Source organism: Ranitomeya variabilis, chromosome 4, assembly GCF_051348905.1.
Source record: "Ranitomeya variabilis isolate aRanVar5 chromosome 4, aRanVar5.hap1, whole genome shotgun sequence".
Classification (NCBI taxonomy): domain Eukaryota; kingdom Metazoa; phylum Chordata; class Amphibia; order Anura; family Dendrobatidae; genus Ranitomeya; species Ranitomeya variabilis.
Window position 1 is genome coordinate 317,218,462 of NC_135235.1, and position 144,179 is coordinate 317,362,640.

At 46.7% G+C, this 144,179-nt stretch overlaps 1 protein-coding gene across 1 annotated transcript; it reads left to right on the forward strand.

The window, feature by feature from the left end:
* The first annotated feature begins 17,020 nt into the window (after nucleotides 1-17,020).
* LOC143764643 (uncharacterized) lies at nucleotides 17,021-109,962 on the forward strand. Its single transcript, XM_077250440.1, has 10 exons — nucleotides 17,021-17,174; nucleotides 44,142-44,269; nucleotides 47,791-47,911; nucleotides 48,073-48,186; nucleotides 49,928-50,041; nucleotides 55,980-56,087; nucleotides 57,264-57,368; nucleotides 64,072-64,188; nucleotides 80,702-80,809; nucleotides 106,190-109,962. Exons 2-10 carry the CDS (start codon nucleotides 44,246-44,248, stop codon nucleotides 106,966-106,968), a joined length of 1,590 nt encoding a protein of 529 aa, XP_077106555.1. The 5' UTR covers nucleotides 17,021-17,174; nucleotides 44,142-44,245; the 3' UTR covers nucleotides 106,969-109,962.
* The last annotated feature ends 34,217 nt before the right edge of the window (nucleotides 109,963-144,179 follow it).

A 144,179-nucleotide genomic window follows, 5' to 3' on the forward strand; every position in this document is an offset into this window, starting at 1 on the left:
ACCTGCAGCCTGCCTCCTGACTGCTAGGTCATGTAGGTCACTGAAACAAATAACCTAACAAGTTCCCTTTAATGAAGAGGGAACAAACCAACATTTTTTTTAGAACATGTGGTGAGTGCCATCTCTACTTCCTATACACTTGTTTTAAGTTTTTGGTATTTTTGGAAACCTGAAGTGATTAAAAGATGCTCAAAAGCCTGAATACATGAACAGTGGGGGCTTTCTACATAGATGTAAACAGGAAGGTTCTTTTTTTAGTGTTTTCTAAGTTATTTTTCAGAAGGTTGTCAGAGCACACCCTCTAAAAAAAACATCTGGAAAAATGTTGTGTTAACATACCAGAAAGGTGCAAGAGTGCTGACTCATTCTCAAGATGGGGGTTCATAGGTCAGACAGTCTCAGTGCTGCAGCCCCTTCATTCTCTGGATGGGGGTGTTCTGGAGGCCGGACCCCAGATTCAGTATTGCAGCCCCTTCATTCTCTGTATGGGGGGCTCCGGAGGTCAGACCCCACAGACTCAGTGCTGCAGGCCCTTAATTCTCTAGATGGGCGGCTCCGGAGTTCGGACTCCACAGACTCAGTGCTGCAGCAACTTCAGTCTCTGGATGGGCGGCTCCGGAGTTCGGACTCCACAGACCCAGTGCTGCAGCCCCTTCACTCTCTGGATGGGGAGCTCCGGAGGCCACACCTCACAGACCCAGTGCTGCAGCCCCTTCACTCTCTGGATGGGGGGCTCCAGAGGCCACACCTCACAGACCCAGTGCTGCAGCCCCTTCACTCTCTGGATGGGGGGCTCCAGAGGCCACACCTCACAGACCCAGTGCTGCAGCCCCTTCATTCTCTGAATGGGGAGCTCCGGAGGCCACACCTCACAGACCCAGTGCTGCAGCCCCTTCATTCTCTGGATGGGCGGCTCCGGAGTTCGGACTCCACAGACCCAGTGCTGCAGCCCCTTCACTCTCTGGATGGGGAGCTCCGGAGGCCACACCTCACAGACCCAGTGCTGCAGCCCCTTCACTCTCTGGATGGGGGGCTCCAGAGGCCACACCTCACAGACCCAGTGCTGCAGCCCCTTCATTCTCTGAATGGGGAGCTCCGGAGGCCACACCTCACAGACCCAGTGCTGCAGCCCCTTCATTCTCTGGATGGGGGGCTCCGGAGGCCACACCTCACAGACTCAGTGCTGCAGCCCCTTCAGTCACTGGATGGGCGGCTCCGGAGTTCGGACTCCACAGACCCAGTGCTTCAGCCCCTTCACTCTCTGGATGGGGGGCTCCGGAGGCCACACCTCACAGACCCAGTGCTGCAGCCCCTTCACTCTCTGGATGAGGGGCTCCGGAGGCCACCACTCACAGACTCAGTGCTGCAGCCCCTTCACTCTCTGGATGGGGGACTCCAGAGGCCGGACCTCACAGACCCAGTGCTGCAGCCCCTTCACTCACTGGATGGGGGGCTCCAGAGGCCACACCTCACAGACCCAGTGCTGCAGCCCCTTCATTCTCTGGATGGGGGGCTCCGGAGGCCACACCTCACAGACCCAGTGCTGCAGCCCCTTCATTCTCTGGATGGGGGGCTCCGGAGGCCACACCTCACAGACTCAGTGCTGCAGCCCCTTCAGTCTCTGGATGGGGGGCTCCGGAGGCCACACCTCACAGACTCAGTGCTGCAGCCCCTTCACTCTCTGGATGGGGAGCTCTGGAGGCCGGACCCCACAGACTCAGTGCTGCAGCCCCTTCAGTCTCTGGATGGTGGGCTCCGGAGGCCACCCCTCACAGACCAAGAGCTGCAGCCCCTTCACTCTCTGGATGGGGGGCTCCGGAGGCCACTCCTCACAGACTCAGTGCTGCAGCCCCTTCACTCTCTGGATGGGGGGCTCCGGAGGCCACACCTCACAGACTCAGTGCTGCAGCCCCTTCACTCTCTGGATGCGGGGCTCAGGAGGCCACCTGTTATGATCTGGTGGCCTAAGAGCCGCATGAGACGTACTCTGGAGAATGTGGTAACTGTACTGACCGCAGACCCTGGACTTAACACCGCAACTAGAAGTAGCCGTGGGATGTACCTACCAATCCTAGACACCTCGTCACAGCCGGAGGACTAATTAACCCTATAGATAGAAAAGGGAAAACTATCTTGCCTCAGAGAAAATTCCCAAAGGATAGGCAGCCCCCCACAAATATTGACTGTGAGAGGAGAAGAAGGAACATACACAGGCTGAAAACAGAATTTAGCAAAGGAGGCCAATCTAGCTAGATAGAAAAGATAGGACAGAGAACTATGCGGTCAGTATTAAAAATACTAAGAAATGTCCACCACAGATAATACAAAAAAACCTCCAAATCTAACTAAAGACTTGGAGGGTAAATATCTGCCTCTCCAGAGATTACAGCTCGGCTGCATAAATCCTTACACAGATTAAGCTGGACAAGAAAAAACATGCAATGCACTGAACAATGAGGCCCACAACATGTGGGCAGAAAAACAAGCAGAACTTATCTTGAAGAAATGAACTGCAAGCAGGGGCGACCAGGAAGGAATGTGAATCCTCCAGAAACAATGAACAACTGGCACTCAGTGAGGCCAGACTAAATAGCCCCGTCCGAAGTGGACGCACCTGATGACTGCTGTGAAGGACAAACAGCAGCACTACCACTTATAACCACCGGAGGGAGCCCAAGAGCAGAACCCACAACAGAATTCACAACAGTACCCCCCCCTTGAGGAGGGGTCACCGAACCCTCACCAGAGCCCCCAGGCCGATCAGGACGAGCCAAATGGAAGGCACGAACCAAATCGCCAGCATGAACATCGGAGGCAACAACCCAAGAATTATCCTCCTGGCCATAACCCTTCCACTTGACAAGATACTGAAGCCTCCGTCTTGAAAAACGAGAATCCAAGATCTTCTCCACCACATACTCCAACTCCCCATCAATCAACACCGGGGCAGGAGGATCAACAGAGGGAACCACGGGCACCACATATTTCCGCAACAAAGATCTATGAAAAACATTATGGATGGAAAAAGAGGCTGGAAGGGCCAAACGAAAAGACACTGGATTGATAATCTCAGAAATCCTATGAGGACCAATAAACCGAGGCTTGAACTTCGGGGAAGAAACCTTCATAGGAACATGACGGGAAGACAACCAGACCAAATCCCCAACCCGAAGCCGGGAACCCACACGCCGACGACGGTTGGCAAAACGCTGAGCCTCCTCCTGAGACAACACCAAATTGTCCACAACATGAGCCCAAATTTGCTGCAACCTGTCAACCACAGAGTCCACCCCAGGACAATCAGAAGACTCAACCTGCCCTGAAGAAAAACGAGGATGAAACCCAGAATTACAAAAGAAGGGTGAAACCAAGGTAGCAGAACTAGCCCGAATATTAAGGGCAAACTCAGCCAATGGCAAGAAAGCCACCCAATCATCCTGATCGGCAGACACAAAGCATCTCAAATAAGTCTCCAAAGTCTGGTTAGTTCGCTCGGTTTGACCGTTTGTCTGAGGATGAAATGCGGAAGAAAAAGACAAATCAATGCCCAGCTTAGCACAAAAGGACCGCCAAAACCTAGAAACAAACTGGGAACCTCTATCGGACACAATATTCTCCGGAATGCCATGCAAACGAACCACATGCTGAAAAAACAACGGAACCAACTCAGAAGAGGAAGGCAATTTAGGCAAAGGTACCAAATGAATCATCTTAGAAAACCTGTCACAGACCACCCAGATAATAGACATCCTCTGGGAAACAGGAAGATCCAAAATAAAATCCATAGAAATATGCGTCCAAGGCCTCTCAGGGACCGGCAAAGGCAAAAGCAACCCACTGTCGCGGGAGCAGCAAGGTTTGGCCCCCGCACAAGTCCCACAGGACTGCACAAAAGAACGCACATCCTGTGACAAAGAAGGCCACTAAAAGGACCTACTAACCAAATCTCTGGTACCAAAAATCCCAGGATGGCCAGCCAACACAGAACAGTGAACCTCAGAAATCACTTTACTAGTCCATCTGTCAGGAACAAACAGTTTCCCCGCTGGACAGCGATCAGGTTTATCAGCCTGAAACTCCTGAAGAGCCCGTCGCAAATCAGGGGAGATAGCGGAAAGAATCACCCCCTCCTTCAGAATACCAATCGGCTCAAGAACCCCAGGGGAATCAGGCAAAAAACTCCTAGAGAGGGCATCAGCCTTAACATTCTTAGAACGCGGAAGATACGAGACAACAAAATCAAAACGAGAGAAAAACAGGGACCATCGAGCCTGTCTAGGATTCAGCCGTTTGGCAGACTCGAGGTAAATCAGATTCTTATGATCGGTCAAGACCACAATACGGTGCTTGGCCCCCTCAAGCCAATGTCGCCACTCCTCAAATGCCCACTTCATAGCCAACAACTCACGATTGCCGACATCATAATTGCGTTCCGCAGGCGAAAACTTTCGAGAAAAAAAGGCACACGGTTTCATCGAGGAACCATCAGAATTCCTCTGAGACAAAACGGCCCCTGCCCCAATCTCAGAAGCGTCAACCTCAACCTGAAAAGGAAGATAAACATCCGGCTGACGCAACACAGGGGCAGAAGTAAATCGGCGCTTAAGCTCCTGAAAGGCAGAAACAGCCTCAGAGGACCAATTCGTTACATCAGCGCCCTTCCTCGTCAAATCGGTCAGGGGTTTAACCACACTGGAGAAGTTGGCAATGAAACGGCGATAAAAATTAGCAAAGCCAAAAAATTTCTGAAGGCTCTTCACGGATGTGGGCTGGATCCAATCATGAATGGCCTGAACCTTAACCGGATCCATTTCTATAGATGATGGAGAAAAAATGAAGCCCAAAAAAGAAACCTTCTGTACTCCAAAGAGGCACTTAGACCCCTTCACAAACAAGGCATTATCACGAAGGACCTGAAATACCATCCTGACTTGTTTCACATGAGACTCCCAATCATCTGAAAAAATCAAAATATCATCCAAATATACAATCATGAATTTATCAAGATAATTCTGAAAAATATCATGCATGAAGGACTGAAACACAGATGGGGCATTAGAGAGTCCAAATGGCATCACAAGATATTCAAAATGGCCCTCAGGCGTATTAAACGCAGTTTTCCATTCGTCACCCTGCTTAATACGAACAAGATAATATGCCCCTCGAAGGTCAATCTTAGTAAACCAACTAGCCCCCTTAATCCTGGCAAACAAATCAGAAAGCAAAGGCAAAGGGTATTGGAATTTGACCATGATCTTATTCAAGAGGCGATAATCAATACAGGGTCTCAAGGAGCCATCCTTCTTGGCAACAAAAAAAAAAATTGCTCCCAATGGAGAAGAAGATGGCCGAATATTCCCCTTCTCCAAAGACTCCTTAACATAACTCCGCATGGCGGCATGTTCAGGCACAGACAGGTTGAAAAGTCGGCCCTTAGGGAACTTACAGCCTGGAATCAAGTCAATAGCACAATCACAGTCCCTGTGCGGTGGAAGGGAACTGGACTTGGGCTCATCGAAAACATCCTGGAAATCTGACAGAAACTCAGGAATTTCAGAAGAGGGGGAGGAGGAAATTGACATCAGAGGAACGTCATCATGAACCCCCTGACAACCCCAACTAGTCACAGACATAGATTTCCAATCCAACACCGGATTATGTACCTGGAACCATGGAAACCCCAGCACAATAGCATCATGCAAATTATGCAACACCAGGAAACGACAATCTTCCTGATGGGCTGGCGCCATGCACATGGTTAACTGTGTCCAAAACTGAGGTTTATTTTTAGCCAATGGTGTAGCATCAATGCCCCTCAAAGGGATAGGACTCTGCAAAGGCTGTAAGGGAAAACCACAACGTCTGGCAAATTCTAAGTCCATTAAATTTAAAGTGGTGCCTGAATCCACAAATGCCATGACAGAAAATGATGACAATGAGCAGATCAGGGTCACAGATAACAGAAATTTAGGTGTACAGTACTGATGGTAACGGAATTAGCGATTCTCTTGGCACGCTTAGGGCAATCAGAAATAACATGAGCAGAATCGCCGCAGTAAAAGCACAACCTATTCTGACGTCTGAATCCTTGGCGTTCAGCTCTAGACACAATCCTATTACACTGCATTGGCTCAGGACTCCGCTCGGAAGACAACGCCATAGTGTGCACAACTCTGCGCTCACGCAAGCGCCGATCAATTTGAATGGCCAGAGACATAGAATCACTCAGACCTGCAGGCGTGGGGAACCCCACCATAACATCTTTAACAGATTCAGAAAGACCCTTTCTGAAAATTGCCGCTAAAGCATCCTCATTCCATTTAGTAAGCACAGACCATTTTCTAAATTTCTGGCAATACGATTCTGCCGCTTCTTGACCCTGACACAGGGCCAACAAGGTTTTCTCAGCATGATCCACAGAATTAGGTTCATCATACAATAACCCAAGCGCCTGAAAAAAGGTGTCTACATTAAGCAAGGCCGGATTCCCAGATTCCAGGGAAAATGCCCAATCCTGAGGGTCGCCACGCAACAGAGATATGACAATTTTTACCTGCTGGATGGGATCACCAGAGGAACGGGGCTTCAGAGCAAAAAACAGTTTACAATTATTTTTAAAGCTCAGAAATTTGGACCTGTCCCCAAAAACAGATCAGGGGTAGGAATTCTAGGCTCCAAAACAGGAGTCTGCACGATATAATCAGAAATACCCTGTACTCTAGCAGCAAGTTGATCCACACGAGAAGCAAGTCCCTGAACATCCATATCAGCGCCTAACTCTTGAGCCACCCAGAGGTAAAGAGGGAAAAAAAACACCACAGAGTACAGAAAAAAAAATGGCTCAGCACTTTCTTTCCCTTCTTTTGAGATGCGGTTAACTCATTGTCGGCCAGTTGTACTGTTATGATCTGGTGGCCTAAGAGCCGCATGAGACGTACGCTGGAGAATGTGGTAACTGTACTGACCGCAGACCCTGGACTTAACACTGCAACTAGAAGTAGCCGTGGGATGTACCTACCAATCCTAGACACCTCGTCACAGCCGGAGGACTAATTAACCCTATAGATAGAAAAGGGAAAACTATCTTGCCTCAGAGAAAATTCCCAAAGGATAGGCAGCCCCCCACAAATATTGACTGTGAGAGGAGAGGAAGGAACATACACAGGCTGAAAACAGAATTTAGCAAAGGAGGCCAATCTAGCTAGATAGAAAAGATAGGACAGAGAACTATGCGGTCAGTATTAAAAATACTAAGAAATGTCTACCACATATAATACAAAAAAAACTCCAAATCTAACTAAAGACTTGGAGGGTAAATCTGCCTCTCGAGAGATTCCAGCTCGGCTGCATAAATCCTTACACAGATTAAGCTGGACAAGAAAAAACATGCAATGCACTGAACAATGAGGCCCACAACATGTGGGCAGAAAAACAAGCAGAACTTATCTTGAAGAAATGAACTGCAAGCAGGGGCGACCAGGAAGGAATGTGAATCCTCCAGAAACAATGAACAACTGGCACTCAGTGAGGCCAGACTAAATAGCCCCGTCCGAAGTGGACGCACCTGATGACTGCTGTGAAGGACAAACAGCAGCACTACCACTTATAACCACCGGAGGGAGCCCAAGAGCAGAACCCACAACAGAATTCACAACAGCCACCCCTCACAGACCCAGTGCTACAGCCCCTTCACTCTCTGGATGGGGGCTCCGGAGGCCACCCCTCACAGACCCAGTGCTGCAGCCCCTTCATTCTCTGGATGGGGGGCTCTGGAGGCCACACCTCACAGACCCAGTGCTGCAGCCCCTTCACTCTCTGGATGGGGGGCTCTGGAGGCCACACCTCACAGACTCAGTGCTGCAGCCCCTTCATTCTCTGGATGGGGGGCTCCGGAGGCCACCCCTCACAGACCCAGTGCTGCAGCCCCTTTACTCTCTGGATGGGGGGCTCTGGAGGCCACATCTCACAGACTCAGTGCTGCAGCCCCTTCATTCTCTGGATGGGGGGCTCCGGAGGCCACCCCTCACAGACCCAGTGCTGCAGCCCCTTCACTCTCTGGATGGGGGGCTCCGGAAGCCACACCTCACAGACTCAGTGCTGCAGCCCCTTCATTTTCTGGATGGGGGGCTCCGGAGGCCACCCCTCACAGACCCAGTGCTGCAGCCCCTTCACTCTCTGGATGGGGGGCTCCGGAGGCCACCCCTCACAGACCCAGTGCTGTAGCCCCTTCACTCTCTGGATGGGGGGCTCCGGAGGCCACCCCTCACAGACCCAGTGCTGCAGCCCCTTCATTCTCTGGATGGGGGGCTCTGGAGGCCACCCCTCACAGACTCAGTGCTGCAGCCCCTTCACTCTCTGGATGGGGGGCTCCGGAGGCCACCCCTCACAGACTCAGTGCTGCAGCCCCTTCATTCTCTGGATGGGGGGCTCTGGAAGCCACACCTCACAGACTCAGTGCTGCAGCCCCTTCACTCTCTGGATGGGGGGCTCCGGAGGCCACCCCTCACAGACCCAGTGCTGCAGCCCCTTCACTCTCTGGATGGGGGGCTCCGGAAGCCACACCTCACAGACTCAGTGCTGCAGCCCCTTCATTTTCTGGATGGGGGGCTCCGGAGGCCACCCCTCACAGACCCAGTGCTGCAGCCCCTTCACTCTCTGGATGGGGGGCTCTGGAGGCCACCCCTCACAGACTCAGTGCTGCAGCCCCTTCATTCTCTGGATGGAGGGCTCTGGAGGCCACCCCTCACAGACTCAGTGCTGCAGCCCCTTCATTCTCTGGATGGGGGGCTCCGGAGGCCACCCCTCACAGACCCAGTGCTGCAGCCCCTTCACTCTCTGGATGGGGGGGCTCTGGAGGCCACCCCTCACAGACCCAGTGCTGCAGCCCCTTCACTCTCTGGATGGGGGGCTCTGGAGGCCACCCCTCACAGACTCAGTGCTGCAGCCCCTTCACTCTCTGGATGGGGGGCTCCGGAGGCCACCCCTCACAGACTCAGTGCTGCAGCCCCTTCATTCTCTGGATGGGGGGCTCCAGAGGCCACCCCTCACAGACTCAGTGCTGCAGCCCCTTCACTCTCTGGATGGGGGGCTCTGGAAGCCACCCCTCACAGACCCAGTGCTGCAGCCCCTTCATTCTCTGGATGGGGGGCTCCGGAGGCCACCCCTCACAGACCCAGTGCTGCAGCCCCCTCACTCTCTGGATGGGGGGCTCTGGAGGCCACCCCTCACAGACTCAGTGCTGCAGCCCCTTCACTCTCTGGATGGGGGGCTCTGGAGGCCACCCCTCACAGACCCAGTGCTGCAGCCCCTTCATTCTCTGGATGGGGGGCTCTGGAAGCCACCCCTCACAGACTCAGTGCTGCAGCCCCTTCACTCTCTGGATGGGGGGCTCCGGAGGCCACCCCTCACAGACCCAGTGCTGCAGCCCCTTCACTCTCTGGATGGGGGGCTCCGGAAGCCACACCTCACAGACTCAGTGCTGCAGCCCCTTCATTTTCTGGATGGGGGGCTCCGGAGGCCACCCCTCACAGACTCAGTGCTGCAGCCCCTTCATTCTCTGGATGGGGGGCTCCGGAGGCCACCCCTCACAGACCCAGTGCTGCAGCCCCTTCACTCTCTGGATGGGGGGCTCTGGAGGCCACCCCTCACAGACTCAGTGCTGCAGCCCCTTCATTCTCTGGATGGGGGGCTCTGGAGGCCACCCCTCACAGACTCAGTGCTGCAGCCCCTTCATTCTCTGGATGGGGGGCTCCGGAGGCCACCCCTCACAGACCCAGTGCTGCAGCCCCTTCACTCTCTGGATGGGGGGCTCTGGAGGCCACCCCTCACAGACCCAGTGCTGCAGCCCCTTCACTCTCTGGATGGGGGGCTCTGGAGGCCACCCCTCACAGACTCAGTGCTGCAGCCCCTTCACTCTCTGGATGGGGGGCTCCGGAGGCCACCCCTCACAGACTCAGTGCTGCAGCCCCTTCATTCTCTGGATGGGGGGCTCCAGAGGCCAGCCCTCACAGACTCAGTGCTGCAGCCCCTTCACTCTCTGGATGGGGGGCTCTGGAAGCCACCCCTCACAGACCCAGTGCTGCAGCCCCTTCATTCTCTGGATGGGGGGCTCCGGAGGCCACCCCTCACAGACCCAGTGCTGCAGCCCCTTCACTCTCTGGATGGGGGGCTCTGGAGGCCACCCCTCACAGACTCAGTGCTGCAGCCCCTTCACTCTCTGGATGGGGGGCTCTGGAGGCCACCCCTCACAGACCCAGTGCTGCAGCCCCTTCATTCTCTGGATGGGGGGCTCTGGAAGCCACCCCTCACAGACTCAGTGCTGCAGCCCCTTCACTCTCTGGATGGGGGGCTCCGGAGGCCACCCCTCACAGACCCAGTGCTGCAGCCCCTTCACTCTCTGGATGGGGGGCTCCGGAAGCCACACCTCACAGACTCAGTGCTGCAGCCCCTTCATTTTCTGGATGGGGGGCTCCGGAGGCCACCCCTCACAGACTCAGTGCTGCAGCCCCTTCATTCTCTGGATGGGGGGCTCCGGAGGCCACCCCTCACAGACCCAGTGCTGCAGCCCCTTCACTCTCTGGATGGGGGGCTCTGGAGGCCACCCCTCACAGACTCAGTGCTGCAGCCCCTTCATTCTCTGGATGGGGGGCTCTGGAGGCCACCCCTCACAGACTCAGTGCTGCAGCCCCTTCATTCTCTGGATGGGGGGCTCCGGAGGCCACCCCTCACAGACCCAGTGCTGCAGCCCCTTCACTCTCTGGATGGGGGGCTCTGGAGGCCACCCCTCACAGACCCAGTGCTGCAGCCCCTTCACTCTCTGGATGGGGGGCTCTGGAGGCCACCCCTCACAGACTCAGTGCTGCAGCCCCTTCACTCTCTGGATGGGGGGCTCCGGAGGCCACCCCTCACAGACTCAGTGCTGCAGCCCCTTCACTCTCTGGATGGGGGGCTCTGGAGGCCACCCCTCACAGACTCAGTGCTGCAGCCCCTTCATTCTCTGGATGGGGGGCTCCGGAGGCCACCCCTCACAGACCCAGTGCTGCAGCCCCTTCACTCTCTGGATGGGGGGCTCTGGAGGCCACCCCTCACAGACCCAGTGCTGCAGCCCCTTCACTCTCTGGATGGGGGGCTCCGGAGGCCACCCCTCACAGACTCAGTGCTGCAGCCCCTTCATTCTCTGGATGGGGGGCTCCAGAGGCCACCCCTCACAGACCCAGTGCTGCAGCCCCTTCATTCTCTGGATGGGGGGCTCCGGAGGCCACCCCTCACAGACCCAGTGCTGCAGCCCCTTCACTCTCTGGATGGGGGGCTCTGGAGGCCACCCCTCACAGACTCAGTGCTGCAGCCCCTTCATTCTCTGGATGGGGGGCTCTGGAAGCCACACCTCACAGACTCAGTGCTGCAGCCCCTTCACTCTCTGGATGGGGGGCTCCGGAGGCCACCCCTCACAGACCCAGTGCTGCAGCCCCTTCACTCTCTGGATGGGGGGCTCCGGAAGCCACACCTCACAGACTCAGTGCTGCAGCCCCTTCATTTTCTGGATGGGGGGCTCCGGAGGCCACCCCTCACAGACTCAGTGCTGCAGCCCCTTCATTCTCTGGATGGGGGGCTCCGGAGGCCACCCCTCACAGACCCAGTGCTGCAGCCCCTTCACTCTCTGGATGGGGGGCTCTGGAGGCCACCCCTCACAGACTCAGTGCTGCAGCCCCTTCATTCTCTGGATGGGGGGCTCTGGAAGCCACCCCTCACAGACTCAGTGCTGCAGCCCCTTCACTCTCTGGATGGGGGGCTCCGGAGGCCACCCCTCACAGACCCAGTGCTGCAGCCCCTTCACTCTCTGGATGGGGGGCTCCGGAAGCCACACCTCACAGACTCAGTGCTGCAGCCCCTTCATTTTCTGGATGGGGGGCTCCGGAGGCCACCCCTCACAGACTCAGTGCTGCAGCCCCTTCATTCTCTGGATGGGGGGCTCCGGAGGCCACCCCTCACAGACCCAGTGCTGCAGCCCCTTCACTCTCTGGATGGGGGGCTCTGGAGGCCACCCCTCACAGACTCAGTGCTGCAGCCCCTTCATTCTCTGGATGGGGGGCTCTGGAGGCCACCCCTCACAGACTCAGTGCTGCAGCCCCTTCATTCTCTGGATGGGGGGCTCCGGAGGCCACCCCTCACAGACCCAGTGCTGCAGCCCCTTCACTCTCTGGATGGGGGGCTCTGGAGGCCACCCCTCACAGACCCAGTGCTGCAGCCCCTTCACTCTCTGGATGGGGGGCTCTGGAGGCCACCCCTCACAGACTCAGTGCTGCAGCCCCTTCACTCTCTGGATGGGGGGCTCCGGAGGCCACCCCTCACAGACTCAGTGCTGCAGCCCCTTCACTCTCTGGATGGGGGGCTCTGGAGGCCACCCCTCACAGACTCAGTGCTGCAGCCCCTTCATTCTCTGGATGGGGGGCTCCGGAGGCCACCCCTCACAGACCCAGTGCTGCAGCCCCTTCACTCTCTGGATGGGGGGCTCTGGAGGCCACCCCTCACAGACCCAGTGCTGCAGCCCCTTCACTCTCTGGATGGGGGGCTCCGGAGGCCACCCCTCACAGACTCAGTGCTGCAGCCCCTTCATTCTCTGGATGGGGGGCTCCAGAGGCCACCCCTCACAGACCCAGTGCTGCAGCCCCTTCATTCTCTGGATGGGGGGCTCCGGAGGCCACCCCTCACAGACCCAGTGCTGCAGCCCCTTCACTCTCTGGATGGGGGGCTCTGGAGGCCACCCCTCACAGACTCAGTGCTGCAGCCCCTTCATTCTCTGGATGGGGGGCTCTGGAAGCCACACCTCACAGACTCAGTGCTGCAGCCCCTTCACTCTCTGGATGGGGGGCTCCGGAGGCCACCCCTCACAGACCCAGTGCTGCAGCCCCTTCACTCTCTGGATGGGGGGCTCCGGAAGCCACACCTCACAGACTCAGTGCTGCAGCCCCTTCATTTTCTGGATGGGGGGCTCCGGAGGCCACCCCTCACAGACTCAGTGCTGCAGCCCCTTCATTCTCTGGATGGGGGGCTCCGGAGGCCACCCCTCACAGACCCAGTGCTGCAGCCCCTTCACTCTCTGGATGGGGGGCTCTGGAGGCCACCCCTCACAGACTCAGTGCTGCAGCCCCTTCATTCTCTGGATGGGGGGCTCTGGAGGCCACCCCTCACAGACTCAGTGCTGCAGCCCCTTCATTCTCTGGATGGGGGGCTCCGGAGGCCACCCCTCACAGACCCAGTGCTGCAGCCCCTTCACTCTCTGGATGGGGGGCTCTGGAGGCCACCCCTCACAGACCCAGTGCTGCAGCCCCTTCACTCTCTGGATGGGGGGCTCTGGAGGCCACCCCTCACAGACTCAGTGCTGCAGCCCCTTCACTCTCTGGATGGGGGGCTCCGGAGGCCACCCCTCACAGACTCAGTGCTGCAGCCCCTTCATTCTCTGGATGGGGGGCTCCAGAGGCCACCCCTCACAGACTCAGTGCTGCAGCCCCTTCACTCTCTGGATGGGGGGCTCTGGAAGCCACCCCTCACAGACCCAGTGCTGCAGCCCCTTCATTCTCTGGATGGGGGGCTCCGGAGGCCACCCCTCACAGACCCAGTGCTGCAGCCCCTTCACTCTCTGGATGGGGGGCTCTGGAGGCCACCCCTCACAGACCCAGTGCTGCAGCCCCTTCACTCTCTGGATGGGGGGCTCTGGAGGCCACCCCTCACAGACTCAGTGCTGCAGCCCCTTCACTCTCTGGATGGGGGGCTCCGGAGGCCACCCCTCACAGACTCAGTGCTGCAGCCCCTTCACTCTCTGGATGGGGGGCTCTGGAGGCCACCCCTCACAGACTCAGTGCTGCAGCCCCTTCATTCTCTGGATGGGGGGCTCCGGAGGCCACCCCTCACAGACCCAGTGCTGCAGCCCCTTCACTCTCTGGATGGGGGGCTCTGGAGGCCACCCCTCACAGACCCAGTGCTGCAGCCCCTTCACTCTCTGGATGGGGGGCTCTGGAGGCCACCCCTCACAGACTCAGTGCTGCAGCCCCTTCACTCTCTGGATGGGGGGCTCCGGAGGCCACCCCTCACAGACTCAGTGCTGCAGCCCCTTCATTCTCTGGATGGGGGGCTCCAGAGGCCACCCCTCACAGACCCAGTGCTGCAGCCCCTTCATTCTCTGGATGGGGGGCTCCGGAGGCCACCCCTCACAGACCCAGTGCTGCAGCCCCTTCACTCTCTGGATGGGGGGCTCTGGAGGCCACCCCTCACAGACTCAGTGCTGCAGCCCCTTCATTCTCTGGATGGGGGGCTCTGGAAGCCACACCTCACAGACTCAGTGCTGCAGCCCCTTCACTCTCTGGATGGGGGGCTCTGGAGGTCACCCCTCACAGACCCAGTGCTGCAGCCCCTTCACTCTCTGGATGGGGGGCTCCGGAAGCCACACCTCACAGACTCAGTGCTGCAGCCCCTTCATTTTCTGGATGGGGGGCTCCGGAGGCCACCCCTCACAGACTCAGTGCTGCAGCCCCTTCATTCTCTGGATGGGGGGCTCCGGAGGCCACCCCTCACAGACCCAGTGCTGCAGCCCCTTCACTCTCTGGATGGGGGGCTCTGGAGGCCACCCCTCACAGACTCAGTGCTGCAGCCCCTTCATTCTCTGGATGGGGGGCTCTGGAGGCCACCCCTCACAGACTCAGTGCTGCAGCCCCTTCATTCTCTGGATGGGGGGCTCCGGAGGCCACCCCTCACAGACCCAGTGCTGCAGCCCCTTCACTCTCTGGATGGGGGGCTCTGGAGGCCACCCCTCACAGACCCAGTGCTGCAGCCCCTTCACTCTCTGGATGGGGGGCTCTGGAGGCCACCCCTCACAGACTCAGTGCTGCAGCCCCTTCACTCTCTGGATGGGGGGCTCCGGAGGCCACCCCTCACAGACTCAGTGCTGCAGCCCCTTCATTCTCTGGATGGGGGGCTCCAGAGGCCACCCCTCACAGACTCAGTGCTGCAGCCCCTTCACTCTCTGGATGGGGGGCTCTGGAAGCCACCCCTCACAGACCCAGTGCTGCAGCCCCTTCATTCTCTGGATGGGGGGCTCCGGAGGCCACCCCTCACAGACCCAGTGCTGCAGCCCCTTCACTCTCTGGATGGGGGGCTCTGGAGGCCACCCCTCACAGACTCAGTGCTGCAGCCCCTTCACTCTCTGGATGGGGGGCTCTGGAAGCCACCCCTCACAGACTCAGTGCTGCAGCCCCTTCACTCTCTGGATGGGGGGCTCCGGAGGCCACCCCTCACAGACCCAGTGCTGCAGCCCCTTCACTCTCTGGATGGGGGGCTCCGGAAGCCACACCTCACAGACTCAGTGCTGCAGCCCCTTCATTTTCTGGATGGGGGGCTCCGGAGGCCACCCCTCACAGACTCAGTGCTGCAGCCCCTTCATTCTCTGGATGGGGGGCTCCGGAGGCCACCCCTCACAGACCCAGTGCTGCAGCCCCTTCACTCTCTGGATGGGGGGCTCTGGAGGCCACCCCTCACAGACTCAGTGCTGCAGCCCCTTCATTCTCTGGATGGGGGGCTCTGGAGGCCACCCCTCACAGACTCAGTGCTGCAGCCCCTTCATTCTCTGGATGGGGGGCTCCGGAGGCCACCCCTCACAGACCCAGTGCTGCAGCCCCTTCACTCTCTGGATGGGGGGCTCTGGAGGCCACCCCTCACAGACCCAGTGCTGCAGCCCCTTCACTCTCTGGATGGGGGGCTCTGGAGGCCACCCCTCACAGACTCAGTGCTGCAGCCCCTTCACTCTCTGGATGGGGGGCTCCGGAGGCCACCCCTCACAGACTCAGTGCTGCAGCCCCTTCACTCTCTGGATGGGGGGCTCTGGAGGCCACCCCTCACAGACTCAGTGCTGCAGCCCCTTCATTCTCTGGATGGGGGGCTCCGGAGGCCACCCCTCACAGACCCAGTGCTGCAGCCCCTTCACTCTCTGGATGGGGGGCTCTGGAGGCCACCCCTCACAGACCCAGTGCTGCAGCCCCTTCACTCTCTGGATGGGGGGCTCTGGAGGCCACCCCTCACAGACTCAGTGCTGCAGCCCCTTCACTCTCTGGATGGGGGGCTCCGGAGGCCACCCCTCACAGACTCAGTGCTGCAGCCCCTTCATTCTCTGGATGGGGGGCTCCAGAGGCCACCCCTCACAGACCCAGTGCTGCAGCCCCTTCATTCTCTGGATGGGGGGCTCCGGAGGCCACCCCTCACAGACCCAGTGCTGCAGCCCCTTCACTCTCTGGATGGGGGGCTCTGGAGGCCACCCCTCACAGACTCAGTGCTGCAGCCCCTTCACTCTCTGGATGGGGGGCTCCGGAGGCCACCCCTCACAGACCCAGTGCTGCAGCCCCTTCACTCTCTGGATGGGGGGCTCTGGAGGCCACCCCTCACAGACTCAGTGCTGCAGCCCCTTCATTCTCTGGATGGGGGGCTCCGGAGGCCACCCCTCACAGACCCAGTGCTGCAGCCCCTTCACTCTCTGGATGGGGGCTCCGGAGACCACACCTCACAGTTCCTACCCCTAGCGATATGCTCCCTCTCTATAAGTAGCGCACACACGTGTTGGGTACCAAAGAGAAGCTCTGCAGCCATTAAAAACCAGCCAGTAAAAACTGGGAAAAATGCCGACTATTACCGAACATAGACTCAGCCACCATCAGTGTGAAAGAACAGAGTTCCAGGTCACTGTGCCCTGAGGTGCTGGGTGTAAATGGTCACTGTTCTCCATGGCTTCTGGATCTCATACTTTGTCTGCATCCTTACACTATAGATCATTAGTCTCATAAGAAAAATGCACAAAAATGTGATGACCATGAACACTTCTGTGGACAGGTTCCCCCACGAGTGTGCACTCTGCCCTGTACAATCGAGCGTCACGACGAGATGGAGCAGACGAACATCGCGAAGATCCTCTCGCTTCACGGACTACTTTTCCAGAAAGGAGCATGGCTACATAGTGACGTTCGTGACGTGATCGCAACACACCCAACGGCTCGCGTTCGGCGCATCACGGAGCTCCCGTTTATGGTCAATGGGCGGAAGGATCTCTATTCCCAGAATGTGGATCCGGAGTAGGTGAAGGATGCAGCTGGGAATGTTGTGTGCTGGAGGCTCCCGGACTTGGTGATGTGTGTGCGGTGAGTATGGCGATGCCGGATACTCCCCTTCCCGCTACTCACCTGTTCTGTGCTCGGTTTCCGTAGTTACACCTTGCCCCAGGGCCATAGTCGTCTGTGCGCGGAGCAAGATGTCAGGCCCCGCCCCGCCCCCTGCTTGCTGCAGAGACAAGGCCCGGGTGTCAGGAGCTGTGGCCGTGTCACTGCGAGCAGCATCCTCCGGAGCATCACCGGAGACCCGGCTGTCAGTGCGAGCCCGTAGCCTGGCCGTGTCGAGAGCCATGTGCGGGTGTGTGGCGACTATCCGGGGCTGTATACAGCCCACGACCTGGGTTATACCTAAATCTATATACTGTGTTCTGCATCTGTGCAACCAGTAACATACACTGCTATACTGTCTCCATACACCTGCCTCTTGTATCTATCTATCTATATATATATATATATATATATATATATATATATATATATATTGTCTCCATACACCCGCCTCCTGTATATACACTGCTATACTGTCTCCATACACCTGCCTCCTGTATATACACTGCTATACTGTCTCTATACACCTGCCTCCTGTATATACACCGCTATACCGTCTCCATACACCTGCCTCCTGTATATACACTGCTATATTGTCTCCATACACCTGCCTCCTGTATATATACGCTGCTATACTGTCTCCATACACCTGCCTCTTGTGTGTGTGTGTGTATATATATATACCGTATTTTCCGGCGTATAAGACGACTGGGCGTATAAGACGACCCCCCAACTTTACCAGTTAAAATATAAAATCTTCTTAAAAGTCGGGGGTCTTCTTATACACCCTATGTCGTCTTATAGGGCCGGTGAATATGTGCCTTTTGGGGGGGGGGGGAGTGATCCTGATGCCGAGGGGGCGTCTCACAGGAAAGTGAGTATCCCCCATTACCTTATCGTAGCGGTGCAGCGTGGGGGTCTCAGTGCTGGGAGTGGCGGCGGCTGCTGTACTCTGGTGCGGCGGCTGCTGTGCTCTGGTGCGGCGGCTCCTCTTCTGTGTGGGGCCTCTGTGCTGTGAGGTGGCGGTGGCGGTGGCGGCGGCATATCTTTATCCAGTTGGGGCTCCTCCGGCATCTCCTTAGCCCTGGAGGCCCCGCCGCAACTCCATCGGTGCAATGCAGCGGCCATTTTCCCGGAGGCAGCTCAATAGGTGCGATGCGGTGGCCTCCGGGAAAATGGCCGCTGCTCAGATTCAGATCTCGTCCCGAAATCTCGGGACACGAGATCTGAATCTGAGCAGCGGCCATTTTCCCGGAGGCCACCACATTGCACCGATGGAGTTGCGGCGGGGCCTCCAGGGCTAAGGAGATGCCGGAGGAGCCCCAACTGGATAAAGATACGCCGCTGCCGCCGCCACCTCACAGCACAGAGGCCCCACACAGAAGAGGAGCCGCCGCACCAGAACACAGCAGCCGCCGCCGCCGCTCCCAGCACTGACACCCCCACGCTGCACCGCTAGGATAAGGTAATGGGGATTACTCACTTTCCTGTGAGACGCCCCCTCGTCATCAGGATCACTCCCCCTCCCCACCCACCATATACACCGGCGTACACGACGATTCCCGGCGTATAAGACGACCCCCGACTTTTAAGAAGATTTTCGGGGGTTAAAAAGTCGTCTTATACGCCGGAAAATACGGTATATATATATATATATATATATATATATATATATATATATATATATTGTCTCCATACACCCGCCTCCTGTATATACACTACTATACCGTCTCCATACACCTGCCTCCTGTATATGCACTGCTATACCGTCTCCATACACCTGTCTCCTGTATATATACACTGCTATACTGGCTCCATACACCACAGACACTGCTATACTGTTTCCATACACCACCTCCTGAATATATACACTGCTATACTGTCTCCATACACCCATCTCCTATATATACACTGCTATACTGTCTCCATACACCTGCCTCCTGTATATACACTGCTATACCGTCTCCATACACCTGCCTCCTGTATATACACTGCTATACTGTCTCCATACACCTGCCTCCAGTATATACACTGCTATACTGTTTCCATACACCTGCCTCCTGTATATACACTGCTACACCGTCTCCATACACTTGCCTCCTGTATATATACACTGCTAAACCGTCTCCATACACCTGCCTCCTGTGTATACACTGCTATACTGTCTCCATACACCTGCCTCCTGTATGTACACTGCTATACTGTCTCCATACACCTGCCTCCTGTATATACACTGCTATACTGTCTCCATACACCTGCCTCCTGTATATACACTGCTATACTGTCTCCATACACCTGCCTCCTGTATATACACTGCTATACTGTTTCCATACACCTGCCTCCTGTATATACACTGCTACACCGTCTCCATACACTTGCCTCCTGTGTATACACTGCTATACTGTCTCCATACACCTGCCTCCTGTATGTACACTGCTATACTGTCTCCATACACCTGCCTCCTGTATATACACTGCTATACTGTCTCCATACACCTGCCTCCTGTATATACACTGCTATACCGTCTCCATACACCTGCCTCCTGTATATATATACACTGCTCTACCCTCTCCATACACCAGACACTGCTATACTGTCTCCATACACCACCTCCTGTATATATACACTGCTATACTGTCTCCATACACCTGCCTCCTGTATATATACACTGCTATACTGTCTCCATACACCACAGACACTGCTATACTGTCTCCATACACCACCTCCTGAATATATACACTGCTTTACTGTCTCCATACACCACCTCCTGTATATATGCACTGCTATACTGTCTTCATACACCTGCCTCCTGTATATATACACTGCTATACCGTCTCCATACACCTGCCTCCTGTAAATACACTGCTATACTGTCTCCATACACCTGCCTCCTGTATATATACACTGCTATACTGTCTTCATACACCACAGACACTGCTATACTGTCTCCATACACCACCTCCTGAATATATACACTGCTTTACTGTCTCCATACACCACCTCCTGTATATATGCACTGCTATACTGTCTTCATACACCTGCCTCCTGTAAATACACTGCTATACTGTCTCCATACACCTGCCTCCTGTATATATACACTGCTATACTGTCTTCATACACCACAGACACTGCTGTACTGTCTCCATACACCACCTCCTGTGTGTATATATATATATATATATATATATATATATATATATATGTCTCAATACACCCATCTCCTATATATACACTGCTATACTGTCTCTATACACCTGCCTCCTGTATATATACTGCTATACTGTCTCCATACACCACAGACACTGCTGTACTGTCTCTATACACCACCTCCTGTATATATACACTGCTATACTGTCTCCATACACCACAGACACTGCTATACTGTCTCCATACACCACAGACACTGCTATACTGTCTCCATACACCACCTCCTGTATATATACACTGCTATACTGTCTCCTTAGGGTATGTGTCCACGTTCAGGATGGCCGCGGTTTGGACGGAGCGGCAAACCCGCTCCGCCCTAAGATCCGCCCCCTTCTGTAGACGCGATGATGCCGGATGTGTTCATTGCACACATCCGGCATCATCCCACCCCACACATAGGGCCCTGTGTTTTACCTTGCGGCAGCGCAGCATCGCCGCAAGGTAAACGGACATGCTGCGATCTAAAAAGACACGCTGCATGTCCGGAATCGCAGGGCCGCCGGATGCGTGTTACCACGCATAGTGGAGACGGGATTTCATAAAATCCCCTCCACTATGCTGTAACATCTGGATTCTGCTTGTTTGACACTGTGGCTCTACGCAGTGTCAAACACGCAGCATTTCCTGAACGTGGAAACATACCCTTACACCACCTGTATATATGCACTGCTATACTGTCTCCATACACCACCTGTATATATACACTGCTATACTGTCTCCATACACTACCTCTTGTGTATATACACTGCTATACTGTCTCCATACACCACAGACACTGCTATACTGTCTCCATACACCACCTCCTGTATATATACACTGCTATACTGTCTCCATACACCAGACACTGCTATACTGTCTCCATACACCACCTCCTGTATATATACACTGCTATACTGTCTCCATACACCAGACACTGCTATACTGTCTCCATACACCCACCTTCTGTATATATACACTGCTTTTCTGTCCCCATACACCTACACTCTGTATACACAGTTCCTTGCGAAAGTATTCGGCTCCCTGGAATTTTTCAACCTTTTCCCACATATCATGCTTCAAACATAAAGATACCAAATGTAAATTTTTGGTGAAGAATCAACAACAAGTGGAACACAATTGTGAAGTTGAACGAAATTTATTGGTTATTTTAAATTTTTGTGGAAATTCAAAAACTGAAAAGTGGGGCATGCAATATTATTCTGCCTCTTTAACTTAATACTTTGTTGCATCACCTTTTGCTGCGATTACAGCTGCAAGTCACTTGGGCTATGTCTCAATCAGTTTTGTACATCGAGAGACTCAAATTCTTGCCCATTCTACCTTGGCAAACAGCTCGAGCTCAGTGAGGTTTGATGGAGATCGTTTGTGAACAGCAGTTTTCAGCTTTCCACAGATTCTCGATTGGATTGAGGCCTGGACTTTGACTTGGCCATTCTAACACATGGATACGTTTATTTGTGAGCCATTCCATTGTAGATTTTGCTTTATGTTTGGGATCGTTGTCTTGTTGGAAGACAAATCTCCGTCCCAGTCTCAGGTCTTTTGCAGACTCCAACAGGTTTTCTTCAAGAATGGTCCTGTATTTGGCTCCATCCATCTTCCCATCAATTTTAACCATCTTCCTTGTCCCTGCTGAAGAAAAGCAGGCCCAAACCATGAGGCTGCCCAAACCATGATGCTGCCACCACCGTGTTTGACAGTGGGGATGGTGTGTCCAGGGTGTTGAGCTGTGTTGCCTTTACGCCAAACACATCGTTTGGCATTGTTGCCAGACAGTTCGATTTTGGTTTCATCTGACCAGAGCACCTTCCACATGTTTGGTGTGTCTCCCAGGTGGTTTGTTGCAAACTTTAAATGACACTTTTTATGGATATCTTTGAGAAATGGCTTTCTTCTTGCCACTCTTCCATAAAGGCCAGATTTGTGCAGTGTACGACTGATTGTTGTCCTATGGACAGACTGTCCCACCTCAGCTGTAGATCTCTGCAGTTCATCCAGAGTGATCATGGGCCTCTTGGCTGCATCTCTGATCAGTCTTCTCCTTGTTTGAGATGAAAGTTTAGAGGGACGGCCGGGTCTTGGTAGATTTGCAGTGGTATGATACTTCTTCCATTTCAATATGATTGCTTGCACAGTGCTCCTTGGGATGTTTAAAGTTTTGGAAATCATTTTGTATCCAAATCCGGCTTTAAACTTCACAACAGTATCACGGACCTGCCTGTTGTGTTCCTTGGTCTTCATGATGCTCTCTGTACTTCAAACAGAACCCTGAGACTATCACAGAGCAGGTGCATTTATACGGAGACTTGATTACACACAGGTGGATTATATTTATCATCATTAGGCATTTCGGACAACATTGGATCATTCAGAGATCCACAATGAACTTCTGGAGTGAGTTTGCTGCACTGAAAGTAAAGGGGCTGAATAATATTACACGCCACACTTTTCAGTTTTTGATTTTCCACAAAAACATAACCAATAAATTTCGTTGAAGCTCACAATTATGTTCCACTTGATGTTGATTCTTCACCAAAAATTTACATTTGGTATCTTTATGTTTGAAGCATGATATGTGGGAAAAGGTTGAAAAGTTCCAGGGAGCCGAATACTTTTGCAAGGCGCTGTATACACTTCTCTACTGTCTCCATGCTCCCACCTCCTATATATACACACTACTATACTGTCTCCATACATCCACATCATATATCAACTGCTATCCTGTCTCCATGCTCCCACCTCCTATATATACACACTACTATACTGTCTCCATACATCCACCTCCTGTACATATACACTGCTATTCTGTCTCCATACACCTGCCTCCTATATATATCACCTACTGCTATACTGTCTCCATACACCCACCTCATATATACACTGCTATACTGTCTCCATACACCTGCCTCCTGTATATATACTCTGCTGTACTGTCTCCATCCACCTGCCTCCTATATATTACACACTGCTATACTGTCTCCATACACCCATCTCACTAATATATATATATAGAGAGAGAGACACACACACACGCGCACACACACACGTGCTTCTCAGAAAATTAGAATATCAAAAAGTTAATATATTTCAGTTCTTCAATACAAAAATTGGAACTCATATATTGTATAGTCATTACAAACAGTGTGATCTATTTCAAGTGTTTATTTCTGTTAATGTTGATGATTATGGCTTACAGCCAATGAAAACCCAAAAGTCATTATCTCGGTAACTTATAATAATTATCAAAAAACACCTGCAAAGACTTCCTAAGCGTTTAAAGGGAACCTGTCACCCCCAAAATCGAAGATGAGCTAAGCCCACCAGCATCAGGGGCTTATCTATAGCATTCTGTAATGCTGTGGATAAGCCCCCTATGTATCCTGAAAGATGAGAAGAAAAGGTTAGATTATACTCACCCAGGGACGGTCCTGCTGCGGTCTGGTCCGATGGGCGTCGCAGTCTGGTCCGGGGCCTCCCATCTTCTTACGATGACATCCTCTTCTTGTCTTCATGCTGCGGCTCCGGCGTACTTTGTCTGCCCTGTTCAGGGCAGAGCAAAGTACTGCAGTGCGCAGGTGCCGGGAAAGGTTAGAGAGGCCCGGCACCTGCGCACTGCAGTACTTTGCTCTTCCCTCAACAGGTCAGACAAAGTACGCCGGAGCCGCAGCGTGAAGGCAAGAAGAGGACGTCATCGTAAGAAAATAGGAGGCCCCGGACCATGATGCCCATGAGATCGGACCGCCCACCCAGGTGAGTAAAATCTAACCTCTTTTTCCAGTTCACCATCCTGACAGCACCATTGGAGGACGTCCTTCTTACCCTCAGTGGGACAGGAACAACAAGCGGTTAAAAGGACCCTCCCCACTCCACCCACCAGTGTTTTTCCTGTCCCACTGCGGATAGGAACGGCAAGCTTTTCCTCCGACGGTGCTGTGCAGATGGTGGGGATCGGGGGGCCCAGCCTTTCCCTTCCCTGCCGCAAGATATCTGCGGCTGATACCTGCTATGGGGGGTCCCTCAGCCTCCCCAGTGCAGCGCTGCTCCTGGGGTCGGGTCCGTCTCCTCTGTTCAGGGGGCTCTTGGTCCGGGCGCTTTCTGCCGGGGGGTGAGTGCGGCGGCCGCAGCGTTCCCCATCAGCTTCCAGGTGGCTTCCGGGTCCAACGGCCGCGTCACTTCCGGCCGCGACTGCCGCGTCACTTCCGGTCGCGGCAGCGATGGCGGCAGCGTGGGAGAATGGCGCCGGCAGTAGCGCCGGCCTCAGGGCAGAGCAGCACGTTAAACCGCAGCGGCGGTAAGGAGGGCAGGATCAACCAGGTAAAACCTATATAAACGCCTTATGAGGGTCTTTATGCCGCCGGCCATCCTGACAAAAGGAGCACTCGGCTATATGGTAAATTGTCCTCACTATGGAGGAAACTGCCAGACCTGAGGGGACTGACCAGCTTCAGGGGCACGTGAGTAGGCTATACTAAGCCATACGACAATGCTCACCCCTCCCCCTACTTTCCTATCTACAAGGTGTATCTATGTATTTCTATCTATCCTAGGCAGAGCCTCCTATCCCCACATCCGAAAGGAAAAAATCAGGGAAAAATAAATGCCCAATATGTGCTGCTAAATTTCCGGAAATTGGCGGAAGCCACTATGCAAGTCGTGCACATCTAAAATTGTGGGTGATGAACAGACTGCATTATTAGCCAGTATGAGGACAATGATTCGTCAAGAGGTTCAGGCATCCATCTCCAGCTTGAATCTTCCCCAGACAAGCCAGTCGGAACCGCAAACATCACGGAAAAGGCCAAGAGAGTCTAGTCCCTCTTCCGAAGGAGAGATTTCGGAGGATTCAGACCAGGAGGAAAGAGACGGATCATTGGGCAGAGGGAAGAGATATCTCTTCTCGGCGGCAGATACAGATGAGCTTCTTCATGCAGTTCGTAACACCATGCAGTTACAGGACACGCCAGAGGAGACCTCGATCCAGGATGAAATGTTTGGCGGATTACATGCCCAGGTCACAAAGGTTTTTCCAGTCAACAATCACATCCGTTCCATGATTCTAGAAGAATGGCAGGAAGCGGAGAAGAGACTAGTAGTACCCAGAGATTTCAGACTCCGTTTGCCTTATAATCCAGAGGACATTAAAGTGTGGGATGAAGTTCCCAAGATTGATGTCCCGTTGGCAAAAGTGGCGAAGAAGACCTCAATTCCATTTGAGGACTCCTCCACTTTAAATGATTTAATGGATCGCAAAGCAGATGGACTCCTCCGCAGCAATAATACGGGCCAATATAGTTGCAACATCGGTAGCCTGATCAATGCATCTATGGATAGATGATTTGGAGGAACATCTCAAAGCTAAAACTTCCAGAGATGTTAATCTCAAATCCCTACCGTTACTTAAGCTCGCAACAGGTTTTATGGCAGACGCTTCTGCAGAATCTGTACGCTTCGCTGCCAGAAGCGAGTCCTTATCCAACGTGGCCAGAAGAGCTATCTGGCTAAAGACTTGGTCGGGGGATATCCAATCAAAAAATAAATTGTGCGGAATCCCATTCTCAGGGAATAATGTATTTGGGCCTATTCTAGATGACATCTTAAGAAAAAGCCTCAGATAAAAAGAAGGGGTTCCCTGAGGAAAATACAAAAAAGTACCAGCCCTTTCGTAGATCCCGACCTAGTCAGAAGACAGACTACAGGGGGAAAGGGAAGACTGGGAGGTGGTCTTATCCCAAGGGTGGAAAGGGTAGAGACTCCATCTTCCCAAGTGCAGGTGCAGTAAAGCCGAATAAATGACATCAAGGTGGGTGGTCAGTTACAAAAATTTCTAGGGGGTTGGCAGAAAGTATCCCAAAATCCTTGGATTCTGCAGGTAATTGCTCAGGGGTACAAGCTAGAGTTCTCCAGCAGTCCCCCAGAAAGATTTGTTGTAACCCGACCCTGTCCGCTCTCAGACTCCTCTATGTGGACAAACATCCAGGAGTTGATAGTTAGACGCAATAATCCCAGTACCCATCTCAGAAAGAGGCAACGGCCATTACTCTCACTTATTTTCAATAAAAAAAACGTGGGGGACTCCCGAACGATCATAAATTTAAAACCTCTAAACAGGTGGGTCCGATACAAAAGATTCAGGATGGAATCTATAAAGTCCACAACGCCTCTCATAGACAAGGACATGGGGATGTGCACCTTAGATCTAAGCAATGCATACTACCATGTCCCAATACACACTGCCTACCAAAAATTTCTGAGATTTGCCCTAATGAACAAGGGAATAATGTATCACTTCCAGTTCAAATGTCTCCCCTTTGGGCTTGCTTCGGCGCCCAGAATATTCACCAAACTAATGTCAGAAGTTGTGGCCTATCTAAGGAACCAGAATGTGACCATAGTGCCATATCTGGACGTCTTTCTGATAATGGCGAGATCAGAGAAACTTCTCAGAATAGACTGGAGCTTCACACTTTCCATCCTACAGGATCTGGGGTGGATTGTGAATTGGAAAAAATCTTGCCTGGTCCCAAATTCCAGAATGAAATTTTTGGGGGTCATATTAGACTCCAATGTCAGAACATCTTTTTTACCAGAAGACAGACAGGAGGCCTTGACCAGGGACATACATCAATTCAGGAGGAGTACCCCCTCCATAAGAGAGGCAATGAGGATTCTGGGCTTTATGACGGCATGCATACCCTGTGTGAAATGGAGCCAATTCCACTCGCGGGGATTACAGAGAGAGATTTTGAAATCTTGGAACAGGAAACACAGTTCCCTAAGAAGATGATTGTGTCTCCGTCAGTAAAGAGATCCCTAACCTGGTGGACCACACCGAAAAACTTAAAAAAGGGAGTTCCATGGATCCTCGATCCCTGTGTTACGGTTACCACAGACGCCAGTCAATTCGGATGGGGCGGTCATATAGAAAGGACATATTACCAGGGAGAATGGACTCCTCAGATTGCTGCAAGGTCATCAAACTTCAGGGAGCTGTATGCGATCTGGAAGGTGTTATACCAGGCCCAGTCACAGGTCAGGGGCAGACACGTAAGGATACTGTCCGACAATGTCACAGCAGTGGCATTTCTATGACACCAAGGAGGTCCGAAACATCCACCGCTGCAACACCTAGCAGACCAGATTTTCAGATGGGCGGAGAAATCTGTCAAATCCATCGGTAGTTCACCTGGAAGGCGCCAAGAATCAAGTAGCAGACTTCTTGAGCAGAACGTCTGTACATCCCGGAGAATGGGAACTGAACCCAGAAATATTCAGCAGTCTGTGCCAGAAATGGGGAACACCTCAGGTGGATCTTTTTGCCACCAGGTCAAATACAAAGACCAGAGCATTTTTCTCTCTCAATCCTCTAGACGGAGCCACTGCAGTAGACGCCTTGTCTCAGTATTGGGGAGAAGGTCTCCTGTACGCATTTCCGCCTCTTCCTCTGATACCGAAGACACTCAGGAACATACGAGACGAGAGAGCAACCGTAATCCTGGTAGTTCCTTTTTGGCCAAAAAGGAGCTGGTTCTCTCTACTATCCAGAATGTTAACAGAAAGACCAATCTTATTACCAATCAGGCAGGACCTTCTACTACAGGGGCCGGTGTTCCACAAAGACCCAGACTTTCTTCACCTGTCTGCTTGGATCCTGAACGGCGAACCCTAAGATCCAGAGGCCTGTCAGAAGAAGTCATTACTACACTCCAGGCAAGCAGAAAGCCGGTGACTTCAGCAATTTATAACAAAATCTGGAAGCGATATTGTTCCTTTCTGGGAGAAGTTTCTGTGGATACTTCAAAACCTGACATTCCCAGAATTCTCGACTTCCTGCAACTCTGTTTTGAGAAGGGCCTCCGGCCTAGTACTTTGAAAGTACAGATTGCAGCGCTTAGTGTCTTTTTTGATACGTCACTAGCCTCCCATCCTTGGATAGCAAGATTTTCCAGGGCCACGCAGAGAATGAGACCACTTGTGAGAAAATCAACTCCTCCTTGGGACCTAAACCTGGTCCTTAATACCCTGTGTAAAACCCCGTACTTGTTATCAGAAGATATGGGCATAGCCAATCTCTCCTTTAAAACTGCCTTTCTGATTGCCTTCACGTCAGCTAAGAGATTGGGGGAGATGCAGGCTCTTTCCACTCAGGCCCATATCTTCAGATCTTTGACGACAGGATAGTCTTAAGACTTAACCCAGCCTTCCTTCCCAAAGTAGTGTCCTCAACAAATATAAATCAGGAGATAATCCTTCCCTCATTCTGCCAACACCCTAGAAACACAAAGGAAGGGGTCTACCATAACCTTGACGTTAGGGAGACTGTTCTAAAATACCTGGGGGCGACGGAAGGTTGGAGACGAGACACTAACTTGTTCATACAGTACAGGGGTCCAAATAGAGGTTGCAAGGCAGCAAAATCAACCATTGCTAGGTGGATCAAAACCATGATAAACCTAGCATATACAGACCAAGGGAAAGATCCCCCGGATATTCTTAGAGCCCATTCAACCCGAGCTATCTCTACATCATGGGCGGAGAAGGGGGGAGCCTCAGCTGAGCAAATTTGTAGGGCGGCGACTTGGACCAGTCTTTCTACCTTTGCTAGACACTATAAATTAGATGTCTCATCAGATCAGTTAGCTTTTGGTAGAAAAGTATTACATGCAGTAGTCCCACCCTAGTTTAACATCCTTTAATATTTCTCCAATGGTGCTGTCAGGATGGTGAACTGGAAAACGGTAATTAGTCTTACCGGTAATTGTATTTCCAGGAATCCATCCTGACAGCACTACTAGTTCCCTCCCACTGCAAGTTTATACTATTAACTAATGTGATGTAACACTGGTATATGACTGTTGTTAAACTCTCTTTTTTGCATCCATCCAGATGTGGTACTTAGAAAATCACTGGTGGGTGGAGTGGAGAGGGTCCTTTTAACCGCTTGTTGTTCCTGTCCCACTGAGGGTAAGAAGGACGTCCTCCAGTGGTGCTGTCAGGATGGATTCCTGGAAATACAATTACCGGTAAGACTAATTACCGTTTTCTCATCTTTCAGGATACATTGGGGGCTTATCTACAGCATTACAGAATGCTGTAGATAAGCCCCTGATGCTGGTGGGCTTAGCTCATCTTCGATTTTGGGGGTGACAGGTTCCCTTTACAAAGGCCCCTTAGTCTGTTTCAGTAGCTCCACAATCATGGGGAAGACTGCTGACTTGACACATGTCCAGAAGGCAGTCACTGACACACTCCACAAGGTGGGTAAGCCACAAAAGGTCATTTCTAAAGAAGCTGGCTGTTCAGAGTGCAGTATCCAAGCATATTAATGGAAAGTTGAGTGGAAGGAAAAAGTGTGGTAGAAAAAGGTGCACAAGCAACCGGGATAACTGCAGCCTTGGAAGGATTAAGAAAAGGCCATTCAAAAATTTGGGGGAGATTCACAAGGAGTGGACTGCTGCTGGAGTCATTGCTTCAAGAACAACCACACACAGATGTATCCAGGATAAGGGCTACAAGTGTCACATTCCTTGTGTGAAGCTACTCATGACCAATAGACAACGCCAGAAGTGTCTTACCTGGGCCCATGAGGAAAAAAACTGGACTGTTGCTCAGTGGTCCAAGGTGGTGTTTCCAGATGAAAGTAAATTTTGCATTTCCTTTGGGAAACAAGGTCCCAGAGTCTGAAGGAAGAGTGGAGAGGCCACAATCCAAGCTGCTTGAGGTCTAGGGTGAAGTTTCCACAATCAGTGATGGTTTGGGGAGCCATGTAATCTGCTGGTGTAGGTCCCCTGTATTTTACCAAGACCAAAGTCAGTGCAACAGTCTACCAGGAAATTTTAGAGCACTTCATGCTTCCCTCTGCTGACAAGCATTTTGGAGATGAAAATTTCATTCCCCAGTAGGACTTGGCACCTGTCCACACTGTCAAAAGTACCAATACTTGGTGTAAAAACAACAGTATCACTGTGCTTGATTGGCCAGCAAACTCGCCTGACCTTAATCCCATAGAGAATCTATGGAGTATTGTCAAGATGAAGATGAGACACCAGACCCAACAATACAGATTGAAGGCTGCTATCAAAGCAACTTGGGCTTCCATAACACCTCAGCAATGCCACAGGCTAATCGCCTCCATGCCACGCCGCATTGAAGGAGTAATGGTATATGTGCACAGGTTGCAGATTTTTGTGCAGATTTCTATTATGGAATGGGTGCAGAAACGCAGCAGATCTACACAAAGAAATGACATGGTCCTTTTTTTAATCTGCGTTTTCCGTGCAGATTTTTCCCCACCATTAGCACAGCATTTTTTTTTGCCATTAATTTACATTGTATTGTAAATTACTTGCAGATCTGCAGCGTTTCTGCGTGGAAAAAAAAATCTGCAGATCTGCGGGAAAAATGCAACGTGTGCACATACCCTTAATCCGCAGGGCGGATTTACCAAAAGCATTCCGGAAAAATCTGCAGAGTAATCCGCAGCGTGTGCACATAGCCTGTTTGATGCAAAAGGAGCCCCAACCAAGTATTGAGTGCATTTACTGAACGTACATTTCAGTAGGCCAACATTTCGGATTTTAAAATCATTTTTCAAGCTGGTGTTATAAAGTATTCTAATTTACTGTGATACTGAGTTTTGTCTGTAAGCCATAATCATTAACATTAACAGAAATAAACACTTGAAATAGATCACTCTGTTTATAATGTAATTGTATATGAGCTTCACTTTTTATATTGAAGAACTGAAATAAATTAACTTTTTGATGATATTGTAATTTTGTGAGAAGCTCCTGTGTCTTGTGGACCTGATGAGGGTAGTGTACTTACATTGTACATTTATAGAAGGTCTAGCTGGACTGAAATATTGGTAATATATCAGAATTATGCAGGTATTCTGACATGGATTTTCAAAGTAAGTACGGTACACTGATTCAATCAGTTCTGTTTTATTTCACAGGAGAAAAAATATATATATATACACACACACAGGAGGTGGTTGTATGGAGATATATATATATATATGCTGGTGTGAGCAGGGGGACCTTGCTTGGCCTGCAGGATTTTAATCCATGTCAGGATAGTGTGTTGCTAACGGTAATTTTTTTAGACTGTGGTCCCACTTCTCTTCACTTCATTAACCAGGTTCTCCCATGTAGTTCTGGGCTGATTCCTGACCTTTCTCAGGGTCTTCTTTACCCTATGAGGTGAGACCTTGCATGGAGCCCCAGACTGAGGAAGAGTGACAGTCATCTTATGTTTCTTCCATTTTCTAATAATTGTGCCAAGTTTTGGTGCCTTCTCACCAAGCTGCTTGGCTATTGTCCTGTAGCCCATCCCAGCCTTATGCAGGGCTACAATTTTGTCCCTGGTGTCCTTAGACAGCTCTTTGGTTTTGGCCATGGTGGAGAGGTTTGTGTGGACAGGTGTCTTTTATACAGGTAACAAGTTCAAACAGATGCAATTATTACAGGCAATGAGTGCAGAGTAGGAGGACTTCTTATAGAAAAACTAGCAGGTCTGTGAGAGCCAGAATTGTTGCTGGTTGGTAGGTGATCAAATACTTATTTCATGGAGTAAAATTAAATTTAATTATTTAATAATCCTACATTGTGATTTTTGTTTTTACATTCTGTCTCTCACAGTTGAAGTGTACCTACGATAAAAAATACAGACTTCTCCATTCTTTGTAGGTGGGAAAACTTGCAAAATTGGCAGAGTATCAAATACTTATTCTCCCCACTGTATACGCTGTATCCTACTGTGTATCCATATACCTCCTCTCAATAAATATATATATTTATGTATTCTACAACTACAAATAGTCATGTGCTATTCTATACCATGTATCCCTACACTCAATCTCCTATGCATATATGCATTGGCAGACACAGAGAAGAGGCCTCTGTTCAAGGACAATATATGGACCTTTTGCAGTCATAATGCACAATTCCACCTGCTTGGGACGGGGTGCATCAATGATATGTCCTCCCATTTATGTACCATATATACTCGAGTATAAGCCGAGGCACCTACTTTTACCACGGAAAACTGCGTAAACTTATTGACTTGAGTATAAGCCGGGTATGCATTGTCTCCTCATCCCTGTCCTGCTATGCATGGCTCCCCCTTCCCTGTCCTGGTATGAATGCATCCCTGTCTGCATGCCTCCCCTGTTCTGACCCTGTATGCATGCTTCCCCCGTTCTGTTCCAGTATGCATGCCTCCCCCCGTTCCGTTCCTGTATGCATGCCTCCCCCCGTTCCGTTCCTGTATGCATGCCTCCCCCCGTTCCGTTCCTGTATGCATGCCTCCCCCGTTCCGTTCCTGTATGCATGCCTCCCCCGTTCCGTTCCTGTATGCATGCCTCCCCCGTTCCGTTCCTGTATGCATGCCTCCCCCGTTCCGTTCCTGTATGCATGCCTCCCTGTTTTCTGTCCCGGTATACGTGCCTCCCCCGTTCTGTCCCTGTATGCATGCCTCCCCCGTTCCGTTCCTGTATGCATGCCTTCCCCGTTCCTGTATGCATGCCTCCCCCGTTCCGTTCCTGTATGCATGCCTCCCCCGTTCCGTTCCTGTATGCATGCCTCCCCCGTTCTGTCCCTGTATGCGTGCCTGCCCCGTTCTGTCCCTGTATGCCTGCCTCCCCTGTTCTGTCCCTGTATGCGTGCCTCCCCCGTTCTGTCCCTGTATGCCTGCCTCCCCCGTTCTGTCCCTTTATGCGTGCCTCCCCTGTTCTGTCCCTGTATGCGTGCCTTCCCCTTTTCTGTCCTGGTATGCGTGCCTCCCCCGTTCCGTCCCGTCCCTGTATGCATGCCTCCTTATCCCCTATCCCTGTGTACATGTTTCCTATTGAAAAAAACCCCATCATACTCACCTACCTGCGCGCCCTCGGTGCTGGCACTGCATCTTGTTTCATCAGCCAGCGCCTGCCTGCAGCTCTTCCTGTGCTCAGCGGTCACGTGGTACCTCTCATTAAGGTGATGAATATGTGCTTCACGGCTATGGGAGTGGAGACGCGTCCATATTCATCACCTTAATGAGCGGTACCACGTGACCGCTCAGGAGAGGAGAGCTGCAGGCAGGCGCCCGGGGCCGGAACGAGATGTAGTGCCAGCACCGAGGGCGCACAGGTAGGGGAGTATGATGTGTGCGCCGACTCCTGGCACCAGCTGCTCCGCCGCCCCCCCTCCCCCGCTGGCTTTCTGTACCGTGACTCGTGTATAAGCCCAGGGGACGTCTTCAGCACACAAAAATGTGCTGAAAAACTCTGCTTATACATGAGTATATACGGTATGTATACATTGTATTCTGCAAGTGTGCAGCTAGTCCTGTGTATGTCTATACAGTGTGTATTTATATTGTGTATCTCTACAGCACATCTCCCTCTCTCTATTGGATACATGGTGTAATGTATACATGACTAGTTATAGAATGAATATATATATATATATATATATATATGTGTGTGTGTGTGTGTGTGTACGTACAGCAGCTTGATGTATATAGACCAGTTATAAAACACAAGGGTTTTACACTACTGTATATGTACTCGTATACTCTCCATATATGCAAGACTTTGTAAAAGTTTTAGATGGGTGTGTAAAAAATGCTTCAAAGTAAGAAAGCTTTAAAAAAATAGAAGCGATAATAGTTTAATTTTATCAAGTTAACCCCAAAGTGAATGAACAAAAGAGAAATCTGAATCAAATCAATATTTGGTGTGACCGCCCTTTGCCTTCAAAACAGCAGCAGTTCTTCTCGGTGCACTTGTCATTTGCACACAGTTATGGAAGAATCTCGGCAGGAGGTTCTTCCAATCATCTTGGAGAATTAACCACAGATCTTCTGTGTACAAAGCTTGTGCATATCCTTCTGTCTCTTCATGTACTCCCAAACAGGCTGGATGAGATCAGAGCTCAGGACTCCTTGTTCTTTACAATGAAGATAGTTTTTAAAGGGAATCTGCCACCCCCTGGGACGTTTTTAACCTATTAATATGGGCATACAGGTAATAGAATGGTAAAAACAGTTAAACTTGTATGCCTCATATCAGCAGTATTCTTTTGGGGAAATCATCTTTTATTCTGTTATGGTAATGAGTTCTTCCAGGCTCTGGGGATTGCGGGGCCACCACTACATGTCACAGAGCAGTGTGACACTGATTGGAGGGGGCTCGAATGATAATGAAGACCGGAGGCAGAGTTTTCTTCGAGCCATTGCACGCCCCGGAGCCTGGAACAACTCATTACCATAACAGAATAAGAGGATTTCTCCACAAGAATACTGCTGATATGAGGCATACAGGTATGACTTTGTACCATTGTATTACCTGTATGCCCATATTAATAGGCTAAAAACGACCCAGTGGGTAACAGAGTCCCTTTAATGATATTGGTTGTATGTTTGGGGTCGTCTTGCTGCAGAGAATATTTGGAGCCCATTAGATGACTTCTGCCAAGGCTATGGAGTCGGCCAAACCTTCCGACTCCTTGCAATTTCCATGACACCAACTCCACCAAAATGGACTCCGACTCCACAGCCCTGGTCAGAGAATGTCTGATGCCGATATTTATCAAATACTTTGTGCACAGTATGGAGAAAGTGGTTTACCATGAAGTGTGTTTGAATGGGCAGAGAAGTTCAAGGAAGCCCACACCAGTGTGAGCTGTGAAGGAGGCCTATCCACAACTGGTGACAACACTGAGCGTACACGTGAACTGTTTCTGTTGGATTGATAAGTGACCGTGGGTTATGTCCCCTGAAAGAAGCCCTAGAAAGACTTAAGATTCACATCTGATGAAAAGGTGAGGACAACACATTAATGGCTCGCAGCTCAGCCTAAAATATCTTTTAATGAGAGAATATGAAAGCTCGCTGACAGATGGACAAAGTATATGGAAAAGCTAGGCGTTTTATATGGAGAAATTATGTATTTCCCTTTTCTGAAAGTTGTGTAAAATAAATTCTACAGCCAAAGTGCGAATATTTTTGACTCACCTGTGCGTATGTTTTTAATAATATGATTACATACTGTACAAAAGTAGTCATGTGCTATTCTTCACCCTCACCTCCTGTGGGTGTCCACATACACCTATATAAATAACTCCAATTGCTAAAAAGTTGCAAAACTGTAAAATGTAAAGAAAGCAAGAATCCAATGCTTTGGAAATCTTTTATCAGCATATGTTGTTCACAACAGAGCATAGAACACAGATCAGAAGTTGAAAGATAGACATTTTTACATTTCCAATGAAAAAAAAAAACTGATTAAGATTGTTGACAGCAACACATCTCAAAAAAGTTGACATGGGGTTATGTTCACATAGCATTTGACCCTATATTCCATGACTCCATCGGGTCTTAGCTCTGAACCCTGGCAAAACGAGATTCGGATGTATGTGCTGACGGGGCCATTGACTATAATGATGCAGATGGAGTCGCAGTGCTTTCTGTTTTACATAATTTTTGGCCATTAAGGCTTATTGGAGGGGGCCAGCAAGATGTAGTAGACTGAATTCCACCAGACCTAAAGGCATCCTGTGGTATTTGCCACCAAGACAGACACTGCACACTCCTTTGTAAGCTAGGCCTCCATGAACGGATGGTAAAAGCTGGCAGCTCCTGCACCCGTTCACAATGCGGACGAGCGACCGGTCGCTATTTACAACTGGCCTACAGCTGAGTTCACACGTTGCGGCTGTTGCTGTGGAGCTGGCACAATTACTGCTTTTTTCCATTTGGATTATTCTAGGATGTGTTTGCCTTACTGTCTCCCTGTATTACGTCCATACACAGGCATCTGGTGCAGAGTTCATGGAACATTTTTCTAGCCAGAAGTCGCTCTAAATGTATTTCATTAAAATAAAAATACACCTCGTAGCAGGTTTTAAGGAGTATTTTAAGCCAAGGAGTATCTACATATGCAGTAACACTCCCTCTGCTCTAAACGGCACAATCCACAGTGTATTTTTAAAAATGACAGTAATCTTCAAGAAGAGCCTGTGTGATGCCAGTGATTACCTGGGGAACTGGGGAGAGTGTTCATTACTCTTCTTTTTGCTCCAGCCCCCACATCAGTGAGATGTCCGTACAAGTTGGACAGTTTATAATTTGACTTTTCAAATCTGCCGGATGGTAAAGCCACGTGTATTTTGCAGCATTTATCCTGCCAGTGCTCTGTTTTTTCCCACAGAAAAATCTGCAAATACTCAACATGTGCACATACATAGTTACATAGTTATTAAGGTTGAAGGAAGACTGTAAGTCCATCTAGTTCAACCCATAGCCTAACCTAACATGCCCTAACATGTTGATCCAGGGGAAGGCAAAAAAAACCCATGTGGCAAAGAGTAACTCCACCATGGGGAAAAAAATTCCTTCCCGACTCCACATACAGCAATCAGACTAGTTCCCTGGATCAACGCCTTATCAAGGAATCTAGTGTATATACCCTGTAACATTATACTTTTCCAGGAAGGCATCCAGTCCCCTCTTAAATTTAATTAATGAATCACTCATTACAACATCATACGGCAGAGAGTTCCATAGTCTCACTGCTCTTACAGTAAAGAATCCGCGTCTGTTATTATGCTTAAACCTTCTTTCCTCCAGACGTAGAGGATGCCCCCTTGTCCCTGTCTCAGGTCTATGATTAAAAAGATCATCAGAAAGGTCTTTGTACTGTCCCCTCATATATTTATACATTAAAATAAGATCACCCCTTAGTCTTCGTTTTTCCAAACTAAATAGCCCCAAGTGTAATAACCTATCTTGGTATTGCAGACCCCCCAGTCCTCTAATAACCTTGGTCGCTCTTCTCTGCACCCGCTCCAGTTCAGCTATGTCTTTCTTATACACCGGAGACCAGAACTGTGCACAGTATTCTAAGTGTGGTCGAACTAGTGACTTGTATAGAGGTAAAATTATGTTCTCCTCATGAGCATCTATGCCTCTTTTAATACATCCCATTATTTTATTTGCCTTTGTAGCAGCTGCCTGACACTGGCCACTGAATATGAGTTTGTCATCCACCCATATACCCAGGTCTTTTTCATTGACGGTTTTGCCCAGAGTTTTAGAATTAAGCACATAGTTATACATCTTATTACTTCTACCCAAGTGCATGACCTTACATTTATCCCCATTAAAGCTCATTTGCCATTTATCAGCCCAAGCTTCTAGTTTACATAAATCATCCTGTAATATAAAATTGTCCTCCCCTGTATTGATTACCCTGCAGAGTTTAGTGTCATCTGCAAATATTGAAATTCTACTCTGAATGCCCCCTACAAGGTCATTAATAAATATGTTAAAAAGAGGGCCCAATACTGACCCCTGTGGTACCCCACTGCTAACCGCGACCCAGTCCCAGGCTTCATTCACATGCCCAACCGTGGGCTTCCTGACCCTAACTGCCTAATATCCGTTGTGATGCCGTGACCCCTGTTACAGCTAGGGGGCGCTGCCTGTGCTCCTCAGGATATGCATGGAGGCATATCTGTAGTTGTAATGGTTGAACTAGCCACACACACACCTCCCAACTATGGGAGTGGTTACAAGTATATAATGTGACCATGTGGTCACATGGGGAAAAAGATGGATGGACCTGAGTGGTCTGTGTGCCAGGTCCTGGAGGGCCTCTGTGTTGGGAGGTCCTGAGAGTAGGACTAGATCCCTGAAGAGCACATGGGGGAGGCCTTGGACCTGGGGGCTTGTGTGTTGGACGGTCCCAGATGAGGATGGACGTCCTGAATAACGCATAGAAAGGACGCGTGTGCAGAGTCCGTGATGGCACTGCGTTTGGGGAAGCTACAGCCCGTCTGAGGATCTGGACTGTCAGGTGGCCTGGTGAGCAAGGCATTGTCCAGGACGGTGATCCCAGTTCGGCAGCTTCCCTGAGAGAGTACTGACAGGAGTCAGTGTATGGAGCAGGAGCTCCTAGAAGGTAACCCAGCGTATGGGGTGCTGTGCGGTCACCCACAGCAACTGGTCAGATAAGGATCAGCGTGTTTAGAGGCCGCGACCCAATGTCATGTGCGCTATATGACTAGGGACATTGATGAATTGTTCGGCGTACGGACACCCATGGTAACTGGACGAAGTGAGAGGTCCAGCATGTTTAGCGTCCGTGAGAAAAAGCCGAATATGAAGTGTCTAAAGATAAAGCTGCAACTTAATGTCACCGGTTGGTGCCTATTGTGTTCTATGAAGTGTATATGATGAACTGTGCATAATCAGGTTTATGATGCCCTAATAAACCGTGTGGACTGTTTAAGTAGAAAAAACGTGTCTAAGTGCTTGAATCCCATGCCAAGCGAGTGTCCCCCAATACACTCAGTAAGTGCAATCTTACACCGTATATGATAAGGCACGTCAGGTCAGGCATTGCAGTCTGAGCACGGTCAGTATATTAGACATGTAAGTCGAGCGTTAGGCCGGATTCCCATTAGTGTATCACTTCGGATGCGTTATGGTAATGATACTTGCCTGCTGCGAGCGTGAGCCGAGTGTCATGCTACTGTGCTCTGAGCCTCTCACATGAGAGAATCACAGCACAGCTGCGGAGGAGACGGAGAAATTTCGACATCTCCTCTGTTGGCGGGAATCGCACTGCACTCGGGTGATATCTGATGTTATACACGCACCCATAGATTTATCAGGTGCAGAAGAGAGAACTTAACGGGACCTCTAGAGATAGCTGAGTGCTGCATTGAAGCGGTGTTTGGCACTCTCAAAAGAATGAGTGGAGCTGCTATGACCATGACCGCCCTCCATTCACGCGGGGCTGTGCAGAGCTTATAAATGTGCCCCTGCTGTGTACTGTGTAATGGCTGTGTCTGATCGTACAGGGATGTGGTCTGATCATACTACAGCTCCTGGGCAGGGGAGGAAGCAAAAGAGTATACAGACCGGACAGTATGGGATCGCAGCTGATTCTTTCTGTGAGATCAGATATTTTCCTGCCTATTTGAATACAGTGTTTTCCCTCACAGAATGCAGCATCTGTGATACCTGTCTGTATACTCTTTTGCTTCCTCTCCTGCCTAGGATCTGTGGTAAGATCAGACACAGCCATTACACACTAGGGGTACATTTATAAGATTATCCCAGCACAAGGACATTTTTTTTTAACACATCCAATTGTGGAAATTGATATTTTTCCAAGCTGCATTGATTAATATGTACCTTTAAGTATAGATGTACAGTACCCTGATCCATAGATGCCCCCACAGTTCCCCCAAGTACTGACAACTTAAGAAAAATGTCTAAAACTAAAGCAGATCATCTAGTCTCATTCCCCCCATGAGGTGCTGCGGTCTGTGCAGAGTGTGGACTGAGGCTGCTCTCAGCAGGTATGATCTAGTGATCTTAATCGCTGACCTTCAGGTTGAATGGTGGAGCAGGGAGCCAGTGGCTTCCTCCTCCCCTGTTATTCCACAGTGTATGCATTCTGAGGAACCGGGTACTGGGGACATTGAGCTGCTGTGCTTCATGTGGGGTGGTACACCGCTATCGCCAGTGCTTCGGCTTTCCAGGTCTGGTACTACGTCCTGTTGCAATAGTGTCTGTCATCGTTTATGTAGTTTCTAGCTTGAATGCATTGAAAACTGATTTCACGTGTATGAACCTGCCCTCGGGGACTCCCTGGTGTTTGGCTTTGTTCTTGCATTTATTGGGGTAAAGTTCTTGTAGAAATTTAAGTAATGACTTTACAGAAGAAAATGCTTTAGCCACTGCCTGGAAATAGGTTCATTTTTTTTTTCTTTTTGGGAGTGGCCCAAGTCTTTACATTGTTCTGTTATAAGGATTTAGTCATAGGAAAGTGGCTTTAAACACTTCAAAGTAGCAAAGCTGTTAATATGAGGCCGATAGTGGTGTGTCAGGAAAGGGTAATGTTGGGTGGATGTGGGTTTACATTAAATACCAGCTGTAAAAATCTTCCCAACACGGTGAACATGGTGAATATAACATACTGTATAATTCCGTCCCAAGCTACGGTATGTGGATCTGTATTTCTTCCTTTTCCTTGTAAACTGCCATCTAGTTAGGCCACCAAAGTTTTTTTTTGTTGTTGTTTTTTTTTTTACAAGTGCACTCATTTCTGATAACGCGCCCAAAAAAGCATGCCACAGATCGTCCAATGAACAAGTCCAAGCTTATCTGTCAGCGGATTATATCCTTTATATGCATCCTCGATGGTTATGGCCGTGAAGCTCATCATCCAGGAATGTGCTGCCGACAATATGCATTCTGTATGGGGTCGAACAATCGCTCTGTGCCTGCACAGTTTTAGAAGGTCTCAATTGTGGGCCATTGACTTGTTACATTGTATCCTTGTAAATGAGCCTTTAGGTTTGGGCTTCAGGTCACATTTGGTTGCTGATGAAATAGCGCCATTTCCTTAGACAGTCTGTTTCCTTCCTATGCAGACGGAGTTTTCTCTGCTGTGTACGGCTTTGGTCCTCTCCTGACAAGCGGGCCACAAAGTTGTTTTTTTTTTCTGATTACTCGGCAGAGAACAGAGAATCACTATGCATAGGACTGATTGTGGGACAATTGCTGTATATGTCCCAAGTTATTTTTGTTTATCCTTTTTTTTTTTTTTTTTAATTTCCTGATATCCTTGAATGGATATTCATCAATGGTTATCGTCACTTTGCAGCCTTAATTCTCCTCTGCCACTTTCCCATGTGAATGCGCTGCCGTTGTTACAGCATATAATGTGTGACATGCAATGTACATCCCTTTCCCCCTCACCAGTTGTTAACTAATTTTTTAGCAATAAAGTATATATTTTGTTCCTTACTTTTTGACCAGTTTATCGTCCCTTTCCTCTTTTTTGCTCATTGACGATGAAGTGTACTTCGTCATCAGTACAGTGCCACCAATCTCGTTCTGCGCAGCGTTCCCCGCTATGGGCATTCCTACATCCTGTAATGCATATACGTAGAGCGAGGCGATGGCCCGGAACTAAGGCCGCCGAGTGTGCCTTGTGGGATGTTCTATGTAGTCTGCCCTTAGCAGTGCAGAGCGAAGCACATCTTCGTAGGTCTGTGTTCCCACTGCGCAGGAGCGCAGTATGGATGACATAGGATGCGTCATCATCATCATCAGTCATTGCAGGAGGGCAGCGATAGTGGGAATAGAGGAGGTGCCGGGCCAAGACCTACAATGCACACCGGACCGCGGCGTATGGTGGAATCTTAAGCATTTTTCTAGGTATGCAGAGGTAGTTGGGAGCTTGTATACAGGATGCTGGACTGCGGTAAAAGAGGCATTAAAGGTGGTGGAATTAGTCTGTATTGGGAAAACTTGGTGATAAGTTTCTTTATGGGCATAGGGCAGGTGGCTATGTAAATCGAAGCGAGCACGGAACAGATTTTGCTTCAATTTATACCATTGACTGCCCTTTGAGGGAATCTGTTAGCAAGTTTTTGCGACCTCATCTGAGAGCAGCATAATGAAGGCAAAGAGACCCTGAATCCAACAATGTACCACTTAGTTTACTGGGTGCAGCAGTTCTGACAGGGTTTTTAGATTTAGCAATGCAGCGGAGGTGAGAAAGCGAACTCCGCCCACACCACAGCTGCCCCCTGCCGGGAAGGGGGGGGGTTGGACTATCATTCACGCGCTGCTGTAGTCCGGTCAGTGATAATCACCAGGTGATAAATCCTTCTATTCAGTGTAATTAAGCAACAGCACACAGCCTGACACGTGACACATCAATGAATTTGGTGTTTTAACCCCTACCTCATGCTGTTCTCAGATTACATAGCAAAAATCTGCTGACCGATTCCATTTAATCGGACACGTAGACTACAGGTGAGATCAACTGCCAAGTACTCTTCTGCCTACAATACGTTGCATCAGGTTTAAGCAAAAAGATTCATAGGATCCTGATCCAGTGACCACAGGGCGCTGGCATGGTGGACTTGGATTACTGGTCCAGGGTCTTGCAAATCTTGTTGCTCGACTTTACAGTGGAGCACATGTGTAAAGAGTGGATTAGTTTTGCAGCATCAGGCTCCAGCTATCATCAGTTATGGTAGAATCTATCCTCCATGTTTCTCTGCACTAGTTTTCTGTATTGCCGGATTAAGAAGCCTTGTTAGAGCTGCAGTACACAGGCCGATATTTCAGCAGTGGGATCACACACTCCCATTTGTAAAATATAAGTAATTTGATACAGTAAGAAGAAAATAAAATATGAAGCTGTTCATCCTCAGGATTAAGCTCCTAGCGTGTATGTCCCCATGCTGCTATTCCAGTCATCCTCCTCGTTTTCTACGTTGCTTTATGCAAGTTACTTTTCTTTCCCTTTCTTTTTATGCCAAGCTTATCTGTATGGTGAAAAACATATAGGCCCCATTGTCTTTGCGCCATTTTTCTGGGGTAAAATGATTCCAATAGTAAAGGTACCGTCACATTAAGCGACGCTGCAGCGATATAGACAACGATGCCGATCGCTGCAGCGTCGCTGTTTCGTCGTTGTGTGGTCGCTGGAGAGCTGTCACACAGACAGCTCTCCAGCGACCAACGATGCCGAAGTCCCCGGGTAACCAGGGTAAACATCGGGTTACTAAGCGCAGGGCCGCGCTTAGTAACCCGATGTTTACCCTGGTTACCAGTGTAAATGTAAAAAAACCCAAACACTACATACTTACATTCCGGTGTCTGTCGCGTTCCCCGGCGTCCGCTTCCCTGCACTGTGTAAGCGCCGGCGGTAAAGCAGAGCACAGCGGTGACGTCACCGCTCTGCTTTAGGGCCGGCGCTGACACAGTGCAGGAAAGCGGACGCCGGGGGACCCGACAGACACCGGAATGTAAGTATGTAGTGTTTTTTTTTTTTTACATTTACACTGGTAACCAGGGTAAATATCGGGTTACTAAGCGCGGCCCTGCGCTTAGTAACCCGATGTTTACCCTGGTTACCAGTGAAGACATCGCTGAATCCGCGTCACACACACCGATTCAGCGATGTCAGCGGGTGATCCAGCGACGAAATAAGGTGCTGGCCTTCTAGCTCCGACCAACGATGTCACAGCAGGATCCTGATCGCTGCTGCGTGTCAAACACAACAATATCGCTAGCCAGGACGCTGCAACGCCACGGATCGCTATCGTTATCGTTGTTCAGTGTGAAGGTACCTTAACATTCCTATTTGTTTTTCATTATTTAATGTGCACCTTTTTAAATGTACTAGGTTTGTTTGCTTTATTTTTTTTTTTTTTGTTGGTGTTTTTCCCTTATCCAGATGTTTTAGTCTAATTCATCATTTTGCGCTTTTTTTTATGTTTGCAATATTTCTCCACAGTTGTACTCCTGTTCTCTAGGCTGTTGAGTAATTTCTTGCAGAAATTTCTGCAAGGTTTCTGCGTCTCTGGGCAGCAAAAACGCTGCGGAAAATTCCGCTGTGTTTTTAGTGCATTTTTTTCCTGTGCATTCAATGGGTCAAAAACGCACAAAGAATTGACATGCTGCAGACTTAAACGCACAGCAAATCTTGAAAGGAAAAGTGCCGATCATGTGCACAGCTCTTAAGGATTCTCATTGACTTTTCTGGCATAAGGATTCCATAGCATTTGTGGGCCAATTCTGCTCGGGGAAAAAACACATCGTGTGCACACAGGACTGAAATGTAACATTTTGAAAAATGATGATGATAACTCTACTGTTAACATGGGCCCTACAGCTGGGGGCCAAGTCAGTGAAGAACCACTTTTAAGACTTGTATTTTACTTTCAGGCTCACATAGAAGTCGTTTACTGCCGGATGTGGCTTTGACCTTCACACACTCGTCATTCTCCTTTCACCCTTTTTGCTGATAAGACGAAGAAACGGGTACAAACATGGCCGGCCATGTATCCCCTACGGTAATTTAATGTTTTCGATATTTAAATATAATAAAATGTTTTCTGCAATCTATATAGTTCATGTAGTTCAAGGCCACGCAGTATGTTACTGAAAGTTTTCTGGTATTGTGTAAATAGTTTTATTATACAGGATTGTAAAAAAAAAAAAAAACACTTACTACTTTCTGCCACAAGCTGCACCACATTGTCAACATGTTGTCTGTTGTATCCCTACTCAACTCTATGTACGGTACTTTAGTAGGGTTTAGCTGCAATACTAAACATGTCCAGGTGTGGCGCTGTGTACTTATTTTTTTTTTTTTTTTTTTTTTTTTTATAGAGCAAGTAGATATGGGTTTTCCTGATATAACTACCCATTTAAAGGGTAAGGCCATGTTCACACTTCGCGGTTTTTACCGCGGATCCACGGCGATTTTGATGCTGCGGGTCCGCAGCAGTTTCCATAGCGTTTACATTAACATGTAAACCCTATGGAAACTGCAAACCGCAGTGCACATGCTGCGGGAAAAACCGCGCAGAAACGCAGCGGTTTACAACCCGCAGCATGTCACTTCTTTGTGCAGAATCGCAGCGATTCTGCACCCATAGAAATGCATTGATCCGCTTACTTCCCGCATGGGGCTGTGCCCACGATGCGGGAAGTAAGTGGATAATGTGCGGTTGCTACCCGGGGTGGAGGAGAGGAGACTCTCCTCCAGGCCCTGGGAAGCATAAATGGTGTAAAAAAAAAAAGAATTAAAATAAAAAATGAGGCTATACTCACCTCTCAGCGCTGCACGCGGCCGTCCGGTCTGGGTTGCTGTGCGAGCAGGACCTGCGGTGACGTCGCGGCCACATGACCGTGATGACGCCGCGGTCACATGACCGTGACGTCACGAAGGTCCATCTCGGCACAGCATCTTTGGAACCGGAGCGCCGCGTGCAGCGCCGAGAAGATCCGGACATCAGAGGGTGAGTATAACCAATTTTTATTATTTTTACCATTACTATTGATGCTGCATATTGCTGCATATGCAGCATCAATAGTATAGGAGTAATCCCGCAGCGGAAATCGCAAAACAAACCGCGATAAATCTGCAGGGATAACCGCAGCAGTTTTGCCCTGCAGATTTATCAATTCTGCTGCGGGAGAACCCGCAGAGCACGCCGCAGAGTGTGCACATAGCCTTACTGTACTTTCAAGTAACTTTTTCAGAATAAGCTTTTCTTTGTGTGAACATGAGGAATGACACCGTCTCTAACCATTGTATGACCTGTATCCTGCACGTTCAACGAGTTTTTCACCGATACCACACATGCCCATTGTAATCTATGGCGTTATGCACATGTCCCTATTTGGAAACGAACCGTGTCCGTTTTTTCCGGCAGCATGGATGAAAAGGCTATGGGTCCATGAAAAACACATATAGCACACAGAAGGCATCAGTGTACCATCTGTGGGCTGTCTGTGTTTAACATCGCAAAGTATAGGAGAAGCTTTGTAATTTATTTTTTTCTTTATCCATACCGGAAAAACACTGGTGACAAAAATGGTCACATGGAAAACACTGATGACACCAATACGGCTTTTTTTCACGTACTTTTTTTATATGGAACATGTGAAGGAGGCCTTAGTTTGCAATCCACTCTGAGCTAGTGGGAGGACATGAGCTGCAGTGATCTGTCCCATACACAGCACTCAGATGAATTTCTGCTCTTCATTCCTATTTTATCACATAGAGACGCAGCAGCAGTATAGAGGAAATCACACAGCAGTACTGATCGGCGTAGATGTGAATACAGCAGTGGAGCAAAGTAGAAAGCTCAGCACGGCCTTTCTGTGTCTCTCTGGCACTCTCCCCTCTTCATAGAGTAAAATAGGTTCTGTCACATGATGCCAAAGAGAGCCTGCAGTCTGTCTTATCTGAACAAGACGGACTTGTTCTCTTTTTTTCTTTTCTGCATGGATGCCAAGTTCAGAGGGAAGATGTTGAAGTGGCTAATAAGTGGAGAAAGAAGCAGATTTCTCTGATAAGATATATTACAAGGTTTCTTATATTCACCTGTACTATTAATTCATGTAAAGTTTGTTGAAAGTACAGTTACCATTTAAGAGCATTTGTGACTACAAGCAGGACTGTGGAGTCGGAGCCCATTTTGGTGGAGTTGGAGTCAGTGTCATGGAAATTGAGTAATCGGAGTCGGAGGTTTGGCTTACCGACTCCACAGCCTTGACTACAAGTCTATTAATCTGCATATCTGGAACAAGTAATGGTCTCCGCAGCAGTAAACCTTACTATAGCACTGTTTTGCAAAATTAGTCCCAAATGCATTTTAATGTATATTAAGAAAGGTACATAAGTTACCCAGCAAAAGTTTGCTTAGACATGCTAAATTGCATGTTGTGAATCTAGACCAAACGACTCAAAAGATCATGAATTGATAAGGAGAAAAACAGAGTCTGATCCAATATAGGAAAATACAAATCCAACTTTATTAATAGTACATCACACATAAAAAGATATATATTTAAAACAGAGCACAGAGCACAACAGTAGCACTTATACCAGTGTATATACCTAGAGGTAATTCCACAGATAGATCCAAGCTAAGTGCTAGCACAGCATAAGTGCAGCAAAAGGGATGTTATATAACATATATGCATGTGTCTAGTATATTTGTTACATGCTGCCAAACCGGATATAAAGAGCTAATACTAGGTAACTGGCAGTCAACCAAAAAAGGGAATATGTATCCTAATAATGATTAGTTAGTCAGCAGAAGTCGCTGCCCTAGTAATATTGCACAATACCCATTTATAATGAGTCAGTCACCAATAAAATGATACCGCATTTATAATATCCCCTGGCAGCATAAAGTGGTAACATAAACAGGCACACTATGTCACAAGAATGGTGAGAAATAAATTACCCATCATAGCTGCAGGTAGCTGTGCCAGCACTAGCTCCCCACAGTGCTGGCACAGCTACCTGCAGCTATGATGGGTAATTTATTTCTCACCATTCTTGTGACATAGTGTGCCTGTTTATGTTACCACTTTATGCTGCCAGGGGATATTATAAATGCGGTATCATTTTATTGGTGACTGACTCATTATAAATGGGTATTGTGCAATATTACTAGGGCAGCGACTTCTGCTGACTAACTAATCATTATTAGGATACATATTCCCTTTTTTGGTTGACTGCCAGTTACCTAGTATTAGCTCTTTATATCCGGTTTGGCAGCATGTAACAAATATACTAGACACATGCATATATGTTATATAACATCCCTTTTGCTGCACTTATGCTGTGCTAGCACTTAGCTTGGATCTATCTGTGGAATTACCTCTAGGTATATACACTGGTATAAGTGCTACTGTTGTGCTCTGTTTTAAATATATATCTTTTTATGTGTGATGTACTATTAATAAAGTTGGATTTGTATTTTCCTATATTGGATCAGACTCTGTTTTTCTCCTTATCAATTTATAGCACTGTTTTGTAGCATGTCTCACGCTATCATGGTTTTTTTTGTAGGTGATATTTAGAGACGTTGCTGTTTATTTTTCGGAGAAGGAGTGGGATCTCCTTGAAGGGTGGCAGAAAGACCTGTACACTGGCGTTATTAAAGAAATTCATGGCATCCTCATCTCTCTGGGTATTGTATTCACATCTTATACAATGTGAAGCTTGTGAATTATTCACTCCTTTCCTTGAATTTGTGGCCACACTCCAAGAAGCGAATGTTCAATGTATGGCGGGAAGTATCAGAAGTTTCCTCGTTGATATACCCAGGCAATTTACTTTCCTGTCTTTTAGGCTTTGTCATCCTAAATCCCAACAACTTCCTAAGGATACAGCCAGAAGAGGAGCCTTGTCGGAAAAGCCTCCATGTCGTAGGAAGAAATGAAAACTTGAATATTGTTGGTTCTGGTGAGTTTTGTTGTAATTTATGTTGTTTGTTTTTTCAGTCTTCTGATTATTAAAACATACATGGCCTGATACATAATTTGCTTCTTTTTTTTTAGTCTTGTGGTATTCGTTGGTGTTTTAGATGCTAAATTCTTAAAAATGCCTTATGAATTTTGGGCAAAATCAAAAATGCTCTCTTTTTGTCTTTAACCTGTTTTTGTGACTTTTTTTTTTTTAGCTTGAAAAGTGACATTTTCCTCTAAAATATTACAAAATTTGCACCAAAATATCTGGCATACATAAAATCTTTAGTCTAAATTTAGTCTAAACTTTTAATAAATTAAAATTGATGAATCAGCCAAAAACATCTGGAAACCTCAAACCCCTCACACAATGGTGAACATAATAAAATAGGCAAACATTTAAAAAAGATGCAGGATAATAGTTTTTATTTTTTTATTTTCTAACCTTTATTGTGGAGATATTAGCTTGTAAAGATTAGGTTATAATTTATGTTAAGTCCAGGGTGGCGTCCTCCGAGATTTTTCTCTGGGGGTGTGTATTTCCTCCTCTGTATAATGTAGACCAATCATAGCAGCGGCAACATAATGGGGGTGGGGGAGGAACACACCCCAGGAAATGTTTTAAAGAGAAATTGTCATCTGTTACATGCTGCCCAATCCGTGGAGAGCATGTATTAGATGCTGGTTGTATGATCTCTGACATGCTGCCTACCCTCACGCGGAGACCTGTCAATCCTGGTTAAAATAAGAAAATAAAACTCACAAATTAAATCCCTTATTACCGATCCTGCAGTGACGACATCACATATATCATTCACGTGGCCACCGAAGCCAATAACTAGTCTCCAGAGTAATGCATGCATGTACTGCATGTGACCATGGGGAACTGTGGACAGCTACACCAATCATTTGAAAGTATGTGACATCATCATGGCTGCAGGAATGGTGAAGACCACCAGAGCGTTGGTGCGTCTGGAAATTTTTCACCTAAATATTGGTGATTTTATTTTATATACCGTATATATTCGTGCATAAGCTGAGATTTTCAGCACATTTGTTTGTGCTGAAAACGCCCCCCCCCCTCGGCATTGTCCAGAAAGCCGGTGGGGGAGCCGGCAGCTGTAGCACAGTGACAGCTGCATCCGCCAGCTTCTAGAACACATCAATACTCACCCTTCGTCTCTGCATCTTCGTCCCAGCAGCTCTTCCTGTGCTCAGCGGTCACGTGGTACCACTCATTAAGGTAATGAATATGCACGCGTCTCCACTACCATAGGCATGGAGCGCATATTCATTACCTTAATGAGAGGTACCACGTGACCGCTGAGCACAGGAACAAGGAAGAGCTGCAGGGACGCGCGAGGAGGGTGAGTAGGACGGGGGGTGGGAGCCATGCGGGACCGTTGGAGCCAAACATGCCAAGACAAAACGGGGGAGCCACATACCAGGAAAAAAACTTGGGAGCCACACATAGCAGGACAGGATGGTGGGAGCCACACATAGCAGGACAGGGATGAGGGGACAATGCACACCCGGCATAACAAGGTTAATGGTTTTATAGTACACACAAAGTAATATAAGAACTGATTATTATTATATGAGCCGCCGTCATGTCTTCTCAGGTTCAGTATGCCGAATTATTAGGCTGGGAAGATTTTGGTAAAGATTTCCTAGTATTTCATGGCTCAGGTGGAAGTTAAAGGGAATGTGTCTTATTTCTTTTCTCTTCTTCCATCTAGAGTGTGGTATGGTGAATCCTGATATTTTATTAACTGTCAAACTTGGTGAGAAGCAGCGAGTGATGAACTCCTACGAACAGGATGGCAAAGGGAGCACGTCTTCTCCCAGCACAAGTAAGATTCCTTAGAAAATAGGTGCATTGTGTAATGATCTGTTATCACATTGTTCAGGTGTTCAGTAGATCTCTATTAGATCTCATGTGCAAAACGGAGACTGAAGTTGCTGTCGTGTGTGCATTGTATGGTGCAGCTGTGTCCAGTATTTTTCCCAAGAATGTATGTGGGATAGTATACTTGTTTAATATGGCGTTGGTGTCTCAAATTTCTTGTTTTCTGAGGTACAGAAGCACTCAGAACTTTATGGGAACCTTAAATACTGTGTGCGCACAGGATATTAACTGTAGGTTGTCATGTGCCCAAACACTATTTACCTGCAGATATAGGTTTAATTAGCAGGATAATAGTGCTACAATGCGGTCTGGTCGCCTTAGGCTACTTTCACACATCACGTTTTTTGTTTCAGGCACAATCCAGCTAATGTTGTAAAAAATGGATCCGTTGCAAATAGTGAAAAAACTGATGCAACGGATCAATTTTTCTGCCGGATCCGGTTTTTATTTTTAGCATGGAGTTTACAGTGACTTTCAAGAGAGAAAGAGAGAGAGAGATTAGTCATCGCTCAGTACACTGTGAGCAGCGGCTACAGTCATCGCTCAGTACACTGTGAGCAGCGGCTACAGTCATCGCTCAGTACACCATGGGCAGCGGCTACAGTCATCGCTCAGTACACCATGGGCAGCGGCTACAATCATCGCTCAGTACACCGTGGGCAGCGGCTACAGTCATCGCTCAGTACACTGTGAGCAGCGGCTACAGTCATTGCTCAGTACACCGTGGGCAGCGGCTACAGTCATCGCTCAGTACACCGTGGGCAGCGGCTACAGTCATCGCTCAGTACACCGTGAGCAGCGGCTGTAGATACGTCCCAGCATGACAGGTCATCTATGCAAATCGAGCTATCAGAATGCCTGGGCGTGCTCATAGCGCCTCTCACCATGCTGTGAGCTGTCGCTCCAGGCACTGCCTCAATCACTGAATGCCAACGGATAAAATCCAGTTTCTCCCGCACTTTCAGTAAGGTTGCCGGCAGCAGAGTAACGTTATTAACATACAGATTAAAACCAAAAAACCCCATCAAACTACTGGTCTGCCGTCTTAAGTCTGCGTGCTGTGAGGATTCTCCGATGCCGCGCCGGTCATGTGACCATAAATATGCATATTCTTGGCTATATTTTTGAATACATGGACGCGGCTTCACACAATTCAAGTGTATTGCGTGAAGCTGGAAACAGTTTAGTCTGATTGTGGCCAGGAGTATGCATATCACATACTTGTAGTCACATGACCACTGATCCCGGTGCTGATATTGGAGAATCCTCACAGTGCCCGCGATGTGAGGATTCATAAGTCTGCAATCACGTAGGTTGACTGAAGACTTGTAGTTTTAGACTGCACAACCCCATTAAGATCTATGGGCTGGACATAAATCTCCCCGAGAATCTGCCTCCAGAGCTTATTCTATGTGAAATATGTCGTCGTCAGTCTGAATGTGGCCAGGAGTGGGCATATTGCTTACTTAGTCACATGACTGGCGCAGCATTGGGGAATCCTCACAGCACACAGAGTTATGACTGCAGACTTTTAGGTCAGGACCAAACAACCCCTTTAATCCCATTTTTCGATCTCTTCATTGGGCAACATCATATCTTACCAATAATTCTATCCCATCTGTTGCCATTTCGGTCAAGTTCCAACCCACAATCTACTGTGACTGAGATGTGACCATCACACAAATTCCAAACCTTGATTGGTTGGATTTTTGGTTGCACATGTCACTTAAAGGGGTTGTGGCATTCTGTCAAGGTGGCTCTTTTAGTTGGGGTCCCTGCCAATGCTGAAATAATTGTTTTTAGAATTTGCCCCTCATACCTGCAGTTTGTCAGGGGAGCATGTCTTTATCGTTATAAAAACGATTATTTCAGCGTTGTCAGTGACCCCAACTAAAAGAGCCACCTTGACAGAATGCAGCATTAGTGCTGCACAAGTGGCTCTTTTAGTTAAAAACGCCTGGGGGGGTGACAGGTTCCCTTTAATGTTGACGATTATCCTGACCCTAACCAATCCTAGTAACTCTTCCAAAAAATCCTAAAACATTTAAATAACTTCGCCCCAGTTTCATATTTCAAAATTAATGAATCGAAATCCAAAACTGTCATTTTAATATGAACAATTCTCAAGTAGATATAATCAAAAAAATTACCTATTGGATCTGGGAAGAGAGAGAATTTACATACCTAGGATTGAAGTTTACCAAAAATATAGATTCATTTATCCCTACTAACATAACCATTTTAACAAATACCATCACCAACGATTTAAACTTCTATGAAGAAAAAGATTTGTCTTGGTAGGGAAAAATTATGATTAAGTCAATCATATTACCCAAAATTCTAAATCTTTTCAGGTATCTCCCTTTAAGCATATCTACAACACAACTAATATCCAAACACTTATAAATTTGTTTGGGGGAAAAAAAGAGCTAGAATAGCAACTAACATTTTATGTAGTAAATAGCTATTGGATAAAACTTAACCTTTATTAGGTATATATGTAAAAGATATTTACAACAAATAACATCACATACATAAAGGACCTGGGGAAGGATAGACCCTAGTGCTTTAGTTGAACCCTGACAAACACAGAATAGGGAAAAAGAGGGGGGTATTAAAACAAATAACTCTGACAGTACTATTGGATCACTTTGCCATGACAAATATCTTCTGGCCCGTGATTCATCAAACTAAGCTTGTGCTGTCTGTATAAAGCACGCCCAATTGTATATGTACCGTAGGCCGTACACCAACCTATAGTATGTAATACCTATGTCCCAACCGACCTTAAATATGTGCGTTGAATCATGACAGTGATGGTGTATGATGGGTATTTACCACAGTCATCCAACTTATAAAGTCACTTTCTCCTTTGTTCATTACACACATACAGCAATGTTACAATACACTGAGACAATGGTCATATATCGTGATCTCTTGACCCAATTGTCACTTATTGTCTGCGTCCTGCAGACCTAAACTGAACATGCTCGGTCCTGGGAAGATATAAACCATACCCTAATTACCATGTACACCATAGCCTTACAGTAAATACTGTCAGGAATTTTTTAGCAGCATAGGAGAGGCTATGCGAACAATGTATGACCAATCAACATATCTCTATAATGTACTCATTCCGGGACCATGCTACCTCATGCACGTATATCATGAGCGTCCCTATTAGTCACAATAGTGCGGTCACCATCCTTTTGTTTAAAGCCTTTTTACCTTCGGGCATCTGTATGTGTATCTGTTCAAAGTTCTCACAACACATCTTAGAGATAAGTTCCTTGGGGGGTCTAGTTTCCAAAATGGTGTCACTTGTGGGGGGTTTCTACTGTTTAGGTACATTAGGGGCTCTGCAAACGCAGTGTGACTCCTGCAGACCATTCCATCTAAGTCTGCATTCCAAATATCGCTCCTTCCCTTCCGAGCCCTCCCATGCGCCCAAACGGTGGTTCCCCCCCATATATGGGGTATCAGCGTACTCAGGATAAATTGGACAACAACTTTTGGGGTCCAATTTCTCCTGTTACCCTCGGGAAAATACAAAACTGGGGGCTAAAAAATAATTTTTGTGGGAAAAAATTTTTGTTTTATTTTTACGGCTCTGCATTATAAACTTCTGTGAAGCCCTTGGTGGGTCAAAGTGCTCACCACACATCTAGATAAGTTCCTTAGGGGGTCTACTCTCCAAAATGGTGTCACTTGTGGGGGGTTTCAATGTTTAGGCACATCAGTGGCTCTCCAAACGCAACATTGCGTCCCATCTGAATTCCAGTCAATTTTGCATTGAAAAGTCAAATGGCGCTCCTTCGCTTCCGAGCTCTGTCATGTGCCCAAACAGTGGTTTACCCCCACATACAGCACAAGCTTAGTTTGATGAATCACGGGCCAGAAGATATTTGTCATGGCAAAGTGATCCAATAGTACTGTCAGAGTTATTTGTTTTAATACCCCCCTCTTTTTCCCTATTCTGTGTTTGTCAGGGTTCACTAAAGCACTAGGGTCTATCCTTCCCCAGGTCCTTTATGTATGTGATGTTATTTGTTGTAAATATCTTTTACATATATACCTAATAAAGGTTAAGTTTTATCCAATAGCGATTTACTATTCACTTCTCTTGGATAAGTTACCCAGCTTACACATAACATTTTATTTAAAAGTAAATTACAAGGAGGAGCTGGACTCCCAAACATTTCTGCATATTATCATACAAATTTAATAATACAGAGTATGCCTTGGTGGCCTCTATCTTATTCACCCTCTTGGCTTGTTTTGGAAATCGCCTTTAAATGGTGCTAAACTTTCTCATTATTGACAACTTGTTTCCCTTTTAATTATTTTAAACTTATGTTTAATGCGCCCTCTTGTGCTTTTTTAAAATATTTGATTCTTAAAGACCAAGTAAATAACTTTCTCTTTAAAAAAAAAAAAGCTTTCTTCACAGATCCCTCTAAAAACCTGTTGGGAAATATTCAACACAACATTTTCTGGAGTTTTAAATTAAAAAAAAAAAAAAAAAAAAAAAAATATATATATATATATATAATGTTCAAGAAAGACGGTGAATTTTCCAAAACTCCCAATATGTCGAGGTGGGAATCTATTCTCCAAATGGCGATAGAAAAGGAAGATTGGGAAAGAGCCCTAGACATTACTTACTCTTCAACAATTTCAGTAGCTTTACAAGGATAATATTTAAAAAAAAAATTACAAAATGGTATTATACCCCATCTAGACTGCCATTGATAAACGCTGAAACACCCTCAACATGGAGAGGATGTGGCCAACACGGCAACTTATTTCACATCTACTGGCTTTGCTCTAAAATAAAACCCCTTTGAGGAAAGGTTTCATTCCTAATTGGCAAAATTTTAAAAATAAATATCTTTATCCTTTCCACCCAATTGGCTTTACTCTTTCATTGGATTCAGATCAGATTGACTCTACCAACAGACAAATAATAATCCATTTATTATTGGTCACAAAAATTTGTATTGCATTCCATTGGAAAAGCCTGGTTATCCCTTCCCTAAAGGATATAATTGATAGAATGATATTACATAAAATGTTTGAAGATAAATTAGCAGTGGTTAATGTTTGTTTTCATAAATATGCACAAAAATGGCATAGATGGTTAGAATAATATCCTTAATTGCTTGAGTTTCTATCTTAAATGTATTTCTTTGAGAATGTAATACAACAAGGTTGGAACTGTTACTGGATCTAATTTACTATTATTGTCCTCTATTTTCCCTCCCTTTTTTCCCCTTCATCCATTTCCTTCCCCTCCCACCCCATTCTATCCTATATCCCCAGTTTGTGTTATTTAAAAAATTTTTAATAAAGTTCTTTGGAAGAACGGTCAAATAACTGTAAAAATAGTCGCATGACAGCAAATTGCCACCAAGTCCTACTAATGATTTTATTTTGTTCAAATTGTCTAAGAATTGTTGTCATGGGGCCTGAGACACTGTGTACCCCTCCCCATTAATGTGTATACAGCCAGCTCAGGGGCTGAATTTGCTAAAAGTTGTCTGTTCACTTCTCCTATATCTTTCGAGAATTGGACTCCTGCCTTTCTTATATTGGTGGCCTTACTTAAGAATGAGTAATCAGTGTTGTATTTCTAGAGAGCCCTTTTAAATTAGGAGTTCACCTCAACTTGCTTAGGACATCCGAATCAAGTATTAACTTGATCACTAATGCAAAGGTGCTAATGTACTTTAATCATTGAGGCAGTGAGGTTATGTCTAGGTGATAAACAGCGCCTTTAAATGAAAACTCATTCTTTTTCTGTTCTTTACCTTTAGCGTTCTCTTTTTAATAACCAATTTTAAACATGTAGTTGATATGAATTTATTTTGACTTTGCACCAGGTAAATTTATAGACAGATTTGGAGAATACATGGCTGTTAAGGATGAGACACCGCTTGAAGATTATACTGTTATCTCAGATGTTGAATGCTTGGATGACACGGAACAATGTAAGTGGCCATTCAGTGAAATTTCAACTCCAAGTGCAAACAGTCACGTGGCCTCGAGTTTACTGTGGGGCGAGGATTGTTTTGGACACATTTTGTTCCCTGATCTGATTTTCTGACCGCTTCCTCCTTTTTGGCATGGGTTTGAGTTGAGAGTCTTAAAGGGCCACTGTCACCCCCCCCAGCCGTTATTAACTAAAAGAGCCACCTTGTGCAGCAGTAATGCTGCAGTCTAACAAGGTGGCTCTTTTAGTTTTTGATTCATTTATTACCTCAATAAAGCGTTTTAAAAATTGGCCACACATACCGGATATTGTACCAGGAGGCGGTCCGAATCGTCCTCTATCAATCTTCCAACGGCCGTCACTCTTCTCTTCAGGGCCGATGGTACCCGCCCCCTTCGCGTTGTTGCTTCTTAAATCCGGCGCCTGCGCTGTGCGTGCCTGCCTGGGGCCTGCGCAGTGTTCTTTGTCAGTCACATCTCAGATGCCGGGTGCCTGACTGCGCCCTGTTACTGAATCCCCGCCCCGCACTGTTATTCATTATGCACAGTGCGGGGCTGGGGTTCCTGGGAAGGCGGGGGAGCGTCAGAGATGGGAGAGCGTCCGAGATGGGGGAGCGCCTGAACAGCGCAGTGCGCATGCCCAGGAATGCCAGCCCCGCACTGTGCATAATGAATAACACAGTGCGGGGCGGGGATTCAGTAACAGGGCGGCCGCACTGCCCGCACAGGCGCAGTCAGGCACTCGGCATCTGAGATGTGACTGACAAAGAACACTGCGCAGGCCCCAGGCAGGCACGCACAGCGCAGGCGCCGGATTTAAGAAGCAACAACGCGAAGGGGGCGGGTACCATCGGCCCTGAAGAGAAGAGTGACGGCAGTTGGGGGATTCATACAGGACGCTTCGGACCGCCTCCTGGTACAATATCTGGTATGTGTGGCCAATTTTTAAAACGCTTTATTGAGGTAATAAATGAATCAAAAACTAAAAGAGCCACCTTGTTAGACTGCAGCATTACTGCTGCACAAGGTGGCTCTTTTAGTTTATAACGGCTGGAGGGGGTGACAGTGGCCCTTTAAGGATCTCTTTGCATCTGAGTTGAAATGTGATAATGGCTAATATATTTGGCCCCAAAAATTGCGGTCAGAATATTATTTATTTTTTGTATCTGTTACAGGTTATCCTTCAACGCCACCAGTTCCTCGTCGGGTTAATTTTCAAGAACACCCTTCAAAGAACAACTTGCAGATTGATGGTAAACGTGGTATCAAATATGCATCTGGTGAGATCTGCTTATGTTATTCAAGAAATCTGTTTGAGAATGATATGTGCTCCGGGGCGGCTGCTCTCCGGTGCATCGGGGCTGCTGCTCTCCGATGCTCCGGGGCTGCTGCTCTCCGATGCTCCAGGGCTGCTGCTCTCCGGTGCTCAGGGGCTGCTGTTCTCCGGTGCTCAGGGGCTGCTGCTCTCCGGGGCTGCTGCTCTCCGGGGCTGCTGCTCTCCGGGGCTGCTGCTCTCCGGGGCTGCTGCTCTCCGGGGCTGCTGCTCTCCGGGGCTGCTGCTCTCCGGGGCTGCTGCTCTCCGGGGCTGCTGCTCTCCGGGGCTGCTGCTCTCCGGGGCTGCTGCTCTCTGGGGCTGCTGCTCTCCGGGGCTGCTGCTCTCCGGGGCTGCTGCTCTCCGGGGCTGCTGCTCTCCGGGGCTGCTGCTCTCCGGGGCTGCTGCGCTCCGGGGCTGCTGCGCTCCGGGGCTGCTGCGCTCCGGGGCTGCTGCGCTCCGGGGCTGCTGCGCTCCGGGGCTGCTGCGCTCCGGGGCTGCTGCTCTGCGGTGCTCCGGGGCTGCTGCTCTGCGGTGCTCCGGGGCTGCTGCTCTGCGGTGCTCCGGGGCTGCTGCTCTGCGGTGCTCCGGGGCTGCTGCTCTGCGGTGCTCCGGGGCTGCTGCTCTGCGGTGCTCCGGGGCTGCTGCTCTGCGGTGCTCCGGGGCTGCTGCTCTGCGGTGCTCCGGGGCTGCTGCTCTGCGGTGCTCCGGGGCTGCTGCTCTGCGGTGCTCCGGGGCTGCTGCTCTCCGGTGCTCCGGGGCTGCTGCTCTCCGGTGCTCCGGGGCTGCTGCTCTCCGGTGCTCCGGGGCTGCTGCTCTCCGGTGCTCCGGGGCTGCTGCTCTCCGGTGCTCCGGGGCTGCTGCTCTCCGGTGCTCCGGGGCTGCTGCTCTCCGGTGCTCCGGGGCTGCTGCTCTCCGGTGCTCCGGGGCTGCTGCTCTCCGGTGCTCCGGGGCTGCTGCTCTCCGGTGCTCCGGGGCTGCTGCTCTCCGGGGCTGCTGCTCTCCGGGGCTGCTGCTCTCCGGGGCTGCTGCTCTCCGGGGCTGCTGCTCTCCGGGGCTGCTGCTCTCCGGGGCTGCTGCTCTCCGGGGCTGCTGCTCTCCGGGGCTGCTGCTCTCCGGGGCTGCTGCTCTCCGGGGCTGCTGCTCTCCGGGGCTGCTGCTCTCCGGGGCTGCTGCTCTCCGGGGCTGCTGCTCTCCGGGGCTGCTGCTCTCCGGGGCTGCTGCTCTCCGGGGCTGCTGCTCTCCGGTGCTCAGGGGCTGCTGCTCTCCGGTGCTCAGGGGCTGCTGCTCTCCGGTGCTCAGGGGCTGCTGCTCTCCGGGGCTGCTGCTCTCCGGGGCTGCTGCTCTCCGGGGCTGCTGCTCTCCGGGGCTGCTGCTCTCCGGGGCTGCTGCTCTCCGGGGCTGCTGCTCTCCGGGGCTGCTGCTCTCCGGGGCTGCTGCTCTCCGGGGCTGCTGCTCTCCGGGGCTGCTGCTCTCCGGGGCTGCTGCTCTCCGGGGCTGCTGCTCTCCGGTGCTCAGGGGCTGCTGCTCTCCGGGGCTGCTGCTCTCCGGGGCTGCTGCTCTCCGGGGCTGCTGCTCTCCGGGGCTGCTGCGCTCCGGGGCTGCTGCGCTCCGTCGAGGTGGGGTGGGCCCGTATGACCACCGACAGGATAGTACGTCATACGCGATCGGCCGCGCTCACGGGGGGAGCGCGGCCGATCGCGGCCGGGTGTCAGCTGCCTATCGCAGCTGACATCCGGCACTATGTGCCAGGAGCGGTCATGGACCGCCCCCGGCACATTAACCCCCGGCACACCGCGATCAAACATGATCGCAGTGTACCGGCGGTATAGGGAAGCATCGCGCAGGGAGGGGGCTCCCTGCGGGCTTCCCTGAGACCCCCGGAGCAACGCGATGTGATCGCGTTGCTGCGAGGGTCTCCTACCTCCTTCCTGGCTGCAGGTCCCGGATCCAAGATGGCCGCGGCATCCGGGTCCTGCAAGGAAGGAGGTGGCTTACCGAGTGTCTGCTCAGAGCAGACACTTGGTAAGCCTGCAGCCCTGCACAGCAGATCGTCGATCTGGCAGAGTGCTGTGCACACTGCCAGATCAATGATCTGTATTGTCCCCCCCTGGGACAAAGTAAAAAAGTAAAAAAAAAATTTTTCCACATGTGTAAAAAAAAAAAAATAAATTCCTAAATAAATAATAAAAAAAAATATATATTATTCCCATAAATACATTTCTTTATCTAAATAAAAAAACCAAAACAATAAAAGTACACATATTTAGTATCGCCGCGTCCGTAACGACCCAACCTATAAAACTGCCCCACTAACCCCTTCAGTAAACACCGTAAGAAAAAAAAAAAAAAAAGAGGCAAAAAACAACGCTTTATTACCATACCGCCGAACAAAAAGTGGAATAACACGCGATCAAAAAGACTGATATAAATATCCATGGTACCGCTGAAAACGTCATCTTGTCCCGCAAAAAACGAGCCACCATACAGCATCATCAGCAAAAAAATAAAAAAGTTATAGTCCTGAGAATAAAGCGATACCAAAATAATTATTTTTTCTATAAAATAGTTTTTATCGTATAAAAGCGCCAAAACATAAAAAAATGATATAAATGAGATATCGCTGTAATCGTACTGACCCGAAGAATAAAACTGCTTTATCAATTTTACCAAACGCGGAACGGTATAAACGCCTCTCCCAAAAGAAATTCATGAATAGCAGGTTTTTGGTCATTCTGCCTCACAAAAATCGGAATAAAAAGCGATCAAAAACGGTCACGTGTCCGAATATGTTACCAATAAAAACGTCAACTCGTCCCGCAAAAAACAAGACCTCACATGACTCTGTGGAGCAAAATGTGGAAAAATTATAGGTCTCAAAATGTGGAGACGCAAAAACTTTTTTGCTATAAAAAGCGTCGCTGGTTTCACACTTGCGTTTTTGTCTGCAGCGTTTTTTGCACAAAAAAACGCATGCGTTTTTTCCCTATATTTAACATTGAAAACGCATGCGGTTTTTTTGTACGCGTTTGGTCGCGTTTTCAAACGCATGCGTTTTTTTTCTGCATGCGTTCATTTTCAGAAATACAACCTGCAGTATTTTCTTGCGTTTTTAAGCACATGCGTTTGCGTTAAAAACGCATGCATTTTTATCGAAAAAAAAACAGAAAACACACTGAAAAGCCACCCACCACCATCAAGGTGATAAAGGGATCCTAACCCTAACTCTACCCCTAACCTCACCCCTAACCGTTTAATGAACATTTTCTGACAGTCATAGTGCCACGTATTTCAGTGCCACGTATTTCAGTGCCACGTATCACGTATTTCAGTGCCACGTGTTTCAGTGCCACGTATTTCAGTGCCACGTATTTCAGTGCCACGTATCACGTATTTCAGTGCCACATATTTTAGTACCACGTATTTCAGTTGCACGTATTTTAGTATCACGTATTTAAGTGCCACGTATTTCAGTGCCACGTATTTCAGTGCCACGTATTTCAGTGCCACGTATTTCAGTGCCACGTATCACGTATTTCAGTGCCACATGTTTCAGTGCCACGTATTTCAGTGCCACGTATTTCAGTCACGTTTAGGGTTAGGGTTAGGGCTAGGGTTGGAAGTAAAGTTAGGGTTGGGGCTAAAGTTAGGGTTGGGGCTAAAGTTAGGGTTAGGGTTTGGATTACATTTACGTTTGGATTAGGGTTGGGATTAGAATTATGGGTGTGTCAGGGCTAGGGGTGTGGTTAGGGTTACCGTTGGGATTAGGGTTAGGGGTGTGTTTGGGTTAGGGTTTCAGGTAGAATTGGGGAGTTTCCACTGTCCAGGCACATCAGGGGCTCTCCAAGCGCGACATGGCGTCCAATCTCAATTCCAGCCAATTCTGCGTTGAAAAAGTAAAACAGTGCTCCTTCCCTTCCGAGCTCTCCCGTGCGCCCAAAAAGGGGTTTACCCCAACATATGTGTTATCAGCGTACTCGGGACAAATTGAACAACAACTTCTGGGGTCCAAGTTCTCTTGTTATCCTTAGGAAAATAAAAATTTGGGGGGCTAAAAATCATTTTTGTGGGAAAAAAAAGATGTTTTATTTTCACGGCTCTGCGTTATAAACTGTAGTGAAACACTTGGGGGTTCAAAGTTCTCACAACACGCGCTCCTTCCCTTCCGAGCTCTGTCATGCACCCAAACAGTGGTTCCCCCCCACATATGGGGTATCAGCGTACTCAGGACAAATTGGACAACAACTTTTGGGGTCTAATTTATCCTGTTACCCTTGTGAAAATACAAAACTGGGGGCTAAAAAATCATTTTTGTGAAAAAAAAAAAAGAATTTTTATTTTCACGGCTTTGCGCTATAAACTTTAGTGAAACACTTGGGGGTTCAAAGTTCTCAAAACACATCTAGATAAGTTCCTTGGGAGGTCTAGTTTCCAATATGGGGTCACTTGTGGGGGGTTTGTACTGTTTGGGTACATCAGGGGCTCTGCAAATGCAACGTGACGGCTGCTGACCAATCCATTTAAGTCTGCATTCCAAATGGCGCTCCTTCCCTTCCGAGCTCTGTCATGCGCCCAAACAGTGGTTCCCCCCCACATATGGGGTATCAGCGTACTCAGGACAAATTGGAAAACAAATTTTGGGGTCCAATTTATTCTGTTACCCTTGTAAAAATACAAAGCTGGGGGCTAAAAAATCATTTTTGAGAAAAAAAAAAAAAATTTTCACGGCTCTGCGTTATAATCTGTAGTGAAACACTTGGGGGTTCAAAGCTCTCAAAACACATCTAGATAAGTTCCTTAGGGGGTCTACTTTCCAAAATGGTGTCACTTGTAGGGAGTTTCAATGTTTAGGCACATCAGGGGCTCTCCAAACGCAACATGGCGTCCCATCTCAATTCCAGTCAATTTTGCATTGAAAAGTCAAATGGCGCTCCTTCCCTTCCAAGCTCTGCCATGCGCCCAAACAATGGTTTACACCCACATATGGGGTATCAGCGTACTCAGGACAAATTGTACAACAACTTTGGGGGTCCATTTTCTCCTGTTACCCTTGGTAAAATAAAACAAATTGGAGCTGAAATAAATTTTGTGTGAAAAAAAGTTAAATGTTCATTTTTATTTAAACATTCCAAAAATTCCTGTGAAACACCTGAAGGGTTAATAAACTTCTTGAATGTGGTTTTGAGCACCTTGAGGGGTGCAGTTTTTAGAATGGTGTCACACTTGAGTATTTTCTATTATATAGACCCCTCAAAATGACTTCAAATGAGATGTGGTCCCTAAAAAAAAATGGTGTTGTAAAAATGAGAAATTGCTGGTCAACTTTTAACCCTTATAACTCCGTCACAAATAAAAATTTTGGTTCCAAAATTGTACTGATGTAAAGTAGACATGTGGGAAATGTTACTTATTAAGTATTTTGCGGGACATATGTCTGTGATTTAAGGGCATACAAATTCAAAGTTGGAAAATTGCAAAATTTTCAAAATTTTCGCCAAATTTCCATTTTTTTCACAAATAAACGCAAGTTATATCGAATAAATTTTACCACTAACATGAAGTACAATATGTCACGAGAAAACAATGTCAGAATCGCCAAGATCCGTCAAAGCGTTCCAGAGTTATAGCCTCATAAAGGGACAGTGGTCAGAATTGTAAAAATTGGCCCGGTCATTAACGTGCAAACCACCCTTGGGGGTGAAGGGGTTAATATGTTAGAAGCAGGAAAAACTGGAAGTGTTAGAACCTGGATAACTGTAGTAACATCTAAAATTGTGATGGCTACAAGACCGGGTCAGAGCATCTCTAAAATGTCAGGTCTTTTGGGAAGTTTTTGGTTATGCAGTGGTTTGTCCCTACTTAAGTGGATCAAGAAAGGATCACAGTTGACCCATCGCCGGGGTCATGGGCGCACAATGCTTATTGGTGCTCGTAGGCAGCTACTTCTAGCCAATACTGTATGATCTCACAGAAGCACTACTGCAGGAAAAAAATTGATGAAAACACTACTGACTGACCAAAAGTCTTTGTAGTACACAATGCATCACGGCTTGCCAACGTGCTCCACCAAACCCTGTCAACTGCATTGGCAGATTAGTACCATGGACTGGAATATAAGGATGACCTAGTAGGAAGAATCTTTTTTTCATTTACATCATGTGAGTGGCCAAGGAGAGGATACCTGGCGGCACTAGAGGAAGGCAAGCCGATGGAGGTATTGTTTTACTCTAGGCAATGTTCTGGTGGGAAACCTAAGGTCCTGGTTTTCATGACCATGTTTCTTTGCCATTGCCATGAAGGGGTATACATGTCAATTTTTAATAGCAGTGGCCCCTTTCAGCAGCATAGCAGTCCGCCACACTGCATAGATTGTTGTGGATAGGCATGAAAAGTCTAATCCATGGACATCTCCCCTCAAAACTTCCAAGACTAAAAAGATCTTCTGCTGCTGATGTCTTTACCTTCAGAGGTCACCAAAGGTGGACTGAGTGGTCCAAGCTGTGCTTTGTTGGCACAAGGGAAAGCCACACAATATTAGTAAGTGGGTTTTACTGTTGTAGCTGATTCAGCATATATAGCCATACATCTATTCTGTCAAGTAGCCAGAGCTGTCACAGAATAGTAGTGTTACTGATCTGCTTTATTTTAAAATACTTGTTTTTCACTCCTAGTACAAGGACACAGAGCATCTACCTCTGGTACTAATAAGACAAGTATGGTTGCAGTTCCACAAAAGTACATAATTGAAAAACCCTACAACATTTGTGAAAAAAATGTTATTTTGAAAGGTGAGTGCAGAGATGACCACAGCATGCAAATTTATCTATCTGTGTGTGTGTATATATATATATATATATCTATCTATCTATGTATATATATATATATATATATATATATATATATATATATATATATATATATATATATATATATATATATATATATATATAGTACAGACCAAAAGTTTGGACACACCTTCTCATTTAAAGATTTTTCTGTATTTTCATGACTATGAAAATTGTACATTCACACTGAAGGCATCAAAACTATGAATTAACTCATGTGGAATTATATACTTAACAACAAAAAAAGTGTGAAACAACTGAAAATATGTCTTATATTCTAGGTTCTTCAAAGTAGCCACCTTTTGCTTTGATGACTGCTTTGCACACTCTTGGCATTCTCTTGATGAGCTTCAAGAGGTAGTCACCGGGAATGGTCTTCCAACAATCTTGAAGGAGTTCCCAGAGATGCTTAGCACTTGTTGGCCCTTTTGCCTTCACTCTGCAGTCCAGCTCACCCCAAACTATCTCGATTGGGTTCAGGTCTGGTGACTGTGGAGGCCAGGTCCCCCATCACTCTTCTTGGTCAAATAGCCCTTACACAGTCTGGAGGTGTGCTTGGGGTCATTGTCCTGTTGAAAAATAAATGATGGTCCAACTAAACGCAAACCGGATGGAATAGGATGCCGCTGCAAGATGCTGTGGTAGCCATGCTGGTTCAGTATGCCTTGAATTTTGAATAAATCCCCAACAGTGTCACCAGCAAAGCACCCCTATCCCATCACACCTCCTCCTCCATGTTTCACGGTGGGAACCAGGCATATAGAGTCCATGCGTTCACCTTTTCTGCATCGCACAAAGACACGGTGGTTGGAACCAAAGATCTCAAATTTGGACTCATCAGACCAAAGCACAGATTTCCACTGTTCTAATGTTCATTCCTTGTGTTCTTTAGCCCAAACAAGTCTCTTCTGCATGTTGCCTGTCCTTAGCAGTGGTTTCCTAGCAGCAATTTTACCATGTAGGCCTGCTGCACAAAGTCTCCTCTTAACAGTTGTTGTAGAGATGTGTCTGCTGCTAGAACTCTGTGTGGCATTGACCTGGTCTCTAATCTGAGCTGCTGTTAACCTGCGATTTCTGAGGCTGGTGATTCGGATAAACTTATCCTCAGAAGCAGAGGTGACTCTTGTTCTTCCTTTCCTGGGGCGGTCCTCATGTGAGCCAGTTTCTTTGTAGTGCTTGATGGTTTTTGCCACTGCACTTGGGGACACTTTCAAAGTTTTCTCAAATTTTCGGACTGACTGACCTTCATTTCTTAAAGTAATGATGGCCACTCGTTTTTCTTTACTTAGTTGCTTTTTTGTTGCCATAATACAAATTCTAACATTCTATTCAGTAGGACTATCAGCTATGTATCCACCAGACTGCTGCACAACACAACTGATGGTCCCAACCCCATTTAAAAGGCAAGAAATCCCACTTATTAAACCTGACAGGGCACACCTGTGAAGTGAAAACCATTCCCGGTGACTACCTCTTAAAGCTCATCAAGAGAATGCCAAGAGTGTGCAAAGCAGTCATCAAAGCAAAAGGTGGCTACTTTGAAAAACCTAGAATATAAGGCTGGTTTCACACTTGCGTTTTGATCTGCAGCGTTTTTACCGAAAAAAACGCATGCGTTTTTTTTTCCTCTATGTTTAACATTAAAAACGCATGCGTTTTTTTTGTACGCGTTTTGCCGCGTTTTACGACTCATGTGTTTTTTTTGCTGCATGCATTCTTTTGCAGAAATGCAACATGTAGTAATTTTCAGAGGCGTTTTTTTGCCGCAAAAAACGCATGCGTTCATTTGCGTTTGATTTGCGTCAAAAAATACATTGATGTCTATGGAAACGCATGCGTTTTTACGTACATGCGTTTGCTTGCGTTTTAAACGCATGCGTTTTTATAGAAAAAAACAAGAATACACCCTGATAAGCCACCCCCCACCATTAAGGTGACAAAGGGATCCTAACCCTAACCCTAGGGATCCAAACCCTAACCTTAACCCTAACCCTAACAATATGACAGTGAATACTCTCCGAGTTTATATTTTTAGTACTCTATAGCAATACCGTATATCTTGGGGTGTCCACATTGAACATAGCTTTTCTCCTACGTATCATTGGGGGACACAGGACGAATGGGTGTTATGCTGCTGCCACCAGGAGGACACTAAGTTAAACACACACAAAAGATTAACTCCTCCCCTGCAGTATACACCCACGGCTGGACAATCCGGAGCCAGTTCTTACTTAGTGTCTCAGGAGGCACTTGGGTCCTCAGGACCCCACCAATTTTTCTTTTTGATTTAACGGAGAGAAGGGAGCGACAGGCAAATTTTCAGCCCTGATCTCTCCCGCACCAACAACGGGCAAGTACACGGAGCGTTCCTCCTGTATCCTTTCCCGCGACGATGGATGCCAGCCCTGGCTCACCTTTCAGTGTGGCGACGGTTCCCTAGCGTTCCGATCTCCCTCCCTCCTTTTCAGGCGACCATGGGGACTAATCATCCACCTAAGTCTCCTGGAGCCAGGGCACAGCCGGACAGATTGACAGGGCGTCCGTGCAGCCGTCCACTGCATCACCACTGTATATAGCGGTTGACACATGGCGGCAGTAGCTCTCCACCCTCTCCCTATCAAGGTGAAGGTGGATGGAGCATCGGTCCCATCGCACAAGGTAAGTGCGGGGACCGACGAGCTGGCAGCAGGGGGGGCCCCCTTACTCTCTTCCAATGCGGCTCTGCAGCCGCGGGGCAGCGTGCGGCTCTGCAGCCGCGGGGCAGCGTGCGGCTCTGCAGCCGCGGGGCAGCGTGCGGCTCTGCAGCCGCGGGACAGCGTGAGGCTCTGCAACCGCGGGGCAGCGTGCGGCTCTGCAGCCGCGGGGCAGCGTTATTCCTCTGTGGGGGCTCGGCGCCCAGGCCCGGGCCGGACTAGCGCCCGCCTACAAGCACGCCGCCGCCCGCCCACGACACGCCCCCTCCCTGGGCGCTTCTCGCTCCCGAGAAGCGCCCTTCTCACATCTCGGCGGCCATCTTGGATCAGGAAGTGCGCTGACGGCTCTGCAGCACCGCAGCGCACAGGAGGATCTCCCTGCCAGCCACCGCAGAACTTAGGTGAGACGCACCCAATAGGATTGTCTCCCCCCCTGCCAGTACGCTCATTTAATCAGAAACATGTCACAGTCTAGGCATAAACAGACTGGAAAGACCCACTCTGTTATTTTTGCTGTGTGCACCTCCTGCAAGATATCTCTGCCCCGAGGTCACACTACCCCGCTGTGCTCCGCCTGCGAAACGCCTGCGGCACAGGATACTCCGGCCTCTGACCCGGAATGTACCGAGCCTAGTACCCCCGCATGGGCGTCCTCCCTCGCTCGCTCTGTGGCATCTTTGGAAAGGACGATACAGTCCCTCCGTGACCCGTCCCTTACTCAGGGAACTTCCACGGAGGTTGTAACGCGGTCTAAGAACCCTTCGCGGTCTAGAGGTCGTACTGTTTCTAGAAGCCCTCACTCATCCAAGAAAAGGTCCAGAGTAATGTCTCCGGTCCGTGATCAGCCCTCAAACTCAGAGAGCGATGTCTCTCGTCACTCTTCCCCGACTCATAGCAGGGAATCCCTCCTGGATGACGCATCCGACGCGTCCTGTTCTCCAGAGTATCGTCACGATCAAGAGACTCTAGATTCTCTTATAGATTCTGTTAGTCAGACGCTTCAGTTAGAGGATGAAATCCCGTCCAAGGCGGCTCATCCCGTGTCATTTGGGCGAGCCACAAAGGCTCATAAATTTTTTCCTACGCACCCTCAGTTCAAGGATATTGTAGATCAACATAGAGTCCGTCCGGATAAACGTTTCTCAGGTCAGAAGGCTATGCAATCAAAGTATCCGTTCGCTCAGGACCTAACTAAGGAGTGGTCTCAGTCACCCTCCGTGGACCCGCCAGTGTCGCGGCTAGCCACCAAGGCGGTTCTATCCTCCTCCGAGGGTGCGTCCGTCAAGCATCCCACTGATAGACAAATTGACCAGATGGCTCGCTCGGCTTTTGAAGCCTCCTCGGCTTCTCTCTTTCCCTCTTTTGCCATCACGTGGGTCGCAAAAGCCATGTCCCATTGGGCAGAGTCTTTATCCTCTACGGCACTACGGGCCGACTTACCCCCAGAAATTTCACACCTGGCCACTCAGATCGCCAGAGCGGGGGACTTTGTAGTTTCCGCGTCCTTAGACGCGGCCAACTGTGCCTCACAGGCAGCGGCCAATGCTGTCACGATCCGCAGATCCCTTTGGCTCAGGGACTGGAAAGCGGACTCGGGATCCAAAAAATCCCTCACGTCTCTTCCATACCAGGGCGAACGTCTATTTGGGGATAAACTAGACAAAATAATCGCAGACTCCACAGGAGGAAAGAGCAAATTTCTTCCCCAGCAACGTACTTTTCGCCCCTTTCGCAATCAACAGGGCCGAGGCCGATATTTCCGTTTCGGCTCCAATTGGTCCAATCCCTCCTCCGCGCCACCTGGCGTCGGGAGAGGTCAGCGCAAGGACAGAGCCTCCCAGCCGTCTTACAAGCCTTCTCCCACTTGGAGAGGCAGACCCAGACAACAGGGATCCCGAGGGCCCAGACCTGGCAGGTCCCCACCTCAATGACTTTTGGCAAACACCGAAGGACACCGACAAAGTAGGCGGCCGCCTACTTTTCTTTCGGGACGCGTGGCTCTCGGTAGTTTCCGACCGATGGGTCCGCGACCTAGTGTCCTACGGTTACAGGATAGAGTTTGTCTCTCTTCCCCCGCCTCGTTTCTTCCAGTCCCCCCCTCCCAGGGCAAGGGTCGGTCAGTATTTCCAGGCTATAAGGTCGCTATGGGAAGATGGGGTCATCATCCCGGTACCTCAGAACGAGTGGTACCAAGGTTTTTATTCCAACCTTTTCATCGTACCAAAAAAGGACGGCTCAGTACGTCCAATACTAGACCTCAAACTTCTCAACAGGTACGTACGCGTACATCATTTCCGTATGGAGTCCCTCCGCTCGGTGATTGCCTCTCTGGAAGAGGGCGAGTTTCTTGCATCTCTAGATGTGCAGGACGCTTATCTGCACATCCCCATCCTACCGTCTCATCAGCGGTTCCTCCGCTTCGCGGTCCAGGGACACCATTTTCAGTTTGTCGCCCTACCCTTCGGGCTTGCCACTGCCCCTCGGGTATTCACCAAGGTCATGGCAGCTGCCGTGGCCATTCTCCATGCTCGAGGTATAGTGGTGTTGCCCTACTTGGACGACATTCTCATAAAGGGTCCCTCTTTTCGGTCCTGCTCAGAAGCAGTAGACGTCACGATAAATACCTTTTTGCGCCTGGGTTGGAAGATCAATTTCAAAAAATCTTCTCCAGTCCCGGCTCAAACCATATCCTACCTGGGGATGATCCTAGATTCCTCTCGGGGTCTAGTACTTCTACCTCCGGAAAAGGTATCCACTCTGCAGAGAGAAGTCCGAAAGCTTACCCAACCTCTCCCTCACTCCCTACGTTTCTCCATGAGGGTTCTCGGCAGGATGGTGGCGGCAATGGAGGCAGTGCCCTTTGCGGTATTTCACCTCCGTCCCCTACAGCACGCCCTTCTAGCAGTATGGGACAGGAATCCTGCCTCGCTAGACCGCCGTCTCCTGCTCTCTCGCTCAATCAGGCAGTCCCTCAGGTGGTGGACCAAGAGGTCCTCCCTGACTCGGGGGAAGTCCTTTCTTCCGGTGCACTGGTTGGTCGTCACAACGGACGCCAGTCTCTTCGGCTGGGGCGCTGTGTTCCGATGCCACTCGACTCAGGGTCGCTGGTCCCCGCAGGAATCCCAGCTGCCCATCAACATCCTAGAGATTCGGGCAATCCGACTGGCACTCCGCCAGTTTCAGCCGTTTCTTTCCGGCCGCGCGGTCAGAGTCCAGTCCGACAACGCCACTGCGGTAGCCTACATCAACCGGCAAGGGGGCACTCGCAGCAAGGCGGCCATGGTCGAGGTATCGCTCATTCTCCGCTGGGCCGAGACCAACCACTCCATACTATCAGCAGTTTACATCCCGGGCGTGGAAAACTGGGAAGCGGACTTTCTAAGTCGCCACAGCCTCGATCCCGGAGAGTGGTCTCTCCATCCCGCAGTCTTTCACCAGATATGCTCTCGTTGGGGGACTCCGGACGTGGACCTGATGGCATCTCGCCTCAATTGCCAGGTTCCCGTCTTCATGGCCAGGTCTCACGACCCCTCAGCCTTCGGAGCCGACGCTCTAGTCCTCTCATGGCAGGGTTTCAGACTCCCATACATTTTTCCCCCAATTCCTCTTCTGGCAAAGGTAATCAGGAAGATCAGGGCAGAACGGATTCCAGTAATTCTCATCGCCCCGGACTGGCCGCGCAGGACGTGGTACGCCGAGATGGTGCAACTGGTCTCAGACGTACCCTGGAGGCTGCCAAGTCGCGCAGACCTTCTGTCTCAAGGGCCCATTTACCACCCGAACTCAGAGGCCCTATCTTTAACGGCGTGGCCGTTGAGTCCTGGGTACTGAGGCAGAAGGGTTTGCCCCAGACGGTTATATCTACCATGCTCCGCGCACGCAAGCCTTCCTCCATGCGCATCTACCACCGCGCCTGGAAGGCTTACTTCGCCTGGTGCAGAGATCGGGGTCGGTCTCCCCTCCAATTTTCTATTCCTCACATTTTGGAATTCCTCCAATCAGGCGTAGACTTGGGCCTTGCTCTCAGCTCTCTTAAGGGCCAAATTTCTGCTCTCTCGGTTCTTTTCCAGAGAAGGATTGCAAACAAATTGCAAGTCAAGACTTTCATCCAGGGAGTTTCTCATATGGTTCCACCTTACAAGATGCCCTTGGAACCATGGGATCTGAATCTGGTCCTCTGTGCTCTTCAAGAGCCACCCTTTGAACCCTTGCAAGAAGTGTCCTTGCGGTTCTTATCGTGGAAGATTGCCTTTCTCGTGGCTGTCACGTCTATTAGACGTGTCTCTGAGCTAGCAGCCCTGTCTTGCCAACCTCCTTTCCTCGTGTTCCACCAGGACAAGGTAGTTCTACGGACATGTCCGACTTTTCTTCCGAAGGTCGTTTCCTCATTCCATCTTAATGAGGAGATTGTTCTTCCCTCACTGTGCCCTGCTCCTTCTCACCGCACGGAAAGGGCGCTCCACACTCTGGACCTAGTGAGGGGTCTCAGACGTTATGTCTCTAGAACTGCGTCTCTCCGTAGGTCAGACGCCTTGTTCGTTCTTCCGGAAGGGCCACGGAAGGGTCTACCCGCTTCCAAGGCCTCCATTGCCAAGTGGATTCGTTCCGCCATCCAAGAGTCCTACCGTGTCAAGGGTCACGCCGCACCTCCGGGGATCAAGGCTCATTCTACCCGGTCAGTCGGCGCGTCCTGGGCCATCCGGCATCAGGCATCGGCAGCACAGGTCTGTAAGGCTGCCACATGGTCCAGCCTACATACGTTCACGAAGCACTACCATGTGCACTCTCAGGCCTCGGCAGACGCGTCCGTCGGTAGGCGAATCCTACAAGCGGCAGTGTCTCATCTGTAGCTCGTAGGCACGCACAGCATTTATAACTTCTTGTTGCCCACCCAGGGACTGCTTTGGGACGTCCCATTCGTCCTGTGTCCCCCAATGATACGTAGGAGAAAAGGAGATTTTTGTGTACTCACCGTAAAATCTCTTTCTCCGAGTCAATCATTGGGGGACACAGCACCCTCCCTGTTAGCCTAGTTTGGCTTGGTTATTCTTTTCAGTCTGTGTTTTTGACTATAACATGTTTTCTGTTTTTAACTGGTTTACTCCTACTGCTTTGTTACCGAACTGGCTCCGGATTGTCCAGCCGTGGGTGTATACTGCAGGGGAGGAGTTAATCTTTTGTGTGTGTTTAACTTAGTGTCCTCCTGGTGGCAGCAGCATAACACCCATTCGTCCTGTGTCCCCCAATGATTGACTCGGAGAAAGAGATTTTACGGTGAGTACACAAAAATCTCCTTTTTATTAGAAGAATGTCCTGGTCTCCAGGTCAACATAATAGCCAATCCCTATGGATCCCTAGGATCCCTTGGGTTAGGGGTAGGGTTAGGGTTTGGATCCCTAGGGTTAGGGGTAGGGTTAGGGTTAGGGTTTGGATCCCTAGGGGTAGGGTTAGGGTTTGGATCCCTAGGGTTATGGTTAGGGGTAGGGTTAGGGTTTGGATCCCTTTATCACCTTGATGGTGGGGGGTGGCTTATCGGTGACCTGGTGACCAGGACATTCTTCTAATAAAAAGCTACCCCTAACCCTAAGGATCCTAACCCTAACCCTAGCTAATTCTATTAATAGTGGGTTTTCTAGTTGATTTTGATGATTGATGATTGGCAGCTGTTACACACTTCTCAGCATGCGTTTCAAAAACGCAAGAAAAAACGCATGTAAACGCGTCAAAACGCCGCGTTTTTTTTCTGCATGCAAAAACGCATGCGTCTAAAAAATGCAGCGTTTGCACGCGTTTACATGCGTTTTTTCACCACCTGCGTTTTTTTTACAAACGCTGCAGATCAAAACGCAAGTGTGAAACCAGCCTAACACATATTTTCAGTTGTTTCACACTTTTTTGTTAAGTATATAATTCCACATGTGTTAATTCATAGTCTTGATGCCTTAAGTGTGAGTTTACAATTTGCTTAGTCATGAAAATACAGAAAAATCTTTAAATGAGATGTGTCCAAACTATTGGTCTGTACTGTACAGTCATGGCCAAAAGTTTTGAGAATGACACCAAAATTATATTTTCACATGATCTGCTGCCCTCTGGTTTTTATTAGTGTTTGTCTGATGTTTATATCACATACAGAAATATAATTGCAATCATATTATGAGTACCAATAGGTTATATTGACAGTTAGAATGAGTTAATGCAGCAAGTCAATATTTGCAGTGTTGACCCTTCTTCTTCAAGACCTCTGCAATTCTCCCTGGCATGCTCTCAATCAACTTCTGGACCAAATCCTGACTGATAGCAGTCCATTCTTGCATAATCAATGCTTGCATTTTGCCAGAATTTGTTGGTTTTTGTTTGTCCACCCGTCTCTTGATGAATGACCACAAGTTCTCAATGGGATTAAGATCTGGGGAGTTTCCAGGCCATGGACCCAAAATCTCTATGTTTTGTTCCATGAGCCATTTAGTTATCACCTTTGCTTTATGGCAAGGTGCTCCATCATGCTGGAAAAGGCATTGTTGGACGCCAAACTGCTCTTGGACGGTTGGGAGAAGTTGCTCTTGGAGGACATTCTGGTACCATTCTTTATTCATGGCTGTGTTTTTAGGCAAGACTGTGAGCCGATTCCCTTGGCTGAGAAGCAACCCCACACATGAATGGTTTCAGGATGCTTTACAGTTGGCATGAGACAAGACTGGTGGTAGCGCTCACCTCTTCTTCTCCGAATAAGCTGTTTTCCAGATGTCCCAAACAATCGAAAAGGGGATTCATCAGAGAAAATGACTTTGCCCCAGTCCTCAGCAGTCCACTCCCTGTACCTTTTGCAGAATATCAGTCGGTCCCTGATGTTTTTTCTGGAGAGAAGTGGCTTCTTTGCTGCCCTCCTTGAAACCAGGCCTTGCTCACAGTGTCTCCGCCTCACAGTGCGTGCAGAAGCACTCACACCAGCCTGCTGCCATTCCTGAGCAAGCTCGGCACTGCTGGTAGTCCGATCCCGCAGCTGAAACAGTTTTAAGATACGGTCCTGGCGCTTACTGGTCTTTCTTGGGCACCCTGGAGCCTTTTTGACAACAATGGAAGCTCTCTCCTTGAAGTTCTTGATGATGCGATAGATTGTTGACTGAGGTACAATCTTTGTAGCTGCGATACTCTTCCCTGTTAGGCCATTTTTGTGCAGTGCAATGCACGTGTTTCTTTAGAGATAACCATGGTTAACTGAAGAGAAACAATGATACCAAGCACCATCCTCCTTTTAAAGTGTCCAGTGATGTCATTCTTACTTAATCATGACTGATTGATCGCCAGCCCTGTCCTCATCAACACCCACACCTGTGTTAATGGATCAATCACTAAAACGATGTTAGCTGCTCCTTTTAAGGCAGGACTGCAATGATGTTGAAATGTGTTTTGGGGGTTAAAGTTCATTTTCTGGGCAAATATTGACTTTGCAAGTACAGTAATTGCTGTTAAGCTGATCACTCTGACATTCAGGAGTATATGCAAATTGCCATTAGAAAAAATGAAGCAGTAGACTTTGGAAAAATTAATATTTGTCTCATTCTCAAAATGTTTGTCCATGACTGTATGTATATGTGTATATATATATATATATATGTGTGTATATATATATATATATATATATATATATATATATATATATATACTAGCTGTACTACCCGGCTTCGCCCGGGTTAATGACTGCTGTTAGCAAAATAGAATGTGTTAACAAAAATTTATTCTGCACACAAAAACCACAAAACAAATAGATAGAAATGTAATTATTAAAAGGCAAAAACTAAGCAAATAGAAGCATTTCACAACATATATTAGCTTTGTTATACTGAGAATGTCTTTGTTGCCTATATTAACCAATCAGAGCTCAGGTTAATTAACTGTAGCAAAATAGAAGCTGAGCTGTGATTGGTTGCTATTGGCAGCCTGATAAATCCCCAGCCAACAGGAAGCCCTCCCCCCTGGCAGTATATATTAGCTCACACATACACATAATAGACAGGTCATGTGACTGACAGCTGCCGTATTTCCTATATGGTACATTTGTTGCTCTTGTAGTTTGCTTATTAATCAGATTTTTATTTTTGAAGGACAATACCAGACTTGTGTGTGTTTTAGGGCGAGTTTTATGTGTCAAGTTGTGTGTGTTGAGTTGCGTGTGGCGACATGCATGTAGCGACTTTTGTGAGATGAGTTTTGTGTGGCGACATGCGTGTAGCAACATTTTGTGTGTTGAGTTGCATGTGACAGGTTAGTGTAGCAAGTTGTGTGCAGCAAGATTTGTGCATGGCGAGTTTTGCGCGTGGCGAGTTTTATGTGTGGTGCATTTTGAGTATGTGCAAGTTTTGTGTGAGGCAACTTTTGCATGTGGTGCAACTTTTGTACATGTGGCAATTTTTCTGTGTGTGCAAGTTTTGCATGAGGTGAGTTTTCCATGAGGTGAGTTTTGCACGTGTGGCGAGTTTTGCGTGAGCCTAGTTTTGCATATGGCGAGTTTTGCATGTAGCGAGTTTTGAGTGGTGACTTTTGTGTTTCGACTTTTATGTGGCGAGGTTGGTGTGTGTGTGTGGTGAAATGTGTGCTGAGGGTGGTATATGTGTTCAAGCACGTGGTAGTGTGTGGCGCATTTTGTGTTTGTGTTCATATCCCCGTGTGTGGTGAGTATCCCATGTCGGGGCCCCACCTTAGCAACTGTACGGTATATACTCTTTGTCGCCATCGCTCTCATTCTTTAAGTCCTCATTGTTCACATCTGGCAGCTGTCAATTTTCCTCCAACACTTTTCCCTTCACTTTTTCCCCATTATGTAGATAGGAGCAAAATTGTTTGGTGAATTGGAACGCGCGGGGTTAAAATTTCACCTCACAACATAGCCTATGACGCTCTCGGGGTCCAGACGTGTGACTGTGCAAAATTTTGTGGCTGTAGCTGCGACGGTACAGATGCCAATCCCGGACATACACACATACATACATACACACATTCAGCTTTATATATTAGATATACCTGTATGTAATCTCCTGTATATAGTATATACCTGTGTGTCATCTCACCTATATATAGTATATATCTGTGTGTCATCTCCTGTATATAGTATATACCTGTATGTCATCTCCTCCTATACATAGCATATACCTGTGTCATCTCCTCCTGTATATACTATATACCTGTAGGTAATCTGCTCCTGTATATAGTATATACCTGTGTGTCATCTCCTCCTGTATATAGTATATACCTGTATGTCATCTCCTCCTGTATGTAGTATGTACCTGTATGTCATCTCCTCCTCTATATAGTATATACCTGTGTGTCATCTCTCCTGTATATAGTATATATCTGTGTGTCATCTCCTCCTGTATATAGTATATACCTGTGTGTCATCTCCCCTGTAAATAGTATATACCTGTGTGTCATCTCCTGTATATAGTATATAGCTGTATGCCATCTCCTCCTGTATTAGCCCTCGTTCACACGTTATTTGGTCAGTATTTTTACCTCAGTATTTGTAAGCTAAAATGGCAGCCTGATAAATCCCCAGCCAACAGTAAGCCCACCCCCTGGCAGTATATATTAGCTCACACATACACATAATAGACTGGTCATGTGACTGACAGCTGCCGGATTCCTATATGGTACATTTGTTGCTCTTGTAGTTTGTCTGCTTATTAATCAGATTTTTATTTTTGAAGGATACCAGACTTGTGTGTGTTTTAGGGCGAGTTTCGTGTGTCAAGTTGTGTGTGTTGAGTTGCGTGTGGCGACATGCATGTAGGGACTTTTGTGAGATGAGTTTTGTGTGGCGACATGCGTGTAGCAACTTTTTGTGTGTCGAGTTGCATGTGACAGGTTAGTGTAGCAAGTTGTGTGCAGCAAGTTTTGCGCATGGCGAGTTTTGCGCGTGGCGAGTTTTATGTGTGGTGCCTTTTGAGTATGTGCAAGTTTTGTGTGAGGCAACTTTTGCATGTGTTGCAACTTTTGTGCATGTGGCAATTTTTCTGCGTGTGGCAATTTTTCTGCGTGTGCAAGTTTTGCGTGTGGCGAGTTTTGCACGTGTGGCGAGTTTTGCATGTGGAGAGTTTTGCGCGTGGCGAGTTTTGAGCGGCGACTTTTGTGTTTCTACTTTTATGTGGCGAGGTTGGTGTATGTGTGGTGAAATGTGCACTGAGGGTGGTATATGTGTTCGAGCACGTGGTAGTGTGTGGCGCATTTTGTGTGTGTGTTCATATCCCCGTGGTGGTGTGATTATCCCATGTTGGGGCCCCACCTTAGCAACTGTACAGTATATACTCTTTGGTGCCATCGCTGTCATTCTTTAAGTCCCCCTTGTTCACATCTGGCAGCTGTTAATTTGCCTCCAACACTTTTCCTTTCATTTTTTCCCCATTATGTAGATAGGGGCAAAATTGTTTGGTGACTTGGAAAGCGCGGGGTTAAAATTTCACCTCACAATATAGCTTTGACGCTCTCAGGGTCCAGACGTGTGACTGTGCAAAATTTTGTGCCTGTAGCTGCGACGCCTCCAACACTTTTCCTTTCACTTTTTCCCCATTATGTAGATAGGGGCAAAATTGTTTGGTGAATTGGAAAGCGCGGGGTTAAAATTTCACCTCACAACATAGCCTATGACGCTCTCGGGGTCCAGACGTGTGACTGTGCAAAATTTTGTGGCTGTAGCTGCTACGGTTCAGATGCCAATCCCGGACATACATACATACATACATACATACACACACACACACATTCAGCTTTATATATTAGATATATATATATAAGCTGAATGCGTGTGTGTGTGTGTGTGTGTGTGTGTGTGTGTGTGTGTGTGTGTGTGTGTGTGTGTCCGGGATTGGCATCTGAACCGTCGCAGCTACAGCCACAAAATTTTGCACAGTCACACGTCTGGACCCCGAGAGCGTCATAGGCTATGTTGTGAGGTGAAATTTTAACCCCGTGCTTTCCAATTCACCAAACAATTTTGCCCCTATCTACATAATGGGGAAAAAGTGAAAGGAAAAGTGTTGGAGGCGTCGCAGCTACAGGCACAAAATTTTGCACAGTCACACGTCTGGACCCCGAGAGCATCAAAGCTATGTTGTGAGGTGAAATTTTAACTCCGCGCTTTCCAATTCATCAAACAATTTTGCCCCTATCTACATAATGGGGAAAAAATGAAAGGAAAAGTGTTGGAGGCAAATTAACAGCTGCCAGATGTGAACAAGGGGGACTTAAAGAATGAGAGCGATGGCGCCAAAGAGTATATACTGTACAGTTGCTAAGGTGGGGCCCCAACATGGGATAATCACCACACCACCACGGGGATATGAACACACACACAAAATGCGCCACACACTACCACGTGCTCGAACACATATACCACCCTCAGCGCACATTTCACCACACATACACCAGCCTCGCCACATAAAAGTCGAAACACAAAAGTCGCCGCTCAAAACTCGCCACGCGCAAAACTCTCCACATGCAAAACTCGCCACACGTGCAAAACTCACCTCATGGAAAACTCGCCACACGCAAAACTTGCACATGCGGAAAAATTGCCACATGCACAAAAGTTGCACATACTCAAAAGGCACCACACATAAAACTCGCCACGCGAAAAAACTCGCCATGCGCAAAACTTGCTGCACACAACTTGCTACACTAACCTGTCACATGCAACTCGACACACAAAAAGTTGCTACACGCATGTCGCCACACAAAACTCATCTCACAAAAGTCGCTACATGCATGTCGCCACACGCAACTCAACACACACAACTTGACACGAAACTCGCCCTAAAACACACACAAGTCTGGTATTATCCTTCAAAAATAAAAATCTGTTTAATAAGCAGACAAACTACAAGAGCAACAAATGTACCATATAGGAATCCGGCAGCTGTCAGTCACATGACCTGTCTATTATGTGTATGTGTGAGCTAATATATACTGCCAGGGCGTGGGCTTACTGTTGGCTGGGGATTTATCAGGCTGCCAATTTAGCTTACAAATACTGAGGTAAAAATACTGACCAAATAACGTGTGAACGAGGTCTAATACAGGAGGAGATGACATACAGATATATACTATATACAGGAGGAGATGACACACAGGTATATACTATTTACAGGGGAGATGACATACAGATATATACTATATACAGGAGGAGATGACACACAGGTATATACTATTTACAGGAGAGATGACACACAGGTATATACTATATAGAGGAGGAGATGACATACAGGTACATACTACATACAGCAGGAGATGACATACAGGTATATACTATATACAGGAGGAGATGACACACAGGTATATACTATTTACAGGGGAGATGACACACAGGTATATGCTATATACAGGAGGAGATGACACACAGATATATACTATATACAGGAGAGATGACACACAGGTATATACTATATAGAGGAGGAGATGACATACAGGTACATACTACATACAGCAGGAGATGACATACAGGTATATACTATATACAGGAGGAGATGACACACAGGTATATACTATATACAGGAGCAGATTACCTACAGGTATATAGTATATACAGAAGGAGATGACATACAGGTATATGCTATGTATAGGAGGAGATGACGTACAGGTATATACTATATACAGGAGGAGATGACACACAGATATATACTATATATAGGTGAGATGACACACAGGTATATACTATATACAGGAGGAGATTACATACAGGTATATACTATATATAGGAGAAGATGACATACAGGTATATACTATATACAGGGGACATGACACACAGCAGGTATATACTATATACAGGGGAGATGACATACAGGTATATACTATATACAGGAGATGACATACAGGTGTATACTATATATAAGGGAGATGACAAACATGTATATACTGAGGTGAAAATGAGAGGTGTGAGGTGAAAATGAAAAGGTGTGAGTGCAAAATGAGAGGAGTGAGGGAAAATAGTGGAGTGATCGGAAAATGACAGATGTGAGGTCGAAATGACAAGTGTTAGGGGGGAATGAGAGGAGTGAGGGGGAAAATGAGAGGTGTGAGGGAGAAAATGAGAGATGTGAGGGGGAAAATGAAAGATGTGATGGGGAAAATGAGTGGCGTGATGGGAAAATAAGAGAAGTTAGGTGCTATAACTAACCACAGATATTTACTATGCCCAGGCAACGCCGGGCTCTTCAGCTAGTATAATATATTTCTGTAACAAAATATAAGATGTGTTGCAAAATGTTTCTTCTGGAAAATGGTTTTCTTGATCGGTTCTTTCCCTACCTCCCATAGCCTTCACTTCATGTTCCGCTCCCTAGAGATAAAGGAGTTTTGAACTAAATAATAATGAATGACCACTTCTAATTGATTTAAATGGAAAATGCATAATTTTGCTGCAGTACTAAATTGGCATACAAGTGTCACATTAGGTATGGAAATAGCCTCCCTTTTAGAAAGGAAGAGGAAACAAGCCTTGCCACATGACCTGAGAAAGGAATCCAAACCAGACATTCCATTTGCAGACCCATGTTTTGGGGCATTTGCCCCTCATCAGTGCAAAGCAAGAGGCCTCATTTGGCTATGTGAGAGACCTCTGATGTAAAGTCTCCTTATAGAGAGTGCCAAGTTGTCTTAAGGAGACTTATAGGCCACAAAATGCTCCTCCTCTAAATTTGCATATCTTATGAATATACCATCAATGCCCATAAATAATATTTCCTTTGGACTTTCAATTTTTTCTCTCTTTGTAGAATTTCCCAGCATTGAACCTGTCACACTAAGAGTGAAATCAAAAGAGCCGCCGTCCAACAGTGAAAATATTTGTTTGGATGGAAGAGATGTAATAAATTATACAGTAGGTAAGTTCTTAAGACTTTCACAAAGGATAGAGTTTTCTCAACTTGCTTCTGGGAATTGTTCATTTCCCTTATATATGTTATTGTATTGAAAGTTCATCATTTCAAGTTTATTCATCTTGATAGCACAAATAGCTGATCCAGGGAGTCCAGATAGATAAGTTTCCTATCCAACCAAAGAACATCTCTCCTGGCCTGGTGGCAGCTTGTCTTCACTGAGAACTAGAGTTGAGCAGATTAGGGAAATTTTAATTTGCATGTTGGCAAGTTTTCTCCAGGAAATTCAATTTGTGAAGAATTTATTATTTGCTAATTTCATGTACTTTTATTATTCTCTGGGGCCTCTCCAGACCCTAGGGCATAATGAAAAAAAATATTTAAAAAATTGTTATACTGGCTTTACTGCTGACCTCTCCAACCCCTCCGCTGCTCACTGCCACCCATCTGGTTCCTCGCTGCATCTTCAGATTCCCTGCTGCTCGCAATGGAAACTTTGTATCTCACGTACTGTGCTTAGACTTCTGGATGTTATGGAGCCCAGGAGGATTCTGATGGAGTTCACGGCATCATAACGTACGCTGTGACCTCTCACGCACGTGTGCAGAACCCTTTCATTCCCCCCGGAAGTCCCATCACAATGCACGACATACAAAGTTTCCATCGCAAGGAATCTGAAGTTAACGATGAGTAGCGGAGGAGCCTGAGAGGTCAGCAGCGAGGTGAGTATAACGTTTTTTTATTTTTGTAACATTTGGCTGGCGTTCAATGGTTCAGATAAATGGTGGCGAGCGGCTGCCATTTTGCTGAATTTATGCTGAAGCTCATTCATTTTGATGAATGTGGATTTTTGTAAATTTGAGTAGAATTCAATTCCGCACTAATTTTTTCACTCATCTCAAATGAGAACGAAACATCTGTTTTTTTTATTTCAAAATAGCAATTGTACGAACTGTGTCTTCTTCCCCGTGTGTCATCACGTGATGCTGTTACCTTGCTGAAGGGACTGATTAGTGGTGTACCGACACATGGGCCGTGGGGTAGGTGATTCTCACTGTGGAGATGCTGCTGTCATTGCATCCCCTTCATGAAGATTAGGAAAATTCTAAATCAACTTGACCGCGACTGATATATTGCAATCCATGAGCTTTTATAAGGGAGTGTTTTAACATTTTTATACTGAGCACACAATTTTGTGATCAGATGATTCTTTTCACTTCGTATAATGACTTATAAACCATTAGTGTACATTTTCATAAATGTTATATATCAGGAAACAATGCTTCTGCTTTATCAAATTAAGAAGCCTTTCTTTCATGATCCTATGACAACACTTCATGCAACCATCCACTGGTGCTCTGTATAAAGATAAGTCGGAGTATTGAAAATGGCGTAGTGAGCAAACTCACCAATTCTAAAGCGCTCATTCATTATGTAGAAATATGGCACTCTCTCCTTGCAAACTGATGTTTGATGCTCGCGTTTTTAGCAATGGTCTTTAATACAGTTGGATCATAAAAGTATAAACGAGTTTTGTAGGACAGCACTTTTTTTTCAATAATTGATGTGTTTTGTATTCCAGTATTGTTGGGTATTACTGATTATTTAGGCCACAAAGTGACTGCGTGCTCCACAGACAGATAGCTCCCAGATATGCAGTACCTCTTTAAAGTGCACCTGTCATTCTCTGAAAGACTACACTGCATGTATCACAACGAGCAGTGACATTTGTAATTACCTTTTCTGTCCTTTCCCCAAAGCTACAGTACCTGGGACCATTACCCTACTGGATTGTTGCTGAGTCATTTGCATACTGGAACCACAGGCAGAAAATGCCAACAGGAAAGGGAGGAAAAATATTAAGTAAAAAGAAAAATAACATTAAAAAAGTAAGCATTTCTGAAATCTATAGCAAGCCTAGGTGATGTGTATAAACTCAGAATGACAAGTGCACTTTAAACCTCTCAATACTTCACATCTTGACAATTGTTAGTCTGTTATGCCATTATAGCAGTGTCATTAACTTTTTGGATTGTTATTAAATAAGTCTTTTGTCACAAGTTCCGAACAGCTCACTTTGCTGTACACCCATCTTTCCATAGACGTGCCATAAAAAAAAGTGCTTGCACGTACCAACATTTGTAAAATTTATAATATAATGATTATGCCATCTATATGTTTGTGTAGCACAAGCGATCTGAAGATATCGCACCTACACGTGACACGCAATTTTTTTTTTAGCTACTAAAATATTAAAGAGCTAAATAAGTTTGGCCTCAGAATCTGTCTGTAGGATCAACCCTCTTAAGCAGTCTATATGGACATGCAGGTCATAGAGGCTTTAATAAATTGTTACCGATGATATCTGCAATCTTATTCCAGAGAAAGCCACATTTTTGTTAATCTGTAAATGAGCCGCTAAAGGGATTGTTCGGTCTAAAACTACAAGTCTGCAGTGACTCTGTGACTGCAGACTTGTGAATCCTTTCATCGCACTCGCTGCAAGGAGTCTCCAGTATCCGTGCCGGGAAGCAAATATGCAATATGTATACTCCCAGTCACAACCAGACTAGATGGGCGCTGCCTCAGTGAATGCAAGTGTATTGAGCGAGGCCGGAAACCGTCTAGTCTGATTGTGGCCAGGAGTATGCATATCATATACTTGCGGTCACATGACCACTGTTCCCAGCGCTGATATTGGAAATCCTCATAGCGCACAGTGCCCCGCGATGTGAGGATTCATAAGTCTGCAGTCACATAGAGCGACTGAAGACTTGTAGTTTTAGACTGGATAACCCCATTAACCCCTTTCTGACATTGGACGTACTATCCCGTTGAGGTGGGGTGGGCCCGTATGACCACCGACGGGATAGTACGTCCAGCGCGATCGGCGGCGCTCACGGGGGGAGCGCGGCCGGGTGGCAGCTGATTATCACAGCTGACATCCGGCACTATGTGCCAGGAGCTGACACGGACCGCCCCGGGCACATTAACCCCCGGCACACCGCTATCAAACATGATCGCGGTGTGCCGGCGATACAGGGAAGCATCGCGCAGAAGGGGGGCTCCCTGCGTGCTTCCCTGAGACCCCCGGAGCAACGCGATGTGATCGCGTTGCTGCGAGGGTCTCTTACCTCCTCCTCGCTGCAGGTGCCGGGATCCAAGATGGCCGTGGCATCTGGGTCCTGCAGGGAGAGAGGTGGCTTACCGAGTGCCTGCTCAGAGCAGGCGCTTGGTTAGACTGCAGTGCTGTAAGTCAGATCGGTGATCTGACAGAGTGCTGTGCAAACTGTCAGATCACCGACCTGTGATGCCCCCCCCCGGGACAAAGTAAAAAAGTTTAAAAAAAAATTACCACATGTGTTAAAAAAAAAATAAAAAAATTCCTAAATAACGAAAAAAATATATATATATTATTCCCATAAACACATTTCTTTATCTAAATAAAAAAAATAAAACAATAAAAATACACATATTTAGTATCGCCGCGTCTGTAACGACCCCACCTATAAAACTATATCACTAGTTAACCCCTTCAGTGAACACTGTAGGAAAAAAAAAAACGAGGCAAAAAACAACGCTTTATTATCATACCGCTGAACAAAAAGTGGAATAACACGCGATCAAAAAGACAGATATAAATAACCATGGTACCGCTGAAAACGTCATCTTGTCCCGCAAAAAACGAGCCGCCATACCGCGTCATCAAAGAAAAAATAAAAAAGTTATAGTCCTCAGAATAAAGCGATGCCAAAATAATTATTTATTCTATAAAAGTTTTTATCGTATAAAAGCGCCAAAACATAAAAAAATGATATAAATGAGGTATCGCTGTAATCGTACTGACCCGAAGAATAAAACTGCTTTATCAATTTTACCAAACATGGAACGGTATAAACGCCTCCCCCAAAAGAAATTCATGAATAGCTGGTTTTTGGTCATTCTGCCTCACAAAAATTGGAATAAAAAGCAATCAAAAACTGTCACGTGTCCAAAAATGTTACCAATAAAAACGTCAACTCGTCCTGCAACAAGACCTCACATGACTCTGTGGACCAAAATATGGAAAAATTATAGGTCTCAAAATGTGGAGACGCAAAAACTTTTTTGCTATAAAAAGCGTCTTTTAGTGTGTGACTGCTGCTAATCATAAAAATCTGCTATAAAAATGCTAAATAAGTAATAGTAAATCAAACCCCCCTTCATCACCCCCTTAGTTAGGGAAAAATAATAAAATTAAAAAAATGTATTTCCATTTTATTAGGGTTAGGGCTAGGGTTAGGGTTACGGTTAGGGCTAGGGTTGGGGTTAGGGCTGGGGCTAGGGTTGGGGCTAGGGTTGGAGCTAAAGTTAGGGTTAGGGTTGGGGCTAAAGTTAGGGTTAGGGTTGGGGCTAAAGTTAGGGTTAGGGTTGGGGCTAAAGTTAGGGTTAGGGTTTGGATTACATTTACGGTTGGGATTAGAGTTAGGGGTGTGTCAGGGTTAGGGGTGTGGTTAGGGTTACCGTTGGGATTAGGGTTAGGAGTGTGTTTGGATTAGGGTTTCAGTTAGAATTGGGGAGTTTCCACTGTTTAGGCACATCAGGGGCTCTCCAAACGCAACATGGTGTCCGATCTCAATTCCAGCCAATTCTGCATTGAAAAAATAAAACAGTGCTCCTTCCCTTCCGAGCTTTACCGTGCGCCCAAACAGGGGTTACCCCAACATATGGGGCATCAGCATACTCGGGACAAATTGGACAACAACTTTTGGGGTCCAAGTTCTCTTGTTACCCTTGGGAAAATATAAATTTGGGGGGCTAAAAATCATTTTTGTGGGAAAAAAAAAAAAAGATTGTTTATTTTCACGGCTCTACGTTGTAAACTGTAGTGAAACACCTGGGGGTTCAAAGTTCTCACAACACATTTAGATAAGTTCCTTGGGAGGTCTAGTTTCCAATATGGGGTCACTTTTGGGGGTTTCTACTGTTTGGGTACATCAGGGGCTCTGCAAATGCAACGTGATGCCTGCAGACCAATCCATCTAAGTCTGCATTCCAAATGGCGCTCCTTCCCTTCCGAGCTCTGCCATGCGCCCAAACAGTGGTTCCCCCCACATATGGGGTATCAGCGTACTCAGGACAAATTGGACAACAACTTTTGGGTTCCAAGTTATCCTGTTACCCTTGTGAAAATACAAAACTGGGGGCTAAAAAATCATTTTTGTGAAGAAAAAAAAAAAAAAAAAAAAAAGAATTTTTATTTTCACGGCTCTGCGTTATAACCTGTAGTGAAACACTTAAGGGATCAAAGCTCTCAAAACACATCTAGATAAGTTCCTTAGGGGATCAAGAATTGTAATTGTGGCTACAGGTTTTTTGTAGTGTTGTTCAATAAAGATTATCTTTTAACATAGCACAGTATACTGGTTGTTCTTTTGTGGTTACAAGTTCCTTAGGGGGTCTACTTTCCAAAATGCTGTCACTTGTGGGGGGGGGGGTTTAATGTTTAGGCACATCAGGGGCTCTCCAAACGCGACATGGCGTCCCATCTTAATTCCAGTCAATTTTGCATTGAAAAGTCAAATGGCGCTCCTCCCCTTCCGAGCTCTGCCATGCGCCCAAACAGTCGTTTACCCCCACATATGGGGTATCGGCGTACTCAGGACAAATTGCACAACAACTTTTGTGGTCTAATTTCTTCTCTTACCCTTGGGAAAATTAAAAATTGGGGGCGAAAAGATAATTTTTGTGAAAAAATATGATTTTTTATTTTTACGGCTCTGCATTATAAACTTCTGTGATGCACTTGTTGGGTCAAAGTGCTCACCACACATCTAGATAAGTTCCTTACTTAACAAAATGGTGTCACTTGTGGGGGGTTTCAATGTTTAGGCACATCAGGGGCTCTCCAAACGCAACATGGCGTTCCATCTCAATTCCAGTCAATTTTGCATTGAAAAGTCAAATGGCGCTCCTTCCCTTCCGAGCTGTGCGGTGCGCCCAAACAGTGGTTTACCCCCACATATGGGGTATCGGTGTACTCAGGACAAATTGTACAACAACTTTTGGGGTCCATTTTCTCCTGTTACCCTTGGTAAAATAAAACAAATTGGAGCTGAAATAAATTTTGTGTAAAAAAAATGTAAATGTTAATTTTTATTTAAACATTCCAAAAATTCCTGTGAAACACCTGAAGGGTTAATAAATTTCTTGAATGTGGTTTTGAGCACCTTGAGGGGTGCAGTTTTTAGAATGGTGTCACACTTGGTCATTTTCTGTCATATAGACCCCTCAAAATGACTTCAAATGAGATGTGGTCCCTAAAGAAAAAATGGTGTTGTAAAAATGAGAAATTGCTGGTCAACTTATAACCCTTATAACTCCCTAACAAAAAAAAATGTTGGTTCCTAAATTGTGCTGATGTAAAGTTGACATGTGGGAAATGTTACCTATTAAGTATTATGTGTGACATATCTCTGTGATTTAAGGGCATAACAATTCAAAGTTGGAAAATTGCGAAATTTTCAAAATTTTCGCCAAATTTCCGTTTTTTTCACAAATAAACGCAAGTTATATCGAAGAAATTTTACAACTATCATGAAGTACAATATGTCACGAGAAAACAGTGTCAGAATCGCCAAGATCCGTTGAAGCGTTCCAGAGTTATAACCTCATAAAGGGACAGTGGTCAGAATTGTAAAAATTGGCCCGGTCATTAACGTGCAAACCACCCTTGGGGGTAAAGGGGTTAAGATCTATGGGCTGGACATAAATCTGCCTCCAGAGCTTATTTTATATGAAATATGTTCTCACTAGTGTGACACATGTAGATCAGGAGAGCAGGCTGTCAGTCGTTACATGTCTCGTATCGGTAACACCTCCTTTCATGTAAAATAAGCTCTGTAAACTGATTCTCAGGGAGATCTATGTCCCACCAATAGATCTTTACAGTTAAAACACCTTTTTCTTATATAAAAATTACCTCTGGAATAAGACCTCAGTTTGCAGATATCAAGGTGTCATTTTCATCTTTCTAGGACTTGCGTGCGCATATAGATGGCTTGATCCTACTGACATGCCCTTTAATCGTACTGACCTTGCTAATCATGTTTACTGCTCACTGAACAAGACTCAAAGTTCATTGGTGGAATTGCATTTTTTTGCAGCATTTCACTCCACTTGGATTTTTTGTCTTTCCGTTTTTCAGTACATTATGTGGTAAAGTGTATGGTGGCACTTGAAACTACAGTAAAGCAGACAGCTGGGGGCTGGTATTCTCACGCTGGCATGGGGCCATAAATATTGGCCTCTCAGCCTAAAAATAGCAGAACGCGGCCACCTAGAAAAGGCACATCTATTAGATGCGCCAATTCTGGCCCTTTGCCCAGCTCTTCCCACTTGCCCTGTAGCGGTGGCAAGTGGGGTTCATATTTGTGGGGTTGATGTCACCTTTGTATTGTCTGGTGACATCTAGCCCACAGACTTGTAATGGAGAGGCATCTAGAAGACAACTATCCATTACAAATCAAATAGTTGTATTGTAAATATACACGCAGCCAGGATATTTTTTTATTTTAAATCAAAAAAATACACTTTAACTTAAAAATAACAAACACAGTTATACGCACCTAACGTCCATTATTCTGAAGCCATGGTCTCCTATACTAAAAAAATAAAAAAACAACCAAAGCTCTCGCCTGTCCGTCATTCTGTCCCACGTCGTAATCCACTTTTGGGGATAAACTGTTTTCAACCTTGATGGTGCCTAGATGTGACCATCCAGGCTGAGAACCACTGGTGAATGATCTGCTACGAGCTCAGCATCAGTGACTAGCGATGACGTCATCGAGGTTACTGCTGGTCACTGAGGCTGCGTTCCCAGTCGGGCCCCTGAATTACGGTGACCTCGGTGAGATCACAGCTAGCACAGTGAGCAAGAGTCTCACGGTGCAACGCTGAGCTCAGAGAGTTCTCCAGGAGGAATGAAAAATTTCTCCCGGTGAACTCACCGCTGCACTGTGAGATTTTTTTTTCCCTCACATTTTATTGTTTATTTAAAATGTTTATGTAAAATGAAGGTCGTTATTCAAAACTACAACTCGTCCTACAAAAATTTATGCCCTCATATGGTTATGTCAATAGTAAAAAAATATGAAGAAGTTATGGATCAGGTAATAAATAAAGGTAAAAAAAAAACAAAAACATTGCGGTTATTAAGTGATTAAAAAAAAAACCTCCATGTGCTGTACAAAACTATCAAACTAGCTCTCCATGGCTACACCCTACCTCCTAATAGTAAGGGTTCCTACTCAATACTTATGATTCTTAACTTGTAGCATAAAGTGCAATTGTATAATGTAAGAAAATATATGAATATAATGCAGCTACTAAGCATACTGATAAGGAGAATAATGTGAGTTCCAATAAAGTGCCACATATGGCTACCTCGGGTAAGGTAGTGTGGCTCCAGTGTCTTAATTGGCCAGATATCAATGATTGAAAAACATCACCTGTATGATGGAGGCATGGACTTAACATTACTTTATTACAAACACATATGTTCAGCATGAATTACTCCCTGAATACTGCAATTGGCAGCAAATGTGACATCTATATACCTTCATGTTAGCGCCTCCATGGGTGTAAAAATGTCAAAATAGAGTATGAGTTTAAAATAAATTTGTGTCCAGAAATGCTACATACCTGCAGAAATGTCATTTAAGCTGAAGTTAAATGGCATCAGTCATGCCTGCCTGCCTACTGGAGCAGCGGCTACAGGGAGAATATGATCTTCTATCCTCCCAGCGGCTGCTCACGTCCTTTCATTAGGGAAGTGCAGGGAGCAGTTATGGTAACTATTCACTTCCTGGCAGATTCATTGACAGCCAGCTCATCAGTGTTTGTCAATCACGTTCTGGAGAGTGATTACTGCCGGGCTAATATTATAGTGAGCTGTGATTGTAACCGCTCCCTGCCCTACCCGATGACTGCAGAGCGACATAAGTGACTACAGAGAGGATATAAGATCATTTTCTCCTTGTAACTGCTGCACCAGTAAAGCAGCCAGGTAGGATTTAAATGTTATTTAACTACTTCTATCTCTCACTTCCTCCTTCGGCCTCACTCAGTGGTCTTTTGCAGCCACTCACAAAGATGGTCACACACTGGACCTCACCTTCACCCGCCTCTGCTCCCTATCTAACCTCTCTAACTCACGTCTTCCTCTTTCTGACCACAATCTACTCACATTCTCTTCTCTCTCGCCACTCCTTGTCTACAATCCCCACCCCACAAACTTGCACACCCTCTCAGAAATCTTAAACACCTTGATCTACGCTCTCTCTCTGAATCCCTCCTCCCTCTCACAAACATAAGTTCCCTACACAATGTGGATGACGCTGCCGCTCTATATAACAGCACAATAGCTGTAGCTTTGGAATCTCTTGCCCCTCTCACACATACCAAAGCTTGCAAAATCAACAGACAGCCCTGGCACACCGGCCTGATCAAATAACTGAGGCGAGCTTCCAGGGCTGCTGAGCGGAGATGGAAAAGATCCCACTCCAACAAGCACTTCATCGCATTCAAACAGTCCCTCACTACTTTCAAGACAACACTCTCCACAGCAAAACAAACCTACTTCTCATCTCTCAAATCCTTCCTGTCTCACAACCCTAAACAGTTATTCAACACCTTTAATTCTCTCCTTCGTCCCCCAGCACTTCCTCACTCATCTCAGCTGAAGACTTTGCCTCATTTTTCAAGCAGAAGATTGAGAACATCAGAGACAGTTTTAGTCGACAACGCCCAGAGCCCTTCCTCCCAACTACCCAGCCCTCCACCTCCAAAACCAACTTCTCCATCACTACGGAAGATCGACTCTCCACTCTACGCTCAAGATCGCATCTCACCACCTGTGCACTTGACCCAATCCCTTCCCACTTCATCCCAAACCTTGCCACAGTCTTCATCCCAACCCTAACCCATCTTTTCAACCTATCACTAACAGCTGGTGTTTTCCCCTCCAGCTTTAAACATGCCTCAATCACACCTATCATCAAAAAGCCCTCTCTTGACCCATCCTCTGTATCTAGCTATCGCCCTATATCACTTCTCCCCTATGCCTCAAAACTACTGGAACAACACGTCCATCTTGAACTGTCCTCCCATCTATCTTCCTTCCCCCTCTTCGACCGCATACAATCAGGCTTCCGGTCACACCACTCCACTGAAACTGCCCTAACTAAGGTCGCCAATTACCTATTAATCGCCAAGAGCAAGCGACAGTACTCTATCCTCCTCCTCCTGGACCTGTCCTCTGCCTTTGACACAGTGGACCATTCCCTGTTGCTGCGGACCCTCTCATCCCTTGGCATCACAGACTTGGCCCTATCCTGGATCTTATACCTAACTGACTGGACATTCAGCGTCTCCCACTCACACACCACCTCCTCACCTCGCCCCCTATCTGTCGGAGTCCCGCAAGGTTCAGTTCTAGGGCCCCCGCTCTTCTCCATTTACACTTTTGGCCTGAGACAGCTCATAGAATCTCACGGCTTTCAGTATCATCTCTATGCTGATGACACACAGATCTACATCTCTGGACCAGATATCACCACCCTACTAACCAGAATCCCTCAATGTCTATCTTCTATTTCATCCTTCTTCTCCGCTAGATTTCTAAAACTTAACATGGACAAAACAGAATTCATCATCTTTCCCCCATCTCACGCGACCCCCCAATGAACCTATCCATTACCGTAAACGGCTGCCCACTCTCCCCAGTCCCACAAGCTTGCTGTCTCTGGGTAATCCTTGACACTGATCTCTCCTTCAAACCACATATCCAAGCCCTTTCCACTTCCTGCTGCCTTCAGCTCAAAAATATTTCATGGATCCGTACATTCCTAAACCAAGAATCTACAATAACCCTAGTCCATGCCCTCATCATCTCCCGCCTCGACTACTGTAACGTCCAGCTCTGTGGCCTCCCCTCTAACACTCTCGCACCCCTCCAATCTATTCTTAACTCAGCTGCCCGACTAATCCACCTGTCCCCCCGCTATTCCCCGGCCTCCCCCTCTGTCAATCCCTTCACTGGCTCCCCATTGCCCAGAGACTCCAGTACAAAACCCTAACCATGACATACAAAGCCATCCACAACCTGTCTCCTCCATACATCTGTGACCTCGTCTCCAGGTACTTTCCTGCACGCAACCTGTGATCCTCACAAGATCTCCTTCTCTACTCCCCTCTTATCTCCTCTTCCCACAAACGCATACAATATTTCTCTCGCGCATCACCCCTACTCTGGAACTCTCTACAGCAACATATCAGACTCTCACCTAGCATCGAAACCTTCAAAAAGAACCTGAAGACCCACCTCTTCCGACAAGCCTACAACCTGCAGTAACCACCGCACCAAACCACTGCACGACCAGCTCTACCCTCGCCTACTGTATCCTCACCCATCCCTTGTAGATCGGGAGCCCTCGCTTGCAGGGTCATCTCTCCTCCTGTACCAGTTGTGACTTGTATTGTTCAAGATTATTGTATTGTACTTATTTTTATTATGTATACCCCTACTCACATGTAAAGCGCCATGGAATAAATGGCGCTATAATAATAAATAATAACTACTAACTTATCATATCTGCAGGTAATTAGCATTTCCCGACATGACCGGTTTATTTTATTATTATTGTAGCTCATTAATATACAGCAGCAATTCAAAATATGTTTAACCCCTTCACTAAATTCCTTTTTTTTTACGCCGAATATTGGGTCCTTCTCTTTGATGTCGGTTATTAGTGATGAGCGAATATACTCATTATTCGAGATTTCCCGAGCACGCTTGGGGGTTCCTCCGAGTATTTGTAAGTGCTCGGAGATTTAGTTTTCTTTGCAGCAGCTGAATGATTTACATCTGTTAGCCAGCTTGATTACATGTGGGGATTCCCTAGCAACCAGGCAACTCCCACATGTACTTATGCTGGCTAGTAGCTGTAAATCATTCAGCTGCGGCGATGAAAACTAAATCTCCACGCACTAACAAATACTCGGAGGTCGCCCGAGCGTGCTCGGGAAATCTCGAAAGACGAGTATATTCGCTCATCACTACCGGTTATGTTACTCAGCCATTATTTTCCTCTAACAGCAGCAAATAGAGCTGAGCTCCACTCGCTGCTAACTTTTTAAATACCTGGGTTTATCGCTGACACCATCATTTTCAGTACATGGGTGAGGGGGTCTGCTGTTTTATGCGCCCATGGAATCATGGGAGGTTGATATGGCAGCCACGGAACTGCTGATAGCCCCTGTGCCTGCCATTACAGTGCCACGTAGAAGACCAGTGGCTGAGCTGCAGAGGAGACCGTTACTTTTGCAATATAAAGCGTACTGTGGCATTTCAGTATATAGTATAAGCGATCAAATGATCTCAGTTTACAGTCCCCTAAGAGGACTAAAAGATACAGGAAAAATCTAATATATAATTGCCTAGAATACTACTTCCTGCAATTTGTGCCAACTTCCGTGGCTTTGTCCGGAGCTAATGTCCGGAGCTAATGTCCGGAGCTAATGTCCGGAGCTAATATCCGGAGCTAATGTCCGGAGCTAATGTCCGGAGATAAGTGACGTCACCAGTGTCCTACACCCAGGCAGAGCACAGTGGCCCCAGGCAGATCACAGGGGCCCCAGGCAGAACATGGGGCCCCAGGCAGAGCACAGGGGCCCCAGGCAGAGCACAGGGGCCCCAGGCAGCATATGGGGCCCCAGGCAGAGCACAGGGGCCCCAGGCAGCATATGGGGCCCCAGGCAGAGCACAGTGGCCCCAGGCAGAGCACACACCAAATCGGAGGCCGAGGGGCCCCGCCAACCAAATCAGAGGCCGAGGAGCCCCGCCCACCAAATCGAAGGCCGAGCGGCCCCGCCCACCAAAGCGGAGGCCGAGGGGCCCGGCCCCGCCCACCAAAGCGGAGGCCGAGGGGCCCCGACCACCACATCGGAGGCCGAGGGTCCCCGCCCACCAAATCGGAGGCCGAGGGTCCCCGCCCACCAAATCGGAGGCCGAGGGTCCCCACCCACCAAATCGGAGGCCGAGGGTCCCCGCCCAGAAAAATCGGAGGCCGAGGGTCCCCGCCCACCAAATCGGAGGCCGAGGGTCCCCGCCCACCAAATCGGAGGCCGAGGGTCCCCGCCCACCAAATCGGAGGCCGAGGGTCCCCGCCCACCAAATCGGAGGCCGAGGGTCCCCGCCCACCAAATCAGAGGCCGAGGGTCCCCGCCCACCAAATCGGAGGCCGGGGGTCCCCGCCCTCCAAATCGGAGGCCGGGGGTCCCCGCCCACCAAATCGGAGGCCGGGGGTCCCCGCCCTCCAAATCGGAGGCCGAGGGGCCCAGCCCACCAAATCGGAGGCCGAGGGGCCCCGCCCACCAAATCGGAGGCCGAGGGGCCCCACCAACCAAATCGGAGGCCGAGGGTCCCCGCCCACCAAATCGGAGGCCGAGGGTCCCCGCCCACCAAATCAGAGGCCGAGGGTCCCCGCCCACCAAATCAGAGGCCGAGGGTCCCCGCCCACCAAATCGGGGGCCGGGGGTCCCCGCCCTCCAAATCGGAGGCCGAGGGTCCCCGCCCACCAAATCGGAGGCCGGGGGTCCCCGCCCTCCAAATCAGAGGCCGAGGGGCCCCGCCCACCAAATCGGAGGCCGAGGGGCCCCGCCCACCAAATCGAAGGTCGAGGGGCCCCGCCCACGAAAGCGGAGGCCGAGGAGCCCCGCCCACCAAATCGAAGGTCGAGGGGCCCCGCCCACCAAATCGAAGGTCGAGGGGCCCCGCCCACGAAAGCGGAGGCCGAGGGTCCCCGCACACCAAATCGGAGGCCGAGGGACCCCGCCCACCAAATCGGAGGCCGAGGGTCCCCGCCCACCAAATCGGAGGCCGAGGGTCCCCGCCCACCAAATCAGAGGCCGAGGGTCCCCGCCCACCAAATCGGAGGCCGGGGGTCCCCGCCCTCCAAATCGGAGGCCGAGGGGCCCCGCCCACCAAATCGGAGGCCGGGGGTCCCCGCCCTCCAAATCGGAGGCCGAGGGGCCCCGCCCACCAAATCGGAGGCCGAGGGGCCCCGCCCACCAAATCGGAGGCCGAGGGGCCCCGCCAACCAAATCGGAGGCCGAGGGTCCCCGCCCACCAAATCGGAGGCCGAGGGTCCCCGCCCACCAAATCGGAGGCCGAGGGTCCCCGCCCACCAAATCGGGGGCCGGGGGTCCCCGCCCTCCAAATCGGAGGCCGAGGGTCCCCGCCCACCAAATCGGAGGCCGGGGGTCCCCGCCCTCCAAATCGGAGGCCGAGGGGCCCCGCCCACCAAATCGGAGGCCGAGGGGCCCCGCCCACCAAATCGAAGGTCGAGGGGCCCCGCCCACGAAAGCGGAGGCCGAGGAGCCCCGCCCACCAAATCGAAGGTCGAGGGGCCCCGCCCACCAAATCGAAGGTCGAGGGGCCCCGCCCACGAAAGCGGAGGCCGAGGGTCCCCGCACACCAAATCGGAGGCCGAGGGACCCCGCCCACCAAATCGGAGGCCGAGGGGCCCCGCCCACCAAAGCGGAGGCCGAGGGTCCCCGACCACCAAATCGGAGGCCGAGGGTCCCCGACCACCAAATCGGAGGCCGAGGGTCCCCGCCCACCAAATCGGAGGCCGAGGGTCCCCGCCCACCAAATCGGAGGCCGAGAGTCCCCGCCCACCAAATCGAAGGCCCAGGGGCCCCGCCAACCAAATCGGAGGCCGAGGGGCTTCGCCAACCAAATCGGAGGCTGAGGAGCCCCGCCCACCAAATCGAAGGCCGAGCGGCCCCGCCCACCAAAGCGGAGGCCGAGGGGCCTGGCCCCGCCCACCAAAGCGGAGGCCGAGGGGCCCCGCCCACCACAGCGGAGGCCGAGGGGCCCCGCCCACCACATCGGAGGCCGAGGGGCCCCGCCCACCACATCGGAGGCCGAGGGGCCCCGCCCACCAAATCGGAGGCCGAGGGTCCCCGCCCACCAAATCGGAGGCCGAGAGTCCCCGCCCACCAAATCGGAGGATAAGGGGCCCCGCCAACCAAATCGGAGGCCGAGGGGCCCCGCCAACCAAATCGGAGGCCGAGGAGCCCCGCCCAACAAATCGAAGGCCGAGCGGCCCCGCCCACCAAAGCGGAGGCCGAGGGTCCCCGCCCACCAAATCGGAGGCCGAGGGTCCCCGCCCACCAAATCGGAGGCCCCACCCACCAAATCGGAGGCCGAGGGGCCCCGCCAACCAAATCGGAGGCCGAGGGGCCCCGCCAACCAAATCGGAGGCCGAGGAGCCCCGCCCACCAAATCGAAGGCCGAGCGGCCCCGCCCACCAAAGCGGAGGCCGAGGGGCCCGGCCCCGCCCACCAAAGCGGAGGCCGAGGGGCCCCACCCACCACATCGGAGGCCGAGGAGCCCCTCCCACCAAATCGAAGGCCGAGCGGCCCCGCCCACCAAAGCGGAGGCAGAGGGACCCCGCCCACCAAATCGGAGGCCGTGGGGCCCCGCCAACCAAAGCGGAGGCCGAGGGTCCCCGCCCACCAAATCGGAGGCAGAGGGACCCCGCCCACCAAAGCGGAGGCCGAGGGGCCCCGCCCACCAAAGCGGAGGCCGAGGGTCCCCGCCCACCAAATCGGAGGTCGAGGGTCCCCGCCCACCAAATCGGAGGCCGAGGGTCCCCGCCCACCAAATCGGAGGCCGGTCCCCGCCCACCAAATCGGAGGCCGAGGGTCCCCACCCACCAAATCGGAGGACGAGGGGCCCCACCAACCAAATCGGAGGCCGAGGAGCCCCGCCCACCAAAAGTAAGTGCGGCCCCAAAAGTAAGTGCGCCCCCGGGTGCAAAAGTAAGTGCGCCCCCGGGTGCAAAAGTAAGTGCGCCCCCGGGTGCAAAAGTAAGTGCGCCCCCGGGTGCAAAAGTAAGTGCGCCCCCGGGTGCAAAAGTAAGTGCGCCCCCGGGTGCAAAAGTAAGCGCGCCCCCGGCCCCGGGTGCAAAAGTAAGCGCGCCCCCCAGTCCCGTGTGTGAAAAGTGCTGCTGTAAAGCTGGTAGCGCTGTTCAAGCACCATGTATTTCCTTCAGGAAATGCCCATCTATATATATAATTGTCTAAGGGTTTTTCCGTCTGTCTGTCTGTCTGTCTGTCTGTCCTGGAAATCCCGTGTCTCTGATTGGTCGAGGCCGCCAGGCCTCGACCAATCAGCGACGGGCACAGCATGGCGACGATGATGTCATAATGGAAATCTCGCGTCTCTGATTGGTCGAGGCCGCCAGGCCTTGACCAATCAGCGACGGGCACAGTATCGACGTAGATGTCATAATGGTTGCCAAGGCGACGATGATGTCATAAAGGTATACTACGGGGACATGCATATTCTAGAATACCCGATGTGTTAGAATCGGGCCACAATCTAGTCTAATATATAATTGCCTAGAATACTACTTCCTGCAATTTGTGCCAACTTCCGTGGCTTTGTCCGGAGCTAATGTCCGGAGCTAATGTCCGGAGATAAGTGACGTCACCAGTGTCCTACACCCAGGCAGAGCACAGGGGCCCCAGGCAGCATATGGGGCCCCAGGCAGAGCACAGTGGTCCCAGGCAGAGCACAGGGGCCCCAGGCAGCCTATGGGGCCCCAGGCAGAGCACAGTGGCCCCAGGCAGAGCACAGGGGCCCCAGGCAGAGCACAGTGGCCCCAGGCAGAGCACAGGGGCTCCAGGCAGAGTACAGGGGCCCCAGGCAGAACATGGGGCCCCAGGCAGAGCACAGGGGCCCCAGGCAGCATATGGGGCCCCAGGCAGAGCACAGGGGCCCCAGGCAGCATATGGGGCCCCAGGCAGAGCACAGGGGCCCCAGGCAGCATATGGGGCCCCAGGCAGAGCACAGTGGCCCCAGGCAGAGCACAGGGGCCCCAGGCAGAACATGGGGCCCCAGGCAGAGCACAGGGGCCCCAGGCAGCATATGGGGCCCCAGGCAGAGCACAGGGGCCCCAGGCAGCATATGGGGCCCCAGGCAGAGCACAGTGGCCCCAGGCAGCATATGGGGCCCCAGGCAGAGCACAGTGGCCCCAGGCAGAGCACAGTGGCCCCAGGCAGCATATGGGGCCCCAGGCAGAGCACAGTGGTCCCAGGCAGAGCACAGGGGCCCCAGGCAGCTTATGGGGCCCCAGGCAGAGCACAGTGGCCCCAGGCAGAACATGGGGCCCCAGGCAGAGCACAGGGGACCCAGGCAGCATATGGGGCCCCAGGCAGAGCACAGGGGCCCCAGGCAGCATATGGGGCCCCAGGCAGAGCACAGTGGCCCCAGGCAGAGCACAGGGGCCCCAGGCAGCATATGGGGCCCCAGGCAGAGCACAGGGGCCCCAGGCAGCCTATGGGGCCCCAGGCAGAGCACAGTGGCCCCAGGCAGAACATGGGGCCCCAGGCAGAGCACAGGGGCCCCAGGCAGAGCACAGGTGCCCCAGGCAGCATATGGGGCCCCAGGCAGAGCACAGTGGTCCCAGGTAGAGCACAGGGGCCCCAGGCAGAGCACAGGGGCCCCAGGCAGCATATGGGGCCCCAGGCAGAGCACAGGGGCCCCAGGCAGCATATGGGGCCCCAGGCAGAGCACAGTGGCCCCAGGCAGAGCACAGGGGCCCCAGGCAGAACATGGGGCCCCAGGCAGAGCACAGGGGCCCCAGGCAGCATATGGGGCCCCAGGCAGAGCACAGGGGCCCCAGGCAGCATATGGGGCCCCAGGCAGAGCACAGGGGCCCCAGGCAGCATATGGGGCCCCAGGCAGAGCACAGCGATATTTTGGACCACTGTGCGGTGTTTCAGACCCCCTGTGTGATGTCTGGGGCCCTGTTCTTAAGTATATTAAAGATTAAAGTAACGTATATTAAAGTATATTATAGATCAAATTTGACACGTTTATGAGCACCATTGAGTGATATACTCAAGAATGACATAATTTTTCAACATTTTATGGTTTCAAACTGTAAACACTCAGAGTTTTTTTTACTTCAACCAGAAAACCTTAACGGTTCATAAAAAACTTGACTGTTCAGGATATGATAAAAGTCATAGTATTCTGAATCTGTAACTTATAAAGATACCTTTACATGGGGTGATTATTGGTTCCAGAGAGGCTTTCGGCCGATAATCGTACACATGGCTGGTGACAGGACAATACAATATAAACGTTCAAAGGTAAACACTGATAACATTAAAATCTAATATATAATTGCCTAGAATACTACTTCCGGCAATTTGTGCCAACTTCCGTGGCTTTGTCCGGACATAATGTCCGGAGATAAGTGACGTCACCAGCGTCCTACACCCGCTCAGGGTGGACAAAGATATATGCCTTCGTGGTGCGCGGCACTTTTCTGATTGGTTGCCGCCTGCCGCGAGCGACCAATCAGAAATGTGCCGTACTGTCAAGAATTGTCAAGAGCTGGTGAGTGCAGCCATTTTTTGTTCTTTCTTACTATTATTTATTAATTGTATTATTCTTACATTTGAATAAATAAAGTATATATGGATTCTAGACTCCCGATTCTTTAGAATCGGGCTGCCATCTAGTACATATATAAACGTTGATATCACAGTCAGCAATAGTATGGTCAGTATAGCCCACTAATCAATACTCACAGGAGAAATAGGCCAATTAGCCAGCAGAGATTCCATTGACCAAAACATAACTTTTAATATAATAGCTAAAACTGGATATATCAAGTGATAACGAACAAAAAATACTAAGTGATAAAGTTCTTGTGCTAAGGTTACCAGTGTGCGGTAAAAAATGGTTTGGTCTCATCACTTTTAGTTGAACTTGTAATCCGCATGTCACAGGCACGCAGGAGCATAAAGAGTAAAGATTAAGTATAAGGAGGGGGATTCTCCTAAAATCCCATGTATTGCTCCTGCCCTTACTAGGGCAGTCCCCAGTAAGGCTGCTGAGATGTACCCACCCGCATGTGTTGTATCTCCTGTGGCGCAGTCACCCATGTTACAGCCAGGGAGCGCTGTGTGTGCACTTCAGAATGCGCTTGGAGGATAATTATGATGGTGAATTAGGGACTGACATTGTTGTAAATGGCCGGTATGTGTCGCAGAGGTGCTCTGCGCTGTAAGCCCAAAATTATATGATTATGCTGGGACTTATAGTTCCACAAGTGTTTGTTGTATTTACTTATAAGGGAGGGCTTATAAGGCTAGTTTGAAGAGCTGGACGGTTCGAACTAGCCACACACACACCTCCCACCTATGGGAGTGGTTACAGCTACATAATGTGACCAGGGTGTGGGTCACATGATTGAGAGTGTATGGACCTGGAAGGTTCAGAGTGAGTGTCCTGGAATAGCCTGTGTGTTGGAATGTCCTGGGATGGACTGGATTCCTGAAAGCACCTGCTGAGTGTGAGTCCTGGAATGGTCAGTGTGTTGGATTGTCCTGGAGTGAACTGGAGTCCTGGAAGCACCTGGTGAGACAATGGACTGATTGCCTGTCTGTTGGAAGTGCTTGGGACTGGACTTCCTGAAAAGGGTATGGAGAGGCCGCATCTACATAGCCTGTGACTGCTATTGTGTTGGGGAAGCTACAGTTCCTACTGCGGGTCTGGACTACCTGAGGTGCCCTGGTCACAAGGACAGTGACCCCAGTGAGGCAGCTTTTCCCTGGGAACCAGCACTGACAGGAGTCAGTGTGTGGAGCCGGAGCTCCTGTAAGGTAACTCCAGATAACGGGGTTACGGGCAGAGACGTATCTGCCATTGGAACAGACTGTCGGTGGTTAATGTGTTCCGTTGATGTATATAATTATTATTATTATTTATTTATATAGCACCATTAATTCCATGGAGCTGTACATGAGAAAAGGGTTCACATACAGGGTTATAGATATTGTTAACAGAAAATAAATTTACAATGACAGACTCGTACAGAGGGGAGAGGACACTGTCCTTGCGGACTTACATTCTACGGTTCTACAGTTCTAATGAACTGTAATGAACTGCTTGTGATGCGGCTTGACGTTTAATAAACCAGAATAGACTGTTTATGTGGAGAAACCATGCCTGAGTGCTTTAATCCTGTGCCAAGCGAGTGTCCCCCAACACACTCAGGTAGCGCTATCACCACACTCGCTACGCATTTCCTCCCCCATATGGGGGGATTCATCAGGGGAGTAGAAAGTGTGTGGGAAGCTATGAGTTCCTGCAATGGCTGGTAACCCATATGTCACCTACTCACCTACTGTATTCTCACCCATCCCTTGTAGATTGTGAGCCTTCGCGGGCAGGGTCCTCACTCCTCCTGTACCAGTTATGACTTGTATTGTTTAAGATTATTGTACTTGTTTTTATTATGTATACCCCTCCTCACATGTAAAGCGCCATGGAATAAATGGCGCTATAACAATAAATAATAATAATAATGTCACATCTGACTGGTCACCTCAAAACCCACTAGAGTAAAGAATGGTACAACTGAAAGTGATGAGACCAAACCATTTTTTACCGAGCACTGGTAACCTTAGCACAAGCACTTTATCACTTAAGTTATCCAGTTTTATTTATTACTAGCTGTACTACCCGGCTTCGCCCGGGTTAATGACTGCTGTTAGCAAAATAGAATGTGTTAACAAAAATTTATTCTGCACACAAAAACCACAAAACAAATAGATAGAAATGTAATTATTAAAAGGCAAAAACTAAGCAAATAGAAGCATTTCACAACATATATTAGCTTTGTTATACTGAGAATGTCTTTGTTGCCTATATTAACCAATCAGAGCTCAGGTTAATTAACTGTAGCAAAATAGAAGCTGAGCTGTGATTGGTTGCTATTGGCAGCCTGATAAATCCCCAGCCAACAGGAAGCCCTCCCCCCTGGCAGTATATATTAGCTCACACATACACATAATAGACAGGTCATGTGACTGACAGCTGCCGTATTTCCTATATGGTACATTTGTTGCTCTTGTAGTTTGCTTATTAATCAGATTTTTATTTTTGAAGGACAATACCAGACTTGTGTGTGTTTTAGGGCGAGTTTTATGTGTCAAGTTGTGTGTGTTGAGTTGCGTGTGGCGACATGCATGTAGCGACTTTTGTGAGATGAGTTTTGTGTGGCGACATGCGTGTAGCAACATTTTGTGTGTTGAGTTGCATGTGACAGGTTAGTGTAGCAAGTTGTGTGCAGCAAGATTTGTGCATGGCGAGTTTTGCGCGTGGCGAGTTTTATGTGTGGTGCATTTTGAGTATGTGCAAGTTTTGTGTGAGGCAACTTTTGCATGTGGTGCAACTTTTGTACATGTGGCAATTTTTCTGTGTGTGCAAGTTTTGCATGAGGTGAGTTTTCCATGAGGTGAGTTTTGCACGTGTGGCGAGTTTTGCGTGAGCCTAGTTTTGCATATGGCGAGTTTTGCATGTAGCGAGTTTTGAGTGGTGACTTTTGTGTTTCGACTTTTATGTGGCGAGGTTGGTGTGTGTGTGTGGTGAAATGTGTGCTGAGGGTGGTATATGTGTTCAAGCACGTGGTAGTGTGTGGCGCATTTTGTGTTTGTGTTCATATCCCCGTGTGTGGTGAGTATCCCATGTCGGGGCCCCACCTTAGCAACTGTACGGTATATACTCTTTGTCGCCATCGCTCTCATTCTTTAAGTCCTCATTGTTCACATCTGGCAGCTGTCAATTTTCCTCCAACACTTTTCCCTTCACTTTTTCCCCATTATGTAGATAGGAGCAAAATTGTTTGGTGAATTGGAACGCGCGGGGTTAAAATTTCACCTCACAACATAGCCTATGACGCTCTCGGGGTCCAGACGTGTGACTGTGCAAAATTTTGTGGCTGTAGCTGCGACGGTACAGATGCCAATCCCGGACATACACACATACATACATACACACATTCAGCTTTATATATTAGATATACCTGTATGTAATCTCCTGTATATAGTATATACCTGTGTGTCATCTCACCTATATATAGTATATATCTGTGTGTCATCTCCTGTATATAGTATATACCTGTATGTCATCTCCTCCTATACATAGCATATACCTGTGTCATCTCCTCCTGTATATACTATATACCTGTAGGTAATCTGCTCCTGTATATAGTATATACCTGTGTGTCATCTCCTCCTGTATATAGTATATACCTGTATGTCATCTCCTCCTGTATGTAGTATGTACCTGTATGTCATCTCCTCCTCTATATAGTATATACCTGTGTGTCATCTCTCCTGTATATAGTATATATCTGTGTGTCATCTCCTCCTGTATATAGTATATACCTGTGTGTCATCTCCCCTGTAAATAGTATATACCTGTGTGTCATCTCCTGTATATAGTATATAGCTGTATGCCATCTCCTCCTGTATTAGCCCTCGTTCACACGTTATTTGGTCAGTATTTTTACCTCAGTATTTGTAAGCTAAAATGGCAGCCTGATAAATCCCCAGCCAACAGTAAGCCCACCCCCTGGCAGTATATATTAGCTCACACATACACATAATAGACTGGTCATGTGACTGACAGCTGCCGGATTCCTATATGGTACATTTGTTGCTCTTGTAGTTTGTCTGCTTATTAATCAGATTTTTATTTTTGAAGGATACCAGACTTGTGTGTGTTTTAGGGCGAGTTTCGTGTGTCAAGTTGTGTGTGTTGAGTTGCGTGTGGCGACATGCATGTAGGGACTTTTGTGAGATGAGTTTTGTGTGGCGACATGCGTGTAGCAACTTTTTGTGTGTCGAGTTGCATGTGACAGGTTAGTGTAGCAAGTTGTGTGCAGCAAGTTTTGCGCATGGCGAGTTTTGCGCGTGGCGAGTTTTATGTGTGGTGCCTTTTGAGTATGTGCAAGTTTTGTGTGAGGCAACTTTTGCATGTGTTGCAACTTTTGTGCATGTGGCAATTTTTCTGCGTGTGGCAATTTTTCTGCGTGTGCAAGTTTTGCGTGTGGCGAGTTTTGCACGTGTGGCGAGTTTTGCATGTGGAGAGTTTTGCGCGTGGCGAGTTTTGAGCGGCGACTTTTGTGTTTCTACTTTTATGTGGCGAGGTTGGTGTATGTGTGGTGAAATGTGCACTGAGGGTGGTATATGTGTTCGAGCACGTGGTAGTGTGTGGCGCATTTTGTGTGTGTGTTCATATCCCCGTGGTGGTGTGATTATCCCATGTTGGGGCCCCACCTTAGCAACTGTACAGTATATACTCTTTGGTGCCATCGCTGTCATTCTTTAAGTCCCCCTTGTTCACATCTGGCAGCTGTTAATTTGCCTCCAACACTTTTCCTTTCATTTTTTCCCCATTATGTAGATAGGGGCAAAATTGTTTGGTGACTTGGAAAGCGCGGGGTTAAAATTTCACCTCACAATATAGCTTTGACGCTCTCAGGGTCCAGACGTGTGACTGTGCAAAATTTTGTGCCTGTAGCTGCGACGCCTCCAACACTTTTCCTTTCACTTTTTCCCCATTATGTAGATAGGGGCAAAATTGTTTGGTGAATTGGAAAGCGCGGGGTTAAAATTTCACCTCACAACATAGCCTATGACGCTCTCGGGGTCCAGACGTGTGACTGTGCAAAATTTTGTGGCTGTAGCTGCTACGGTTCAGATGCCAATCCCGGACATACATACATACATACATACATACATACATACATACACACACACACACATTCAGCTTTATATATTAGATATTTAAAGTTATGTTTTAATCAATGGAATGTATAAAAGTTCTAATCGCCAACATTTTTCCCTTAAAAATAAATAATAAGAAGAAAAATACATGGAATTGCCATGCCTCCAAAAAAAAGTCAGATCTATTAAAATAAATAATTTACCTGATCAATAAACACTGTAAATAAAATAATGTAAATTTCAGAATTATGGTTCTTTGCTGCAACACTGCTAAAAAAGACAGTAGAAAGCTATCAAGGCGTTGTATGTACCAAGCTGCTATCACTAAAAATGATAGCTCACCATGCACAAAAACAAGCCTTAGGCTAGGTTCACATTGCGTTAATGGGTTAACGCTAACGGACTGCGTTGCACGGCGAAAATGTTGCAATTAACGCCGTGCAACGGGTCCGTTAGCGCACCCATTGACAGCAATGTGATTTTTTCCCTGTAGCGCATCGCTAGCGCGTGCCATTTTCGGCACGCGCTAGTGATGTGCCGTTCTTTTGTGACGGACCTCGGACGCTGCTTGCAGCGTCCGAGGTGCGCCCGAGGTCCGTTCCTCGCTAGCGCAGATCGGGGATCTGCACTAGCGGGGACGCCGAACGCGGACCCTAGAGAAACATTGCGTTAGCGCAATCCGCTAGCGCTATGCGCTTAACGGATTGCCCTAACGCAATGTGAACCTAGCCTTACACAGCTTCATTAACCGAAAATTGACAATGTTAAATGTCTCAGAAAATGGTGACACGAGCAACTTTGCTTTGTTTTGTTTTTTAAGAATTTCCTAGTTTTTTTTCCACCACATTAAAAAACAAAATAGCAAATATATGCAAATTTGGTATCGCCATAATCAAACTAACCTGAAGAATAATACTGCCAGGTCATTTTTACTGCAGAATGAATGTCATCCAAACAAAACTCAGTGAGGTGGGTGGAGGGATTTCCCAATTTTGCGCTTTTTGGATTTTTTCCCCCATTTTCTAGTACATTGAATTGTATTTTGAATCGTATTAAAAGAACACCTCGTCCCACAAACAACAAGCCCTCATATGGGCGTGTAGATGGAACCAAAAAAGGTTATGATGGCTCTTAAAAGATGGAGAGGAAAAAAAAAGTGCAAAAATGGAAAGTCTTTGGGTTTTGAATGGGATTCATTCCTACAACCTTTTAGATTTACATTGATATCCATACAAGTTCTTAAAGGCATATTCTCACAATGCATGATGGTATATCACTAGAATATGTAAGTACGCTGTTTTCAATGGAGTTCTGGTATGAGAGTCCCTTTCCCATCCAGTGAATTAGGGGGCTAAGTTCTCTAACTAGAGGCATCACAGTTAGCTTTAGGCCTCCTCAATCTAAGGATTGGTGGTGTCCCTTAAACCTATCCGTGAATTATGGCATATCCTAGCTATACTGCCTTATCTAATGTAATGGAAAAACTGCTTTGAGTGTGATAGTGGTTTATTGAATTACTTGTTTAAAACTTTGATTAAAATAAAAATATTGGCGGATACAGTCTGCTTGATGGTATTGGTGGCGCCATATTTCTGACTCCTCATTATTATTCATTTGCCTAGATTTTTATTATCTAATTATTCATGAAAAACAATCCGAATTCCAGAGTGAAGACTTCTACGCATTGTATCTTTATTATCACAGTCTAAAATATTGTAATTTTGTTCTCTTTCTTCCCAAAATAAGATGATGAATTGATTATCGAGAGCCAACGCAGCACTGAAAAATTTAACCTAAGAAATATTCCTTCAAAAAACAAAGTGAAAATCCAGTACAACATGAAAACCAGTGGATACTGCCAAAGATTAGTCCGGTGGCCGGTGAGTCAGAAAGAAGACCTTACGCAGAGACATTACAGGCCAGGTATTTCCAGGGAGCTTGAGAGGACCTTCAACTGCACTGAATGTGGAAAGAGATTTTTAAGAGTAAGTGATCTGAGGCTTCATCAAGGAACCCACAAAATGAAAATGAAACAGTACGACGGCTCAATGGTTCAGTTCAGACCCCAGCAGAGAGTTGAATCCAGTCTAAAACTTCCTGTGGATGACAAGTTTCCTCATTCCATCTCCATCAAAAATGTATCTGTAGCAAAGTCTTTAACGTGCGTCGTGTATGGAAAGAATGTCATCCCCGGCGCACCGATCATGCAGTCACATAAGACGTTTGCAAGGGAGAGACGATTTGTGTGTCGGTTTTGTGGAAAGCGGTTCCAGAATAACAGTAATCTTATTGGGCATGAGAGAATACACACGGGGGAGAAGCCTTTTGAATGCCCAGAATGTGGCAAGAGCTTCAGCCAGAAGGCAAATCTTACTACTCACCAGAGGCTGCACACCGGAGAACGGCCCTTTGTATGCATCACCTGCGGTAAAGGTTTTGCGCAAAAGATAAACCTTTTAACACATGAGCAAACCCATTCGAAAAAGAGAAAGAAGATAGATGGCAAGCTGGTCCTAATAAACTAATCCAATATCTCACATCAGGTTCTCGTTGACGAAAGATCGGCCGGGATAACCGTAAAGTGCCTGGGAATCACTTATTCCTGTTCACTAAGTCTACTTATTTTTAAATGCACACTACACAGTTTTTGTTGTCGACTCGCAGGCTGATTTTACTGTTTAATCTAGTTTGTCTGGACTAGTATTTTTTTGACAGGTGCTACTCCAAGAAGATAAGATACATACAAAAGAAAGTACCTCAACACATGAGAAGTATTTTAGAGATTTCTAGAATATGAATCATTTGCTCCAATGTTTTTTCTAGCCTTATGTTATAAGAAAATATATATAAATGTTGTAACTAATTTGTATATAACAGTTGAGTTATATAGAGCTCAGTGTCAGGGCTGGAAATCTTGACCATTTCTTCACTAGTAATTTTTCAGGGGTTAAAGCAAAAAAAAAGACTTTCTGTATATATACACAACAGTATATTCTCCTCCTCCAAACTACAAAACCTCAATGATACATTCTTTTCTTTTTTTTGTTTTCCAATATGGTCATTGTGTTGTTTGATCATAGGGGGAAAAGAAGATTGCCTCTATTTTTAAAAACAAATGACTGCAATCTTCTAGATTTGGTCGGGGAAATGTTTTTTTTCTGTTATTTATTACATAGTATATCTTGGGGTGCACAATGCTCCATCAGGTCTTTTGGTAACAGGTTTGACCTTATACACTAAACATCCTGCTAAACGGTATTCTGTAACCTCGAGGCATAAGTTATCGTACAGTAGTGCTCCTGATCTGTGCTTCTACGTAGGCAATGTTGGAAGATGTTCCGTAAACCTCCATGTTTTAATGGTGTGGTTTATTTTATTATTTTTTTGTGGGGGTTATTTTTGTCCATTAAGACTAGAATAATTTCCTGGATTGAAGACCATGAAATGTTTGAATCTGCTTTTTCTTTTCTTTTTTTTCCCTTCTTTTGATGTGGGGGGGGGGGGGGGGAGCGGAGTGAATTTCTTTAATTAACATTATACTACTGTGTCCTGGTAGTCATAATTGCTGAGGATTTTAATTTGCTCTGCCTTTTTGGCTCTTTAAATTATTCAGCTATCCTTGTAACGTGGATATAACGTGCAATGCCTTGCGCAGGCGTGTACTCCGGAGGACAGAGAATGAACTTCAATCCAATATTGCGGCCAGCATGCAGCCAGCGGGTAAGGAAAGGGTGAATCAAACACCTGAAAACCCCGCCCATATGACCCAAAACTGGTCCCGCCAAATTCAGGTGACAGGTTCCCTTTAAGCAAAATTGTTAGGGAGCCCCCTCCATGGACAAGAAGCCCGATCTCAGAATGCTTTACTATTGGCAGTCACAGGATTCATGGTAGCGCTCACCATTTCTTCTGCGGACAGTCATGCTTCCAGATGTTCCAAACAGTCTGACGGGGCGTCATCAGAGAAAATAACTTGACTCCAGTTCTCCTGAGTCCAATTCCTGTACTTTCTGGAGGATGTCTGTCTGCCCTTAATGGTTTTTCTTGGAGAGAAGTTACGTTGCCCTTTTTTTGACACCAGCCTCCAAAAAACGATTACTTTGGTGTGCACCGATACCAGCCTGCTGCTATGCCTGAGGAATCCCGTAGTTGAATCCTCTTTAGTAGACACTCCTGGCACTTGCTGGACTTTCAGGTGCCCTGAAACCTTCACAGCAGTTGAAAGTCTCTATTAGTAGTTCTTAATAATCTGATAAATTATTGATTTAGGTATAGTCTTAGAAGCCTAAAATAATCCTTTTCATGCCATGCAATGATGACTGGACAGAAACAATGGTTAATAGAAGAAGACAATGTTTTTCAAGCACCAGTCCTGTCTTAAAGCAACCAGTCTACTCTTATCACTTTGTCTTGCTGATTGAATTATATTGACTGTCTTGTCCTCATTGACCCTTTTTCTTGAGCTAAAAAGACGATCAATGAAATGTTATAAGTGGGTCATTTTGTGGCAGGGCTGAAATATAGTAGATGTGTGGATTTTGTGGTTAAATTTCATGGCATGGAATGCCTTTTACAATTTTTTTTTTTTACAAATCATCTGATCACTGTTCCTAACAATCTAGAGTTAATGTTAATTTCCACTATAAAAACTGAAGCCGCAAGCTTTATGAAAACCAAAATTGTGTCAGCCATGACTGTGTTAGTAATCCATCCCTCCGAATCAAACAGATCAGAAGAAAAAGTGGTTGCAGTGCTCCAGTCAGTATGTATTCAGATACTGTAGCTTGTATGTATTCTTAGTACTCCAGGTCAGTCCCATTTACTTGAACAGGAATGAGTTTCATTATCGGGCACAGTGACCTTTGCGAACTTGATACTCTTCCTATGTAATACTTATTGGAGCAAAGCAATTGCTGGAGTCCTGATGACCCTGCATTCAACTGATCAATGGCCCTCTGTGGGATTGATCCTGCAGGAATCACATATGAATGGGCCATCCTATTGATAGACCATTAGTTTAGATTTTCTGAAAATCCCTTCAATGTGCAGGACTTGGGGGCCAACTTATTGAAATCAAGGATTGTTATGCAAGTTCCTTTTATAGTTTGGATTTTCTACTTCCGTGTTGCTTCACGTGCTGGATAGTTCAGGAGATAACTATTGGCATTTGTTGACCTACTGTCTCCTCTGGCAATTTGCAGAGCGTGAGGAAAAGTGTAATTTAGTTTCTGTAGTGACCGTCCTCATTAGGGGGTCTTCTTTCAACACAAGCCATAACAAGGGGAAATGAGTACCCCCCCTCTCCCAAACAGTACATTGTAAGAGCGTATCCATGCTATATAATAGGAGGATGGTTGAGAAACATCGTATAGGGGGTAGGAGATCTTAGTGTATTGAGTATTCTTACTGAGATATCTCATCCATAGAAAGGCTAGCCTTGAATACCAACATGGTTTCCTCAGATGGCAATGAATTCATGCAATGACTGTAGCTTTTTCTACCAATGACAGCAAACATTTTTTTAAAAAAAAACGGGTCTTAGATTTCGATTGGTCTAACCTGATCCTTTTAGCACCATGTACATATTGTTTTCCGCACATTGATTTCTCCAGAGATCAAGGAACCCAGTTTCATATATTCATTGTAGTTACGGCACTATGACCTAGAAAATTATGTATTACACAGATCATATTTGAATCAATGTGTAATATAAAGTGTTTCAAGACCTCGATAGTGAAAGGCCTTCTATGTAGCCGCTTAGGCTAATATGTGAGGGACCTGACCAGAGAAACTATCCTTAAGATTCCCTACTAGCGTATTTAATAATGCAGTTTCAAAACGAGACAACCCCTTTATGGGACCTCCTTATTAATAAACATAGCACAACAAGATGGGCCCTCAACATGGTCTTGATTCTTTCACTTTTCTTTTGAATTCATGGGATTCTCTGCTTTATGCTCCTTGTGATGACAACTTTAATATAAATGTTATATAAGTTATTTTTCAAATTTTCTTTTCTAGTCTAGTGTGTTAAAAGTTACTCATGTTTGCACAAAAGACTCTACGTTTGTATCCGGATCCTAAAGGCCCCGTCTCACTAAGCGATTTACCAACGATCACGACCAGCGATACGACCTGGCCGTGATCGTTGGTAAGTCGTTGTGTGGTCGCTGGGGAGCTGTCACACAGACAGCTCTCTCCAGCGACCAACGATCAGGGGAACGACTTCGGCATCGTTGAAACTGTCTTCAACGATGCCGAAGTCCCCCTGCAGCACCCGGGTAACCAGGGTAAACATCGGGTTACTAAGCGCAGGGCCGCGCTTAGTAACCCGATGTTTACCCTGGTTACAAAAAAAAACAAACAGTACATACTCGCCTTTCGGTGTCCAGGTCCCTTGCCGTCTGCTTCCTGCTCTGACAGTGCCGCCGTACAGTGAGAGCGCAGCGGTGACGTCACTGCTGTGCTGCGCTCTCGCTGTACGGCGGCACTCAGTGAGAGCAGGAAGCAGACGGCAAGGGACCTGGACACCGAAAGGCGAGTATGTACTGTTTGTTTTTTTTTACATTTACGCTGGTAACCAGGGTAAACATCGGGTTACTAAGCGCGGCCCTGCGCTTAGTAACCCGATGTTTACCCTGGTTACCAGTGAAGACATCGCTGGATCGGTGTCACACACACCGATTCAGCGATGTCAGCGGGGCCTCAACGACCAAAAAAAGGTCCAGGCCATTCCGACACGACCAGCGATCTCGCAGCAGGGGCCTGATCGCTGGTACGTGTCACACATAGCGAGATCGCTATGGAGGTCGCTGTTGCGTCACAAAACTTGTGACTCAGCAGCGATCTCGCTAGCGATCTCGCTATGTGAGACGGGGCCTTAAGGGACACGTGTGTCCAACCATCACACGTGATCGTACTGACGTGGTTTCTGTTGCTCTATGCAGTCTTAAATCCACAGTGGTTCGTTATCTAGAAACCTCTTGATTCAACAGAATAACTGTTTCAAAGCTGCTCTACCGCCATAACTGTTTGTTTGTTCTAGATAATCACAGATTTTCTGAATTGATCAAGTTTAAGGGAGAAGCGTCCTTTGTCCATTAATCATCAGGCTGTAGAGGTTAGGGATAGAAGCTTTTTTTTATAAGTAGTGTAGGCTGCACGTCTTCTTCAAAAGTAAAAAAAAAAAAAAAAAAACAGTAAAATAAAATATATATATAAAAAAAATAAAGCTTTACATGCAAAAAGTGATTGCAGCGACAATGAGTTGTGTGAGTCATGTAGATAGATCGTGGTGGCTGCACTGTCGTGAAAACTACACTGAGTTTTAATTTGCCATTTGTTATGTTTGTTTTTTTTAACTCAAATTGATTTTTATTAAGAATAATATCACATTGTTCATGTTACAATAATGTTTTCATTTCAGATTTTAACAGTAACAAACCCCATCAACCCCAACTTAACCCCCCCCCCCCTCCAATCCCAATAAGACAGCTCACGCTCTTTTATTTACAAGTCCTCCAAAGGTACATACTGGACCCGAACACCATTAAGACCGCGTATACAATATTTCTTTCAACAATAGGCCCCTAACTCCTATTCGCCTTTTCCCCTTTATCTCGCTACTAATCCATTTCAAGTCAAGAAGTCCACAATTTGTCGAACACTTCCATTTTCCCTCTCTTCTTATAAACCCCTTTTTCCAAAGCAAGACCCTGCTTCACATAGTTAAGATACTCTCCTCTTGAAGGCGGTTCCTCTTTTATCCAGTTCCTCGCTATTACCTTTCGAGCCATATATAATAATCTAGCAATTGCTATTTTCAGGGTGTTATCCACACTAATCTCCTCTACATAACCCAGCAAACACACCACCGGTTCCCTTGGTACCTTGCACCTATACGCTCCTTCCACACTACTCATAACCACCAACCAAAAGCAGCCAGTCTTGGGCACGTCCACATCATGTGAAATATTCCGGCATTTTCATTCTTGCACCTCGGGCATTCAGAATTAGCTCGCAACCCTGCTTTATACAAAACGTCCGGAGACCTGTACACTCTATGTATAATATTAATCTGAGACAGCTTGTACGGTTCACTCAGGGACAATTTTAGTATCCATTCCAGCACCGACTCCCACGTTTCTTCCTCCAGGCGGCCCAGCTCTCTTTCCCACTTAGCTCTTGCCTTGATCGGGAATCCCAGTAAATAAGTATGTAGTAGATCTTTATATAGGGTGGAAATAACACCCCTCATGGTCCCCTCACCACACACATATTCCAACACTAAATCACCTTGGATTTTAAGGCAGTCCCCCCTGTTTTGAGCTCCAAACGCGTGTCTCATCTGCGCATATTGGTAGTCCCCGGAAGCCTTAAGACCATACTCTAACTGCAACCTGGAAAAAGACTTCAGCTCATGCTGCTCCACTATCTGATGCACATATTGAATTCCCTTGACCTGCCACTCTGAAAGAACTCCCAACGCACGCCACAAACTCCGGTAAATTATTATTATACCATAACGGAGATAACTTAGACATGTAACCCCACGAATTTGTTTGTCTACCCCACAGCTTGCGTATCAGAAATATAGTTGGATACATTTTCCCAAGCGCACCCAGGGATCCATCTTCTAACCATTGTATCACTGGACATCTTTTCGTCACCTCTTCCATCTGATGCTGTACCGCACTGGAAGACTCCCCGTGCTCGCAGCCCTTTAAATGTTGGCATTGGGCCGCATGGAAATATATTTCAGGGTTGGGCAAAGCCAATCCACCATCTTCTTTGGGTCGCTGGAGCGTCTCCAATCTAATACGCGGGTGCTGTCTTCCCCATACTAAACTCCTGAATAGGGAATTAATCTGCCGAAATTTCCCACGTAGTATCCAAGTTGGCGCGTTGTGGAGAACATATACTATATGTTACCGTTTGTTACGTTTTTATTGTATCATTTTCTTGGTTACAACAATATCCGTTTCTTCCTGATTCTTTCTACTCAATTTAAGAAAGTGAACCTTTATCTTAAGCTTAATTGTATGTCTGTTCAGAAGCCTGGGTTTTAATATCAGTGTTTTCCTTATTTGTGTGTCAGTGAAAATGTTTGTGTTCTACATGGCACGTCACTTCCCATGCAAGTTTTCGTATATGTTTGACCTTCAGATGCTTGGGCAAAACTTTTAGGTAAACTGTGTAAACCTTTAAGAAATGTGCTTATTTAGTTACACTATCGGTAGGTCCTACAAATTCACGGGTATAAAGAATAAACGACTATTTAAATGTATGATAGAGGCTAATATATGGTGTTAACTTCACAGCATTAAAACCAATTTGACTGACAAGGACACCAAAACTTCAAGGGGTGTTCCAGTTCAAACAAGTTATTACCTATTTATGTTGACTGGCTGAGGTTTGACCACCTGCACTTTCACTAATTGGCAGAACTTTGGAACTTTTATCCCCGTTAGAATGGAGCATCACTACGGATGATTGACCTGTGTTCTATTTATTCCTCCTGGGCCAGTCGAACACTGTTCTTGTTTTTTTCTGGCAGCAAAATAGAGAATGAGTGGAGTGGTGGTTGGGCATCTATCCTGCCATGCCTTTTTGTAATGGTGATTAAAGTATGTGGTCGGGGATCAAAATTCACCAATCTGTTGGTTGGTGCAGGCTCCTGGCAATGGGACACCACCCAATCAGCAAATTATCACCTATCATGCAGATAAGGTATAACTTGTTTTAACCAGACAATCCTTTTAAGTATATACAGTCATGGCCGAAAATGTTTCAGAGAATTAGGTATTTCTCCTAGGAAATTATTACAATTACACATTTTTGTTATACACATTAATTTCTTTTGTCTATACTGGAACAACACAAAAGAAAAAAGGCAAATTGGACATAATTTCACACAAAACCCCCAAAACAACTTTGTTCAAGCATGTGATGTTTGTTCAAACTCACCTGTGACAGGTAACAGTTGTGGACAATATGAAAATCACACCTGAAGCCAGATAAAAATGGGAGAAGTTGACTCAATCTTTGCATTGTGTGTCTGTGTGTGCCACACTTAGCATGGAGAACGAAAAGGTGAAGAGAACTGTCTGAGGACTTGATAACCAAAATTGTTAAACAGTGTCAACAGTCTCAAGGTTACAAATCCATCTCCAGAGATCTTGATGTTGCTTTGACCTAGGTGTGCAACTTAAGAAGTTTACAACCCATGGTACTGTAGCTAATTTCCCTGGATGTGGACGACAAGAGAAAAATTGAAGGGTTGCAACGCTGGATAGTGGATACGCAGCCTCAATTCAAAGAAATTCAAGCTTTCCTGAACTCTTAGGGTGCATCAGTGTCAGCTTGAACTATCCATCGATATTTGAAATGAAACGCTATGGCAGGAGACCCAGGATGACCCCACTGCTGACACAGAGCATAAAAAAAGCTAGACTGCAGTTTGCCAAAATACTTCGGGGAAAGGGTCTTGTGGACAGGTTAGACCAATATAGAGCTTTTTGGTAAAGTACATCATTCTACTGTTTAGCAAAAATCAAATGAGGCCTACAAAAAAAAGAACACAGTACCTACAGTGAAATATGGTATATGGTGGAGGTTCAAAGATGTTTTAGGGTAGTCTTGCTGCCTGTTGCACTGAGTGCCTTGACTGTATGCAAGGCATCATGAAATCTGAAGATTACCAAATGATTTTCTGTCAAAATGCAGTGCCCAGTGTCAGAAAGCTGGGTTTGCCTCCTAGGTCATGGGTCTTCCAGCAGGACAATGACCCCAAAAGCTCCCAGAAATGGATGTAAATGAAGTGCTAAAAAGTTCTGAAGTGGCCAGCAATGAGTCCAGATCTAAATCCCATTGAACACTTGTGGAGATATCTTAAAATTGGGAGAAAGCTCCCTTCAACTGTGGAAGATCTGGAGCAGTTTGCAAAATAAGAGTGATCCCAAATTCCAGTTGAGAGGTGTAAGAAGCTTGTTGGTGGTTATAGGAAGTGATTGATTGCAGTTGTTTATTCCAAAGAGTGTGCAATCAAAATATTAAGCTGAGGATGCTAAGAATTTTGTCCGGCTTATTTATGGGGTTTCGTGTGAAATGTCTAATTACTTTTTTTCTGTTTATATCAAAACGTGTAATTGCAATAATTTTCTGGATGAAATACTTCACTTTCTGGAACAATTTCAAGGGTGCCAACACTTTCGGCCATAATTGCATTTGTCCATAGAATTTTGTTCCCTGTTTTCAACCATTTCTTGGTCTGAACACTCCGTGAGGGAGCTTGACTCTAGGAAAGTTCTTTGCCCGAGCACTAACATGGCATACAGAGGTTTTTATGGGTCAATATTAGTGACTTGTAAGCACTCTGTGTGCCTCCATATTGTTCCTCTGTGAGGCACCATTATCTACCAGAAAGGCATTGCTTCCGAGGGAGAACTCAGTAGTTCAGTATGTGTGGAGACTTTACCCAATTTACTTGTTTAAGATCAAAAATATATTGTCTGTTCCTAGTAGTGCAAGGGCACCATACTACATGTCTGTACCATGGCCATGTGCTTGTGCCCTTAGCTTAATATACCACAGAGAGGTAGCTGGGGGAAATGCTCCAGACCAAGATTACATAAATCACTGCGCCCTTCATCAAAACCAGTGCTCAGACCCTCCACAGGTATTCACAACCATATACTTGACTGATTTCAGCATTTACATAATTTCTGCATTTAAGGTTTCAGGCTTCTCCAGTTCTACAATGAGGCTTGACAGTGTTGTATGTACATTTCCTTCCATTCTTTTGAATAGGGTTGGCTAGTTTTGTTAAGCTAATTTGAAGTTGCATCCTTTCTACCACTTTATCACATGTGGTATGGGTTGTGACAGCAGTACTGGTGCTTTCCCATTAAAGTGAAGTTGGAAAAAAAAGAAAAAAGTTGGCCTCACCTGCTGACTTCAGTTGGGTGTCCCGATTCACGCTGGTGACAATTGGTTTATAGAGTATCGGGCATGTTGGATTGCAACTTATTTAATTTTATGTTCCCAAAGAGGCATTTGAAAGAGGCTTCTCTTGCCATTGCACACTCTGCCGAACTGAGTGTGCTTCATGTCTTTGAGAACGTTGGGAGTAATGGCAAGATTGCACTTCTGCTTTTGCGTTAAGGATAACTCACCAGCACTGCTGTCAAATGCTGAATTCTACTCATTGTATTCAAACCCTTCACTAAAGATTTACACCAAGAGTTATCTCTTTTTGAATGTTACATTTATTTTTTGCTGTCATAAATGCCAAATTTGCTTAAAGAGGATTTCACACCCTCTCCCAACCCAAACTGCTCATATACACACAGCTATCGAGAATACAAGTTCATCCATATCTTCAATTAACCAGTCTGTTACAGAGAAATCACCATTTGAATTAATATGCAAGTGCTTTGGTATGTAGAATCACTTCCCCAGCCTCTGCTCTCCCCAGCTTAATCTCCCCAGCACCATCTGCTGCTTGACTGACAAATTTTTTGCTGCTTTGACTTCAAGCAAAGTACATGTCATTCAAGCAGCAGAAGGCGACGCTGGGTGAGATATATAGCTTGGGAAGTGCTTCCACATGCCGAAAGCACTTTAAATATTAATTTAAGCAGTAATTTTTCAGTATCAGATGGACAGACTGGCTAGTAAAGATATCTTATGGACTTTTGTTTGCAACAGCTACATGCCTAAAACAGTTTGGGTGTGAAATCCTGCTGACAGATTCTCTTTTAAGATTTATCGATCTGAAACGGGTTTTAAAAACTAAAATAGAGGCCTTTCCCAGTAGAATCGACCATAGACCTCAGATGTTTAATTGCATATTCCAAAGGGATATTCTCTATAAGCATGATGATTCCCTGGATCAATCGGGGGGACCTTTTTTTTAATTTTTTAATTGTCTAATCATATTGGTTTCCCCAATCTGCATCAGTATATCTGATCTCCAACCAGTTAAAATGTGTAAAATTTTTAGGAGGAAAAGCAACATTGGTAAGTATGATAACCAACTTTTCTTCTAACGCATATCTTAGTAATTTTGAGATGTCGACTGTTACATTGAATATATTATTTGCAGGGTTTTTTGCATCATTTTGTACTCTGGCCTTGTTATGGGTGTTAACAATCCTTATTGATTACCGGTATTTTAAATAAGGCTTATAGATGTCATAGAATGATTCCCCGCCAATTGCCTGCTCACATTGTTAAAAAGGGATGCTTTAAAACCACCCCTTGATGCTACCATTATTCCCTTGGTTAACTGTATCCTTCTCATTCAAAGTGTCACATTGGGTAACGAGACCCACTGTTTTCAAATAAAATTTTCAGTACCCCTGGATAAAAAAATGCCTTGTTTGTCTTGACTTTTTAATTAAAAATAGATTTTTTAAAGTTAATTTGTAAGCCATCCACAGTATTGTCTCACTCATTTTATCTCCTATGTACGATATATTTCATCATACTAATTTCACATTTGTCTAGCTTTCTTAAAATAATATTTATCATGCATTTTAAATTAAAATTTGAAGTCCAGACTGCAGCTAATTTTAATTTGAGAACATTCAGTACAGTGAATGCAAGTTCAGATATAGTTTATATAATTTTCCTCTTCCAATTTTGTTTTCCTGCTTTTGAAGCAGTCTAATACGTTACTGTACCCAGTTACAATGAAGACATTGAAACCAAATATTATATATGCAAAGTCTTTACTGTTTTTTCGCTTAGTTTTTAATTTTCTTGTCTTGTGGGAAAAAAAGATCAGTCTTACAACTGTTTTTGTATATGTCTATCAGTGTTGTGTGTAACATGCATCGCTCTTCAACACGTGTTACGCATGTTACTTGGTTTTTTGTGTGTCTGAAATTAATAGAACCTAAGGTACTTCTAGATGACGATTGTTAGCTGTTACTGTAACCTTCCCATTTAGAATGAGTGCTTCTTAGGAGTTGAGTTTGTATATGTGATTCTTTATGGTTGTCATAAATCCTGTAATATCTTCCAATAAACTCCTTTTTTTTGTTACCTATTCCTTTGTTACCTGCCTTTTTTTTTAAATATATATATACAACGGAAGACTGATGCACGAGTAAGGCTACTTTCACACATCAGGTTTTCAGCATCATTATGAGTCCGGCAACTCTTGAAAAAAACGGATCCGTTGTTTTGTTTTTGTTTTTTTTGTTTTTTTTTGGCCGGATCAGAACTGGGAGAGAGAAAAAGAGGGGAAAAAAATAAAGAATGGGAAAATGCAGCTACGGGCCATACGCAATGTAAAAAAACAGAATCGGTAGCCGGATTCACTCATTTCACCTCACGTTTCATCTGGGTTTTTTTTGCCAGAACGTCGCTATGCGTTTTTTCGCCTGACAGAAATAAAACGTTCCTCTGTACGTTTTGTCCGGCCGCCGGAAAACTAATTTTCGACAGATACGGCAAAAACCAGGTGAAACGTTAGGCCATCCGGCGCTAATACAAGTCTAATAGAAAAAAAACAAATCCGTTTTTTTCAAAATTCGTCGGATTGTGCCTGATGGCAAAAACCTGATGTGTGAAAGTAGCCTTAGGCCAAGTCTGCTACATTTTTTATAGCTTACACAGTAAGAATTTATTTTAAACGGGTGGTCCAGAGCTAAAGTTGAATGAAATCCTATATGTTTATCTATTTAATGTAATAATTTAAACACTTGTAATATACTTAAATTATAAAGTCCCTGCCATTCTCCCTCCATTCTATTTTCCTGCTTTTTTTCCTCCATTTTGATGACGTTTATTTTTTTTTTTAAATCTGATTATTCATTAGGGTTTACAGTATAAATCCATAAAAACTTTCCAACCAAAGTAATCAAATTACACTTAATACAATTCAGCAATATAGAGTAAAGGCAAAGCTGAGAAATAACAATATGAAAATACTTATCCAAAAGCTTAATAACCAAAATTAAAAAAGCGCACACGTAAGACAAGGTAAAGGGGAGCTTATTTAATTGATATGACTTTCAGTTGTAATGTCACAACCGAGGTGACCATCTATCTGTAATCTTTCTGTAACCAATAAACATCCCAAAAACTCCAAAATTCTTCAAAGCACTTTATTATTTAGTAGTGCAGTAAGATATTCCATACCTCTTCCCCACTGCATGCTAGGATTATCAACAGTGGGCCGTTACTGCGGTTATTGCCACAGCCGCTATCTTTACCTTGAAACCCTGAAATGAAGCATCAGTAGTAATGTCCATTTCATGGGCTAAGCTGATCTTTGGTCTCCATGCTCAACACCTTTCCTTTACAGTGTGCATTGACAGTGCGCTCTCATTCCGGTTCGTCACTGTTCCATTAGAACTGGTGAGGGAGAACACTGTCACTGTTGATTTAAAAGGAATTCCGCACAGTGAGTGCATACTGAGCATGTGTTGGAATTGACAACCGACGTATGCTCAGTTGAGCACTGACTAGCCAAGCCCCTGAAACAGACCTTACTGGTGATGCTTTGTAGCTGGGTGGGGATTCATCAGTGGCAGGAAATTCTAAAAAGAAACAACATCTAAATCGCAGTATAACAAAGCAGGGTAAAAAAGGGAACAATAGAGACTTAATAATTGAAGTATATTAGAAAATCGATTAGATTATTACATTAACTAGATAGACATTCAGGATTAAAACCAACTTAAGGCCATGTTCACACTTTGCGGTTTTTACCGCGGAACCGCCGCGATTTTGATGCTGCGGGTCCGCAGCAGTTTCCATACCGTTTCCATTTACATGTAAACCCTATGGAAACTGCAAACCGCTGTGCACATGCTGCGGGAAAAACCGCGCAGAAACGCAGCGGTTTAAAACCCGCAGCATGTCACTTTTTTGTGCAGAATCGCTGCGATTCTGCACCCATAGGAATGCATTGAACCGCTAACTTCCTGCATGGGGCTGTGCCCACGTTGCGGGAAGTAAGCGGCTAATGTGCGGGTGGTACCCGGGGTGGAGGAGAGGAGACTCTCCTCCAGGCCCTGGGAACCATATTTGGGGTAAAAAAAAAGAATAAAAATAAAAAATCATGATATACTCGCCTCTCAGCGCTGCACGCGGCCGGCCGGTCAGAGTTGCTGTGCGAACAGGACCTGCGGTGACGTCGTGGTCACATGACCGTGACGTCATGAAGGGTCCTCGCTCAGCATCTTTGGAACCGGAGCGCCGGGTGCAGCGCCGAGGAGACCCGGACATCAGAGGGTGAGTATAACCAATTTTTATTATTTTTAACATTACTATTGATGCTGCATATTGCTGCATATGCAGCATCAATAGTATAGGCGGAAACCCGCAGCGGAAACTGGAACAAACCGCGATAAATCTGCAGGGATAACCGCAGCGGTTTTGCCCTGCAGATTTATCAAATCCGCTGCGGGAGAACCCGCAGAGGGACGCCGCAAAGTGTGAACATGGCCTTAGTTTGACAGTTTTCTTCCTACATTATTCTTGAGCAGAAAGCTGCAATCAATAATGGGGGAAAAAGTTAGGCAGAGCTCATGAATATGGAGTATTACATGGAATGGGTCTATCATTAAGAGAACTAGCAGAGCAGAAGTGACCCAGCATTTAGAATCGGGGTCTCTACTCCTACATAATAAGAAACCTATTCAGAAATAATGTATAGCCATGGGTAAATAAAAGATATCTTTTATTTGTCATAATAAATATCAAAAGGTGGTTAGGAACGAGGAGTACACACAAAGTGCAGCACACAACATGTGGAGATGGGCTAAATGATCATACTATATAAAGCTCAGTAGTACATAGTTAAAAAGTAAAGGGCATACATTCAAACCTGCGTTCATCTTTTCCTGTTGGAATGGCGCCAGGTCATAATATTTTGGTGTTGGCCTTCATCAGGGGACATAGTGTTAGACCAGCAGGAGGCACTTTTTATATCAGTCTGGGCCAATGGTAGTAGCCCTTTTCCTTTCTGGGAATAAAGCGGTGAATCCCGTGCATGCAGGGCATCATCCAGGAGGCTAGATCAAATTACGTGAACGGTCTTCCGAACACATGGGACGTCACATGATCAGTAGCTGGTCACGTGATCTGAGACAGGCATGGATAAAGATGCCACACAAGATGGACCAAACAGACTGAAAAAGCGCATGAACACTGCAAGGGACTATATTACTCAGAACATGGTTAAATGTAAAACGTGGCTGAATAAAAGGGTGTTTAATTAAAAGGCAAACATAAAGCTTTGGATCATAATATATTAATATATAGATAGCAGTAATATATACAGTAGTGTTCAAAATAATAGCAGTCCAATATGACTAACTGGATTAATCATTATTTTTGGTATAAATTATATTACCACACTAGCTGAAGAGCCCGGCGTTGCCTGGGCATAGTAAATATCTGTGGTTAGTTATAGCACCTCACTTCTCTTATTTTCACATCACGCCTCTCATTTTCCCCATCACATCTCTCATTTTCCCCCTCACATCTCTCATTTTCTCCCTCACACCTCTCATTTTCCCCCTCACTCCTCTTATTTTCCCCCTCACTCCTCTCATTCCCCCCTAACACTTGTCATTTCGACCTCACATCTGTCATTTTCCGATCACTCCACTATTTTCCCTCCTCTCATTTTGCACTCACACCTTTTCATTTTCACCTCACACCTCTCATTTTCACCTCAGTATATACATGTTTGTCATCTCCCTTATATATAGTATACACCTGTATGTCATCTCCTGTATATAGTATATACCTGTATGTCATCTCCCCTGTATATAGTATATACCTGCTGTGTGTCATGTCCCCTGTATATAGTATATACCTGTATGTCATCTCCTCCTATATACAGTATATACCTGTATGTAATCTCCTGTATATAGTATATACCTGTGTGTCATCTCACCTATATATAGTATATATCTGTGTGTCATCTCCTCCTGTATATAGTATATACCTGTATGTCATCTCCTCCTATACATAGCATATACCTGTATGTCAACTCCTCCTGTATATACTATATACCTGTAGGTAATCTGCTCCTGTATATAGTATATACCTGTGTGTCATCTCCTCCTGTATATAGTATATACCTGTATGTCATCTCCTGCTGTATGTAGTATGTACCTGTATGTCATCTCCTGTATATAGTATATACCTGTGTCATCTCTCCTGTATATAGTATATACCTGTGTGTCATCTCCTCCTGTATATAGTATATACCTGTGTGTCATCTCTCCTGTATATAGTATATACGTGTGTCATCTCCTGTATATAGTATATATCTGTATGTCATCTCCTTCTGTATTAGACCGCATTCACACATTATTTGGTCAGTATTTTTACCTCAGTATTTGTAAGCTAAATTGGCAGCCTGATAAATCCCCAGCCAACAGTAAGCCCACCCCCTGGCAGTATATATTAGCTGACACATACACATAATAGACAGGTCATGTGACTGACAGCTGCCGGATTCCTATATGGTACATTTGTTGCTCTTGTAGTTTGTTTGCTTATTAAACAGATTTTTATTTTTGAAGGATAATACCAGACTTGTGTGTGTTTTAGGGCGAGTTTCGTGTGTCAAGTTGTGTGTGTTGAGTTGCGTGTGGCGACATGCATGTAGCGACTTTTGTGAGATGAGTTTTGTGTGGCGACATGCGTGTAGCAACTTTTTGTGTGTCGAGTTGCATGTGACAGGTTAGTGTAGCAAGTTGTGTGCAGCAAGTTTTGCGCATAGCGAGTTTTGCACGTGGCGAGTTTTATGTGTGGTGCCTTTTGAGTATGTGCAAGTTTTGTGTGAGGCAACTTTTGCATGTGCTGCAACTTTTGTGCATGTGGCAATTTTTCCGCGTGTGCAAGTTTTGCGTGTGGCGAGTTTTCCATGAGGTGAGTTTTGCACGTGTGGCGAGTTTTGCATGTGGAGAGTTTTGCGCGTGGTGAGTTTTGAGCGGCGACTTTTGTGTTTCGACTTTTATGTGGCGAGGTTGGTGTATGTGTGGTGAAATGTGCGCTGAGGGTGGTATATGTGTTCGAGCACGTGGTAGTGTGTGGCGCATTTTGTGTGTGTTCATATCCCCGTGGTGGTGTGGTGATTATCCCATGTTGGGGCCCCACCTTAGCAACTGTACAGTATATACTCTTTGGCGCCATCGCTGTCATTCTTTAAGTCCCCCTTGTTCACATCTGGCAGCTGTTAATTTGCCTCCAACACTTTTCCTTTCATTTTTTCCCCATTATGTAGATAGGGGCAAAATTGTTTGGTGAATTGGAAAGCGCGGGGTTAAAATTTCACCTCACAACATAGCTTTGACGCTCTCGGGGTCCAGACGTGTGACTGTGCAAAATTTTGTGCCTGTAGCTGCGACGCCTCCAACACTTTTCCTTTCACTTTTTCCCCATTATGTAGATAGGGGCAAAATTGTTTGGTGAATTGGAAAGCACGGGGTTAAAATTTCACCTCACAACATAGCCTATGACGCTCTCGGGGTCCAGACGTGTGACTGTGCAAAATTTTGTGGCTGTAGCTGCGACGGTTCAGATGCCAATCCCGGACATACACACACACACACACAGACACACACATTCAGCTTTATATATTAGATGTCAAACAATTTACCAGTTGGTGCAGTAGAGTCTAAGAAAAACGGACTCTGCATTCATGATCTGCATGTTTTTAGTCTATGTATTAGAATATTAATTGAATCCCCGGGGGGGGGGGGGGGTGTTGAAAATAATAGCAGTGTGGATTTCAATTTGTAAGGTCAATCATTCTGTGAAGAAACAGGTATGAATCAGGTGGCCCTTATTTTAAGAGTAAAGCCAGGACATCATTTACATGCATTTCTCCTTGAAAGCTTGAGAAATATGGGTCCATCGAGACATTGTTCAGAACAAAAGTGTACTTCGATTGAAAGTTGATTGGAGAGGGTGAAAGGGTAAAACTTATAAAGTGCAGAAAACGATAGGCTGTTCAGCTAAAATGATCTCCTATGCTTTAAAATGGAAAGCCAAACCAGAGACGTGGAAAATAAAAAAAAACGGAAGACCACCATTCAAATGGATGGAAGAATAGCCAGAATGGCAAAGGCACGGCTGATGATCAGCTCCAGAATGATTAAGTACAGTCTTAAGTTACCTGTGAGTACTGTGACAGTTATGACGCCTATGTGAAGCTAATCTCTTAGCGAGAAGTCCCTGCAAAGTCCCACTGTTTAAAAAAAAAAAAAAAACGTCCTGAAGAGGATACAATTTGTCAAGGAACACATCAAATGGCCTAAGGAGAAATGGAGAAACATTTTGTGGATTGCTGAAAGTAAAATTTTCCTTTTTGGGTCCAAGGGCAGCAGAAAGTTTGTCAGACAACCCCCAATCTCTGCATTCAAGCCACAGTACACTCTGCAGACAGTGAAGCCTGGTGATGGAAGCAGGGCTGTGGAGTCGGTAAGCCAAACCTCCGACTCCTCAATTTCCATGACACCGACTTCGACTCCACCAAAATGGGCTCCGACTCCATGACTCAGACTCCGACTCCACAGCCCTGGGTGCAAGCATCACGATATGGGCATGTTTCTCTTACTATGGTGCCGGACCTATTTAGGCATCATGGACCAGTTTGCATATATTAAAATACTTGGAAGAGGAGGTCATGTTGCCTTACGCAAAAATGGGTGTTTCAAGAAAACAACGACCCTAAATGCACCAGTAAACAAGAAAAATTCTTGGTTCCACTCCAACAAAATTGAGGTTAAGGAGTGGCCAGCCCAATCCATGGACCTTAATCCTATAGAACACTTATGGGGTGATATCAAAAATTCCGTTTGAGCCAAAGCCAACAAATGCCAAAAAATTGTGGGATGTAGTCAAAGCATCCTGGGCTGGAATAACAGTTGACAGGTGCCAGAAGTTAGTTGAGTCTATGCAACATAGATGTGAAGCAGTTCTAAAAACTGGGTATGCAACTAAATATTAGGTTAGTGATTCACAGGAATGTTAAATCATCATAAAAAATAGTACATATTGTGAGTTTGTAAAGACGAATGCAGACACTATTTTTGTCAAACAGCTGAATGTTAATTTTTTGTCATTTTCTGTAAAATTATTAAAAATTATATACATTTCTCTTCATGTTTTTAATTAGAAAGCAATGCAATGTTCCCAATGCATGGAAATAAAAACTAGTATAAAGATTTTGTGATGAACTCATGGTTTTGAGCGCACTGCTATTTTGAACCCTACTGTATGTGGCATACATAAAATGGGGATATTCATATTCAGAATATTAATAAGAGGTAAGTATGTGTGTGTGTGTGTGTATACAGTGGGAACCAGAAGTTTACATACTCTATGTAAAAAGACACATGCATGTTTTTCTCTCTCTCTTCACACAGGTATGCAGTGAATATCCTCAGCTCTCCCTGGATCCTGAATGCTCTGTATCTTGCAATGATTTTCTGTGTGTCAGCTAGCACCCTGAATGGTATGCAGTGAATATCCCCAGCTCTCCCTGGATCCTGAATGCTCTGTATCTTGCAATGATTTTCTGTGTGTCAGCTAGCTTCCTGAATGGTATGCAGTGAATATCCCCAGCTCTCCCTGGATCCTGAATGCTCTGTATCTTGCAATGATTTTCTGTGTGTCAGCCAGCACCCTGAATGGTAATTTCATGTCATTCAACTCCTGTGCTAGAATTCATCATCAGTTACATGGTTTTCAGTACTCACTGTTGTAGCTCCAGGGAAGGGGGGGTCTCTGTAGATGCTTATCACAGAAGAGGTGTTAGTATAGAGATGTTGAGGAGAGCCATAAGATCAAATACTTAATTAACCTCAACACATAAGATAATTGAGGGAAGCAACCCATAACATGTATTGTTTAACCTTACATAAGTTTTCCTCAGACAAAGTAAGACACTTAAGATGGCTGCCATCTCCTCTACCAGAGCTGTTGTGGATTCTGTTTGTGGGCTCCCTCTGGTGGTTACTGCTGGTACTGGGTGACTTTGGTGGGTTGCGGCCTTTGGTTTCCACCTGTCCATCAGTGGCTGGGTGTTTCCTATTTTACCTGGCCTTTCTGTCATTTCCCTTGCCGGCTATCAATGTATTCAGATGTGCTCTGTTTGGTTCCTGCCTACCTGCTCCCAGATCTTTCAGGATAAGCTAAGTGCTGATTTTCAGTTGTTTGGTTTTTTGTCCAGCTTGCTTATTATGTCTCTATGCTAGCTGGTAGCTCTAGTGGACTGAGGTTCTCCCCATGTGCCATGAGTTGGCACATGGGTTCTTGTAATCTCAGGATGGTTTTTTTGATTAGGGTTTTTTGCTGACCGCTCAGTCCCCTTTTGTATCGTTCTGCTTTCTAGTTTACAGCGGGCCTCAATTTGCTAAAACTATATATATCATCTCTATGTGTGTGCCTTCCTCTCATTTCACCGTCAATACATGTGGGGGGCAACTATATCTTTTGGGGTTCATTCCGCTGGAGGCAAGTGAGGTCTTTATTTTCTCTGCAGTGCTAGTTAGCTCTTAGGCTGGTGCGTGGCGTCTAGAACCAACGTAGGCACGCTCCCTGGCTATCTCTAGTTGCGTTTGTCAGGCGTAGGGCAGCGGTCAGCCCAGGTTCCATCACCCTAGAGCTCGTCCGTAATATATTTGTACTTTGCTTGTCCTGTGCTATCCCTATCCATTGGGATTCATGACACAGAGCCGTGTGCTCTGGTATCCAAGATGAACAATGAAGACACTGAAGATGGCCGCCATTTCCTGTTTCAGCATGCCGTGTGCTCTGGTATCCAAGATGACGCCCACCCTGATGACCTCATGGATCCACCCACAGCGACGCCCACCCTGATGACCTCACGGACCAACCCACCCTGATGACCTCATGGATCCGCCCATGGACTTGCTCATGCCCAACCCACTAACCAATGGAATATATCCGATCACTCCCATTTTAGAGCTAACCGAGCCCCCTTACAGGAGATATATAACATTGTGTTTGACTAATAAACTTCCCTTCTTGGAGCTGAGCCACACATTGATCAAGGAGAGTTACAGCTGACTGTGTCTGGTGTATTTCTTTAGTGCACATGATCAATATCCATTAGGCCAGGAGTAGGCAACTAGAGAATTGAACATTTTATTAATTGTTCAACCCTAATAGAGATGTTATCAGGACTGCATCTTTGATCATCTATCCACACCAGGATGTGTTGAGCAGCTGTCCCTAATTTATAACTAACCAGCTCCCATAATCCTGCTGTCCTCTCCCTGCACTGGGGGCCTATAAATTTAGATTCATTCTTAGGGGTGCACGCATGCGTGGGGTCGCACGCATTCAGCAAAGCATCGCATTAGCTAAGCATCAAGTTATAGCAGTTATTCCATGGCAGTTAGTCAGGGCAGGAGTCAGGTAACCCACACTCCTGCTCTCCCTTCTATCCATGTGCTTTATTCCTATCCTATGTTCCCTTGCAATCCACATCCCAATCCCCCCTCCATCACAACTCATACATCAGCCCCTCTATACTTCCCTCTCCCATGTACAGCTCCCATGCACTTCTCACCTTCCTGAAAAACCTCAGTCCATCTTGCCAAAACACTGCACAAAAAAACTTCTTACAATTCCAAAAACTTCTTGCTTTTTATCTTCCTACTCCTACTGATTTTGGGAGACATCTCCAACCCTGGTCCACCATCCCACAACCTCAACTGCTACCCTACCTCACATCAAAACCATTCTAACCTTATTAATATTAGTTGCACTCCCCCATCTCCTTCTTTTAATTATGCCCTTTGGAATCCACGGTCTGTATGTAACAAGCTTCCTTTCCTGCACAACTACTTTCTGAACAACTCTCTAAATCTATTGGCCCTCACTGAAACCTGGATCCAGGATTCTGACACGGTCTCCCCTGCTGCCATTTCCCATGGTGACCTTCAATTCTCCCATTTCCCGAGACCCACAAACAGACCTGGTGGTGGAGTTGGCATACTCCTCTCCCCACAATGCACCTTCCAGGTCATCCCACCAACTCCATCACTCTCATTCCCTTCTTTTGAGCTCCACACCATCAGGCTCTTCCGTCTCCTCTCCCTCAGAATAGCGGTCATATACCGGCCCCCAGGCTCACCCACCCACTTCCTGGACCATTTCTCTGCCTGGCTGCCGCACTTCATGTCCTCAGAACTCTCAACCCTTATCCTAGGAGACTTCAACATCCTCATAAACAACCCCACTTATGCATCCCAGCTTCTATCACTAACCACTTCACTCAGCCTCACACAGCTCTCAACCTCTGAGAGACACAAGGACAGTAACACCCTTGACCTGGTCTTTGTCCGGCTGTGTTCAATCTCCCACCTAAATAACTCACCGCTTCTCCTCTCTGACCACAACATTCTCTCCTTCATGCTCACAAATCCTCGCTCACCCCAGCATCCTCCTACCTACCATTCAGTCAGAAATCTACAAGCCATTAACCCTCATACACGTTCAGACTTCTTACACTCATCACTGTCCCCAATCTCTTTTTCCTGTCCTGATCTGGCGGTACATCACTACAATGACACTCTTAGAAGCACCCTAGACCATGTAGCTCCCCTCACCCTCAGAACCTCCAAACACAGAGTAAAACAGCCCTGGCTCACATCACAAACCCGATTTTTCCAGCGATGCTCTAGGAGTGCACAACAACTTTTGAGGTTCAATTTCTTCTGTTACCCTTGGGTAAATAAAAAAAATTTGAATCTGAAATAATTTTTTTTGTGAAAAAGTTAAATGTTCATTTTTTTTTTAAACATTCCAAAAATTCCTTTGAAGCACCTGAAGGGTTAATAAACTTCTTGAATGTGGTTTTGATCACCTTAAGGGGTGCAGTTTTTAGAATGGTGTCAATTTGGGTTTTTTTTCTATCATATAGACCCCTCAAAGTGACTTCAAGTGTGATGTGGTCCCTAAAAAAAAAAAAAAATGGTATTGTAAAAATGAAAAATCACTGGTCAACTTTTAACCCTTATAACTTCCTAACGAAAACAAATTTTGGTTCCAAAATTGTGCTGATCTAAAGTAAACATGTGGGAAATGTTACTTATTAAGGATTTTGGGTGACTGTGTGATTTAAGGGCCTGAAAATTCAAAGCTGGAAAATTGCACAATTTTCAAAATTTTCGTCAAATTTCTGTTTTTTTTTCCACAAATAAATGCAAGTCATATCAAAGAAATTTTACCACTATCATGAAGTGAAATATGTCATGAAAAAAAAAATCTCAGAATCACCGGGATCCGTTGAAGTGTTCCGGAATTATTTCTTCATAAAGTGACAGTGGTCAGAATTGTAAACATTGGCCTGGTCATTAACGTGCAAACCACCCTCGGTGGTAAAGGGATTAAAAATAAAAGTATCATTATACTGCACCATAAATAAAAATATATCCTGTTTTGCACCCCTGAATAAATAATTGCCCCTCACTACTTCCTGTTCAAAATAAATCTCCCACCCTGACCTTCCCCATAATATCTCCCCCACACAGCCATTTTCCATAATATTCTTCCATATACTGACATCTCCGTAATTTCCCCCCACACTGCTCCTCTCTGCAATGTCCCCTTCACCCTGCCCCTCTCCTTAATGTCCCCAACACACTGCCCCTCCTCATTGTTCTCCCACACTGCCCCACTCCGTAATGTACTCTGCAGTGTCCCTCTCTGTAGTGTCCCCCTCACACTGCACCTCTCCACAGTGCCGCCCACACATTGCCTTTCCCCATAATGTCTCCCACACAAGTCTCAAAAATATCTTCCACATTCCTCCTCTACATACTGTGCCCCCTCCACAATCACGCCATGTTACCCAATAAGGTGCCTTCATAGCAACCCCAGACCTCAGTCCTGAGGCACCAGTAGCAGTGTGATAAGATCACCATGCCACTGTAGGTCAGAACGGGGGCTGATGAGTGCTACACTCCTGTCCTGGTGCCAAAGTATCCTACTGTATTCACGTCTGAAATATCCAAATACAGTTGAATATAGGAAATTGAGAACAGGAGTCTCCAGATTCTCTGTAGGCTGTATGTTGTGCAGACCTGGCTTATACTCTTATATATTTTTTTCCTCACCATGTGGAAATTCTCTATTTTCGGAGAAAATAGGAGAAGCCTGGTCATGTTTTTGTCCCATCTATGGAGCCTATAGGTGCATATTGATCAGTAAAACAAGCAGCGAAGAGGTTATCACATTATATACCATTCGGAGCCATGGTTCAGCTTCCACATTTTTTCACATTGCACCCACAAAATGTATTTTATTGGGGTTTTATGTGATATATCAACACAAAGTAGCATGTCTTTGTGAAGTGTAAAGGAAATGATTCATCATTTTCTAATTATTTAAAAAATATAAATCTGAAAATGATGTGCATTTATATTCAGCCCACTGTACTCTAATACCCCTAAATAAAATCTTGTGTGAACAATCACCTCCAGAAGTCACATAATTAGTAAATTGAGTCCACCTGTGTGTAATTTATTCTCAGTACAACTACAACTGTTCTGTGAAGGCGTCAGAAGTTTGTTTGAGAATATTAGGGATGAAACAGCATCATGAAAACCGAGGAACACACCAGACAAGTCAGGGATAAAGTTGTGGACAAGAGTAAAGGTTATAAAGTATTAGGTTATAAAAAATAGCCCACTCTCCGAACATCTCACTGAGCACTCTTCAATCCATCATCCAAAAATGAAAGGAGTATGGCACAACTCCAAAGCTACCAAGACATGGCTGTAACCTAAACTCACATCCCAAAAAAGGAGAGCACTAGAAGCAGCCAAGCTTCTTGTGGATCAATGAGAAACTTCATACATGGTTTCCTCAGCCCATCTTGCTTATTAATCCTCGGTCTACGGAATTGTGGTTCTATGTGCTATGGTTCTTCTCATGTGAGCTTCATCTGGATTTTCAAGCAACTGGACGACGATTTGTTATGCAATTGTGTATCATGCTCCCTTGGCTGTTTTGCTATTTATTCTCCACTTTATATATGTGTTGTATGAGGTCCACATTTTGTACAACTTTCTGGGAGTTTTAGCTTTGTTTTGGAATGGTTGCCACCGTGTGGCTGTACTTTGAGTGCCCCTTTGGGGTTTGTGTTTAGATTAGGATCAATTCTGGCTGATGGGGTAGGGCTCTTTTTCACCTTGGCTCTTGAGGCTATATTTCTGTTGGACTCATGTGGCGGTTCATGTTCAATTCTGAGGTCTGTGATATTTGGAAATGTGGCCATTTTACTCCATTATAGCTCAAATCCCCTCTTTAGATGCATGGAGTCACACTCCTGTATCTTTTCCTATCTGAATTTACACTCACTGGCCACTTTATTAGGTACACCTGTCCAACTTCTTGTTAACACTTAATTTCTAATCAGCCAATCACATGGCGGCAACTCAGTGCATTTAGGCATGTAGACATGGTCAAGACAATCTCCTGCAGTTCAAACCGAGCATCAGTATGGGGAAGAAAGGTGATTTGAGTGCCTTTGAACGTGGCATGGTTGTTGGTGCCAGAAGGGCTGGTCTGAGTATTTCAGAAACTGCTGATCTACTGGGATTTTCACGCACAACCATCTCTAGGGTTTACAGAGAATGGTCCGAAAAAGAAAAAAAATCCAGTGAGCGGCAGTTCTGTGGGCGGAAATGCCTTGTTGATGCCAGAGGTCAGAGGAGAATGGGCAGACTGGTTCGAGCTGATAGAAAGGCAACAGTGACTCAAATCGCCACCCGTTACAACCAAGGTAGGCCTAAGAGCATCTCTGAACGCACAGTGCGTCGAACTTTGAGGCAGATGGGCTACAGCAGCAGAAGACCACACCGGGTACCACTCCTTTCAGCTAAGAACAGGAAACTGAGGCTACAATTTGTACAAGCTCATCGAAATTGGACAGTAAAAGATTGGAAAAACGTTGCTTGGTCTGATGAGTCTCGATTTCTGCTGCGACATTCGGATGGTAGGGTCAGAATTTGGCGTAAACAACATGAAAGCATGGATCCATCCTGCCTTGTATGGAGCATCTTTGGGATGTGCAGCCGACAAATCTGCGGCAACTGTGTGATGCCATCATGTCAATATGGACCAAAATCTCTGAGGAATGCTTCCAGCACCTTGTTGAATCTATGCCACGAAGAATTGAGGCAGTTCTGAAGGCAAAAGGGGGTCCAACCCGTTACTAGCATGGTGTACCTAATAAAGTGGCCGGTGAGTGTATATATTGTACTTCCAATATTGTACCATCTCTATGTAGATGATTTTACCGTATTTCATGTACTTTATTTATATATATGTATATAATTATTATTTTTTCTATGATTAAAGGTTGTTTTTATCTCTATATATGCAACTACTTTTTATTTTGACCAGTCTTTACAAACATTGCCATCTTCTGTTTGGGCTTGGTGTGTGTGTGGCTGTGTGCACTCGTGGCTGCTGATTGCCCCCGGGGGTTGTGTGCTGTGTGGCTGGGCTGTAGTGTGGTGACTAAATTTAATTGTGTGTCAAGCGTTGTGTGTGTCACTTGTATATATTCGCTTGTAGGGCTTGCCTGCCTTCCCGCACATGCGCATATTTGTGTTATTTTTGGCTGAGATGTCAGCCTGTATCTAACATCTGCAGTCAGCAAAACGGGCCTTGTGCTTCATGTCACGCAGGCGCATTAAACTGGCTTGCGTTCCACCACACGCGGGCGCAGTCCGGCCTTCATTTAAGCATACAGTGGCCATGCACGGCCTCGCGCTTCATCGGTCATTTCTGGCTGTCCTCTCCAGCTTACATCGGTTAACTATCAGGTAATTTTCTCTTCGACTATTTAATACATGTTGACGTTTTTTTCACCACTCTCCCTGACGAAGCCCTGCTTACTGGGTCGATACGTGTGGGCCATGGTTTCTATTCCACCAGGACCTGGATTCAGGAGGCTTGCCCTCTTTATATGCTGTATATTGGGTAACTTAACCCTTCACTTTCTTCAGACCTCATCGGGCTTCCTTGCCCCATCACATAGATGCCTGTTGTGAATTCTGCTCTTGGGCTCCCTCCGGTGGTTATAAGTGGTAGCGCTGCTGTCTCTGGATCGCAGCATTCATCAGGTGTGTCCACTTTTTGCAATTCTGACTGGGCTATTTAGTCTTGCTTGACCCTTTAGTCAGTGCCAGTTGTCCATTGTTCCTGGAGGATTCACATTCCTGCCTGGTCTCTCCTGCTTTGCTGTTCATTTCAACAAAGATAAGTTCTGGCCTTGATTTTTGCTGTCCACATGCTGTGGGCCTTATTGTTCAGTTCTTTTCCATGTTTTTGTCTTGTCCAGCTTGGTCTGTATAAGGATTTGTTTAGCCAAGCTGGTATCTCTGGAGATGCAGATATACCCTCCATATCTTTAGTTAGATGTGGAGATTTTGTATTTTCTGTGGTGGATATTTTCTAGTGTTTTAATACTGACCGCATAGTACTCTGTCCTATCCTTTCTATTTAGCTAGAAGTGGCCTCCTTTGCTAAATTCTGATTTCAGTCTGTGTATGTTTTTTCCCTCTCCTCTCACAGTCAATATTTGTGGGGGGCTGTCTATCCTTTGGGGATTTTCTCTGAGGCAAGATAGTTTTCCCTTTTCTATCTCTAGGGGTAATTAGTCCTCTGGCTGTGTCGAGATGTCTAGGGAGTGAAAGGTACATTCCACGGCTACTTCTAGTTGCGGTGTTAAGTTCAGGGTCTGCGGTCAGTACAGGTACCACCTTCTCCAGAGTACGTCTCACGCTGCTCTTAGGCCACCAGATCATAACAGTACAACTGGCCAACAATGAGTTAACCGCATCTCAGAAGAAGGGAAGGAAAGTGCTGAGCCATTTTTTTTTCTGTAGTCTGTTGTGGGTTTTTTTCCCTCTTTACCTCTGGGTGGCTCAGGAGTTTGGAGCTGGCATGAATGTTCAGGGATTGGCTTCTCGTGTGGATCAACTTGCTGCTAGAGTACAGGGTATTTCCGATTATATCGTTCAGACTCCGGTTTTAGAGCCTAGAATTCCAACTCCTGATTTGTTTTTTGGGGACAGGTCCAAATTTTTGAGCTTTAAAAATAACTGTAAACTGTTTTTTGCTCTGAAACCTGTCATGGATCCCAATGGCTGGGGATCGCACTGGACAAGCAAAATAACATAAATAACGGACGAGCTCTAGGGTGATGGAACCTGGGCTGACCGCTGCCCTACTCCTGACAAACACAACTAGAAATAGCCAGGGAGCGTGCCTACGTTGATTCTAGACGCCACGCGCCCGCCTAAGAGCTAACTAGCACTGCAGAGGAAATAAAGACCTAGCTTGCCTCCAGAGGAATGAACCCCAAAAGGTATAGTTGCCCCCCACATGTATTGACGGTGAAATGAGAGGAAGGCACGCACATAGAGATGAAAATAGATTTAGCAAATTGAGGCCCGCTATAACTAGAAAGCAGAATGATACAAAAGGGGTCTGAGCGGTCAGCAAAAAACCCTAATCAAAAACCATCCTGAGATTACAAGAACCCATGTGCCAACTCATGGCACATGGGGAGAACCTCAGCCCACTAGAGCTACCAGCTAGCATAGAGTCATAATTAGCAAGCTGGACAAAAAACCAAACAACTGAAAAACAAAACTTAGCTTATCTTGAGAGATCTGGGAGCAGGTAGTCAGGAACCAAACTGAGCACATCTGAGTACATTGATAGCCGGCAAGGGAATGACAGAAAAGCCAGGTTAAATAGGAAACACCCAGCCTCTGATGGACAGGTGGAAACCAGAGACCGCAACCCACCAAAGTCACCCAGTACCAGCCGTAACCACTAGAGGGAGCCCAAAAACAGAATCCACAACAGTACCCCCCCCTTGAGGAGGGGTCACCGAACCCTCACGAGAACCCCCAGGGTGATCAGGATGAGCTCTATGGAAGGCGCGGACCAAATCAGTCGCATGAACATCAGAGGCGACCACCCAGGAATTATCCTCCTGACCATAACCCTTCCACTTAACCAAATACTGGAGTTTACGTCTGGAAACACGAGAATCCAAGATCTTCTCAACAATATACTCCAATTCTCCCTCCACCAGCACCGGAGCAGGAGGCTCAACCGAAGGAACAACGGGCACCTCATACCTCCGCAATAACGACCGATGGAACACATTATGAATAGCAAACGATGCTGGGAGATCCAAACGAAAAGACACAGGGTTAAGAATCTCCAAGATCTTATAAGGACCGATGAACCGAGGCTTGAACTTAGGAGAAGAGACCTTCATAGGGACAAAACGAGAAGACAACCACACCAAGTCCCCAACAAGAAGTCGGGGACCCACGCGGCGACGGCGATTAGCAAACTGCTGAGTCTTCTCCTGAGACAACTTCAAATTGTCCACCACCTGATTCCAAATCTGATGTAGCCTGTCCCCCACCACGTCCACTCCAGGACAATCCGAAGGCTCCACCTGACCAGAGGAAAAACGAGGATGAAACCCCGAATTACAAAAGAAAGGAGAGACCAAAGTAGCAGAACTAGCCCGATTATTAAGGGCAAATTCGGCCAGTGGCAAAAAGGCAACCCAGTCATCTTGATCAGCAGAAACAAAACACCTTAAATAAGTTTCCAAGGTCTGATTAGTTTGCTCCGTCTGGCCATTCGTCTGAGGATGGAATGCAGACGAGAAAGACAAATCAATGCCCATCTTAGCACAAAACGTCCGCCAAAATCTAGACACAAACTGGGATCCCCTGTCAGAAACGATATTCTCCGGAATCCCATGCAAACGAACCACGTTCTGAAAAAATAAAGGAACCAACTCAGAGGAGGAAGGCAACTTAGGCAAGGGTACCAAATGAACCATCTTAGAAAAGCGGTCACACACAACCCAGATAACGGACATTTTCTGTGAGACAGGGAGATCTGAAATAAAATCCATGGAAATGTGCGTCCAAGGCCTCTTCGGGATAGGCAAGGATAACAACAACCCACTGGCCCGAGAACAGCAAGGCTTAGCCCGAGCACACACTTCACAAGACTGCACAAAGGTGCGCACATCCCTTGACAAAAAAGGCCACCAAAAAGACCTGGCCACCAAGTCTCTAGTACCAAATATTCCAGGATGACCAGCCAACACAGAAGAATGGACCTCGGAGATGACTCTACTGGTCCAATCATCCGGAACAAACAGTCTTTCTGGTGGACAACGATCAGGTTTATCCGCCTGAAACTCCTGCAATGCACGTCGCAAGTCTGGGGAGATGGCGGACAATATTACCCCATCCCTAAGGATACCAGTAGGCCCAGAGTCTCCAGGAGAGTCAGGCACAAAACTCCTGGAAAGAGCATCTGCCTTCACATTCTTTGAACCTGGCAGGTATGAAACCACAAAATTGAAACGAGAAAAAAACAACGACCAACGAGCCTGTCTAGGATTCAGACGCCTGGCAGACTCAAGGTAAATCAGATTTTTGTGATCAGTCAAGACCACCACACGATGTCTAGCACCCTCAAGCCAATGACGCCACTCCTCAAATGCCCACTTCATGGCCAAAAGCTCCCGATTACCCACATCATAATTGCGCTCGGCGGGCGAGAATTTTCTAGAAAAGAACGCACATGGCTTCATCACCGAGCCATTGGAACTTCTCTGTGACAAAACCGCCCCCGCTCCAATCTCGGAAGCATCAACCTCAACCTGAAAAGGAAGTGAAACATCTGGTTGACATAACACAGGAGCAGAAGAAAACCGGCGCTTAAGTTCCTGAAAGGCCTCCACAGCCGTAGGAGACCAATTAGCAACATCAGCACCCTTTTTAGTCAAATCAGTCAAAGGTTTAACAACACTGGAAAAATTAGTAATGAACCGACGATAAAAATTAGCAAAACCCAAGAACTTCTGAAGACTCTTAACAGATGTACGTTGTGTCCAGTCACAAATCGCCTGAACCTTGACGGGATCCATCTCAATAGTAGAAGGAGAAAAAATGTACCCCAAAAAAGAAATTTTCTGGACTCCGAAGAGACATTTTGAGCCCTTCACAAACAGAGAATTGGCCCGCAGGACTTGAAACACCTTCCTGACCTGTAGGACATGAGACTCCCAGTCATCAGAAAACACCAAAATATCATCCAAATACACAATCATAAACTTATCCAGATATTCACGGAAAATATTGTGCATAAAGGACTGAAAGACTGAAGGAGCATTAGAAAGTCCAAAAGGCATTACCAAATACTCAAAATGGCCCTCAGGCGTATTAAATGCGGTTTTCCACTCATCACCCTGTTTTATCCGCACAAGATTATACGCACCGCGAAGATCTATCTTAGTGAACCACCTAGCCCCCTTAATGCGAGCAAACAAATCAGTCAATAATGGCAATGGATACTGATATTTGACTGTAATCTTATTCAGAAGGCGATAATCTATACAAGGCCTCAGGGAACCATCTTTTTTTGCCACGAAAAAAAAACCTGCTCCCAGAGGGGACGAAGATGGACGAATATGTCCCTTTTCCAAGAACTCCTTAATATAATTCCGCATAGCAGTATGCTCTGGCACTGACCGATTAAATAAACGACCCTTAGGGAACTTACTGCCAGGAATTAATTCTATAGCACAGTCACAATCCCTATGAGGAGGGAGCGAATTGAGCTTAGGCTCCTCAAAAACATCCCGATAGTCAGACAAAAACGCAGGGACCTCAGAAGGAGTAGATGAAGCTATTGAAATCAGAGGTGCATCATCATGAACCCCCTGACATCCCCAGCTTAACACAGACATTGTTTTCCAATCCAGGACAGGATTATGAGTTTGTAACCATGGCAGACCAAGCACTAGTACATCATGTAAATTATACAGTACAAGGAAGCGAATCACCTCCTGATGAACGGGAGTCATGCGCATGGTCACTTGTGTCCAGTACTGCGGTTTATTCATAGCCAATGGTGTAGAGTCAATTCCCTTCAAAGGAATAGGAACTTCCAGAGGCTCCAGACTAAAACCGCAGCGTTTGGCAAATGACCAATCCATAAGACTCAGGGCAGCGCCCGAATCCACATAGGCATCGACGGAAATGGAAGACAGTGAACAAATCAGAGTTACAGACAAAATGAACTTAGACTGCAGAGTACTAATGGCAAAAGATTTATCAACCTTTTTTGTGCGTTTAGAGCATGCTGATATAACATGAGCTGAATCACCACAATAAAAACACAATCCATTTTTCCGCCTATAATTTTGCCGTTCACTTCTGGACTGAATTCTATCACATTGCATAGTCTCAGGTGCCTGTTCAGAAGACACCGCCAACTGGTGCACAGGTTTGCGCTCCCGTAAACGCCGATCAATCTGAATGGCCATAGCCATAGACTCATTCAGACCTGTGGGCGCAGGGAACCCCACCATAATATCCTTAATGGCCTCAGAAAGACCATCTCTGAAGTTTGCAGCCAGGGCGCACTCATTCCACTGAGTAAGCACCGACCATTTCCGAAATTTTTGACAATATACTTCCGCTTCATCATGCCCCTGAGAGAGGGCTAATAAAGCCTTTTCAGCCTGAATCTCCAGGTTAGGTTCCTCATAGAGCAATCCCAGTGCCAGAAAAAACGCATCCACACTGAGCAATGCAGGATCCCCTGGTGCCAATGCAAATGCCCAATTCTGAGGGTCGCCCCGCAGGAAAGATATTACAATCTTAACCTGCTGAGCAGGGTCTCCAGAGGAGCGAGATTTCAAAGAAAGAAACAATTTGCAATTGTTCCTGAAATTCAGGAAGGTAGATCTATCTCCAGAAAAAAAACTCTGGAATAGGAATTCTAGGTTCAGACATGGGAGTGTAAACAACAAAATCCTGTATGTTTTGAACTTTTGCAGCAAGATTACTCAGGCTGGAAGCCAAACTCTGGATATCCATGTTAAACAGCTAAGGTCAGAGCCATTCAAGGGTTAAGAGGAGGTAAGAAGCAGCTAGACAGCAATTAAGGGCTAGGCAGCAAAACTCTGAGGGGAAAAAAAAAAAAAAAAATTTCCCTTAAACACTTCTTTTTCTCCTGCTTCAGTCCAAACAATTAACACTTTGTGGGCCGGCTATACTGTCATGGATCCCAATGGCTGGGGATCGCACTGGACAAGCAAAATAACATAAATAACGGACGAGCTCTAGGGTGATGGAACCTGGGCTGACCGCTGCCCTACTCCTGACAAACACAACTAGAAATAGCCAGGGAGCGTGCCTACGTTGATTCTAGACGCCACGCGCCAGCCTAAGAGCTAACTAGCACTGCAGAGGAAATAAAGACCTAGCTTGCCTCCAGAGGAATGAACCCCAAAAGGTATAGTTGCCCCCCACATGTATTGACGGTGAAATGAGAGGAAGGCACGCACATAGAGATGAAAATAGATTTAGCAAATTGAGGCCCGCTGTAAACTAGAAAGCAGAATGATACAAAAGGGGTCTGAGAGGTCAGCAAAAAACCCTAATCAAAAACCATCCTGAGATTACAAGAACCCATGTGCCAACTCATGGCACATGGGGAGAACCTCAGCCCACTAGAGCTACCAGCTAGCATAGAGTCATAATTAGCAAGCTGGACAAAAAACCAAACAACTGAAAAACAAAACTTAGCTTATCTTGAGAGATCTGGGAGCAGGTAGTCAGGAACCAAACTGAGCACATCTGAGTACATTGATAGCCGGCAAGGGAATGACAGAAAAGCTAGGTTAAATAGGAAACACCCAGCCTCTGATGGACAGGTGGAAACCAGAGACCGCAACCCACCAAAGTCACCCAGTACCAGCCGTAACCACTAGAGGGAGCCCAAAAACAGAATCCACAACAGAAACCCCGTTCCTCTGGTGATCCCATCCAGCAGGTTAAAATTGTTATATCTCTGCTGCGTGGTGACCCCCAGGATTGGGCATTTGCCCTGGAACCTGGGAATCCGGCTTTGCTTAATGTAGACACCTTTTTCCAGGCGCTTGGGTTATTGTATGATGAACCTAATTCAGTGGATCATGCTGAGAAGACCTTGTTGGCCCTGTGTCAGGGTCAAGAAGCGGCAGAATCATATTGCCAGAAATTTAGGAAATGGTCTGTGCTGACTAAATGGAATGAGGATGCCTTGGCGGCAATTTTCAGAAAGGGTCTTTCTGAATCCGTTTAAGATGTTATGGTGGGGTTCCCCACACCTGCTGGTCTGAGTGATTCTATGTCTCTGGCCATTCAGATTGATCGGCGCTTGCGTGAGCGCAGAGTTGTGCACACTATGGCATTGTCTTCCGAGCGGAGTCCTGAGCCTATGCAGTGTGATAGGATTGTGTCTAGAGCTGAACGACAAGGATTCAGACATCAGAATAGGTTGTGTTTTTACTGCGGCGATTCTGCTCATGTTATTTCTGATTGCCCTAAGCGTACCAAGAGAATCGCTAGTTCTGTTACCATTTCTGTTATCTGTGACCCTGATCTGCTCATTATCGTCATTTTCTGTCATGGCATTTGCGGATTCAGGCGCCGCTCTAAACTTAATGGACTTAGAATTTGCCAGACGTTGTGGTTTCCCCTTGCAGCTTTTGCAGAGTCCTATTCCTTTGAGGGGCATTGATGCTACACCGTTGGCAAAAAAACCCCTCAGTTTTGGACACAGCTGACCATGTGCATGGCGCCAGCCCATCAGGAAGATTGTCGTTTTCTGGTTTTGCATAATTTGCATGATGCTATTGTGCTGGGTTTCCCATGGTTACAGATGCATAATCCGGTATTAGATTGGAAATCTATGTCTGTGACTAGTTGGGGTTGTTAGGGGGTTCATGGTGACGTTCCTTTGATGTCAATTGCCTCCTCCGCCTCTTCTGAAATTCCTGAGTTTTTTGTCAGATTTCCATTATGTATTCAATGAGCCCAAGTCCAGTTCCCTTCCACCGCATAGGGACTGTGATTGTGCTATTGACTTGATTCCAGGCTGTAAGTTCCCTAAGGGCCGACTTTTCAACCTGTCTGTGCCAGAACATACCGCCACGCGGAGCTATGTAAAGGAGTCTTTGGAGAAGGGGCATATTCGGCCATCTTCTTCACCATTGGGAGCAGGTTTTTTTTTTGTTGCCAAGAAGGATGGCTCCTTGAGACCTTGTATTGATTATCGCCTCTTGAATAAGATCACGGTCAAATTCCAATACCCTTTGCCTTTGCTTTCTGATCTGATTGCTAGGATTAAGGGGGCTAGTTGGTTTACTAAGATTGACCTTCGAGGGGCATATAATCTTGTTCGTATTAAGCAGGGTGACGAATGGAAAACTGCGTTTAATACGCCCGAAGGCCATTTTGAATACCTTGTGATGCCATTCGGACTCTCTAATGCTCCATCTGTGTTTCAGTCCTTCATGCATGATATATTTCGGAATTATCTTGATAAATTCATGATTGTATATTTGGATGATATTTTGATTTTTTTGGATGATTGGGAGTCTCATGTGAAACAAGTCAGGATGGTATTTCAGATCCTTCGCGATAATGCCTTGTTTGTGAAGGGGTCTAAGTGCCTCTTTGGAGTACAGAAGATTTCTTTTTTGGGCTTCATTTTTTTCTCCCTCATCTATAGAAATAGATCCAGTTAAGGTTCAGGCCATTCATGATTGGATCCAGCCCACATCCGTGAAGAGCCTTCAGAAATTTTTTGGCTTTGCTAATTTTTATCGCCGTTTCATTGCCAACTTCTCCAGTGTGGTTAAACCCCTGACCGATTTGACGAAGAAAGGCGCTAATGTGACGAATTGGTCCTCTGCGGCTGTTTCTGCCTTTCAGTAGCTTAAACGCCGATTTACTTCTGCCCCTGTGTTGCGTCAGCTGGATGTTTCTCTTCCTTTTCAGGTTGAGGTTGACGCTTCTGAGATTGGAGCAGGGGCCGTTTTGTCTCAGAGGAATTCTGATGGTTCCTTGATGAAACCGTGTGCCTTCTTTTCTCGAAAATTTTCGCCTGCGGAACGCAATTATGATGTCGGCAATCATGAGTTGTTGGCTATGAAGTGGGCATTTGAGGAGTGGCGACATTGGCTTGAGGGGGCCAAGCACCGTATTGTGGTCTTGACCGATCATAAGAATCTGATTTACCTCGAGTCTGCCAAACGGCTGAATCCTAGACAGGCCCGATGGTCCCTGTTTTTCTCCCGTTTTGATTTTGTGGTCTCTTATCTTCCGGGTTCTAAGAATGTTAAGGCTGATGCCCTCTCTAGGAGCTTTTTGCCTGATTCTCCTGGGGTCCTTGAGCCGGTCGGCATTCTGAAGGAAGGGGTGATTCTTTCTGCCATCTCCCCTGATTTACGACGGGTTCTTCAGCAATTTCAGGCTGATAAACCTGACCGCTGTCCAGTGGGGAAACTGTTTGTTCCTGACAGATGGACTAGTAAAGTGATTTCTGAGGCTCATTGTTCTGTGTTGGCTGGTCATCCTGGGATCTTTGGTACCAGAGATTTGGTTGGTAGGTCCTTTTGGTGGCCTTCTTTGTCACAGGATGTGCGTTCTTTTGTGCAGTCCTGTGGGACTTGTGCGCGGGCCAAGCCTTGCTGTTCCCGCGCTAGTGGGTTGCTTTTGCCTTTGCCGGTCCCTGAGAGGCCTTGGACGCATATTTCTATGGATTTTATTTCGGATCTTCCGGTTTCCCAGAGGATGTCGGTTATCTGGGTGGTTTGTGACCAGTTTTCTAAGATGGTTCATTTGGTACCTTTGCCTAAATTGCCTTCCTCTTCTGATTTGGTTCCGTTGTTTTTTCAGCATGTGGTTCATTTGCATGGCATTCCGGAGAATATTGTGTCCGATAGAGGTTCCCAGTTTGTTTCTAGGTTTTGGCGGGCCTTTTGTGCTAGGCTGGGCATTGATTTGTCTTTTTCTTCCGCATTTCATCCTCAGACAAATGGCCAAACCGAGCGAACTAATCAGACTTTGGAAACTTATTTGAGATGCCTTGTGTCTGCTGATCAGGATGATTGGGTGGCTTTCTTGCCATTGGCCGAGTTTGCCCTTAATAATCGGGCTAGTTCTGCTACCTTGGTTTCACCCTTCTTTTGTAACTCTGGTTTTCATCCTCGTTTTTCTTCAGGGCAGGTTGAGCCTTCTGATTGTCCTGGGGTGGACTCTGTGGTTGACAGGTTGCAGCAAATTTGGGCTCATGTTGTTGACAATTTGGTGTTGTCTCAGGAGGGGGCTCAGCGTTTTGCTAACCGTCGTCGGTGTGTTGGTTCCCGGCTTCGGGTTGGGGATTTGGTCTGGTTGTCTTCCCGTCATGTTCCTATGAAGGTTTCTTCCCCTAAGTTTAAGCCTCGGTTTATTGGCCCTTATAGGATTTCTGAGATTATCAATCCAGTGTCTTTTCGTTTGGCCCTTCCAGCCTCTTTTTCCATCCATAATGTTTTTCATAGATCTTTGTTGCGGAAATATGTAGTGCACGTTGTTCCCTCTGTTGATCCTCCTTCCCCGGTGTTGATTGATGGGGAGTTGGAGTATGTGGTTGAGAAGATTTTGGATTCTCGTTTTTAGAGGCGGAAGCTTCATTATCTTGTCAAATGGAAGGGTTATGGCCAGGAGGATAATTCTTGGGTTGTTGCCTCCGATGTTCATGCTGAGGATTTGGTTCGTGCCTTTCATTTGGCTCGTCCGGATCGGCCTGGGGGCTCTGGTGAGGGTTCGGTGACCTCTCCTCAAGG

What these genes read in the sequence shown, in the direction of transcription:
- LOC143764643 (XM_077250440.1), top strand. Translation starts at nt 44,246, where the DNA reads ATGGCCGGCCATGTATCCCCTACG. An exon ending in CACGTCTTCTCCCAGCACAA is followed by an intron (nt 50,042 to 55,979) that starts GTAAGATTCCTT and finishes ACTTTGCACCAG; the next exon opens with GTAAATTTATAGACAGATTT. An exon ending in TGGTATCAAATATGCATCTG is followed by an intron (nt 57,369 to 64,071) that starts GTGAGATCTGCT and finishes TTTCACTCCTAG; the next exon opens with TACAAGGACACAGAGCATCT.